The 121,513-nt window shown below is 22.5% G+C and overlaps 8 protein-coding genes and 1 long non-coding RNA gene across 15 annotated transcripts; 4 read left to right on the top strand and 5 right to left on the bottom strand.

Annotated features, from left to right (window-relative positions):
• Positions 1-18,259: 18,259 nt before the first annotated feature.
• Positions 18,260-25,215, top strand: LOC122512597 (transcription initiation factor IIB). The gene is made up of 5 exons (XM_043628518.1): positions 18,260-18,385; positions 18,819-18,929; positions 21,902-22,088; positions 22,638-23,108; positions 24,775-25,215. The coding sequence occupies exons 1-5, from the start codon at positions 18,369-18,371 to the stop codon at positions 24,934-24,936; spliced, it is 948 nt and encodes a 315-aa protein (XP_043484453.1). The 5' UTR covers positions 18,260-18,368; the 3' UTR covers positions 24,937-25,215.
• A 976-nt stretch (positions 25,216-26,191) lies between these two features.
• LOC122512596 (protein-cysteine N-palmitoyltransferase Rasp) lies at positions 26,192-35,139 on the bottom strand. The gene is made up of 7 exons (XM_043628517.1): positions 34,778-35,139; positions 32,185-32,372; positions 31,259-31,684; positions 30,836-30,976; positions 30,520-30,737; positions 26,753-27,096; positions 26,192-26,455 (listed from the first exon to the last, which is right to left on the bottom strand). The coding sequence occupies exons 1-7, from the start codon at positions 34,899-34,901 to the stop codon at positions 26,343-26,345; spliced, it is 1,554 nt and encodes a 517-aa protein (XP_043484452.1). The 5' UTR covers positions 34,902-35,139; the 3' UTR covers positions 26,192-26,342.
• Positions 35,140-35,269: 130 nt separating this feature from the next.
• On the bottom strand, positions 35,270-37,232 carry LOC122512505 (E3 ubiquitin-protein ligase RNF180-like). The gene is made up of 3 exons (XM_043628373.1): positions 37,079-37,232; positions 36,349-36,537; positions 35,270-35,550 (listed from the first exon to the last, which is right to left on the bottom strand). Exons 1-3 carry the CDS (start codon positions 37,088-37,090, stop codon positions 35,377-35,379), a joined length of 375 nt encoding a protein of 124 aa, XP_043484308.1. The 5' UTR covers positions 37,091-37,232; the 3' UTR covers positions 35,270-35,376.
• Positions 37,233-42,022: 4,790 nt separating this feature from the next.
• Positions 42,023-43,094, bottom strand: LOC122512564. The gene is made up of 3 exons (XM_043628464.1): positions 43,064-43,094; positions 42,793-42,972; positions 42,023-42,224 (listed from the first exon to the last, which is right to left on the bottom strand). Exons 1-3 carry the CDS (start codon positions 43,092-43,094, stop codon positions 42,103-42,105), a joined length of 333 nt encoding a protein of 110 aa, XP_043484399.1. The 3' UTR covers positions 42,023-42,102.
• Positions 43,095-45,211: 2,117 nt separating this feature from the next.
• On the top strand, positions 45,212-46,509 carry LOC122512638. 3 transcript variants are annotated; one of them, XR_006302653.1, is made up of 4 exons: positions 45,212-45,447; positions 45,636-45,754; positions 46,020-46,149; positions 46,234-46,509. It is a non-coding gene; the product is annotated as an uncharacterized LOC122512638 (long non-coding RNA). The 3 variants fall into 3 exon arrangements; XR_006302654.1 differs by having other exon boundaries at positions 45,213-45,447; positions 46,020-46,134; XR_006302652.1 differs by having other exon boundaries at positions 45,222-45,447; positions 46,020-46,509.
• Positions 46,510-46,752: 243 nt separating this feature from the next.
• LOC122512637 lies at positions 46,753-50,953 on the bottom strand. 3 transcript variants are annotated; one of them, XM_043628583.1, is made up of 6 exons: positions 50,907-50,953; positions 49,890-50,252; positions 49,149-49,435; positions 48,950-49,075; positions 46,956-47,155; positions 46,753-46,881 (listed from the first exon to the last, which is right to left on the bottom strand). In XM_043628583.1, the coding sequence occupies exons 3-5, from the start codon at positions 49,161-49,163 to the stop codon at positions 46,988-46,990; spliced, it is 309 nt and encodes a 102-aa protein (XP_043484518.1). In that variant the 5' UTR covers positions 49,164-49,435; positions 49,890-50,252; positions 50,907-50,953; the 3' UTR covers positions 46,753-46,881; positions 46,956-46,987. The 3 variants fall into 3 exon arrangements, with proteins under 3 accessions (XP_043484518.1, XP_043484519.1, XP_043484517.1); XM_043628584.1 differs by lacking the exon at positions 50,907-50,953 and adding an exon at positions 50,650-50,864 and having other exon boundaries at positions 46,753-46,896; XM_043628582.1 differs by lacking the exon at positions 50,907-50,953 and adding an exon at positions 50,650-50,859.
• Positions 50,954-51,918: 965 nt separating this feature from the next.
• LOC122512599 (calcium permeable stress-gated cation channel 1) lies at positions 51,919-63,437 on the top strand. Its single transcript, XM_043628521.1, has 12 exons — positions 51,919-52,092; positions 53,999-54,128; positions 54,229-54,443; positions 54,693-54,969; positions 55,061-55,164; positions 58,982-59,174; positions 59,298-59,415; positions 59,636-59,832; positions 60,297-60,620; positions 60,921-61,196; positions 61,489-61,722; positions 63,222-63,437. Exons 1-12 carry the CDS (start codon positions 52,067-52,069, stop codon positions 63,432-63,434), a joined length of 2,307 nt encoding a protein of 768 aa, XP_043484456.1. The 5' UTR covers positions 51,919-52,066; the 3' UTR covers positions 63,435-63,437.
• Positions 63,438-68,445: 5,008 nt separating this feature from the next.
• LOC122512525 (histone-lysine N-methyltransferase NSD3) lies at positions 68,446-98,391 on the bottom strand. The gene is made up of 14 exons (XM_043628415.1): positions 97,612-98,391; positions 97,117-97,212; positions 96,938-97,018; positions 96,283-96,700; positions 92,492-92,889; positions 90,801-92,304; positions 88,015-88,202; positions 87,518-87,836; positions 84,786-85,207; positions 77,593-78,022; positions 77,062-77,320; positions 76,357-76,574; positions 73,172-73,452; positions 68,446-68,758 (listed from the first exon to the last, which is right to left on the bottom strand). Exons 1-14 carry the CDS (start codon positions 97,837-97,839, stop codon positions 68,567-68,569), a joined length of 5,034 nt encoding a protein of 1,677 aa, XP_043484350.1. The 5' UTR covers positions 97,840-98,391; the 3' UTR covers positions 68,446-68,566.
• Positions 98,392-99,839: 1,448 nt separating this feature from the next.
• LOC122512576 (ubiquitin carboxyl-terminal hydrolase 16) lies at positions 99,840-115,779 on the top strand. Of its 3 annotated transcripts, none has more exons than XM_043628486.1 (14): positions 99,840-100,057; positions 100,416-100,557; positions 102,827-102,963; positions 103,935-104,125; positions 104,628-104,778; positions 104,895-105,062; positions 107,243-107,461; positions 107,847-108,103; positions 108,197-108,339; positions 110,538-111,111; positions 111,327-111,597; positions 114,696-114,962; positions 115,206-115,387; positions 115,542-115,779. In XM_043628486.1, exons 2-14 carry the CDS (start codon positions 100,494-100,496, stop codon positions 115,612-115,614), a joined length of 2,697 nt encoding a protein of 898 aa, XP_043484421.1. In that variant the 5' UTR covers positions 99,840-100,057; positions 100,416-100,493; the 3' UTR covers positions 115,615-115,779. The 3 variants fall into 3 exon arrangements, with proteins under 3 accessions (XP_043484421.1, XP_043484419.1, XP_043484420.1); XM_043628484.1 differs by having other exon boundaries at positions 100,342-100,557; XM_043628485.1 differs by having other exon boundaries at positions 100,221-100,557.
• The last annotated feature ends 5,734 nt before the right edge of the window (positions 115,780-121,513 follow it).

Here is a 121,513-nt window from a genome sequence, read left to right as displayed (position 1 = left end):
TGAGATCATGATGCAAATGTGATTCTTGGAATTTATCTAATTTCTTGGAATTATAAAACAATCCTAGAATTTTCCATAGGGGTTGATGACTCAGAATTTTGCAATTTTTTATTGGAATTTACCGTTTTTGTTTTTTTACAGGGTGCATTCTTTAACGATGACACATAATTTCTTTGTTTCTCGCAAAATGGGGTTGATGACTCATTATCATTGGTATTTCCTGTTTTTGTTTTTTACAGGGTGCATTCTTTAACGATGACACATAATTTCTTTGTTTCTCGCAAAATGGGGTTGATGACTCATTATCATTGGTATTTCCTGTTTTTGTTTTTTGCAGGGTGCATTCTTTAACGATGACACATAATTTCTTTGTTTCTCACAAAATGGGGTTGATGACTCATTATCATTGGAATTTCCTGTTTTTGTTTTTTACATGGTGCATTCTTTATCGATGACATAATTTCTTTGTTTCTCGCAAAATAGGGGTTGATGACTCAGAGTTTTGGAATTTTTTATTGATGACTCATTATCATTGGTATTTCCTGTTTTTGTTTTTTACCACAATTCTAAGAAAACCATAATTAACTTGAAATAAAATTAGTCATAATTTGTGTATATAAAGAAGGCAATTTTTCTTAACAAAATCATTCCTGCAGTTTAAGTTGTTCAATCAACATATCAGAAAAACATCGTGAAATTCAAGTGCGCTTAAAAAATCTCGTTTTAAAAAAATCGCTATAGTTAAAAGTTCAATTTTAGTCTGATCGGAGTTAATCATTGTAGTGAAAAAAATTGACAGTTTCAATACAAGTGATAAAAATGAATTTGGATAAATTAAATGCAGCAATTAAAGTTATGGAAACTGATAAAACCTCTAACTATTGTAAAGATTTTGTGAAAATTATGAACAATGCTTTTAAAACATTAAGTAAAAAAACTACAACAGAGGAATTAAATTTTTGGATAAATAATAGTGTAAAAAACATTAGATTACTGAATAAATTGTTAAGAAATGGATCTGTGTCATGTGGAGAGAAAAAAAAGATTTTGTCAACTATTGGACTATTGAAAGCAAATAGCAGAAAGTTTAAGAAACTAAGAAGAACAGGAACTGGTTTATTTAAAAAGGATGAGAGATGGATCAGGTGGGAAGAATTAGAGAATGCTTTCGAGAATAGAATTAGAACAGGTGTTGTTATTAATTTAAAACATAAAAATATGGACAGTTTTCTCAGTGATGCAAAGAAAATGATTATTTCTCGATTAAAAAATGCATTTAAAAAGGTGGGAAACATGAAAGTTAATGTTGTTCTTGCGGCAAATTATACTGTTTTAGAAGAAGGTGAGGAAATTGATGATATTAAATATTTCAATACTAGAAATTCAAAAATTTTAGAATCAACGAACTTTGATGAATGGTTTGATCATAAAATTCGTGAAAAACTTTTTGTTAAGATTGATGATTTTCAACAAAAAAAGTCAGGTTGGTCTTTAAATGAAATTATAAATTTAAGTGTTAATATAAATAAATATGTGCCTCTTGCGGCTGGATACTCAACTTTTATAAGAATGCCAAAATTTATAATTGATAAAAAAGCTGTTATTAATGTTATAAATAATGACAAATTCTGTTTTTTATGGTCAATAATTGCACAACGTTATCCAGCTAATAGTCACGTTGATCGTACAAGTTCATATCCCCACTTTAAAGATACTGATTTAAAGTTTGATGATTTTGAATTCCCCATTTCTCTCAGCGATATTCCAAAATTTGAAAAATTAAACAATTTAAATATTAATGTGTACGGAATTGATAAAAGCAGTAATAAAAAGAATGAAATTATTCCACTTTATTTAAGTAAAAACAAATCAAATGAACGTACTTATCACTTATTAATGATTGAAAATACAGAACTTGATTTAGACGATGATGATGATAATAATAATTTTCAAAATAACAAAGTTTATCATTTTGCATTAATCAATAATTTATCTCGTTTAGTAAAATCTCAAATAACAAAAGATCATAATCGAACCATACTTTGTGATAGATGTTTATGCCATTTTAAATATGAAAAATCATTTAATAATCATAAAATTGATTGTGATAAAATAAACATGTGTCGAGTAATTTTGCCTAATGAAGAGGATAAAATTTTAAAATTTAAAAATTACAGAAATAAAGAAAGTGTTCCCTTTGTCGTGTATGCTGACACTGAAAGTCTCTTAGAACCTATAGCAAGTACACACACAAACACATCAACATACCAAAAACATATCCCGACAAGTTTTGCTTTCTATGTACATTGCAATTTTAATGAATCTCTTTCAGAATTTAAATCATATCGAGGTCCAGATTGTGTTGATTGGTTCATGGCTGAATTAGAACAATTGGCTGAAAAAGCAAATACTTATTTTACAAATATTATTCCAATGGAAAATTTAACTATTTTACAACAAATTCAATTTGACACAGCAACAATTTGTCATATTTGTGAAAAACCTTTTGAAAATGATGACATTAAACACCGCGATCATTGTCATTTCACGGGAAAATATCGTGGTCCAGCACATCAAGGTTGCAATGTAAATTATAAAGATTCGCATGTTGTTCCCATAATTTTTCACAACTTGTCAGGATATGATGCACATTTCATTATTAAAGCTTTAGCAACGTCTTTTGAGGGTGAAATGAAACTGTTACCAATAAACAAAGAAAAGTACATTTCATTTTCAAAATATGTGAAGGGTACCAAAGTAGTATTAAGATTTCTTGATTCATTTAGATTTATGCCCAGCAGTTTAGACAAATTATCCTCCTATCTTGAAAATGATGAGAAAAAAATTACTAAAAAGTATTGTAAAAATATGAACGAGTTTAATTTATTGACAAGAAAAGGAATATTTCCTTACGAATATGTTAGTAGCTGGGAAAAATTAGAAGAAGGTCAATTGCCAGTAAAAGACTCTTTCTACTCTAAATTAAATGACGCTCATATTTCAGACGAAGACTATGAACATGCTTGTAACGTATGGAAAACGTTTAATTTAAAAACAATAGGAGAATACTCTGACTTGTATTTACAGACTGACGTTCTACTACTTGCCGACATTTTTGAAAATTTTAGAAAAACATGCTTTACAACTTATAACTTGGACGCGTTACATTACTATACTGCCCCAGGACTGGCATTTGACGCTATGCTCAAGTACACAGACGTAAAGCTTGATTTGTTGACAGATGTAGAAATGTTGCTTTTTATTGAAAAGGGAATAAGAGGTGGAGTTTCACAATGCTCAAACAGATACGCGAAAGCTAATAATAGATTTATGGAAAAAGATTTTAATCCCCTAATACCAGAATCTTACATTATGTATTTCGATATAAATAATCAGTATGGTGCTTCTATGAGCGAAAGCTTGCCTTATACAGATTTTGAATGGTTTGAAAATTATAGCAATGACTTTTTCTTGAATATTCCAGATGATTCAGAAGAAGGATACATTCTTGAAGTAGATTTAGATTATCCAACTCAACTTCATGATTCACATAAAGACTTGCCGTTATGCCCTGAACATTTCATACCTCCTCTCCCAAAATGTACAATTCCCAAATTAATTCCAAATTTATTACCAAAGAAGAACTATACAATTCACTATAGAAATTTAAAGCTATATTTATCTTTGGGAATGAAATTAACTAAAATACATAGAGTTTTAAAATTTAAGCAAAAGCAGTGGTTAAAACCCTACATTGATTTAAATACCGAGCTTAGAAAAAAATCGAGTAATGAATTTGAGAAGAATTTTTACAAGCTAATGAACAATTCCGTATTTGGCAAGACAATGGAAAATGTTAGAAAACACAAAGATGTTAGATTAATAACAAAATGGGAGGGAAGGTATTGCGCGAAAAATTTAATTGCTCAACCAAACTTTCATAGTTGCACCATATTCGATAAAGATATGGTCATTATTGAGATGAATAAAACAAAGGTATACTTTAACAAACCAATTTACATAGGATTCACTATTTTGGACATATCAAAGATAATAACATATGACTTTCATTACAATTACATTAAAGAGACTTTCAGTGATTCTGCAAAATTACTCTACACAGATACTGACAGTCTTGTTTATCATATTACAGTACCAAATTTTTATGATTATATTAAAAGAGATTTACATAAATTCGATACATCCGATTATCCTGAAAACAACATTTATAATATACCACTTGCAAATAAAAAAATCCTGGGTCTTATGAAAGACGAAAATAACGGTAAAATTGTAGACGAATTTATAGGTTTAAGATCAAAACTCTATGCATTCAAGTTATGGGGTGATGAGGAAGCTAAAAAGAAAGCAAAAGGGGTAAAATATTCAACTTTAAAAAAAATAGGTTTCGATGATTTTAAGCATACTCTCAATGAAAATGAAAACCTGATCCGATCTCAGCACTTTATACGCAGCAAAAAACATGAAGTATTTACTGTCAAACAAAATAAAATTGCTCTAAGTTGGCAGGATGATAAAAGAATTTTGATACCAGGGAAAACTGACACCTTTCCTTGGGGTTACCAACAGCATGAGCCAATGGAAATAGATGAAATTGATGTATAAAATGTAAATATTTATTTAAAATGTAGTTTGTATTAGTTCTCTACTATTCGCTTTATACAATTTTTACAATAAATTATACTTAAAAAATATTGTAATTTATTATAATAAATAAATGTATTTAAAATAAATGTCGTTTCTTATTCCTGAAAACAATAAGGTTAGGTTAGAAATAATAATTACAGTGCAATTGATATTTTATAATTTTATTGAGGAAAAAAATAGAATACATTTTCAACTAAAATACTCAAATATTACAGTTTTTGCAGAACCAAGTTTTTAAGTTTATAACATTCTGAAGAGCACAAGTAAAAGTTTTATTGTTGATTAAATGTTTTGAACAAGTTCCAGTACATGTTTCAATGTTTAACTTTTTTAAAGAAGGACAATTTAAATCATTCATGTCGATAATTTCAGTACAATATTTTTCATCGATTAAGCTTTTTAACCATTTTTTCTTCTCTAAACCTTTAACATAAATTGTCTTTGCTTTTTTAAACACATTTTCTAAAATTTCTTTTAAATAAACGTACGGTACATTACCAGCATTCCAACGAATACCATGGAAATTATTTTCTAACCAACGATTGATACATTTATATTTGTTTGTGACGCAATTCCATGGACAAGGAGGTTGGAAAACCATATTTATTGGTATTGAATCATTATTTACAGAAACTATAGCTAATTCTTTTAAAACAAATTCATTAATTGGCAATTTGAATCCTTGCACATCTATCAAGTACTGCATTTTTAAATCAACTAATCTCATTACGCGTAAAGAGTTAAATATATATAAGCTTAAAGTTAAACAATTTTTTTGACAATTCCACTGATTGGTTTATATTCAACGATGCGGTCATGCAAAACTAAGCAATAAGCTGAAGTATTGGCGGGAAAATTTTCTTTTGATTCAAATTCTAGGCGAATATCAACTGGTCCACTTTTTAAAGCCTCATTTTGTTTTGAACAATCCACTACAACTAAAGGAGCATATTGTAAAAATTCTTTTTTTGATAAAATTGGTTGAGACTCTTTACTATAATAAGATGCTTGAAAATTTGTAAACATTTCATATAAAGTAGAGTACTGATTTCTATTAATATTGAGATTCATATTACCATAAGGATAACATTGTGAATTTAAAAATAATTTTACATCAGATAAATCACAATGATCAAAACAACTAGAGTTTTGAACTGTATTATTTTTTCTGTTTCTCTGAAACCCTAATACAATAAATCTAGGTTTCTCTAATTGACTTGAAGTTTTTACACTCCAAATATGCTTAGGAGTAATTGGTAATAAAGGATATTCATACAATTCCCAAGTTCTAAAACTTATTGGAATAGATGGATCTTTTTCAATATATTTTAATAATTTAAATTTTCGAGCATCTGATAATTTTATGTATGGTAATAACCATTCAATTTTTTCAATAACAATTTTAAACTCTTCTAAAGGTGCTACTTGCAACACTGCGTTAGCATCAGTTCTTGATCTGATTAAAATAAGCTCATGTTTTGCGTTAATAATAACTTTTTGGTAATCTTCAGCAAAACCAAAAATCATACTTAAAGGAATACAAACATCAAAATAACCTTGTGCATTTGTTAAGGTTGGTTCATTCGTAAATTCTAACCAGCCAACATTTTCAAGAAATTTATTTTGACTAGAATCGAGAGAAATATAATTTTTCATTAAACTTGTAAGACCAACATTTTTATTTTTATCAATTTCTACACCATTAAGTTCATACTTTGCTTCTTCAAATAAATGACATATGCCATTAGAAATTAAATTTGTACGCTCTAGAGCTGTTCCATCAGGTTTCACAAGTTTTCCAGTGATGTGAATCGAGCTTTTGCTTGGAAATAAGCAATGATCCTGATTCTGTACCGTGATGCGGATTTCGTCACTATTGTTGTATGTTGATGAGGTGTATGGTTGTTGCGCATGAACTTCATAATGAGCAATAGATTCATCAAAAATTACTGGTGAATCAATATTTAAAATTTCCCCTTCCATAGCAAAAAATAATACGTTGAAATACAAAGGCACAAATACAAGTAAAAATAACCTTAAATCTCTTTTTTACTCTCTTCCTTTTTTTACAATCCTTAGACCGAGATTTTTCAGCAGTTGCAGGTTCTGAGGTGTTAATCTCTTCAAGATTCGCCGACGACTGATTTGCTTCTGGCATGGTGTCTTAATTTTATAACCAAAACCAATCCTTTTTCTATTATTAAAAACAATACCCATTATTTTAAGGATTTAATATGAAGCCTTATTGTTAAAGTTTCCCCTCGAAAATTAACTAAATTTCCGTCTTGGTCTACAATTCGCAATTGAATATAGTCTATTGTCTTGACAGCGACTGGCAAGTAAATGACGTGATTTGGTACTTCCACTATTTTATATCCTGGTGGAACAATAGGAAAAAATTCATGAATTGTATGCACTTTTTCACCATTAATGTATGCTCCCGTTGTTATATTACATTCTACTCTTAATGAATTTATTTTAATGATTGATACTGGTTGATCAGACTCATGGTATTCTTGAGCTTTTAATTTGCGAGGAGAAAATCCTAACAAACTACCTATAGAATCATTGGGTTTAAAATTAATTTCTTCATCACAATAAACTGTACATTTCAATGTATTATTGTTTGGTTTGATTCTAAAATTAATTCCTTTATTTTTTAAAATTAAATGCAAAACTTGATCAATATCACTAACTTCATAACTTCCTGTGGGTATAATAATTTCTTCATTTCCTACGTAAAATTTATTCTTTCCAACATCTATATTAGGAATAGAATTAAAAGTTAAAAATTCAACAAGACCAAGAGCATAATTTTTAAAATTAGACAACTCTATTGGTGGAAAAAATTGAGATTCTAAGATGGAAGAATTTCCAGACAACGTTAAAATAAGTGAATCGTCCATGATGAGGTCAAAGTAATAACTAACGTTTAAACTAAGAATATCATTTATTTATATGCAGAGTATACAAATCAGGAATATTCAATTGTTTACATAAAAATTTAAGACATAAATGTCCGCATACATATGTATTATAGTTTTGATATCGTTTATGATTATATTTTATGCTACCAACACCAAAATATTTAACAAGATCCGAAGGTGGTCGAAGATTACCGAAACTATCAAAATATACGATTTTATCTTTATTCTTTTTATATGCACACCAATGTGTACCGGGACCATTTTTATCATCTAGATTAATAATTGCAAATTCAGTTTCTTTAGGACCACGCATAGGTAGTTCATTTCGCATAAAAACTCCTCGAAAATATGGAATTTTTAAAAGCTTTGCAAATTTAAGTAAATCTAAGTCGGTTAGGGCTCGGTGAGGTAGCTTTACTTCAAGTTTTTTGACTTGCATCCTTGTCCTGCTTTATAAGGTTTAAGGTGTAACCCTAGACCTGTCCTATATGGTTTTAAATAGAGCCCTTTTCCTAAGGCAATAGACTCCATTGTTTGATTGTGTCGCTTGCTTTCCTCTAGTTGACGTTTTGCAGAATTTGCATCATTTACAGCTTTAGCTATGCCAGCTGCTCCCCCTGCTAGAGCCCCTGTTGCACTTAAACCCGCAAACAAAGGAATAAGAAAAGGTAAAATTCCTCCCACTTTAGAAGGTATCGGTAAAACTCGAGGTTTATTAATTTTTCGCCTGCCACCAGCAATTTTAACTGCCAAACGTGCACCTTCAAGTGCTGATTTAATAGTAGACTGGGCATTTGTATCCAATTTCATAGATTTTTTAGCTGCGGTTACAATCTTCCTCAACGTTGATTTTTTATTTTCCCTCTTTTTCTTCATATTTTCTTTTGACTTGATTCCCATACCCAATTTTGATTTGACCTTCATTGCATTTGTTATTGCGTAAGCTGCAGCTCTTTCACTATAATTTGCGTCAGGAGCAAACACACGATGCCAAGCTTTATCAGCAAGTACTCTATCAGCTGCGTTTCTCGCTTCTACACTTTCCCTATTTTTTGAATAAGAAATATCGTGCTGTTTACAAGCAGCGTCGAGAGGGTTGATTCCTGGATCACCTCGTGCTAATCTCTTTGCTAATTTTGTTCCTGGACCACAGTATTGATAGCCAGGTATATGAAGTTCGAAAGGTAATTTATTGATAATTTTATTCAAAATACCTCTACCTCGTCTTACTCTTTTCGAAGTTTTCTTTAAACTAATTTGTTTTTTATTTACACCCATATTTATATTCTTTACGGTTAGAAAACTTTTTCAAGACTAAAGGGGAAATCTATATAACCAATGTATTTATAGTTTTTTGCCATTTGACTACAAACAGTCGACCTTTAATGATCTAACAAAAAAATTATGACAGCAATAGTCAATTATCACAGTAATAGTCAATTATCCCAATTGCCTCCGACAGTAGGAAACGTGGACCTTGCCCAAAGCATGAAAGAGTTGACGATCGACACCAAATCGCAAACCTCTCCTAAAAAACTAGACCTAGCAATCAGATGCTGTAAAGTAGCATGGACCTTATTATTGGACTTGCATGCAAACGTTACAAGCGACTACAGTAAACTGACATTGAAACTATTAAAAACCTTGTATTTATAGTTTTAACCTCAGTTATCGTAAGAATGGAGTTCGAAGCACAATCGATTAAATTACCAGTTTACAATTTTGACACTCTTGTTCAAGATTGTAATAAAAAAACAGATAATCGTCATGGAAATTTATTGCCAAATAGTGTGCGAGCAATATTTTGTGGACCGTCAAATTGTGGAAAGACAAATGCTTTACTTGCTCTTTTAATACATCCCAATGGATTACGATTTGAAAATGTTTATGTGTACTCAAAATCGTTATATCAACCAAAATACAAATTTTTAGAAAACATTTTGCAACCAGTAGAGGGTGTTGGCTACTTTCCATTTAATGAACATGTGGATGTTGTAGAACCAAACAATGCGTTACCAAACTCAATATTTATATTTGATGACGTAGCATGTGAAAAACAAGATAATATTAAAGCTTTTTTTGCTATGGGAAGACACAAAGCGGTGGATTGCTTTTATTTATGTCAAACATATGCGCGCATTCCAAAACATTTAATACGTGACAATGTTAATTTACTAGTTTTATTCAAACAAGATGAAATGAATCTTAGACATATTTATGATGATCATGTAAATACTGATATGACATTTATGGAATTTAAAAAACTTTGCAACTCTTGTTGGAAAAATAAGCATGATTTTATAGTGATTGATAAAGATCGTGATATCAATGAAGGCAGATATAGAAAGTGTTTTGATTGTTTTATAAAATTAGAGAAATGATATTCTTTATAAACAGTTTCATTCAAGACATTGGTCAATCAACATGTCTTCTACACACTTGAAACATTTGCGAAAACAAAAAGATATTCTTGGTCAAATTGCAAAAGCCAGTGATGCTATTCGACGAAAGCATAGACTGATGAAATTGGGCAAGGAAGAAATTGAACAGACTTTAAATAATACCTTTAAACCTATAGTGACACCAATTCAGAAATTAGTTGACGACATTGAAATTGTCAAACAAATTCGACCAGTAAAAATTGAAAGAGAGGGAGTCCTTCCTTTAGAGTTTGAAGAAGATCAAGAAGTTAAGAGAGAGAATGATTCATTTTTAAGAGATGACTTATCATTTGCAACAGCTGCTGATGATGACGATAACGGTGATGATGATGGAGATGATAATGGAGATGGAGATAAATCAGAGAAAGATGGTGCTATTTTATATCTTCAAATGTTGGATGAAAAGGGAAAAGATTTAGATCCTTCATATGGAGTTCGTAAATTATCTAAAGGCCAATTAATGATTGGTAATTCAGGAATAAATTTTGAACAAAATAATATTAGTGTAGCTAATAAAACATATCCTGCAACGAAAGGTTTACTTGAGCTTTTATTCAAAAAAGTTCCAGAAGAAGCTGTTTTAAGTGTAGTTGATCGGGAAAATTATAAAAATATTGTAATATCAACTAATGCTCATAGAAAATATTACAAAGCAGATGGCGCTGTTAGAGATAAAAAGAGTTTAAAATATCTAAACTATATAGCAGTACATTATGGTGAAGGTTTAATTCCAGAATATATGACTCAACAAGAAGATGCAAAAATTGATTATGTTTATTGGGATGATCCTAATGAATTGGTTGATCGTTTAAGATTGCTCTTGGCATCTCAAGCAGCTGGAAATCCCAGTCATAATAATGAGATTATATCAATTATTGAAGAGTTGAGAGAAGCTGGAATTGTTTATTAATTAACAGTTGTAGAAATTTTTATCATTTTCATGATGAGTATCGACATATTCGGACGTCAGTTTAAAAGCACAGAAACTTCAAATCGAGGTCCACCAGGACTTGGTTTTAAGTTGACTGCTGAAGGAGATTTTACTATTGAAAATAAGAAACTTTGTAACGTAGCTGATGCCGAGAGCAACGGTGATGCAGTAAACTTGAATATTGTAAACAAAGTTATTGAATCTAAAGCGAACGCCATCTATGATGTAATCGGTTCCGTGAGAAATGATGTAAATGACAATGTAGTAAAGATTTTAGATTTAGAAGATTTGATAAAAAAATATTTTGAAAATCTAAGAATCAGTATTGAAAGAAATAATTCCAAGAATAAAATAAGTAAAAACAAAAACAGGAAATACCAATGATAATGAGTCATCAATAAAAAATTCCAAAACTCTGAGTCATCAACCCTATTTTGCGAAAAACAAAGAAATTATGTGTCATCGTTAAAGAATGCACCATGTAAAAAACAAAAACAGGAAATTCCAATGATAATGAGTCATCAACCCCATTTTGCGAAAAACAAAGAAATTATGTGTCATCGTTAAAGAATGCACCCTGCAAAAAACAAAAACAGGAAATACCAATGATAATGAGTCATCAACCCCATTTTGCGAGAAACAAAGAAATTATGTGTCATCGTTAAAGAATGCACCCTGTAAAAAACAAAAACAGGAAATACCAATGATAATGAGTCATCAACCCCATTTTGCGAGAAACAAAGAAATTATGTGTCATCGTTAAAGAATGCACCCTGTAAAAAAACAAAAACGGTAAATTCCAATAAAAAATTGCAAAATTCTGAGTCATCAACCCCTATGGAAAATTCTAGGATTGTTTTATAATTCCAAGAAATTAGATAAATTCCAAGAATCACATTTGCATCATGATCTCAATATCCCCCCACTCCAAAAATTCTAGGAAGTATGACGTCATATCCGGCTCAGCATAACAGTCAGAATATCCCCCCCCCCAATGGATTGAGTCTTGGCTAAGTGGTTTGAGTCTGGGCTAAAAATGTCGGTAACATGTCGGTGCAGGAATCTTGGTCCAGAACGCTCCCTGTCTATCTACTGACTTATGAAAATAATTGAATTCCCACAACGAATTTAATTAAAAAATTTTTGAAAATAATTGAATTTCTTGAAAGAATTTTATTTCGAAGATAATTAAATTGTTCAGAGGAAAATTAAATTTGTTTGTTGATTGTTAAATATACCGTATTAGTAAAACGTAATACTAATGCATTAATAATTTTTTTTACATACTTTGTGCGTAAAATCATTTGATAGTATTACAAAAGAATAAATAATAAAAGAAAAAAAAAAGAAAAATAGATTTGAGAAATCTTCTCACGTGCTTTTAAACTTGACAAGATACGTCAAATAGTTGGAAAGGGAAATTATGAATTGCTTTTTTTATCAGTACAACTGTGTTTACAATTCGTTTATTTTCAATTCAAATATTGACACGATTTTTTATTTCCAAATATATATAGAATTCTTGCATTTATATATATTTAATTATTTATTATCATTTATATTAATATGATAACAAAAAGAAAAAAAACTACAATCGATTTTTATTTGAAAACTAATTCTTTAAATATTTTTCTAATCAGCATATCAATAAATACCCTTTCCTTTATTTTTATCAACTTCCGAATTCGAAACCTACTTTAACATTTGCTTTTTTTTGGAAAAATAAAGAAATTATGAATGCGAAGAATTATATTAAAATTTTTGAAAATATAAACAATAATAATTAATTTTGTACTTAATAAGTGAATTTTTAAACTTTTGATTATGAAATTATTTTTAAATTTATATTTGAAAATAAAACTTTGTAATTTTCAGTCGTTGGATTCTCGTAAGATCGAAAATGTAAATAAATAAACAAATAATAAATAATAAATAATAAATAATAAATAATAAATAATAAATAATAAATAATAAATAATAAATAATAAATAATAAATAATAAATAATAAATAATAAATAATAAATAATAAATAATAAATAATAAATAATAAATAATAAACACAAAATTCTTCTAATTAGTAAAATTTCACTAACTGCTAGTAAAATTACAACAAAATCATTTAATGAACGACTTTTCATCATTTATATTAATTCAGATGTAGAAATCATATTTTTCTTGTTTGTTAATAAATTGTTTACGGAATAGACTAAAAATAGTACAAAATTCAAGAAAAAACAACAACAACAAAATAATAAAATACCTAATCTGCGATATGGCGAATTAACTTGTATATTTTCTAGAAGAATATAAAATTTATCATAAAACTTTATCGAATAGAGAAAATTCCTAGTAAAATTATTATATATTTGAAGAGCGACTTTTGAATATAATCAACAAAAAAAAAAGAAAAATTGTTTGATTAAAAAGTGAAAAAATGCAAATCGATATATTAATGACTTCTTAATTAATGACAAGCGAGATAATAGCTTTTGAAAACTAATTTGACCCCGTTTGGCACGCGAACCGTCAACCTCACACAACACGTTCAACGATTAACCTTTTAAATGTTCATAGTTCAATGAGTGTCATGTGTCTTCATTTTAATAAAAAAAAAAAGAAAGAAAAAAAGAAATGAAACGAAACGAAATTTCGGTAATTACAGTTTAACGAATAATTCTGCCTTTAATTAAATTCGTTGAATATTTTTCCCTTCAGAAATATTTAGTAAAATCTTTTTAATATTTTTCATTTTAATGATGTTTAATTTTTTGTTCAATTCAATTTTTTATTAATTAAAATATTTTAAATTTTTAATTAAACTCAACTTTTTGTTCTTTTACTTCAACATATTAATTAATTTAACAATTAATTATTATAAACATATTAATTAATTAATTTATTAATTAAAATAATTTTTAATTTTTTCATTCTCAAAATTTTCGTTTGAATAAATATTCAAGTTGCTATTTTCGACCATTAAGTATATATTTACTTTAAATATTATCTATATTAAACATTCAAAACTATTCAATATTAAAATATTTAATGTTAAAAAAATATTCAATATTAAAATATTTAATATTTAAAAAAATTTTAATTTTATTAAAATATTTAAACAGTAATAATTGAAAAGAATAAATGAAGCACTGAATTCAATTAAAATATTTTAATAAATAATTTTATAATTTATAATTTTTATAAAATAATTTATAAAATTTATAAATTTTTTCATTTTCTCTGTCAATTCCAATTTTTAAACATTTTCATGCCTTTTTTTAACTAAGAATATTTCAAAGAAATAGAAATTATGAAAGTTTTTTAAGTTTTCAAAAAAGAAAAAAAATACTTCAAATTTTGTTAAAAAATTATAATGAAGAAATAGAATATTAGCACCAAATTTTCTATTTTTAAAAAAAGATATTAAAAGTATTTCTCGTTAAAAATTTTAGGCAAATAAAATGACATACAATAAAACACCTTAATTATCATAATCATAATAATTAGAATAAAAGATTAATAATTAACTAAACAAAAAATAAAAATTTCTATACTCTCGAACATTTAATAAAATACTTTAAAATCCTCTCAACCGTTTTTCTTTCTCAATTAAAACGATAAAAATCGAAACTCAAGAAAATTGATTCGTCATCAACTTTTCTTATTTAAGAAAAAACAATAAGCGAAAAAAAAATATAAATAAAAAATAATTGGAGAAAAATAGATAGAAAATTCATTATATTATCTCTTCCAGTATTCAGTTGAAATCGAGAAAACAATCTGATATATATATACTTAGGAAATCGTCATTGCGTGAACGTGATAATGATATCATTTTATGATGATGCCATTAAGTCGTATAATTTTTCTTTTTTCTTTTTCTTAATCCACAATATACTCACATTCACTCATCAGAAAATTTTTACCGGTGTGTATTAATTTATATTTCTCGGAGACAAACGCAGAGAGGAAGAGAAAATGAGAGTGAGGAGAATATTTTCTCAAAAGGGAGAAAATTATCATTATTAATTTCTCATGGATTAAAATAGTAATTTTTTATGTGAATTTTTTAATTTTTAAACATATTTTTTCAGAGTAATTTAAAAATATTTTAACTGAAATAAAACATTTAAATATTAAAATATTTCAAATTAAAATATTTGAAATGGAGAAATATTTTGAATTTGAATATTTAAATATTAAAATGTTTCAAATTAAAATATTTAAAATGAAAAAATATTTCGAATTAAAAAATTTCAAATTAAAATATTTAAAATGGAAAAATATTTTGAATTTGAATATTGAAATATTAAAATATTTCTAATTAAAATCTAAAAATATTTTTAATTTAAGTATTTAACAAGTAAAAATGTTTCGAATTAAAAAATTTCAAATGTAAAAATATTTCCAATTAAAACATTTGAAATCTTAAAGTATTTCAAATTTTAATTATTTTTTTTAAACTTTAAAGAATTTCAACGTTGGAAATTAAAATAATTTTAAAATTATAAATTAAAAATATTATCAACGAAAATAATTATGTAAGAAGTATAAATATTAAATTACAAAACTTTTAAATACCTTTTTATATTCATGAGATAATATTTACCGAGAATTCCGAACTAAATTCCAAATCCATTTTAAATTACACCGACTTTTTTTGTACGTAAATTTATTTTCCAGAAACATTCATCCAAAGAATTTTTTTTGAGAGAGGGCTGAAAATAAAAAAAGAAATGTAATATCATAACAAAAAAATTGAAATTTAAATATAGAAAATTTTGTTTTTAATAATTGTTTTTAACAGGAATTTTTTTTAGAAATAGTTTTTAAAATTAAAAAACCGAATTTTGAAGGTAAAAACAAAATATTTATTTTGTTTTTTTTTAAACTTTTGACTGTAATTATTCATATTTTTTTTAAACATTCGAGAAACCGCGAGAACTTTATTCATAAGTTAATAAATTATTAAGTAAATAAATGAATAAGTAAATAAATAAAGAAATACGTAAATAAATGAATAAAGAAATAAATAAATAAGTAAATAAAGGAATAAGTAAATAACTAAAAAAAGAAATTAATAAAGAAAAATAAATAAATAAAGACAAAAATAAATAGAAATAATTGAAAAGCAGAAATTAAATTAAAATAAATTCCAAAAAAGACGAAAAATGAAGAAGAAAATATTTACGATTGTCTTGTTTTTCAACTTTTCTTTCAGGTTTTTGACTAAAATTCCCACTTTTTTTGAAGAAAGGGAAATTTTTTTTTTTTTTTTTGAATCACAAAAAAAAATCATTACAAAGAAAAACAAAATTTTTATCAAGTATTTTTTTCCCGACAATTAAAACAATGGAAATTTTACATTTTTTAAAAGTATTTTCATTAACAATTTCTAATAATTTTTTATTACTAATTTATTTTATCTGCATTACTATATTTTTCTATTTTGTACTTTATACTTTATTGTGAAAATTGTGTTCTAACCAATAAAAAAAAAAAAAAGAAAAAAAGAAAATATTGTCTTCTCTGATTTTTGTCGCAAATTCCAAACAATTAATTCGAGAATTTTTCTTTTTTTTCATACCTAATTAATAAATAATGCGATATTGCCAATTTTATCAAACATTCCGACGATTTTTTTTTTACTATTTAATCACGAATTTACTATTTTTGTATTGACTTTATTGAATTTTGACAAAAAAAATGTCAAATATTTAGACATAACCTCAAAAACGGTAACGATTTTATACGCAAAACTCGTGCAAAACGAAAATGCGTCAAAATCTAATTGTATTTTCTTTCTGTGAAAGAAAAGGTATAAATTTTCTAGATTTTCTATTATTTTCATTGAAATTCGACAAAAATGGCAGAAATTCAGACATAACCTCAAAAAGGCGAAGATTTTATATACGCAAAACTCGTGAAAAAACGAAAATGAGGATAAATTTTCTATTATTTTCATTGAATTACGAAAATTTCGACAAAAGAATAACAAAAATTTACACATAACCTCAAAAAAAAAAAAAAAATGCGACAATGCGAAACTCGTGGGAAAGAAAAATACCGAAAATAAGCATAAATTTTCTATTATTTTCATTGAATTTCGACGATTTCGTCAAAAAAATATAAATATGACAAAAATTCAGACATAAAACTCAAAAAAAATGCAACGACTTTACACTTTTCTATTATTTTCGAACTGAATGTCGCGAATTTAGACAAAAATTTATACAAAACCCCCAAAAAAATGAAACGATTTTGTCGATTTCATGCCCACGACTCGTGGGATGAAAATATTTTAACAGATTTTGTACCTTTTGTACAGTTCTTATTTATAATTTCGTCGGAAAAAATTTGGCTACAACCTAAAAAAAGACACTAAAGAAAATATTGACCATAAACATGTATAAATAAATACCTACAATTTACAACGTGAAAAAAACAATAAATATTTGACAATGACGCGATTGTTTAAATGCGTTCTCTCCGGAAAAAAAAGGACAAAATTTACTCTCGAGACGCGCAGCAACTTACCACATGCATAATTAATGCAAAGTTTAGCGAAATGCCGGACGAACGAAATACCTGAAAATCACGAAAATGGAAAGGAAACATCTAAATAAAACTATTATCACTGAAAACTTTTCTTATTTCTTTCTGAAAAATCGGTTACGAAGAATAAAAATACTTCTTATACCGCACCGGTCCAAGCATTTCGCAATAATGGCTAATGGCAAATGGCCGAATGGCGTTCCCCCGATTTTGTTCCCCATTCCGAATTCAATTCCACGTTCCGATTTTCAGAATTGCGGGAAATTCAAATTTTCCAAAGAGAATTTTTGTTCTACTTTTCGTCACTTTTTGTAAATTAGTAAATTAATTACTAATTTAAAACTACTTTTATAATTATAATAATTATAATAATTAAAAAATTATAAAATTGCCAAGTTGCAAATAGGAAATAATAAATATAGTCTCAAATAAATACTCGAAAATAATTAAATAATAATTCTGTTTATTCTACTTTTCGTAAATTATAGTAAAAAATAAATAAATTTAAAAAAATTAATTTAATTTTAAATTATAAAATTGTAAAATTGCAAAGCCAAAGTTGTAATTTGTAAATAGCAAATAATAAATATAGACTCGAATAAATACGAACCGTTTATTTCGAATCAATAAAATCACGAGTTTACAGAATTGACAATAAGTGACACCTGTCGACATTAAACGGAAACTACTAGACAATTCACTTCCTCTCTCTCTCTCTCTCTCTCTCTACTTTGCCAACAAAATAGATAAAAACAGGAGTTTAATCAAGTTTGACATTCTTTTCAGACGTTTCATTTTCTCTCCTCAAAAATAAAAATAATTTCTCATATTTTTCCACTCTACAAGTAATGGCTAGCTCCTCAAAGTAAGTTCATTAACAGATTATTTTTATCGTTCATTTAAAAATTTACCGTAATTTCGCCTTCGAATCGTGTGAAAATTACAATCATCTGGCAGATTCAATTTTGAGGTTATGTTTGACGAGGGAAGGAAAACTTTTGGGCCTTTTGGGGGAAAAAAATTGAAAATAAAATATTTTCCTTTGTAGAACATAATTTAAAGCTTTTATCATTATAATTAGGAATTACAATGAATTATTATTAATAAGAATAAGAATTATTTTCGAATTATAATTAGAGTAGATAATTATTTAATTGGCAGTGATTTGTAATGAAAATTTACTTTATTTCTTCTGGAAGGAAATTTGCATTCTTTTCACTGTTCTTTGTTTTTATTTTTTCGATTTGTGGTTCTTTTATTGAATTTTGTAATATTTTTTTATTTTTTTGTACTTTCAGTCCGTATGTTAATAAAATTGGCTGTCCTTACCATCCGAATGTACCGCTGATTGAAGATTATCGAGCAGGTGATCAAATTTGCTCGGAATGCGGATTAGTCGTCGGAGACAGGTAAATATTTTATCAGAAATAAGTACATTTTTTTTAAAATTACATTTTCATTTTGTTTACTACACTTTTTTCTTTATTTTCGTTTTATTATTTGCTCGATTTCTATCATTTTTTTTTGCTCCAATTTTTCTTTCTTCTATTTCACTTTTCTTTTTTTAACATCTTTGTACTTTTTTCTCTATTTTTTCTTTTTTCTACTGTTTTTTTATTTTTCTTCCATTTTTTCTACTTTTTTTTATTTCTTCTGCTTCTGTTTTTTTTATTTTGTTCTTGAATTTTATTTATTTTTTTTTCTTTTTCTATTTTTAACTTTTTTTCTACTTTTTTCAGTATTTTATTTTTTTTAACTTCTTTCTATTTTTTCTTCTGTTTTTCTGTATTTGTTTTTATTTATTTTCCTTATTTTTATTGTATTCAATTTTTCCCTTTTTTCAACATTTTAATTATCTTTATAAATAACAAAATTCTTCGCCGAAATTCAATTATATTCAGAAATTTTTATAAAATTCATTGTAAAATTAAATTATTTTCATAAATAATAATATTCATCTCAAGAATTCAATTATTTTCAAAATTAATTAAATTCTTTGCAGAAATTCAATTATTTACAAAAAATCTAAAAAAAAATGGTTAACATTTCAATTATCTTTATAAGTGAATAGCAAAATTCAATTATTTTCAGGAATTTTAATAAATTTAATTGTTTTCATAAATAATAAAACTTGTTGCAGAATTTCAATTATTTTCAAAAATTTTAATAAAATTCTTCGCAAAAATTCAATTTTTTTTGCAATAATTAATAAAATTATTCACAGGAAAACAAAATAAAAATAAAATAATAATAATAAAAAATAAAAAAATAAAATAAAAAAAAAATAAAATAATAATAATAAAATTCTTCGAAGGTATTCAATTACTTTTAAAAAATATTAAAAATTTTCACAGGAATTCAATTATTTTTAAAATTTATTAAAATTCTTCTCAGAAATTCAATTATTTTTAAAAATTAAGAAAGTCTTCACAGAAATTCAATTATTTAAAAACTTTTCATAAAATTCTTTACAGGAATTAAATTATTTACTAAAAAGTAATTGAATTTTTTTACAGGAATTGAATTATTTTCAAAAAAATAAATTCTTGCATAAAATTCTTCGCAATAATTCAATTATTTTCGATGAATAATAAAACTAATTGCAGACTTCCAATTATTTTCAATACACTTTTAATGGAATACCTCGAAAAATGGAATTATTCTTAAAAATTTTATTAAAATTCTTCAAAGAAATTCAATTATTTTAAAAATCTTTGCTACAATTTATTTATTAGAATCAAAGTATTATTTTCTATATAAGGTTTTAATTAAATTTATTCAAAAAATTAAATTATTTTCCAAAATTTTAATGAAATTCTTTGTAATAATTCAATTTTTTTTTCAAAATAATTTTAATAAAATTCTTCGTAGAAATTTTAATAATTTCAAAAATTTGTCAAAATTAAATTATTTTCAATGTCTATACTATTTCAATAAAATTTCATAAAAGAATTCAATTATTTAAAAAGACATTTTAATAAAATTCGTCTCAAGAATTCAATTATTTTCAAAAATTAATATAATTCTTTGCAGAATAATTTAATTGTGTTCAACAATTTACAAAAATTCTCGTCAAACTTTCAATAATCTTTATAAATTTTTCGCCAAAATTTAATTATTTTCATAAAATTTTAATGAAATTCTTGACAAAATTTCAAATTATTTTCAAAAGCTCTTATAAAATTCTTTGGAGAAATTAAAACTATTTTTAATTAAAATTTTAATCAAATTTTGCGAAAAATGAACTTATTCTTAAAATTTTTATTAAAATTTGTCAAGAGAATTCAGATATTTAGAAATTTGTTTATAAAATTCTTTATGAAAATTCAATTTCAAGAAACATTCAATTATTTAATAAAATATTTATTTGCATTTTATTTGTATTTAAATAATTGAATTCTCATGGATTTTTTTTAGTAAATATTGATTTAAAAATGAATTTCAGTTAAAATTTTACATTATCATTGAATATTGAAAGCAATATAGCGTAAATTTTTAGAAATAATTGAATTTTGAATAGGTTTTGAAATTAAAATCTTGTAAAATTTGAACTTTTCATACTTTTAACTAACAATTCTGTAGAATTAATTTTTTTTAAAAAGTTTAATTGAATTTTTCTTTAATTCTTCAAGTTTTTATTTTCTAATATATATTTAATTGAAGAATGTATCAGAATAATCGAAATTACGTAAAAATTAATATTGAAAATAATTGAATATATTTACGAAGAGTTTTATCATTTTTGCAAAATAATTGAATTCTTGCTGAGAATTTTAATCAATTTTGAAAATAATTGAATTCTTGCGAAGAATTTTGTCAATTTTAGAAAATAATTGAATTATTTCCGAAGAATGTTATTCAAATTTTTTGAGAATAATTGAATTCCTGCGAATAATTTTATTATCTATAAAGATAAATTAAATTCTTGACAAGATTGTTAAGGAAATTTAGTATTAATTTTTCTCAAAAAGTTTAATTTGGAATTTTTTTTTAATTATTTAAAGTTTTTAATTTCTAATTTTTTTCATTGAAGAATGTCTGAATAATCGAATAATTTTAGGTTAAATTGAATTGTAAACAAATGGATTTAAAAATTCCCAAAGAAGAACTTTTTTCAAAAATTATTAAAAATAATTGATTTAGAGAAGAATTTTAGTTAAAAATTCTAGAAATGAATAATTGAATTGAAATGAAAATAATTTTGAAGAAATTATAGTAATAATATTTTTGTAGTATAAAATAATGATAGTTGTTTTGTCTAGAAATCAGCGAGTTTGGTAAAATTAAAAATAAAATAAAAAATTAAGACTAATTAAGATTATTAGTTTTCAATAATTTTTAATTCTATTAATTAATTTTCTACTTTTTATCTTCTCAATAGAATTATCGATGTTGGATCTGAATGGCGAACGTTTAGCAATGAAAAAGCTGGCGTCGATCCTTCACGTGTTGGAGGTCCAGAGAATCCTCTCCTGAGCGGAGCAGATTTATCGACAATAATTGGTCCAGCAACTGGCGCAGCCTCCTTCGATGATTTCGGCGTCTCTAAATATCAAAATCGCCGAACAGTAAGGAATATTTTTTCTTTGTTCAGAAATTAATTTGTCGCTAAATTTAAATCTGAAAATTTTACTCGAATCTATATAAATTTATTTAAATCAAAAATTAAATTTAAATTCAAATTTTTAGTTTAAATCTAAATTTATTTCGCTCCCAATTTTATTTTATTTTTTTAACATTTATTTAAATCCAAATTTTATTTAAATTTAAATTTACAGAAATTTAAATTTATTTCACTCACAATTTTATTTGAATCTAAATTTATTTCACCCACAATTTTATTTGAATCTAAATTTATTTCGCTCCCAATTTTATTTAAATCCAAATTTTTAGTTTAAATCTTAATTTACAGAAATCTAAATTTAGTTAATAAATCAAAATTTTATTTGAATAAAAATTTAGTTAAATCCAAATTTTATTTAAATCCAAATTTATTTTATTTATTTAATGCATAAAATAATGAAAATAGAAAAATTGATTTTAAAGTCAAAAGAATTAATTAGAAAAAAAAGTTTATAAAATTGAAATTGAAAGTAATTGTAAAAATAAATTTTCAGATGAGCAGCTCGGATCGCACGTTGATCAACGCATTCCGTGAAATAAGTTCAATGTCAGACAGAATAAATCTCTCGCAAACAATAATTGATCGCGCGAATAATCTCTTTAAGCAGGTGCACGATCAGAAGGTATTGAAGGGACGTGCAAATAATGCAATATGCTCGGCTTGTTTGTATATTGCTTGTCGCCAGGAAGGCGTACCGCGCACATTTAAGGAAATATGCGCAGTGAGCAGTGTCAGTAAAAAGGAGATTGGCAAATGTTTTAAATTAATTTTAAAGGCACTGCAAACAAATGTCGAAGTCATAACAACTGGCGATTTTATGTCACGTTTCTGCGCCAATTTACAATTACCAAATAATGTGCAACGTTGCGCGACACATATCGCACGGAAAACATCAGAATTGAATATCATATCAGGAAGATCGCCAATTTCTGTTGCTGCCGCTGCAATTTACATGGCATCGCAGGTTTGTCTAATTTTTTTCTTGACAAACAATCTTAAATTATTTTTTTGATCGAAATTATTGTCTTGAAAATTTTACAATTTTATTTTAAATTTTTTGAATTTTCAATGAATTAACTTAATGTATTTAATATTTTTGATTTTTTTAAATTTTCAATTTAATTTAATATTTAAATATTAAATTGAATTGAAAATTCAAAAAAATGAAAGAAACTTTACTAAATTGAAACAATACTTTCATTTTTTCAATTCGAAGATAATTCAGTTAAATTCAAGCCATGATTTCGATTTTTTAATTCAAAATTATCTTGAAATATTAAAATTATTGTTCAATTATTTTGAAGAAATTTTATTAATTTAATTAAAATGGAAAACCCATTTTCTTTATTTTCAGTTTAAAAAAATAATTTCATTGATTTTAAACTATAATTTCAATATTGAGATTGAAAGAATAAATTTAAAAAACAGTTTCAAAATTTTTAATTTGAAAGAATTGAAAATATTGTTTGAAAAATTAAAAGAAAATTAATTTCATGAAAGTAAGTCAATAATTTCAATTTTTCATCTTAAAAAATATTTTGTTCGAATTAAATCAATAATTATAATTTTTAATTTAAAAGAATTGAAACTTTCGTTCAAGAAATAAAGAGAAATTCAATTTAAATCAAATGAAAACAATAATATTTTAATCTTTAAATTTGAAAGAATTGAAAGTTTCGTTCAAAAAAATTGAAAAAAATTCAATTTAAATTAAACTAAAGAAATTTTAATCTTTAAATTTAAGGAATTGAAATTTTCTTTCAAGAAATTGAATGAAAATTTGTTTAATTCAATTATAACAGTGATTTCAATTTTTCAATTCAAAGAATTGAAATTTTCGTTCAAAAAATTGAATGAAAATTTATTTAATTCAATTATAACAGTAATTTCAGTTTTTGAATTAAAAGAATTGAAATTTTCGTTCAAAAAATTGAATGAAAATTTATTTAATTCAATTATGGCAGTAATTTTAATTTTTAAATTTAAAGAATTGACATTATTGTTCAAAAAATTTGGAAGAAATTTAATTTAAATCAAGTGAAAACAATAATTTTAATTATTAAATTGAAAGAATTGAAATTTTCGTACAAAAATTGGAAAAAAATTAAATTAAATTAAATTAAATCATTAATTTTAGTTTTTAAATTTCAAACATTGAAATTTTTGTTTAAAAATTGAATGAAAATTCGTTTTATTCAATTATAACCGTAATTTGTCAATTATTTTTAAGAATTGAAATTTCGTTCAAAAAGTTGAAAAAAATTTAATTATAGGTATCAAATTAAATCACTAATTTGAAGTTTTAAACGGAAATTATTGAAATTATTGTTGGAAAATTGAAAGAAAATTTATTGAATCTTATATTTTAAGAATACTTTCAATTTTTAAAATTAAAAGAATAGAAACTATTGTTGATATTTGAAAAAAATTTGATTAAATCAAATTATAAGAAAAATTTCAGTTTTCAAATTGAAAGAAAATTAAAATTGCAAAAATTGTTTATTAATTTAATTAAATTATTCATTTATTTATTTATTGAAAATAATATTTATTTAAAATTAAATTAAATGAATTAATTTAATTTAATTTCAATTATCATCAATATTAATCGGAAAATTTCTTTTTTCTAGGCTTCGGATCACAAGCGATCGCAAAAAGAAATCGGAGAAATTGCCGGCGTCGCTGATGTGACAATAAGACAAGCCTATCGAATAATGTACTCGAAAGCGTCATTACTATTTCCTGACGACTTCAAATTTGCAACGCCAATTGATCAATTGCCGCAAATGTAAAAAGAGAGAAAGAGTTTCGCATGAAACTCACCCCACCCAAAAAAAAAGAAAGATTGTGCTATTTTTTTCTCTAAATAATAATAAGGGAGAGACGTTGCAGTTTACTTTTTATTCCATTAGAACTTTTTCTTCTTTGCCTTTTTTTCTTTTATTTATTATTATTTTTTTTTTAATTTATTTTTTGCTCTTTTTTTATTTCCATTTTAACAAGAAACAAAATAGACATTCCTTTTTGAAGGAGAATAAAAAAAAATAAAAGTAGAAGAACAAAAAAAACTATTTAAAGTGAAGTTAATTTCTTTTTTTCAAATTGTCAACGTTTTCTTTTTTCGCGTAAAATTCCATAGTTTCGAAAAAGAGAGAAATTCTTTTTTGTCTTTCGTCTGAATTTCGTTAAAAGTTAGTCTCGAAAAAGAGAAAAATCCTTTTTTTTTTGGCTTTCGTCTAAATTTTATTTTTTCAATGTAGAAAAAATTTTCTTTTCATAAAAATTAGTTTAAAAAAAATATTTTTAAAATAAAAATATAAAAATATTTTTCCATAAAAATCAATTTCAATCGGAATTTTATTTCCTTAAGAAATAAAATCTTTTTATTACTTTTTTTTAGCTAAGTATTTTCTTTAATAAAAATTTTTTCCGTTTTAATTAGAATTGCAATTTTTTTTCGTCTCGATTTTAAAACTTTTATTCGTGGAAATTAGTATTAAATTTTTTCTTCTAGAATTAGTATTAAATTTTTTTCTTTTAGAATAACTATTAAATTTCTTTTCTTTTAGAATTAGTATTAATTTTTTTTTCTATTAGAATTAATATTTTTTCTTTCTTTTAGAATTAGTATTAAATTTTACCTTTTTTAGAATTAGTGTTAAATTTTTCCTTTTAAAATTAGTATTAAACAATTTTTCTCTTGTAGAATTAATTGACAGAAAGAAAGCAAAAATTGTAAATTATTGCAATTTAACGTCTTGAAAAAGTATTAATTTTAATTGACGTTTTATTATTAATTATTCATTTCGCTTCGGCGGGAATAATTTGTAATTTATAAATTTTAATAAAATTACTGACTGTAGATTAAGGAAAAAAAATTGTCTATTCTTTTCTCCAATTCCAGTAAAATTGTAAAAAAAATACAAATTTATTTTGCTATTAATAATAAAATATTCGAAACAATTCAATATTAAAATATTTAATACATTTTAATACTAAAATATTCGAAACAATTCAATATTAAAAGATTCAATTCATTTTAATACTAAAATATTCAATACAATTCAATACTAAATATTTAAAAATATAGATTTTTCACTCTCTTCTGTTAAAAAAATATATTTGTTAAGATTTCTTATCTTTTAATTTGTTCTTTTCTTCGTTCGTCATTTTTTGTTTGTTTGTATTTTTGTATTTTTCACAATTTCTTCGTTCGTGTTTCCTTTTGTTTCTCAATTCGTTTCAAGTCCAACGAAACTTGACAACAACAATAAAGACTGAACAATAGCAATAAAATCGTCGTCCACGAATCTGCAAATTAAAATTTTTATTTAAAATAAAATTCTTCTTTCTTCAATTTTCAGTTTTTTTTTTATAAATTTAACTTTTTCTTTTTGTAAATTTAAATTTTTCTTTTCGTAACTTTAAGTTTTTCTTTTTCTAAATTTAATCGAATTTATTTAAAATTCTATTTTTAAATATAATTTCAAAATTTTTATTTCAGTTTGTAAATAAATTCAAAAAGGGAAATATTATAATTTAAATTTAAAAATTATATAGTAAAAAAAATAAAAAAAGAATTAAGAAAGTGAAAAAATTGGAATTTACCTGTAAAAAGTACTCGTCGAAAGTAAAGATGACCAATTTCGGCGCCAGCGAAAAAATAAAAATTCGACATTGCCGACATTGCAAGCAGTGGACTGGCGAAAATGCAATGCAAACGTCTTATATTTTTTGCACTCAAATTATTCATCGTTAATTCGCGATATTTCGCTGAATTGCCAATTGCAGTCGCGAAATATTCAATTGCAAGTCCAAAGAAATTCAAAAAGGACCAAATAAAAATGAAAAGTTCCATTCCGTGCCAAAGAAACACAAAAGAGAAACAGAGGAAGGAGGCGAATAATTTTCTCGCTCCCGATTCAATTCCCAATGATGGAATGTAAATGTACCTACAGAAAACAGAAAGAAAAATATATATACGAGAAAATTAAAATTATTTTCATTAATAATTGAAGAGAGAAAATTGAATATTTGAATCATAATAATTTAGAGAGAAAAATCATTGAATTCTTGTATTTTATCAAAACATTTGACAATAATTTTTAATTTTATGAAGAATTTAATTATTTTCAATAATTGTAATAAAATTCATTAGTCAATTTATAAATACCAAATAAAAATCTTCATAAAAAAAATTCAATTATTTTCATATAAATAATAAAATTTATATCAAAATTTCACTTACTTTCAATTCCATTTTTAATTGATTTCATCGAAAATTTCAATTATTTTTCAAAATCTTGTAAAAATTCCCCGAGAAAATACAATTATTCTAAAAAAATAATTGAATTTCTCACAGAAGTTCAATTATTTAAATAACTTTTAATAAAATCCAATTCAATTATTTTCATAAATAATTAAATTTTTGCTGGAGTTCAATTATTTTAAATACAAAATTAATTGAATTCCAGGAAAAATTCAATTATTTTTAAACATTTTTTTTTAAATCTTCAAAAGAATTCAATTATATCAATAAATAGTAGATATTTCACAGAAATCCAATTATTTTAAAGACAATTTTATAAAAAATTCTTTTCATAAATTCACTTATTTTTTCAAATTTGGCAAAAATTTAATTATTTGCAGAAATAATAAATTCTTTTTGCAGGGACTCAATTATTTAAAAAAAGTTTTAATAAACTTCTATTCAAGAATTCAATTATTTTCAGGAATAATTAAATTGTCGATATACTGAAAATAATTGAATTTTTGTAAAGTATTTTTAAAAAAATTTGAAAATAATTGAATTCTTGAATAGAATTTTATAAACATTCTTTTTAATAATTGAATTCTTTCCAGAATTAACTTATTTATAAAAATTCACGCTATGATGCTTTTAATATTCAATTATAATTTCAAATTTTAAGTGATATTTATTTTTAATCAATTTTTATTAAAAAATTTTTCGAGAATTCAATTATTTAAATGCAAAAGATAAATAATTTATTAAATAATTGAATATTTCTTGAAATTGAATTTTTTTTAAAGAAATTTATAAAAAATTCTAAAAATAATTGAATTCTTTCGGCGAATTTTAAAAAAATTATAAAGAATAAATGCAATTTTCTATCAGTTTATGTAAAATTGTACATAAAAAATAATTGAAACTCTGCTATAAATATTGTTATTTATAAAAGTAATTTAATTCTTGCAACGAATTTTATTAAAAAAATGTTTAAAGAATTCAATTCCTGTGAAGAATATTTTATTTCTGAAAATAATTGAATTCCGGAGAAAAATATTATTATTTATGATATTAAATTAATTTCTTGTGAAGAATTTTATTCAAATTTTTTAAATAATTGAATTTCTCAGAATTTTTTATAACATTTTGAAAATAATTAAATTCCATTGACAAAATTTCATTAAAAAATTGAAAATAATTGAAATCAGACGAAGAATTTTATTAAATTTTTTTTTAAATAATTGAATTCTTGTGAAAAGTTTTATTTTTGAAGGCATTTTTATTAAAAATTTTGAAAATAATGATTTTTTAAAAAGAATTTTATCAAAATTGTTGAAAATAATTGAATTGATATTAAAATTCTTGAAAATAATCGAATTTAATTAATATTTGCAAATTGCATTCTTTCGAGAAATTTTATGAAAATTGTATTGAAAATGATTGAATTCTTCTGAAGAATTTTATTATTTTTGAGAATAATGAAATTCTTGCTTAAAATTTTATTAACATTTTTTAATAATAATAAACAAGATTATTTAATACTAGCCAAACTATCCGCGCGCAAGCGCGCGGGAATGTTGTATGGGGCTGCTTATTTTAAACAATTTAAAAAATTTTAAAGAAATAGTTATTATAACCTAACAAAGAGATTTAACTAACTAAAATTCAAATAATTTCACTCAATGGTCTCAATTTAAATAGAATTTACATTACTAGACTTAAACTATAACTAGAACAATTACAATTAGTATCTGGGTCATCTTTTGCATTGCTTATTTTATAAAGCCATTTTAAATTAAATACTTTTTAAAGAAATAATAATTATTACACACTGAAAAAAGTTTTACTTAAAATAGCGATAAGTTTCTCTAGAATAACGAAAGTATTAATTGAAGCACTGAAAAATTTCGCTACTAAAGTGAAATCTGTAGTTCATCCAGCTAAATATTTTTTGCCGTGCATAACGAAAAAAGAATTAAATTAACATCAGATTTTCTACATTCAAAAAAACGAATTCAAATAGAAATTAATCATTTTACAACTTAACCAAATTCACCCCAGAAATCACTGAATTCGATAATTTAGAAGAAAGTCAGACAAAAGCAGGGTTCCTACAGAATCTGGAAATCATGGAAATCATGGAAATGGTATGGAATTTTTAAAAGGCTTCTGGAAATCAGGGAAATCATGGTAAAGGCCTGGAGTTTTTAAAAGTTTCTAAATTTTTTCAGTTTTCCATTTTTTCTCTTGAATAAAAATTCAATTAATAATAAAGCTAAATGGCATAAAAGAGAAGAAAAAATGTTGAATTTTAAGAAAATCAGATTTTTGAATTTTTTCGAATTTTTGATAATTTTAGATTTTTTACCAAAGAGTCGAGACAATTTAATAAGTAAAGTATTTTCCAAAAGCACAAAAATAATGAAGCTAAATCCCATAAAAGAGAAGAACAAATATTGAATTTTAAGAAAATCGGATTTTTGAATTTTTTCGAATTTTTGATAATTTTAGATTTTTTACCAAAGAGTCGAGACAATTTAATAAGTAGAGTATTTTTCAAAAGCACAAAAATAATGAAGCTAAATCCCATAAAAGAGAAGAAAAAATGTTAAATTTTAAGAAAATCGGATTTTTGAATTTTTTCGAATTTTTGATAATTTTAGATTTTTTACCAAAGAGTCGAGACAATTTAATAAGTAAAGTATTTTACACATTAAAAAGTTTGACATTAAAAAATATATAAAAAATGCCAATACTTAACCCCCAAAATTTAATTTTCAAAACAAACAAATGAATGCAGATAATTTGCTAACGGAAAGGAAACTTACGATTATTATAATGTATTATGTACTTAATAAGTAAATTCTTTTAATTTTAAATCTGTAATCATTCAAAAATTGATATAATTTGCTAGTTTTAATTAATAATTGTAGAGAAAATCGAATATTTTAATAATTTAGAGAGAAAAAGAGAAAATTATTTTAATTAATAACTGTAGAGAAAATCGATCATTTTAGTAAGAATTGAGAGAGAAAAATTATTATTTTTTTAATAGTAATCTAAGGCCTGTTTTTCTCAGGGAAGGAAAATTTAATAATATTTTTAAAAAAATCATATCAAAATTTACCGCAATAAAAATTTGTATAATCCACGATCGAAATGCTTCCACATATCCGAATAAAGATGAATTCTACCGATGCACTTTGGATTTGGAGGCGCCTCAATATCGTCCAATCGTGTCACTGAACTCCAAATTCCATAAATAACGACGTATTTATTTAGAAAATATTGTCCCATACAGTAACCCATTCCAAAAAATGCCCACGGTTCCAGTACTTTGACGACCTTTTAGTTTTTAAAAAAAGAAAGAAGAAAATTAAAAATACGTTAATTCTTTTTACTTTCTTTGTGATGAAAAGTTTTCCTTTTGAAAAATTACCAACCTCTGGAAAAAATTGCAACGCATTAAAATAGAGAAAATGCATAGAGAATTCAGTGAAGAAGAGCCAGAAAATAAATCTGAACAAATTCAAAAAGAAGATAGAAATTCTCTTCGGTGTCCACAGTTCCGGTGGTTTTTCAATCTGGAAAAGAAAGAAGATAATTTTATACTACTTATAGTAACGGGAAAGAATTTTATATTTAAAAAAGAACAAACATTTTAAATAGAATATTAAAAAAATATTAAATAGAATATTAAAAATATTAAATAGAGTATTTAAATATATTTATTTAGAATTTTAAAATAATTAGACGCAAAACAAAAATTTGTGTAATGTCTTAATGTTTCAATATAATAATTAAGAAAATAAAATAGAATACATTTCGGAAAATAGAATAGAATATATTTAAGAAAAATTACTCACTCCTTCCAAAAAGTCTTTGTATAAAATAACCGGACCCAGAAACAATGTCGGTAGATATAGACAGTAAGCAGTAGTTTTCAAAAAACTTCTCATAAATCCAGCTAAAGTTTTCGGCTCCTCATCGTGAGCTATACAGTCAAGACAAGAGCTGATGCTTCTCAATTGTATCCAGCAGAGTGCAATCGTAAGCATATAGTATTTTTCCTCCTCAATGCCGAGCCAATTTTCAAAGACAAAACCATAAGTTTTTTCATAATAAATTATCGATATTATTGCCAAATGTACAATCCATGCGAGAATTTTGCTGCCAAACGATATTAAAAGACGATCGACGCACGGTTGAATTAATGCCAGAAGAACGCCCATAAATCCCACGTAGTACCATAAAAATATTATCGACGAGGCAATGTACCACGAGGATAAAATCTGCAATTTATTTCATACTAGTGAATTATTATTTACTCAGAGAAACAAAAAACAAAGTTATTTTTATATTAATTAAAATCGAGCATTAAAAAAATAATCTAGTTAGAATTTTAGTAAATTTAAATAATTGAATTAAAATTTATGTATCTTTATAATTTTCATCAACAATTTTCATCAATTCAAATAATTAAAATTAATTTTAGTTTTATTTATTTATTTCAGCCTTATGGCTCAGAAACGGACTTGATTTACATTTTTGACTTTTAATTATTTAAATAAAATAATAATGGTAATAATAAAAATAAAAGAATAATAATAATAATAATAATAATAATAATAATAAAATAAAAGAATAATAATAACAATAATAATAATTAATAATGATAATATTTATAATAAAGAATAACTAAAATTCTATATTTTTCAATAGGCATTCGAATTATTAAATTTAAATTAAATTTCTTTTATTGAAAACAATAGAATAAAATAAACATACCAACCAATGAACATTTGAAAAAGAATCGTTTAATTAATTGACCGACAATAAGATGGAGAACAATCCATGGAATCAACTGGTACATAAATGGAATCCACGATCTCCACTCTCGGTCCGAAATATCCATTTTTCGACCAATCCACGACCAACCTGGTCGAAAATCCTCATAAGTATCATGATAATCAGTAAAATCTGTAAAGAAAAAAATTAATATTAAATAATAATGATTTAATTATTTTTCATTTTCTTATAATTATTTTTTTTTAGCAAAAACAGGGTTGCCACAAAAATTTTATTTTCATTATTCGGAAATTCTTCAATATTATTAAATATTAGGTATATTAGAAAATAAAAACTTCAAATTTATAATTTCAAGTAAAATTCAATTCAATTTGTTAAAAAAAAATGAATTCTACAGAATTATCAATTAAAAGTATGAAACATTCAAAATTTTCTTAAAGATTTTAATTTGAAACTTTATCAAAATTCAATTATTTCTAAAAATTCACGCTAATTGAAATTCAGTTTTAAATCAATAGAAAATAGAAAAAAATAATAAAATAAATAAATAATAAAAAATAGAAAATAGAAAAAAAATAGAAAATAATAAAAAAAAGAAGAAAAGAAAATAATAAATAGAAAATAGAAAATAGAAAAAAAAAATTGGAGAGTAAATAATAATAATAATAGAAAAATAAAAAAAAATAGAAAATAAAATAGAAAAAAAAAATAATAGAAAATAGAAAATAATAGAAAATAGAAAATCCTAGGAAAATTCAACTATTTAAATACAATAATAAATAATTAATTGAATAATTGAATTCTCATAAAGAATTTTATCAACAAATTTTTAAATAATTAAATTCTTTCGACGAATTTCAATAAAATTTTTATGAATAATTGCTTTTTTCCGAAAATTCAATTAAAATTGTATTAAAAAGAATTTTAATTCTTAGATAAATTTTTTTATTTATGAAAGTAATTGAATTTTTTGGCGAAGAATTTTATTATTTATGAAAATAATTGAATCTCTGTTAAAAAAATATTATTATTTATGAAAATAAATGAATCTCTTTAAAAAATTGTATTAATTATGAAAATAATTAAATTTTTTTTTAATTTTATTAAAATAGTATTTGAAAATAATTGAATTAAGGAAAATTTTTAAAAATAATTGAAATTTTGATAAGAAATTTATTAAAATTTTTGAAAATAATTGACTTTTGGAGAAGAATTTTAATATTTTTAATGATAATTGAAATTATATTCAGTTTCTGTAAAATTTAACTAATGACTTCAATAATTATTTTCAACACTTTAATAAAAATTCTTCGAAACAATTCAATTATTTTCAACAGAATTTTTCTAAATTTCTTGAAAGAATGTTATTATTCTTAAATAAATGATAATATTCGTCGCAGGAATTCAATTATTTTAAAAACAATTTCAGTAAAATTTTGCTAAAGATTTCAATTATAGTTAAAAATTTGAAATAAAATTTTTCTAAACATTCAATTATTTTTTTATACATAATAGCATTTTTTTACTTGAATTCAATTATTTTCAATGAAATTTTAATAGCATTCCTCAAAATAATTAAATTATTTTCACAAATAAAATTTGTTGCAAGACTTGAATAACGTTTCAAACAAATTCTGTCAAATTTTTCCAAAGATTTAAATTATTTTCAACAATTTTAATAAAATTCTTCGAAACAATTCAATTATGTTTAATAATTTTTGAAAATTTCTCGAAAGAATTCAATTATTTTTATAAATTTCAATAAATTTCTTTATTGAAATTAAATTATTTTCTAAGAAGAATGAAAATGTTTTCGTAATCAAATTTTTTCGAATTTCCTAAAACATTTTTTCAAAAATCAATTTTTTTCAATTTCAATTTCTTTTGACGCGAATTTTAATAAAGTTTTTAAGAATATTTACATTTTTTTGAGGAATTCGATGAAAATTGTATTAAAATATAAATACATTGAAATTTTGCGATGAATTTTATTATTTATGAAAATAATTGAATTCCTAAAAATAATTTTATTATTTATGAAAATAATTTGAATTTCTGGTAAAAATTTTATAATTTATGAAAATAATTAAATTATTGGGAAGAAATTTATAATTAAATTGGTAAATAATTGAATTCGTGTGGAATTTTTATTATTTATAAAAATAATTAAAAGCTTTTGCGAAGAATTTTATAAAAAATTTGTTTCAAATAAGTAATTGAATTATTTTGTAAAATTTTATTTAAATTGAATTTTGGCGAAGAATTTTATTACTTTTGAAAATAATTGAATTTTTTCCAATAATTTCTAACTTATTCAAAATTCAATTTTTTTTAAAAGTTTTTTTTTTAACTAAAATTATTCTATAAATCCATTATTTTTAATAATTAATTAAATATCTATTTATGAAAATTGTAAACGCAACAATTGAATTAATTTGGAAATATTTAAGTAAAATTATTCATTCAATTATTTTCGAAGTCATAATTTTATGAGACAAAACATTTGTAATTAAAATGATAAATAAAATATTAGTAATTGAAAGTATTTTTTTTTTTTTTTTAATGAATTTACTTACAATGATCCGTGAGATGTACCTGATAAATAGAATAAAAAATTGCCCCAATCCAAACAATAAAATAACTCGCACTCTCCAATTTATTTAATTTGACAATTTCTAAATTTTGAATATCAAACGACATCGCGCCATTTAATTTGTGCGAGCGTTCCTAACCTAAAAATAATAATCACTGAGCGATGTATTTCTTTGCAATTCTGAAAGCAAATAAGTTATATTTTTATACAAATAGGAATTTTCCTTTCCTCAGAATAAAAAGACATCAATTTCAAGAACATAATTCAACAATTAAGCGCACAGTTTATAATTATTGAATCCCAAATATTTACACCTGTTAAAATTGTTTACTATTTCCATTTCCATTGTTCCCTTTGTTTCGATTCAATTCCGTTTCGATGTTCCAAAATTATTGAAACGCGCGTGGAAAAGAAAATGACTGGCGGGAAAATTTAAATTGTCTAAATTAATAAATAAGTGGAGAGGGGAAAAAAATAACGTTAACGAAAATTTATTTACTGACATGAACAAAAGTACAATTTTTTATAATGATTCTTCTCTCTCTCTCTCTCTCTCTCTTTCACTCATGCACACATTCTTAATTAAACAAAGGAATTTCTCGGACTATCAACAGGTCTATCGACTTTAGATCTAATTATTCTTATTGGCGGCAATAAACATTCACCACAATCGCATTTAATTTCATTGACGAAATTGAAAGATCCCAATCGTGATTTACAATTGAGACAATTAATTTTCCCCTTTGTCCATAATTCCTGAAAACAAAAATAAATTCTCAATTAATTTCTTTATCTTGAATTTTTACTTTAAATATTCTTTCAAATTAATTTAACAATTTTTAAGTAAAAAAAATATTTTGTAAAAAAAAAAATTATTTAGAAAAATAATTGTAATGGAAAATAATTGAAATTGAAAATACTAAAAATAAAATTGTACTTAAAAGTTGAAAAAAAAAAAATTTAAGTGGAAATTAAAAATAATTGTAATTAAAAAATTAAAAATTGAAAATAAAATTGTAATAGCAAAGTAATTGTAATTGTAAAAATTGAGTGTAAAATTGTAATTGAAAAATGAAAATAATTATATAAATGGAAATTGAAAATAATTGTAATTGAAAAATTAGTTGTAAAATTGTAATTGAAAATTGAAAATAATTGAAAAAATTATAAATAAAATTGTAATTTAGAAATAATTTTAATTGAAAAAATTCAGTGTAAACATGTAATTGAAAAATGAAAATGATTTAAAAAATTGTAAATAGAATTGTAATTAAAAAATAATTGTATAAGTGAATTTTGAAAATAATTGTAATTCAAAAAAATGAATGCAAAATTGTAATTAAAAATTGAAAATAATTGAATTAAGTGTAAAATTGTAATTGAAAATTGAAAAAAATTAGAAATAGAATTGTAATTAAATAATAATTGTATAAAAGAAAATTGTAAATATTATTGTAATTGAACAGATTAAGTAGTGTAGAAAAAATTGAAAATAAAATTGTAATTGAAATTTAAAAATAATTATAATTGAAAAAATTGAAGACAAAATTGTACCTTATTTATGCAATCTCTAATCCAATCAGGTACAGTTTCTGTTGAAATGTAAAGACAATTTTCCGATTCATTAGCTGAGCATTGAAGATTTTCCGAATTATTTTCCGCGGCGCCGTGAGCAGAAAGAAGTGGAGTTGCTTCTTCAGTAAAAATAACTGTTCTGCAACGCTTGCATTTCACTTCTGTCACCTAAATTTCAATTATTATGAAAACAATACATGAAAAAAAATAAACATCACCTTGGAACAAAAGAATTAACAAACTTTAAAAATTAAAAACCACTCTTTTAAATAAAAATCTAAAAAACAAAATAACAACACTAATAAGAATATATAATTAAAAGAAAAAGAAATTAGAAAGCAAAGATTTAAGACGCAAAAGAGATTTTAGAAAGGATGCTAACCTCAAAATAAGTAGGTCACGAAAAATTGCACTCTCAAGATTAAAAATTATTATCGAAAATAGAAAAAACCAGTGAAAATACATTGAATAGAACACGAAAATTATAATTGTAGTTGAAAAGAAATAAAAAGAAATGGAGAAAAACACTTTGTTTTGGGGGGGTTTGTTATTGTTTTCCTTTTGTTAAATCGCGCGACAAACATAACCTCAAAATTATTGAAAAGCGTCATTTTTCGATTTCAACCTCCGAAAGAAATATTTTCCACGTTGTCTATTTATTCAACAAAGTTAAAAATACTTAAGAATAAAGAATGATACGTTTACTCACACGTGCTGGCATTCTAAATCTCAATTCACATCACAAAATGCGAACAACACAAAAAGATTTGACATGATTTGACGCACAACAGCAACTACCATGCAGAGCTGCCAGGTACCATCACCAAACGCAACTGCGCTTGCGCTACAAAAATGCTTCTATTTGTAGAAACTTGTCCATCTTTAATGGTTGTGAAGTTAGCATACATATAACATGAAGTACTTTATATGTTTAAATATAAAACGTTTTAAAAATGCGCGGTTCATTTCGCCAATAAGATCATTTTTGTAGTGCAAGCTAAAGGCGCTAGCACAGCTCCTACTGCCTGCCTGCCTGCCTGCAGGTTGACATGGTAACACATTAGAGTAAGAGAGTCAGAAAATTCAAATTAAATGTTTTTTCTCTCTCACTCTTATGGCGCCTGCCTGCGCAGGCAGGCAGGCAGTAGAGGTGAGAGTGTACCTTTAGTTGCATTTGGTAAGGGTACTTCTGATTAGAAGGTAATTTTGTAAAAGAAGAAATTGAAATTGTTAAACAAAAGGTTTAAAATTAAAGTGAAATGTTGAATAAAGTTAAAATGTTTTGAAAAAATTAAAATTTAAAAATTACACCGTTAAACTGAAACTAAATTATAAGTAAAAAAGAGAAAAATGATTTAAATTTAAAGAAATAAATGTCTTTTACAAAATTACCTCTCCTCCTATTATTGATTATTTTAATTTATAAAAAAAACACAAATGTGCTTTTGTTTTAATAAAAAATTTGAAAAATTCAAACAATAATCAATAAAAGAAGTAGCATGTTTTTTAATTTCTTAAAAAACCTGGTATGCCTTTTTACAGGCTGGTTCGGATCTCGTGAGAGATCCCCGGTATGTACAATGGCAAAAAGCCATCACCACCAGGACCGAATAATATTTTTGTTAAATTATTTCCGCAATTAAGCAGTATATTGTCCATCGTAGAAAATTGTATTTCCGGTTGTCGAGGTTCCTCCTTTTCAATGTCCTTGAAGAGATTTACTTAGTGCTGAAAAAGAGAAAATAATTACAAATTAATTAATTTTTTAATGTTTTCCATAAAAAAAACTATTTTTTAACTATAAATTTTAAAAACTTACATTTAAAAATGAATGTTGAAAGTGATGGGAAAAATTATTTCTGCAATTCTGCAGCCTCATGTTCAATGTCATCATTCTTCATCCGAAATAGATGGTGATTTTTTATGGAATCCTTTGGTATGATTTTCTCTTGAACAAGTGCAAGATTAAGAATATTACGCCCTGCATTTACATCTCTTTCCCACGTTGTTTTGCATTTCGCACAATAAGTGTATCGATGGGGACTCTTGGATATTTTAAGTGGTCTCACACAGCGACTACACATTTTTGTTGTATTAAACTAATTTACTTTCACGACTTGCAATTTATCTTTTCCTAATTCTTCTGATCTTTGGAAAAGAGTTTGTTGAATACGTTTCAAAGGAGCTTTAGTGTATCCCTTGATAAAATTAGGTATTTCAGCTCCACCAATAGCAACGAAACAGGGTTTCTTCTTTGTATCACCTACTATCCAATTCACAAGTTGATCAACTTGTCGCTTTTGTGCTGAATATCGATCAATTCGTAAACGCGTTACGGATCTTTTTTGATGAATTGCTTGGAAATTTTGTAAAAGATGTATTCTATATTTTGTTATGCGATGGCGATCTCGAGGATTAGTCATGCAAAAATTTTCCATCCATGGATCCTCAGCAAGTTGCTTGTAATATTTTTGCATGTCTATACCTTTTTTCTTCATTAATTCTCTTCTTCTGTAGTCGCCCATCTGCCATCTCATCATCCAACTACCAATGTAAATAGCTGAATCCTTTTTTACATTAGTGGTTGGATTAGGATCGTTTTCTCTACTGACACCAGCCAGAGTCGCCCTCGCACCAGGATCAAAACCACAAAATTTTTTGTAACTTCCAACTTTCTTCTTTGATTGCACAACATCATGTTTTGTGGGTAAATCAAAAATTACTGACACGTCCACACCATTTGTCGTTATTGTACCAGAGAATTGACCACCATTCTTTAATTTTTTTCGACCTCTTTGGATTGATTTAAAGTTGAACATTGAATTCCACCTTTCTTCATTGTTCATTTCTCTTAAGCGCTTCATTTCATCGTCCATTTTATCAACTGCTCTTTGAACATGATCCTTATTCGTTCCTGATTTTTTTTTCTTTTTTTGTAAAATTGCCTTTTTTTCTTTAATTTCTTGAATAACAGTTGCCGTTTGCAATTCTTTTAAAGCAGTATTTGTATAAACCACATGCTTCACGCCTAATGAAATTTGTGGAATTAACGTGAAATTCTTCTTCTTTTTATCATGAAATTCTTGTTGAATCATAATGAAAAATGGCAAAAATTTATGCCATTCTTCATCTTTTGTCAATTTTCTAAAGTCCAATTTTTTTTCATTGGTAGCATCAACATCATCCTTTTTCAGTAAATCAATAGGGAATCCTTTCACTTGACATTTATTTTTTTGCAGCAGGAGATTTAAAGCAGCAACAGATTCTTTATAAAATGAAGGCCTTCTTTTTCGAAATTTCTTTTTTTCCTTATTCTTCTCTTTTTCTTCTTCTTCTTCCTTCTTCTTCTCTTTTTCTTCTTCTTTTTCATTATTCTTCTCTTTTTCTTCTTCTTTTTCCTTATTCTTCTCTTTTTCTTCTTCTTTTTCCTTTTTCGTTTTTTTTCTTCGCCTTCTTGGCCTTTTTTTATAATAGACTTTATCGCAATGTTTGAGATATTTTTCCTGTCGAACATATCTTTCATCGCAATAGTCTGATGTTTTTTTTTCTCGCATTTCATCTGGAAATTGTTTTTGAGATTTTTGAAATTCTTTTCTTTGTTCATTTTTAATGCTATTTTTAAAACTCCTAATTTTTATTTTTTCATCATTATCATTTTCGATATGGTAAACTGAACAAATTTCTTGAATTTCATCTACTTCCATATGATTTTTTTCTTCGTCTTCAATTTCCATTAATAGCTGCAAATATCTTCTTAATCGTGATGCTGCATGCGTCGTGAAATTTGTTTTAAAGTTTCGATTCAACACTAAAGCTGCCTCCTGAATTATTGCCGTTCTATGTTCTCCGTCATAAAGTGGAATGTCATTCCTTAATTCTTTATATTCGTTGACCATTGTATTTATTTTCGCATCCTGTTCAGTTACTTTACGTTGAGCATTTACTTTCTGCTTTAATGATATTAAAAATGGCAGAAAGTCGGGACCATTGTTGGTCCATTTCTCCAACAATGATGGACAGTTTTCAACATTTTCAACATTCGTTTCTTCATACAGGCCGAATAATGCCATTGTTGTTGCCTCATACATCATTGATGAAACAACCTTTGCATCTTCTTCAATTCGATTTTTTATGTTTGCTGATTTACATAATTTTCCCAAACAAACTTTTACCGTATGCTTTTCTGTTCCCATTAATTCCAATCTTCTTCTCACTTTATGATGCAACGGTTTATCAATATTATCATTATCCAAAGTAATTGACTTTCTTTTTCTGTTTGAAGAAACACCAATTGTAGATTTCTCGACACTGTATTTCTTTCGTTTTGAAGAGGGGCCAGCACCACTTTCAATTGATGAGTCAACACCTATAATTGGAAGAAATGAAAATTTTATTAATTTTATATTGAGAGAGATTAAGAAAATATAAAAGAAGAAAAAAGAATACAAAATTTTACCATCTCTTTTTGAAGTTGATGTTGAATGGGAAAATTTAGCTTCTTGCTTTTTCGATTTCTCTACTTTTGAAGAAGTGATTTTTAAATCAGGTCCAGTTGATGACGATAATGATAATGATGTTTCTGTTGGTACACGGTAAACTGAACACGGTGACAGCTTTTCAGGAGAATCACTTGGTGCTGAAAAAGAAAAAAAGGAATTAAATAAATTAAAATTTTTAAATTGTTATTTTAATAAAATATTTTTAAAATGTACCCAGGTGAAAATGATTCATCGTACGAATCATTTTTTCCTTGGTTAATTATTAAAAACTTACATATCAAACTTAATCTTTGACTATGAAATGAAATTTTTCTTTCCGGTCCTTTACTCGAAGACAAAATTTGCTTTTCAGTCTTTTCAATTAAACTGGTAGACATTTCTTCGCGAGATCTAGTTGGTGCTGAAAATTAAAAAGAAACAAAAGAATTAAAATTAAAAAATTCCTCAATTTAAATCAAATACTTGAAGAAAATAATTTTAAAAAACTTACATTTTAATCTGAATATTCCACTCGAGCGAAAAGTTTTCTTCTCTGCTTTTCGAGGTTCAGCCTGCTCAGTCTTTGGAGTTGACGACGATGAAGAAAATGTCAAATTTTCGTCAGATTTTTGTGACTGTGAGTTACCGTAGAAGAATCTGGTAGAATGTCCTTCACGAGATTCATTTGTTGCTGAAAAAATAGAGAATAAACAAATAAATTACAATTGTTAACTTTACATATAAATAAAAATATTTTTAAAATACATCTGTTAAACACTAACATTTTAAACTCAATCTTTCACTGGAAGTAAAAGATTGTTTCTCCGGAATTCCAGCTTTCACATTTTCAGTCTTTCCAATTGAACTGGTAGACATTTCTTCGCGAGATCTAGTTGGTGCTGAAAATTAAAAAGAAACAAAAGAATTAAAATTAAAAAATTCCTCAATTTAAATCAAATACTTGAAGAAAATAATTTTAAAAAACTTACATTTTAATCTGAATATTCCACTCGAGCGAAAAGTTTTCTTCTCTGCTTTTCGAGGTTCAGCCTGCTCAGTCTTTGGAGTTGATGACGATGAAGAAAATTTCAAATTTTCGTCAGATTTTTGTGACTGTGAGTTACCGTAGAAGAATCTGGTAGAATGTCCTTCACGAGATTCATTTGTTGCTGAAAAAATAGAGAATAAACAAATAAATTACAATTGTTAACTTTACATATAAATAAAAATATTTTTAAAATACATCTGTTAAACACTAACATTTTAAACTCAATCTTTCACTGGAAGTAAAAGATTGTTTCTCCGGAATTCCAGCTTTCACATTTTCAGTCTTTCCAATTGAACTGGTAGACATTTCTTCGCGAGATCTAGTTGGTGCTGAAAATTAAAAAGAAACAAAAGAATTAAAATTTAAAAATTCCTCAATTTAAATCAAATACTTGAAGAAAATAATTTTAAAAAACTTACATTTTAATCTGAATATTCCACTCGAGCGAAAAGTTTTCTTCTCTGCTTTTCGAGGTTCAGCCTGCTCAGTCTTTGGAGTTGATGACGATGAAGAAAATTTCAAATTTTCGTCAGATTTTTGTGTCTGTGAGTTTCCGTAGAAGAATCTAGTAGAATGTCCTTCACGAGATTCATTTGTTGCTGAAAAAATAGAGAATAAACAAATAAATTACAATTGTTAACTTTACATGTAAATACAAATATTTTTAAAATACATCTGTTAAACACTAACATTTTAGACTCAATCTTTCACTAGAAGAGAAAAATTGTTTCTCCGGAATTCCAGATTTTAGATCTTCAGTCTTTCCAATCGAACTGGTAGACATTTCTTCGCGAGATCTAGTTGGTGCTGAAAATTAAAAAGAAACAAGAGAATTAAAATTAACATATTCCTCAATTTAAATCAAATACTTGAAGAAAATAATTTTAAAAAACTTACATTTTAATCTGAATATTCCACTCGAGCGAAAAGTTTTCTTCTCTGCTTTTCGAGGTTCAGCCTGCTCAGTCTTTGGAGTTGATGACGATGAAGAAAATGTTAAATTTTCGTCAGATTTTTGTGTCTGTAAGTTACCGTAGAAAAATCTGGTAGAATGTCCTTCACGAGATTCATTTGTTGCTGAAAAAATAGAGAATAAACAAATAAATTACAATTGTTAACTTTACATGTAAATAAAAATATTTTTAAAATACATCTGTTAAACACTAACATTTTAAACTCAATTGTTGTTTTCTCTTCATTATGTCAATACAGTAGATACTGGTACATGAATTTCTGTAAAAAAAAATTTGTTAAAAAGACAAAATAATAAGGGTGCAATCTAATGGCATCGTTTTGCGTTGGGTTTTGTAATTAGGCTATTTGGGTATTTTTTTAAAATTTTAGCAACTACAAGCAACTACTTGTGTTAATATATATATATATATATTTTTTAAATTTCCATTAAATTAAATTCACAAATTATTAGAGATCAAGCAACTATTTACAAAAATTATAATAAAATTCTTTAAAACGAAATTCAATTAGTAGTTTAAAAAAAATCTTTGAAATTCAATTATATTGTCTTGAAATTAGAAAATAATCAATTATTTCAGAAAATCATTTTCAAAAAGATGAATTATTTAACAAAATTTTCATTAAAATAATTATAGTTTTGATAGAAATTTGAAAAAAGTCTGCATAATATTATGTAGAGAATAAATAATTTATAAAGTTTCTAAAATAAATTCTTTTAATAGTCAAGTTACAAAAAGCAAAGCAAATAACGATGCCATGGGACTGCACTCGGGGACTTATTTTATCAACGATTATTTAATAAACTGTCGAATAACGTTAAAAATTAAATGTACACACGATAATTAAACGATTTATGTAACAATCGGGATTAATTGAAAAGAAAAAATTACTTATTAGCCGCTTTTTGAGTGTAACAATTTTTTAATGCCTCATCAGAACAAGAAGTATTTATTCATTACTTTAAAAACGAAATTAACCCGCGTGATATTGTTATTAATGAATAGAGAAAAGAAAACACGTATGTACATAAAATTTCAAAAAATTTAACGTTATCCGTATGCCCTAACGATGGGTCTATCGTTAAAAATTGTATTCGTTGCCGTAATACAGCTTTAGTCTTTTCAGTATGCCTTTAAAAGGCTTTGCCGTAATACAGCTTTAGTCTTTTCAGTATGCCTTAATAAGGCTTTGCCGTAATACAGCTTTAGTCTTTTCAGTATGCCTTAATAAGGCTTTGCCGTAATACAGCTTTACGTCCGTTTTGCCTTAATAAGGCTTTGCCGTAATACAGCTTTACGTCCGTTTGCCTTAAAAAGGCTTTGCCGTAATACAGCTTTACGTCGGTTTGCCTTAATAAGGGCTTTGCTGTAATACAGCTTTACATCCGTCTGCCTTAATAAGGCTTTGCTGTAATACAGCTTTACATCCGTCTGCCTTAATAAGGCTTTGCTGTAATACAGCTTTACATCCGTCTGCCTTAATAAGGCTTTGCTGTAATACAGCTTTACATCCGTCTGCCTTAATAAGGCTTTGCTGTAATACAGCTTTACATCCGTCTGCCTTAAAAAGGCTTTACTGTAATACAGCTTTACGTCCGTCTGCCTTAAAAAGGCTTTACCGTAATACAGCTTTACGTCCGTTTGCCTTAATAAGGCTTTGCTGTAATACAGCTTTACGTCCGTTTGCTAATAATAAGGCTTTGCTGTAATACAACTTTACGTCCGTCTGCCTTAATAAGGCTTTGCTGTAATACAGCTTTACATCCGTCTGCCTTAATAAGGCTTTGCTGTAATACAGCTTTACGTCCGTCTGCCTTAAAAAGGCTTTACTGTAATACAGCTTTACGTCCGTCTGCCTTAAAAAGGCTTTACCGTAATACAGCTTTACGTCCGTTTGCCTTAATAAGGCTTTGCTGTAATACAGCTTTACATCCGTCTGCCTTAATAAGGCTTTGCTGTAATACAGCTTTACGTCCGTCTGCCTTAATAAGGCTTTGCTGTAATACAGCTTTACGTCCGTTTGCCTTAATAAGGCTTTGCTGTAATACAGCTTTACGTCCGTTTGCCTTAATAAGGCTTTGCTGTAATACAGCTTAAGTTCGTCTGCCTTAACAAGGCTTTGGTACTATTGCTTACCTGTAACACAGCTGAGCATGAAGTGCCAGTCTCGTCTCGGGCGCCTGCTTATATACCCGTGTCCCCACCATTTCGAGCGTCCCCACCAGTGCGCGCTTGTACTACTAGCGCCGTGGTGATGTACAAACTATTTCAAGCATATTGTCGGTAACTCGTACCACGAGTCGATAATGCAGAAAGTGAAATTACCTATAGTGTGTCAAATTTCAAAATAAAGAATTTGTTGGTAAAGCAGTTTTGTTTTGTTTACGATAATCTGTGCAGAATGGAATATACAAACGTGTTGTATAATTAATTAAGATAAGTATTGTTTTTTAATGAATAAATAAATAAGTTAATAAATAGTTTAATTATTTTAATGCGAATTAATTTTTTTCAGGTTTAAATTATAGGTGCAATATATGACAGTAAGGAGAAGAAGAAAATTAAATTGTGCATTGAGGTTAGTTTTACTTTTAATATTATATAAATATATATAATAACATATAGTAAATAACAAATAATTAATTTATTAATTATAAATAACAATATTAAAGAAAAAATTAATTGAAATTTATTTTTATCAATATAAATCTTGATAATCACACAAATTAATATTAAAGGTATATTGAAATTGTTTTTATTTTTTAGGTTAAAAATTCCAACCATACGTCAAGTCATAATAAATTTGACACATACCATAAGGGAACGAGCGACACCAGTTCGGAAAATTAATTAGGATAAATATTGTCTTGGAATTTTATTTTGAGGTTAGTTTTAATATTTAATTATTATTTATATAGTAATAAATAGGTATATTTTTTTCTCTTATTTTTAACTCTATATGTAGGCTTCTCATGGAAACATTGTTTTATTGAAAATTTTTTGTTAAATTTAAAATTAACCTTAGAAGAATAGAAAATGTTGACAAAGAAATTACGAGTAAGAAAAAATTTTTTTTTACTCTAAGAAAACATACTTAATATAATTTTTAGTTTCTCTATTTTGATTAATTGTTATTTATTTTGTTTATAGGTTCAAGTATTTAACGATGGGAATTTGTAACTGACAAGAGTGCGCAATTAATCAATGTCGGAATATTGAGAAATAAAGATGTCTCCAAATTTACGTTCTCACATTAATTTACATAGTGAATGAAAAATTAGTACTCCAATTACAGATTTGTTGATAATTTTTATTTATTCTAATTTATTATTACATTTAATAAATTATTTTAATTGTTTTCTAGGAAAAGAATTGGATAATAATTTTTGTCTCATTGAATCGCGGGGGAAAAGAAATGAGAAGTTGGATTCTTCTTTTGTTTCTTTTATTCGTAGAAAAATATGATTAAAAGTCAATTTTTTCAAACCGTGTGATAAGGATGTGGTGGAGAAAAGGATTTCTTTTATATACTTTGAAGAGTAAAACGGCTTGCTGAAAGAGAAACGTGCGCAGTTAATATTAATTCTTCGTAATGGAAAACAAGCAATAAACATGCAATAAAATTAAAAATTCATTTTCATTTTGAATATTTTTTTATTTTTTTTCTTTATCTCTCTGGTGTTTTTAGTTCAAGTTACCTTCTTTTTTTTTTTTTTTTGTCTTTCGAATGCATTTCGAATTTTTCATATTAAGTTAATTTTATTTTTCAATTACTTAAAGAACATTTTGTGCGTGATTATTTTTTGAGAATAAAAATTGTTTATGTTTCGTGTTTAGAAGAATATAAACATTTTGTTTGTTATTCAATTATACAAATTGTATATAAAGCTTCTTTTATTAATTTTTTTCTCGATTTTCTCATATATCAACGTTAAAAATCGCTCAAATCGGCTTCATTACTAGAATCCAGTGGTGGAATTGGCGGTGGTACATTTTCAAATTCCGGAGCAATCTACAATATAGAAATCTGATAGAAATGTATTAGAATACAATGAAAATGAAAAAAATTATTTAACAAATAATTACCTGAATAAAATTATTCAAATTCGTCTCGGAATTTAATTTGAAATCTTTTTCGTGTCTTCGTTGTCTTCTTTTAAAGATGATGATGATGATGATGATAATCTCTCTGTTTCCTGTAATTGACTATTTTTCTCATGCATTTTCTTTTTATCACTCGATTCTTCCTCACATTCATCGCTATTCAGTACTTTTAAAGATATGTCCTGTTTTTAAAAAATTATAAATTTTATTAAAATTATTATTAATTAAATAATAATTAATAATAATATTAATAAATTAATTCTTTACTTTTTTCTTTCTAAACTTTTTTATAATTTTTCTTTTCAAATATTTTCAATTTTAAAATTAATGCATTGAAAATCATCGAATTGTTGCAAAGAATTTTATCAAAAAATTTGATAATTAAAAATTATTTCAAAGAATTTTATTATTCAGAAAAATAACTGAATTCTCGCAGTGAATTTTATTATTTAGAAAAATAACTAAATTTTCGCAGAGAATTTTATTAAAATTTAAAAAAAACTAATTGAATTCTTTTGAAGAATTTCTTTGAATTTTTTTTTAAACTAATGAAGCTTTTTTAATAATTTTAATTGAAAATTAAAAATTAATTTAATTAATTAAAATAGCAATTGGATTTTATGAAGAAGAATTTTATTAAAATTGTATTGAAAATAATTGGATTTCTGCAAAGAATTATACTATTTATAAAAATAATTGAAATGTTTCGAAGAATTTATTAAAATTTTAGAAAATAAATTAATTTTTTGTTAATATTTGAAAATTTAAATTTTTTCGAGGAATTCTATTAAAATTGTTTTGAAAAGAATTGAATTTCTGCAAAGAATTGTACTATTTATAAAAATATAATTGAAATGTTTCAAAGAATTTATTAAAATTTAAAGAAATGAATAAATTGTTATGAAGAATTTTATAGAAATATTTGAAAATAATGAAATTTTTTCGAGAAATTCAATTAAAGTTGTTTCAAAAATTATTAAATTTCTTTTAAGAATTTTATTATTTTTTTGAAAAGAATTGAATTCTTTCAATTTTTTTGACGAATATATTTAAAAATTGCCTTGAAAATAATTTAATTTCTATATCGAATTTTTTAAAAATATTTTGAGAATAATTGAATTATTTTTAGAGAATTTTAAATTCTTGTTGAAATTGAATTTTATGGAAATTTTATATTTTCTGAAATTGTAATATTTAATCGTTTTTAATACAATATTAATAAAATTAATTTTATAAATGTATTCAATTTTTAAAAAGAATTTTATTATTATTTTAAAGAAAAATTCAATTATTTTCTAAAATTTTAATAAATCCTTTGAAACAAATTAATTATTTTTATAAATTGTAAAATCTTTGCAAAAATAATGAAATTTTTTCGAGAAATTCAATTAAAGTTGTTTCGAAAATAATTGAATATTCATCACAAGAATTTTATTATTTTTTCAAAATAATTGAATTCCTTCAATTTTTTTGACGAATATATATTTATAAATTGCCTTGAAAGTGATTTAATTGTTATATAGAATTTTAATATTTATAAAATTAATTGAATTCTTGCCAAGAATTTTACTATTTATAAAAATAATTGAATTTTTTCTAAGGATTTATTAAAATTTTAGAAAAAAATTGAATTTTTTCGAAATGTGTTGAAATTTGTTTTAAAAATTGAATTCTTTCAAGGAATTCAATTAAAAATGTTTTGAAAATAATTGAATTTTTGTAAAGATTTTAATATTTAAAAAAATAATTGAATTGTTTAGAAAATGAAAATAATGGTAATTGAAAATTAATGGCAAATAAAAATAATGGTAATTGAAAATAATGTCAATTAAAAAGTCAAATGAAAAAAGTTAAATAAATATAATGTCAATTGAAAATAATGTCAATTAAAAATAGTGGCAAATGAAAATAATGTCAATTGAAAATAATGGCAATGAAAATATTAATTTTCTATACGTATTTTGAATATTTCTTACCCTCAACGTGTTAGCAATCGTTTCTTTTATAAAACTAGTTGAATAATTGTCTTCTATGAATTTTGACAGTAATGTGTGGTACGTATTATTCATGATCAATTTCACTTCTTTATTTTTATCACTTTTCTGAAAAGAAAAACGTAATTGTAAATTAATAGTGTTTATTTTTATTTTCTTAAAATAAAATGAGAAAACTTACAGAAGTGGATTTCATTTGATTTGTACTTGCAGCAATTTCTAAAGATTTGCAATTAGATTGAAGTTGTAAAATTTCCCTCTCTAGATTGGAATTTCTCTTTTGAGAATCATTCAAATTTTCCCTGGCAGCTTCATGAAGTGTATTTAAATTATCGAACTCTTGTTTCTTCGTTGCTAGATTCGTTTCTAAACTTAATATTTTCTCCTTTAGTTCCAGATTCACTTGATCTAAACTCCTTTTTTCTTCTTTCAGTTTCGTTATTTCCTGGTTGGCATTATTTGATATTTCTGAAAATAATTTTACAATATTATTATTAATTCCTAGGTATTAATAATTATTATTATTATTATTATTATTACTATTATTATTATTATTATTATTATTATTATTATTATTATTATTATTATTATTATTATTATTATTATTATTATTATTATTATTATTATTTATTACAACAATGTTATTATTTTTGAAATAATTTTTTTTAATTTTACTTAATTCGTTTTTTAATTTAATAAATTAATTTCTTGAATATATTTTATTAATTTCTTTGATTTAATTAGTTAATTTCCTCAGTTTATTTTCTTAATTTCAGTGATTTAATTAGTTAATTTCTTTAATTTACTTCATTAATTTCTTTTACTTAATTTTAATTCATTTCCACAATTTAATTTATTAATTTCCTCGATCTAATTTACTTATATTTAATAATAAACAATTAAAAATTAGAAGCAAACGAACCTCAACTGGAATGGGCTTGGGAATAATTTCGTCCTCAATTAAGTCCGTGAGGCCAGTGATTGAACTCATGCACAATGTTAAATTAACATTCGAAACTTTGATATTGACATGATCTTTAAATAGAGCCATGACACTTTGCTTATCGCAAATGTTAAATGCAGAATTTTCCGATTCAATATCGCCGGCAAATCTCCCTCGATCCTGGGACGATCTACTGCTGTAAGTACTTTGACTCGCTTGTGATAATCTCCTCGAATCCTCCTTGTCCTTGAGGCAGTGCTCCAATCTCAATTTAATTTTTGCTCTGCACTCCGAATCCGAGGGCAATTCAACCCATCCTCTTGTTCTCGAACTGAATTTTGTCTAGAAAAGAGAATTCATATTTGCAATTTTAATATTTTATGGAAAATGGAAATCAGTTTCAAAAGCAGCGCTAATTTTTATTTCGTTTGGTAAATTATTCTATTTCTAGTTCGAACATTTTGTTTTTCTTTGCTTTGCTTTTACTATTTATTTCTCTTTTTATTATTTCTTTCTTTATTTTTTATTCCTTTCTTTAATTTTTACTTCTTTTTTATTTCTTTCTTTATTTTTTACTCCTTTTTTTATTTTTAACCTCGTTTTTATTTATTTATTTCTTTATTTTCGACTTCTTTTTATTATTTCTTTCTTTCCTTATTCTTTTCATTATTTTTTACTAATTTTTTTATTTCTTTCGCTCTTTACTTTTTACTTCTTTTTTATTTCTTTCTTTCTTTACCTTTTACTTCTTTTTTTATTTCTTTCCTACTTTCTTTTTAATTTCATTTTTTATAAGGGAACGAGCGACACCAGTTCGGAAAATTAATTAGGATAAATATTGTCTTGAAATTTTATTTTGAGGTTAATTTTAATGTTTAATTATTGTTTATAGTAATAAATAGGTATATTTTTTTTCTCTTGTTTTTAACTCTATATGTAGGCTTCTCATGGAAACATTGTTTTATTGAAATTTTTTTTTTTTAATTTAAAATTAACCTTAGAAGAATAGAAACTGTTGACAAAGAAATTACAGTTCCTCTACGGGTGACTTGTCTAAAGGCGCTCGCACAGCTCTACTGCCTGCCTGCCTGCCTGCAGGTCGTCATGGTAACACATGAGAGTAAGAGAGTCAGAAAATTCAAATTAAATGTTTTTTCTCCCTTACTCTCATTGCGCCTGCCTGCGCAGGCAGTAGAGGTGAGAGAGTACCTTTAACAGATAATCTTTGATTCGCTGCTTTTTTGAGAAGATGGTTACTAAAATATTATTTTGAATAATTTAGCCCATTTGCTGAAAAACAATTTCTTGGATAAACTCATTTTATTTAGTAAACGTTTGTGTAAAGCCACATTATATCGAATGACATTTATATGGATTTAACGTTTGACATAATTTGTAATTTTGATCAAATTATATTTTGGACTTTTTAAAAACGGGGATATACAGGCGCCCAAATCAAATATGTTCGCTCTCGACTGGGTATTAAACGTTTTAAAAATGCGCGGTTCATTTCGCTAATAGATCATTTTTATAGCGCAAGCGCAGTTGCGTTTGGTGAGGGTACCTGGCAGCTTCTACGTAGTTGCCATGAATGCAGCTCTGGTAGAAGCACTGATTTTCATATTTCCCCCATTCGTTTATATTGACACGGGAAAAAAAACATTACAAATAAACTTTATTCTTCTAATTTTCACAATTTCCATTAATTATTAGGAATAATTGACGAATTTCGGGATAAAAGGAACGTTTTTTGTGTTATTTGACAGCAGACGACAATTTGTAGTTTTTGGCGGAAAATTCAAAACGAAATTTATTTCTCTTTAGAAATCAATTTTTGATAGAAAAAAAAGGAAAAATAGTTTCTTTGGAACGAAGAGAACCTTTAAAATAAAATTTTGAAACGTGTTTCTTGCTTTTTAATATTAAATTTCCATAATAATAATTATAAGGAAATCTTTCGTTTGGTATTTATTTCATTGGCTGAAAATTGGTAGTTCTGATTTCCTCCGCTTGACGACGCAGAGAATTTCACAAGTTGCGAAATATGGAGGTTACGTCGTTTCCGAAAATGTCAAATTAAAGTGTCAAATTGACACATGTTTAATAACATGTCTTTTCACATTTGTTTAACAAACGGGTGCTCCTAATTTTCAAGAATGGAATTTGATTTTAACAATACCACGTGAGTAGAAAAATTCAATTCTTTATCACTCTCCGAACACTTGTTATTTTTTTTGTCTATAAACTCGCAGTAGCAGCGATGACTAATTCTCCCATTGTTATTGCATTTTCCGTCTCCCAATGAGGTCATTTCTTATTTTCTTTTTTTAATTTCCTATTATAATTCATTGAATAATCATAATAATGTGTTTTATCGTATACAAAACGTTAAAAACTCGTGATAAAAATTAACACACTCGATTCGCTTATATTATATATATTTTTCCTGAATTCATTTTGTTTCTTGCGAATTTTTCCCAACTATAGTTTGTGCTTTTTTTAAATCAATTTTCTATGTCAATTAATTTCTATAAACATATTTTATACTTGGAATTTTTTTATTTACCGTATTTGTAAGCGAAAAATGTTTTTTCGATTTTTAGGTTATGTTTCTCGTGCGAAATCTTCGAAATTGTTTTGCCTTTTTTTCTATTATTTATATTATTATAATTGTTGTACTTTGAGTAATTTTTTGTTAAACGAAAAAGATTCATCATATAAATAATAAGACTCGTCGTAAAATTTCAATTATTTTTAATAGAATTCCTCAACAAATGAAATTATTTTTAAAAATTTTATTCAAATTCGTCAAAAGAATTTGAAATTGAAAAAAATTGATTTTTTTGAAGAATGTCATAGGAAATACGAAAATAAATTGATTTTCCTAGAAATAATTTTAATTTTCTTCGCAAGAATTCAATTATTTCCAAAACTTTTAATATAAAATTCTTCGCAGAAATTTAATTATTTTTAAAAATTAATAAAATTCTTCACTGAAATTCGATTATTTTTTCAAAATTTATTAAAATTCTTCGTGAGAAATAAATTATTTTTAAAACTTTTAATGAAATTCTTCTCAGGAATTCAATTATTTTTTGAAAACTTTTAATAAGATTTGAATTGAATATTTTTGTGTAGAATTTTGTTAAAATTGTTTTTAAATAATTGAATTTATTTTGGGAAATTTTATTAAAATTAAAGTTATACAAATTATTAAGTTAAGAAAATTTTTTGAAAATATTATTATTTTTGAAAAATAATTGAATTTCTGCGAAAAATTTTATTCTTTTCTGAAAATAATTGAATTTCTGCGAAGAATTTTATTCTTTTTTGAAAATAATTGAATTTCTGACAAGCATTTTAATAAATTTTGAAAATAATTGAGTTTCTACGAAGAATTTTATTCTTGTTTGAAAATAATTGAATTTCTGCCAAGAATTTTAATAAATTTTGAAAATAATTGAATTTCTGCGAAGAATTTTAATGAATTTTCAAAAATATTTGAATTTCTGCGAAGAATTTCATTCTTTTTTAAAAATAATTGAATTCAGCGAAAAATTTTGCTATTTATAAAGATAATTGAAATGTTGTCGAGAATTTTTTTTTATTTTTGAAAATTTCTAGTTAAATATTCTAGAAAGTTAAAAAAAAATTTTCTAAAAATCCGGAAAAAATTCGAATTTTATTAAAAATTCTGAAAATAATTGAATTTTAGCGAAGAATTTTGCTATTTATAAAGATAATTAAAATGTTGACGAGGATTTTTTTTTTATTTTTGAAAATTTTAGTTAAAAACTCTAGAAAATTAAATAATAATTTTTCTAAAAATTCGTAAAAAAATTCGAATTTTAATAAAATTTCGAAAATAATTGAATTTTTCGAAAGAATTTTAATATTAATTAAGATAATTGAATTCTTTTAAAGAATTGCGTTGAAATTTTTAAAATTAAAACTAATTTTCAACAGAATTGGAATTAAAATTTCTCTGTGTTCTTTTGTGGCAGTTTTTCAATAGAATTAAGTAATTTAAAGTAAATTATTGTCAGAAATTTGTAATTTTGTTAATAAAACTTTTTTGTTCTTTTCAGTGATAGTCCATATAAAAATACTCCAACGCTTCAAGAATGTATACCGAGTCCCCGACGAAATAATACAATTATAACCGACGTTTATAATGGAATTCCGGAAAATTTACTATTAAATTTCATCGGTTTTGTGGTGAGTTTTATTAATTATTTTTAATATTATTAATGTTTACTAAATTTAATTTCGGTTTTGAATTAATATAAATAAACTTTTTTTTTCTGTTTTGGTAAAGTTTCTAGTTTCATTATTTGGCCTTTTGCGAAAGAAGGCTTGGAATTATGGAAGACTGGCCCTTTTGCACAAAACAGAAAACAGATGGATGGAATTATTTTATGGTGATAATGACAGAGAAAATGACGTGACTTGCATTGAGACTTCCGTCAATACACAGTTATCGCACGTAGATCGTGGATTTTTATCATGGATCGTCACAGCCTTCAGAGTCACGTAAATATTCTAATCTTGATGAGATTTTTCGCTTGTTATTCTTTTTTTATCCTGCTATTGAAGAAAATTATTAAAATTATTCTTAATTTTTTAGATATTTCAGAAAAAAGGTATTTTTTTTAAATCTGAGCTATATAAAGATTTTTCAGGGAAAAATCAGGGATTTTAAAAAATACTGAAAAAATATTCAATTTTCAGAATTCTAAATTTTGTTGTTATTAAATATTTTTTTTTTTTATTTTTTCGCAGGGACGAGGAATTTTTAAAGAGAGCAGGACCAGATGGTTTGTTATATATCTCATTCGAGAGATATTTAATTCTCCTGACGGCTCTGATGATGTTGGTATCAATTTGCGTAGCTTTACCAATTAATTATCATGGGAATCCCGTCGGTGAGGCGGCGTCATTTGGTCGCACAACTTTATTAAATCTCGCTCCCGATTCATCGCTCATGTGGATTTACACCATTTTACTTCTCTCTTATCTTCCCGTTGGCGGTATTGTCATGCGGAAATTTATGAAACAGGTATAATTAAGAAAAAAAGCGCGAATCATTGCAATTTCAAAATTTTTCATTTTTAAATATTTTGTTCTCTTTGTTTTTTTATTTCTTTTAGGTGAGAGATGCAAAACCCGCCGGTGAATTGGCAGCGAGAACTTTACTTATCACGGAAATTCCAAAACATCAATGCGATAGTGAAAATCTTAAAAAATATTTTAGGTAAATAGTTTATATTATTTTTATTATTATTATTATTATTATTATTATTATTATTATTATGTTCTTTATTCTTCTTATTTTGTATGTATTTTAATTTTTACACTTCTTCTTCAATTTATTTTAAGTTAATTAATTATTTGCTTTGTTTAAAAAGTTTGTTTTAGCTTTTTTTGTTTTTCTTATCTTTTTTTAGTTCAGGGTTGCCACAGGTTAGGGAAATCAGGGAAAAGTCAGGGATTCTTATTAAAAGTACTGGAAAAAATTTAAGTTTTAGAATTTATAAGAAAATTCTGAATTTTTGTCTTTTTTGTTTGCCTTACAAACTATGAAATTGACAAGAATTTTAATACAAGACTTTCAATTTTTTCTCTTTCTGACAATAATTTCTTTTTAAATAACTTCATTCTTCATCAAATTATTACTCAAAAATTATTTAATGAATAATTTTACTTCAAAATTTTCAAAATTAATTACATTTCAAAAGAGTTGCGTTTTAAATCTGCATAAATCGATGAACTTCAAAGGCTTCAATATGAAATTTTTAAAAATTTCAATTTTTAATCAATTTAAATTTTAAGAAATTTTAAGAACTGATTACAGAAATTCATTCATTTTCAAAAATTTATAAACATTCTCGTCAAAATTTCAATTATTTTTACAAATAATACAATTCTTTTCCGAAATTCAATTATTTTCAAAAAATTTAATAAAATTCTTGTCAAAATTTCAATTATTCTGAAAAATTTTCCTCATTTCAATTATTTTTAATAATTTTAATAAAATTTTCCAAAAGAATTTAATTATTTGAACGAAATTTTAATAAAAATTTCACAGGAATTCAATTACTTTCCAATTTTTTATAAATTTCTTCTCACCAATTCAATTATTTTTAATTTTCTAATGAAGTTTATCGAAAGAATTCAAATATATTCAAAGAATAGAAAAAAATAGTTCAGAGAAATTCAATTATTTCGCAAAATTTAAATAAAATTCTTTTGAAAACTCTATTATTTAAAAAAATTTTGACAAAATTCTTTACAAGGTTTAGTTAATAAAATTGCAATTTTAATAAAATTTTCCTATTCAATTCAATTATTTTAAATAAAATTCTTCTTAAGAATTCAATTATTTTCACAAATAATACATTTTTTTTAATGGGAATTCAATTATTTAAAAAAAATTTGAATAAAATTAAATGAATTGAACTATTGATAAATAATACAATTTTTCTCGAGAATTCAATTATTTCAAAAATTTTGAGATAAATTGCTTTATAAATTTGAAAAATTATAATAAAATTGACTATAGAATACAATTATTTTCGTAAAATATAACATTCCTTATAGGAATAACAATTTTACTGTCAAGTTTGTAAAAATCTTCGAAACAATTTAATTATTTTCTTAAAAAATAAAAATAAAACTTTTCACAAGAGTTCCATTATTTAAAAAAAAATTTAATAAAATTCTTCGTCAATTTTTATTTTTATAAAAATAATTGTATCGTTTTAAAGAATTTTATTAAAATTTGAAAAAAATAATTGTATTAATTTGAAGTACTTTTTTCGTTTTGAAATTAATTGAATTCTTGAGAATAATTCTCATAAATTCAACTGTTTTGAATACAATTTTAATTAAATTATTCAATTCAATTAATATTAAAAATAATAAAATTCTTGGCAATAAATCAATTATTTTCAAAAACATAACATTTCTTCTTGAATAAATTCTATTATTTGAAAGAAAATTGAATAGAATTCTCCTAAAGAATTCAATTGCTTTCAAAAGTTTCAAATTTAATTTTGTAATAAAAATTCAATTATTTTGACAAATAATAAAATTCTTGACAAGAATTCAATTATTTAAAAAAAAATTGAATATAATTGTCAAGAATTTATTTATTTTTAAAAATTTTAATTAAATTTTTCACAAAAATTCAATTATTTTTAGACGTTTTAATAAAATTGTTTGCAAAATACAATTATTTTCAAAAATAACTAAGTTCTCCACAGAAATTCAATTCTATTAATTAGAATAGAATAGAATAATTTCAATCAAATTAATAAAATTGTATTATTTAAAAAAATTTTGACAAAATTCTTTACAAGATTTAGTTAATAAAATTGCAATTTTAATAAAATTTTCCTATTCAATTCAATTATTTTCAATACAATTCTTCTTAAGAATTCAATTATTTTCACAAATAATACATTTTTTATGGCAATTCAATTATTTGAAAAAAATTTCAATAAAATTCTTTGTAAGAAATCAATTATTTTCATAAATAATAAAATTTTTCGCGAGAATTCAATTATTTCAAAAATTTTGAGATAAAATGCTTTATAAATTTGAAAAATTATAATAAAATTGACTATAGAATACAATTGTATTTGTAAAATATAATATTCCTTATAGAAATTACAATTTTATTGTCAAGTTTGTAAAATTCTTCGAAACAATTCAATTATTTTCTTTAAAAGAAATTCTTCGAAGCAATTCAATTATTTAAGAAATTTTAATTAAATTCTTCCCAAGAATTCAAATTTTTTTCAAAAATAAAACTTTACACAAGAATTCAATTATTTAAAAAAAAATTTAATAAAATTCTTCGTCAAGATTTCAATTATTTTCAATTTTTTAATGAAATTTTGTCGATGGAATTTAATTATTTTCAAAATGTTATAAAAAATTCTCAGAAATTCAATGATTTAAAAAATTTGAATAAAATTCTTCACAAGAAATTAATTTAATATCATAAATAATAATATTTTTCTCCGGAATTCAATTATTTTCACAAATAAAATTCTTCACTGGAATTCAATTCTTTAAAAATTTTTTTAATAAAATTCGTTGCAAGAATTAAATTACTTTTATAAATAACAATATTTATAGCAGAGTTTGAATTATTTTTTATGTACAATTTTACATAAACTGATAGAAAATTGCATTTATTCTTTATAATTTTTTTTTGAAATTCGCCGAAAGAATTCAATTATTTTTAGAATTTTTTTTTATAAATTTCTTTAAAAAAATTCAATTTTAAGAAATATTTAATTATTTAATACATTATTTATCTTTGCATTTAAATAATTGAATTATTGAAAAATTTCCTATTAAAAAAGATTAAAAATGAATTTCATTTAAAATTTGAAATTATAATTGAATGTTAAAAGCATCGTAGCGTGAATTTTGATAAATAAGTGAATTTTGAAAAGGGTTAAAAAATGAAAATCTTTGAAAATTTAAATTTATATTTGCAATATTCTTGTAATATAAAATAATGATTTTATCACTCTGTAATTTTAAATTTATTATAAAGCGTGAAGAAAGTGATCGATTTCTTGATGTTTTATAAAATTTTTTGATAAGTTGTTTAATTTCAGAAGGTTTGGATTTGAAATCCTTAATTCCTATAGAAAAATATATATAATGATGAAGTACTTTTTTAAAAAAGAAGTTATTGATGTTGTCGAATAATTTTCCACTTAAAGAAATTCGTAAATATAAATGTAATAGAACATTTCTTTGAGTATCTAATAATTTTTGGAGTGAATCGGTATATTCTTCAGGTTCAGGGAGAAAGTAAAAATTTTGTCTGGAAATCAGGGAAAAGTCAGGGAAAAACAAAATTAAATTTTCGTGGCAACCCTGTAATTTTCTTTCAGTTTTTTAAGTTTTCTTTTAGTTTTTTTAGCTTTTTTAGCTTTTTTAAATTTTTTTAAAAGTTTTTTTCTAGCTTTTTTAAGTTTTTTTAGTTTTGTTTTCTAAATTTCATTTTTTGTATATATATATATTTAATGCTTGAAATTTGATTTTAGAGGAGCATTTCCGCAGTCATCGGTGGAAGATGTGACTTTAGCCTATGATATTAAGCGATTATCGATATTAGACGCCGAACGTGATTGTGTCGAACAGGCGCGATTGTATTGCGAAAGTTACTCGAAACGAAAGGAACCATTGCAAATGTATCCCCATCCTTGTGGACAAATTGTTGGCTGTTGCTGTAAAACGGTAATGTTTTTATAATTATTTTTTTTTAATACAAGAGAGGAAAATATTCCCAAAAACAAAAATAAGAAACGATATAATACAAATTTAAATTTGATTAAAAATGAAATGCGTTTTCTTTTTCAGAAATTAGTCGACGCGCAGGAATTTTATACAAAGGAAGAAATTCGTCTTACTGCATTGGTCGAAGAGGAGAAAAATGTCGCTCTCAGCAAACGATTGGGAATCGCTTTCGTCACTTTGGGTAGATAAATTCATTTTATTTTCTCGAAGTGTTTTTTTTTTATTATCTTCTCGAAGATTTTATTTTTTTAAGGTTTATTTCTATAATTTTTTAGAGTAATTTTTAAAGTATTTTTTTAGGGTTTATTACTGTAATTTTTTAGAAGAATTTTTAATTTTTAGAGTAATTTTTTTTACTTATTTATTTATTTATTTTTTTTATTTATTTATTTTTTTTGCAGGAACTCCCGGTGACGCAAAAGCAATGCGACGACAATTGCGTTCATCGCCGGCAATAAAGTGGACCGTTAATTACGCGCCAGCGCCTTCAGATATTTTCTGGGAGAATTTAAGTATCACTAGGCCCTGTTGGTACTTAAATGCATTTCTAATAAACATTGCCTTAGGATTATTGCTCTTCTTCATTACAACGCCCGTTGTGAGTTTCTCTCTGTCTATTTAAGGTCATGTTATTCAGTGGTCACGTGCTCCATATACTTTACTATGGGAACACGTGACCACTGAATAACATGACCTTAATGCACTTTTTTTTAATTAATTATTTTTTATACTCTTCATTTCTTTTTATTATTTATAAATTGTTAATTATAACAATAAAATATTGAGAAGATAGTTTTTTATTTGTTTACATTTTTAATATTATAAATAGAAAATTGAAAAGATAATTTTTAAAATATTTATTTAAATTTTTAATTATAAACAGAATATTGAAGAGATAATTTTTAAAATATTTCTCTTATTAATAAGTTTTAAAACTATAATTAAAATACAAAAAAGCTATTTTTTTCTTAAATTATTATTATTAATTATTAATTAATTAATTAATAATTAATTATTATTAATTCTTGGTTTTAGGTTATAAAAATAATTTAAATTTTGCAGGTTGTGCTGACGGCGATAAATAAACCTGAAATAATGGGCGAAATAAAAAATTTGAGCGTATTAATATCGACATTTTTGCCGACAGTTGTACTTGTGAGTGTGGCGGCATTAATGCCGGCATTAGTTGGACGATGTGAATCGTTTGTGAGACATTGGACAAGGAGTACATTAAATCGTTCAGTAATGAAGAAAACATTGCTGTTGATGCTTTTGGCGTTCCTCATTCTGCCGAGTCTCGGTCTTACAAGTCTCGAGACCGCTTTCGAATGGGTTCACAATGGAAACGATACAATGAGATGGCAGTGTATTTTTTTGCCCGATCAGGTAAAAATCGAGAAAATATTATCTAATTATAGTAATTTGAAGAATATTATTGAAATTTAATTTAACTGAAATATTAAAGATTTTAGAATTACAATAATTTAACTGAAATATTGAAAATTTTAGAATTCTAATAATTTAACTGAAACATTAAATATTTTAGAATTCTAATAATTTAAATGTAATATTAAATATCTTGAAATTATGATAACTAAGATATTTTTAAATTACAATAAAGAAGTTTGACTAATAATATTGTTTCGAATGAAATAATTAATTTGGATGAAATTATTTGTTATTTAGGGGGCATTTTTTGTAAATTACGTGATCACGTCGGCATTGGTGGGCTGTGCACTGGAACTGGTGAGATTTCCAGAACTTGCGCTCTATACATTTCGATTGTGCATGGCGAGGAGTCGAGCCGAGAGGATTTATGTGAGAAAAGCTGTTCTCTGGGAATTTCCATTGGGCGCACATTACGCTTGGCTGCTTCTTGTTTTCACTATGACGACATTTTACAGTCTCGCCTGTCCACTCATCACACCTTTTGGTCTACTCTATTTGCTCATCAAGCATTTGGTAACAACTTTTCCTCTTTTTTTCTTTAATTAACAAAAAAGAAAAAAAAAGTTTCTTTAAAACAAAAAAGAATTATTATATTCTCCTTAGAGTCTAAAATTACTTTTTCTTCATATACTTTTGCTAAAATTACTAATTTATACGTAAAAATATACCTGCTTATAATAATCTGATTGTATTGAAAATAATTGAATTTCAACGAAGAGTTTTATTATCTATGAATATAATTGAATTTTTTCGTAGAATTTTATTAGAATTTTTAAAAATAATTGAATTTTTTTGTTTTTCACAGGTTGACAGACACAATTTGTGTTTTGCGTATGGACCGAGCGTTGGCGGAGGACAATTAGCCGGTGCTGCGGCAAGCGCGGCCGGAGCAGCTCCAGTTTTGGCCCAAGCTGCCTTTTTGGCTTTGGGCATCGTTAGAAGAGGATTGTCGCCAATGGCCGCTGTTCAACTAAGCGGACTCGCTGCTAGTATTCTGGGTCTCGTCACTGGCGCCAGTTTGCCTTCTTCTAGGCCCAAGGTTTCTATTTTCTCTTATATTTTTATTTTCTTTTTCTATTTTATTTATTTTATTTCTATTTTGGTTTATTTCTACTTTATTTTTTTTATTTAATTTCCATTTTATTTTATTTCTATTTTATTTAATTTCCATTTTGTATTATTTCTATTTCTATTTTATTTTATTTCCATTTTGTTTTATTTCTATTTTGGTTTATTTAATTCCCATTTTATTTTATTTCTATTTTCATTTATTTTATTTCCATTTTATTTTTTTCATTTCTATTTTGGTTTATTTTATTTCCATTTCATTTTATTTCTATTTGAATTTATAGTCAAATTATATTTCAATTTTTTCAAGTAGAAAAAAATTACAAAACAATAACAGAGTTGCCACGAAAATTTAATTTTGTTTTTCCCTGACTTTTCCCTGATTTCCAGACAAAATTTTCACTTTCTCCCTGAACCTGAAGAATATACCGATTCACTCCAAAAATTATTAGATACTCAAAGAATTTTCGGAGAAGAATTGTATTATTTATGATATTAATTAATTTTTTGTGAAGAATTTTATTCAAATTTTTTAAATAATTGAATTTCTCAGAATTTTTTATAACATTTTGAAAATAATTAAATTCCATCGACAAAATTTCATTAAAAAATTGAAAATAATTGAAATCTGACGAAGAATTCTATTAAATTTTATTTTAAATAATTGAATTCTTGTGAAAAGTTTTATTTTTGAAAAAAATTTGAATTCTTGGGAAGAATTTAATTAAAATTTCTTAAATAATTGATTTGCTTCGAAGAATTTTATTTTTTAAGAAAATAATTGAATTCTTTCAACGAATTTCATTCAAAATTTATAAAAATAACTGAATTTTTGTGAAGAATTTTATTATTTATATAAATAATTGAATTCTTGCAACGAATTTTATTCAAGTTTATTAGAATAATTGAATTTCGGTTAAGAATTTTATTATTTATAAAAATAATTGAATTTTTTAGACGAATTTTATTTAATTTTTATCAAAATAATTGAATTTCCACAAAAAATTGTATTATTTATAAAAATAATTAAAGTCTTGAAAAGAACTTTTAAAAAATTTTTTTTAATAATTCAATTCTTGCGACGAATTTTATAAAAATCTTTTTAAATAATTAATATTTTTCGAAAAATTTTATGAAATTTTTGTATTTTAAATAATTGAATTCCTGTGAAAATTTTATTATATTTATGAAAATAATTGAATTATTTCGAAGAAATTTATTTATTTATTTATTTATTTATTCTGACTTTTCCCTGACTTGTGGCAATCCAGAATAAATTCTACATTTAATTCTTTTTTAAACTACAGAAAAATTACAAAAAAAATTAAATTCTACTTCAATTCTCTTCAAGTATCAAAAAAATTATATTTTTATTTCTTTTCAAGTAAAAGAAAAAGCGCAAAATAGTAATTTCTATTTTTATTTCTATCAAGTACAAAGAAATTCAAAAAAATAAATTTTACTTTACAGACATTTGCCCCGAAGAGAGATTTAGCAGCGGGTCAAAGATTTGTACCGCCAGTTTTAAGGAAAAGATTCAGTCCCCAAAGTCAGGACGAAATTATTTCCATTACTTCAAATCCGGCCGGAAGTCCAGTATCGAGTAACAATTCAACGGCGAGTTCATCGCTTCAGGATAGTCCGAAACTTTACCAAAATTACAACACCGAACGTAAAGTTTGAAAAGAAGAAAAGAAAAAGTAATTAATTATTACTTAAATTAATTTAAAAAAAAAATCCCGAGCGAACTTATTTATTAAAATCTAAATAATTTTTTTCAATCACTCGTGAGCGCTTTACCAAAAAAAGAAAAATGAAAGCATAATTTAATCTTAAGAATGAATTTATTGCATTTTTAAAACTAACTTCCGAAATACTCTCGGTTTTAATTTTTTAGCTCAATTTTATTTTCTTTTTATTCACAAAAAAAGGTACCTCGATTTTTTGTGATTTGTTTTTGTCAAATTTAATGAAAATTTATTTTCCCCTTTTTTTCAAAATCGTGAGAAAAAATAAATTTCGTAAGAATTTTCTTTCGAAAACAAAAATTTGCAATGAATTTTTGTATTTTTATTTTACTAAATGACGTTGAAATTTTGTTTTTTCAAAATTTAAGAAAATTTTATTATTTGTCAATTCCTTTTGAGAGAATTTTTTTAATGAATTATTAAGTTTTTCTCGTTTTTTAAATTAAATTAAAATATTTTTAATAAAATTCATGTTATTTTATTTTTTCTTTTTATAAAAAAAAAATTCTTCGGGGACATTGAAATTTTCTCGTCCTACAATTTGTATTTCTGTAAATAATTGAATCTCGATGTTTGTATTTTAAAAAAAAAAACCGTTTTTTTTACTATAGTTTTAAAACTTACAGTTTACAATTAATTTAAAACGAAGAAAAAAGAAAAAGAAACGGTCAGAATGTATCGGAAGATTTTATAACGAATCACTGAAAAAAAATGTATGTTTCATTTTTGAAACGAATCTATTTTAATTTCAATTAGAAATAAGTATCTAATTAATTGTAATATTAATTTATCTGCTTAGTCTCATAAAAAAGGAGAAAGAAAGGCGGAAAAAAACATTAATTGAAAGACAATCGAAAATATGGAAAATATTAAAAATATTTCAAAAATAATTAAATACTAAAAATATTTTTAAAAATATTTAAATATATATTGAAAATATCAAAAAAAATATTTTAATACAAAAAATGTTAAAAAGAAGAAGACAATTTTTTCCGCCTTAATTTACGAGTAAAAATTTCCAATAATTTTTAATTCCTTTTTCTATATGGGACTAAAATTTTAATTAGAAAAAATTGTTATTAGGAAAAAAATACTAATTTGGAAAAATTGTAATAAACGAATGTTTTTAGTTAACAAAAGTTCGAAATTGTTTTACTATTAATTTTACAGGGTTGCCACTTTTTTGGGAAATCAGGAAAAAGTCAGGGAATTTTATGAAAAATATTGAAAAAATATTAAATTTCTAGTAAATTAGAAAAAGATTCTAAATTTTCTTGTCCGGGAAACTTTAAAAATATTGAAAAGATTTCATTTAATTTGCAATTCTTTCTATTTCTATAACAATAATTATTGAATTTTACGGATTTGAAATTGAATTTGATTTAAATAATTTAATTCTTGAAAAACTCGAAAATTATTTTGCGCAATAATTTTCATTAAAATTTCAAAAAATTAAATACAATTTTAATTAAAATATTCAATTCAATTATTTATAATACAATTTTATTTAAATTATCCGAAATAATTAAATTTTTTTAAAAAATTTTATCGAATTCTTTGAATTGATTCAATTATTTTCAAACATTTGAAGAAAATTTGTGTTTAAGATTGAATTATTTTTATTTTTTTATTATACAAATATAAATTTTAATTAAATTTCTCGAAAAATTCAATAATTTTCAAAAATTTTAATATTAACTCTTTGAAACAATTCAATTATTTTGAAAAATTCTATTAAAACTCGTCCCAAGAATTTAAGTATTTTTTCATAAATAATAAAAAATACACCACAAGAATTTAATTATTTTCATAAATTAATAAAATTCCTTGAAAGAATTCAATTGTTTAAAAAATTTTTTTTTACTATTAATTCTTGGCAATTATTCAATTATTTTCTTACATATAAAAATTCTTCAGAGAAAGTCAATTATTTTTAATACAATTTTAATAAAATTTATTGTTAAAATTCAATTATTTAAAAAATTTGTATTAACATTTGTCGTAAAATTAATTATTTTGATAAATATGAAAGTTCTTCGAAGGATTTCAATTATTTTTAATACAATTTTAATTAAAATATTCAATTCAATTATTTTTAATACAATTTTAATAAAATTTATTGTTAAAATTCAATTATTTAAAAAAATTTTATTAACATTCGTCGTAAAATCAATTATTTTGATAAATAATTGAATTCTTTGCAAGAATTCAATTATTTTTAATATAATTTTAATAATTTTTTTTCAAACAATTCCATTCTTTCTAAAAATTTAAATTAAATTGTCTCCGATAGAATTGAATTATTTTTAGAAAATTTAAAAAAAAATTTATATAAGAATTCCATTATTTTTAATATAATTTAAATTAAATTTCTCGAAAAAATTCAATTATTTTTTTTTAAATTTTTTATAAACTTCTGTATAAAAATTCAATTATTCTCAATACGATTTTATTTAATTGAATTATGGAAAAGAATTGAATTATTTTATAAAATTAAAAAAAAATTTTTTTGCAGAAGTCAATTCTTATAACAAATAATGGAATTCTTCGCTGAAATTCAATTATTTTATATTTAAAAAAGGTTTTATGAAATTCTTTATAAGTTTTTAATTATTTTCATAAAAAATAATAAGAATCCACTAATTGTAAATTCAATTATTTTGAATATACAATTTTAATTCAATTATTCAATTCAATTATTTTCAATACAATTTTAACTGAATTCGTCGAAAGAATTTTTTCAATTTTCTTCTAAACAATTCAATTATTTTCACAAATAATATAAATTCTTTGGTGGAATTCAATTATTTTCGAAAATTATAATAAAATTCGTCGCAAGAATTCAATTATTTTGAAAACTTTTAATAAAATTCTTTCCAGAAATTCAATTATTTTTAAAAAATAATAAAATTCTTCAAAGGAATTCAAATATTTTGAAAAAATAATAAAATTCTTCACAGGAATTCAATTTTTTTCAAAAATTATAATAAAATTCGTCGCAAGAATTCAATTATTTTTGGAAGTTGTAAAATTCTTCGAAGGAATTCAATTATTTTCAATGCAATTTTAATGAAATTTGTCGAAAAAATTTGCAAAAATTCAATTATTTTTAATATAATTTTAATAATTTTTCTCCAAACAATTCAATTATTTCTAAAACTTTTAATAATTAAATAATTTTCCCCAAATTTGAATTATTTTCAAAAATTTTAATATAATTCTTATGTAAAAATTTAATTTATTTCAAATTTTAAAAATTATAAAAAATTACAAAAGTGATAAAAAAGAAATAATATGTAAAAATTTATCAAAAATTCTTTCTGTTAAAATAAAAAAATGTTAGTTCAACTTTTTTTTTAAATGAATAATTAAATTCCAAAGGAGAAATAATTTTTTAGAAATTATGAAAAATAATTGAATAATTGAATTAGAGAAGAATTTTTGGTAAAAAGTTGTAGAAAATATTTGAATTGAAATCTTGAGAATAATTTTTTATAAGTTTATTGATGTTTAGAATAATTTTACAATTAAAGATATTAAACAGTTATTAATAAATAAATTAATTATCTAATTATTTTTAGAGTGAATTAAAATATTCTTTAAACTCGGGGAAAAAGTCTGGAGTATTGTCTGGAAATCAGAGAAAAAGAAAATAAAATTTTCTTGGCAACCCTGTTGTGTAAATTAATAATTAAGTTAATAATATATCATTAAAATTAGAAAACTACAATTTAAAGTAAAATATAATAAATGAAAAATTTACTTTTGTAAAAAATGATAATTCTAGATTTAGAAAAAAAAACTTTTAGACACAATTTACATATTTTTTTTAGTTTTTTTTCCCATGTAAAAAATTAGAAATTCTCTTTTTTTTCTATTTCAATTTGTACTTGTAGAGAATTTTTTGAAATAAATCTTGTTACAATTGTTGAAAATTTCTTTTTTAATACAAAATTTCTTTTCTTAATACAAAAAATAAATAAATAACCAAATTCTAAATAATAAATAATTACAAATAAATAATTATTTATTCCATTCTTTTGCAACAACAATAGGAAAGAAAAGTAAAAAAAAATATTCGCATTTTTTCAAAAAGAAAAAAAATCCAAAAGTAATACAAAATATTAATTATTAAAATAAAATAATAAGTACAAAATAATTATAAGCAAAATACAAAATATATTTTTGTTTCTGAATTTTAATAATTTATTCAGGGATTTAATCATTACATGATATTCGTCGTCGATTAAACATCACAAATTTTCTTTTTTTTTATACAAAGACGACTTTTAAAAAAAAAATTTTTTTAATCCTTATATTTAACATTGGAACATTTTCACTTTTATCAAAAACCAAAAGAAAAAAACTTGGTCGTCAATTTTTAAAAAATTTTCCGACAAATTTAATTTTCACAAAATTTGTTTTCTGTTCCTTTTTTTTACACAGTTTACGTTTTTTTTTCATTATCTTTATCTTAAAATGTTAAATGAAGCAATTTACAAGAATTGACATTTTGCATTGTAAAATACTTTGGCAATTATAATATTATAGACGATCATTAATTATTTCTATTTTCATCGATTTTTGTCTGGTGAAAATAAATTCTTAAAGAAGAGAGAGAGAGAGAGAGAAAAAAATGAATTATAAACACAAAAAAAAATTTTCGTCTACAAAAAAATTCAAATGTAAAATAAAAAAAATTAGTTTTTGGAGAAAATTTGACAATTAAAAAAAAATTCTATCTAATGACTATATTTATATATATAATCGAAGAGACATTTCCGAATTTACAATTTTTTTCTCTATATTAGTACAAGTTTTCTTTTTAAAATAAAAAAAAAAAATTTTTTTTTTCGTGATATTTGTATTTCAAAAATTTTTTTTGCAAATAATTTTTGTAATAACTTTAAAAAAAAAATATCGGCGAAATTTCTTTGTTTCGTTAATGAAAAAATAAAAAAAATTTCTGAATTTTGTACAAATTTTTACATATTATTTAATAAAAAAATAGATTTTTTTCTTTTTTTTCCGGATATGTCTCTGAATTATTAAAAAGAAAGAAAATTTCTAAACTCCACCGCCAATTATTGCTAATAATTGTTCAGAATTAAGAGATTTAAGTGCGTCAAGTTTTTGACTAATTCTTCTTGATCTTCGTCGTATTGAATTTGATTTGTCATGATGATTATTATCCGTTTCATCGGCGTCGTCTGTGTCCTCGGTGAGTGTTTCCTCACAATCTTCACAGCTGAGATGAACCTACGGGTTTGTTTGTCTTTTTTTTTTTTGTTTTGTTTCGTTCATTCGCTAAATGAATTCTAATTCACAAATTGACTTTCACACATAAAAAAAAATGAAAATAATTCTCAACAAAAAAAAGAAGAAAATGGAAATATTTCACCATAAAAAAGAGAAGAAAATGAAAATATTTTTGACATTAAAAAAAGAGAAGAAAATGAAAATATTTTTGACATTAAAAAAAGAGAAGAAAATGAAAATATTTTTGACATTAAAAAAAGAGAAGAAAATGAAAATATTTTTGACATTAAAAAAAGAGAAGAAAATGAAAATATTTTTGACATTAAAAAAAGAGAAGAGAATTAAAAATATTTGATAAAGAAAAAAAAATAAAATGAAAATATTTGACAATAAAAATAGAAAAGAAAATAAAATATTTGATAATAAAAAAAGAGAAGAAAATAAAATATTTGATAACGAAAAAAATCCACAAAAAAAATAAGAAGAAAATAACAATATTTGACAATAAAAAAAAACAAGAGAATAAAAATATTTGACAATAAAAAAAGAGAAGAGAATTGAAATATTCGACAACAAAAAAATTTAAAAAATTAGAATATTTCACAATAAAGGAAAAGAAACTGAAAATATTTCCCAATGAAAAAAGGATCAGGCTTCGCACTCGATAATTAATTTTCCAAAAATAGGATAAATTGTTTTTAAGAATAAAAAAAGAAGTAATAAAAAAGTAGCTATTGAAAAATTAAATTTGACGATGAAAAAAAAACTCGTTTTAGTCGAATCATAAAATTGCCAAAAAAAATTGATTCTGTATTTCCCTGACTTTGTTTTAAAAAAATCTTTTTTTCTTAAAAAATTTTAATTAGTTTTTCAAAAAACTAATATTTTTGTCTAAATTAAATTTTTCAAAAATTAAATAAAGAATTTTTTAAAGATTGAAAATAAAGAATTCTTCTTCTTAAGAATTTTATCAAAAATTTGGAAAATAATTGATTTTTATAAAAAAATATCAATAAAGATTCTAAAAATAATTACATTCATCAAGAAATATTCACTTTAAACTAAATTGAAAATAATTGAAATCCTGCAAAGAATTCTATTATTTATGAAAATCATTGAATATATTATTTTTGAAAATAATTGAATTTTATAATTCAATTATAAAATAATTCTTTAAAAAATTGAATTCATATGGAAAATTTTTATATTTGTAAAAAAATTGAATTCTTTTGAAGAATTTTATTAAAAATTTGGAAAATAATTGAATTTCTATGAATAATTGAATTCATATGGAAAATTTTAATATTTGTAAAAAAAATTAAATTCTTGTGAAAAATTTTATTAAAAATTTGGAAAATAATTGAATTTCTATGAATAATTTAATTCATATGGAAAATTTTAATATTTGTAAAAAAAAATTGAATTCTTGTGAAAAATTTTATTAAAAATTTGGAAAATAATTGAATTTCTATGAATAATTTTATTATTTAATTAATTGAAAAATTAATTGAATTATAAAATAATTCTTTAAATAATTGAATTCATACGGAAAATTTTAATATTTGTAAAAAAAAAAATTGAATTCTTGTAAGAATTTTATTAAAAATTTGGAAAATAATTGAATTTCTATAAATAATTTTATTACTACTGAAAAAAAATTAAATTCTTACGACAGAAGAAGAATGTATTCTTTTTCTTACATTTTTTTAGAAAATTTTTCAAAATAATTCAATTACTGCTTAGAATTTTATTATTTATAAAATTAATTGAATTCTATCGAACGAATTTTTTTGAAATATTTTTGAAATAATTGATTTTCTACGAAAAATGTTATTATTTGTGAAAATAATAAACAATTGAATTGAATAATTTATTTGAAATTGTATTAAAAATAATTGAAATTCTTTAAAAAGTTTAATTATTTATGAAAGTAATTGAATTTCTGTGAAAAATTTTATTTACTTCTCAAAATAATTGAATTCTTAAGAAAAATAGAAAAAAATTTTTTTTGTAAATAATTGAATCGTTTTAAAGAATTTTATTAAAATTAAAAAGAAATAATTTAATTCTTTCGAATAATTTAATTTAAGTTATGGATTAAAAACAATTGAATTTCTGCGAAAAATTATATTATTCATAAAAGCAATTGAATTTTTTCAACGAATTTAAAAAAATTTTTTTAAATTATTAAATTTCTATGAATAATTTTATTACTTCTGAAAATAATTGCATTCTTATGAATAATTGAATCGTTTTAAAGAATTTTATTAAAATTTTTATAAAATAATTAAATTATTTCGAAGAATTCAATTTAAATTGAATTAAAAATTCATGTATTTCTGTGGGGAATTTTATTTATTTAAAAAACTAATTGCATTTTTTCAATGAATTATATAAAAACTTTTTTAAATAATTAATTTTTTACAAAAAATGTTATTATTTGTGAAAGTAATTAAGTTCGTACGAAAAAAGTTTTATCAAATTTTTTTTTAAATTGATTTTTTACGAAGAATTTAATTAAAATCATTTTAAAAATAATTGAATTTCACCAAAGAATTTCATTATTTCTGAAAGTAATTGAATTCTTGCCAAAAAAAAAAAAAAAAATTCTGAAAAATTTTTTTGGAGTGCAAAGCTTGAAAGAAAAAAGTGAAAATATTTCCCAACAAAAGAAACAAGAAAATATAAAAAATAAAGAAAATAGTCGAAAAAAAGATTTTTCAAAAAAGAAAAGAAGACAGAAAATAGAACAAAAAGGTTTTTCATTTCCGGGGAAACAAATTTACTTTTCAAAAATTATTTACGAATAATAATTATTAACATAAAATTAATTGAAATTAAATGAAATTAAATGAAATTAAATGAAATTAAATGAAATTAAATGAAATTAAATAAAAGTAAATAAAATTAAATTCTAAAGAAAATGTTCAGAAGAGATTTGAAAGTGTAACAATTTAGAAAACAAAACTTTTCGAAAATTAAAGAAATTGAAAAGAGAAACCAAATCGACAATAATTATTCTATTGGATATTTTTTTTAAGTCGCGAAAAAAAATTCCGTTCTTAATTAATTGTTTTATTTTTTTTTTCTTCTTTTTAAAAAAACAGGGATAAAGCAACATTTTACAATTTTTTTCATCCCAAATTTTAATTTCTCACAAAATCAAAGAGAATTTCGTTATTTGTAAAACTATAAAATTAAATAACGTGGTGATGTACAATATCAGTATCGATAATTTATTGTTTGTATAATTGTTTTATAATTTTTTTTTATAATTTTATATATCGATTTACAAAATCGAAGAATATTTTTTTCTCGATAAAATTCATTTTTGAGAAAAAAACAATGAATTTAAATTGTATTTATTTTATTAGTTCTTTCAATTTAATGTTTCTTTAATTTTCCAACGAAATTTTTCTGCATCGAAAATTAATGTTTTATTTAGTTTCAAAATTATTAATTAATTTATCGAGGATTATATTTGTTTATATTCGTAATTCATATTTTGAAAATTTTGAATATTTTATTCATATTTTATTTTATTAATATCTTATTTTATTACAATATTGAAAATTTTTCGATATATTATAATTTTATTTATATTATTCAAATTTGCAAATATTTTAATATTTTGTTAATAATAAAATTTTCTTATTTTACTTTATTATAATATTGACATTTTTTTTTATATTCTATTTTATTAATTTATATTGATATTCTTTTGATATTTTATTTTATTAAAATTGAATTAAAATCGTATTTTTTCAAAATGAATGAAAATCCTATTTTATTAAAATTAATTAAAAAATTGAAAAGAAAAAACTATTTATGCAAGTTTATAAAAAGTGATTTTCTCTAAACTGAAATTCTATCGATATTAACATTGAATAATGCACCACAAATTAAAAATATTCTATAATAATAAAATATTTACATTTTATTTTCTCTTTAAAAAAAAAAAAACATCGAAAAAAATGACTTCTCGTCATTTTTTTTCTTAAAACACAAAAACAAAAATTAGTATAAATTTACACTCACAATAAAAAAATCTCGTCTCTCACATTTATAAAAAGAAACGAAAAAAAAAGATTAAAATTATCTCTATATACATTTAAAAATAAAAGATCAATTTACATTTTTCTTTTTGGATATTTTTCACACTATCCAATTGTTGCAAAAAAAAAAAAAAATTCCCGAAAAGTTGCAAAAGAAAAAAATTCCAAGATAGTTGGAAGAAAAAAAATCTATAAATCTAGATTCGAGAAAAGTGAGAAGAAAAAAGTTGCAAGAAAAAAAAAATGGGAAATAAAAATGAAGAGAACGAGATTGTGAAACTTAATTTTTTTTTTAGGACATGGCCGAGTAGGGCCTTCTTCGCAATTTTTTACGAATGTAGGAATGCAGTCGGCTTACCTCTTCTATCGATACACGCGCCGACTGTTCCTGAATTTGATTTTGAATTTTCGAATGTGATTTACTCGTCGTGACAATTGGACTCGAACAACCAGAAGGCGCAAAAGAACATTTCTCCAACTCCAGGTTGTTCAATTTCTCCTTTCCGTCTTCCGCTATTGTTGACGACGACGACGAAGACGACAACAACGACGACGATGTTGTCACCAAACTGAGGCCGTTTTTATGATTTTTACAGACAAACGATCCTTTCGATTCGATCATATTTTCCTCTTGATGTGCTGAAATTAAAAAACGTTAACAATTTCTTTATTATTTCGATTAAATTCATTATTTATTACCAAATTTATTATTTCTATTTATACTTAAATCTATTTTTGTATTTTTAATTATTTCTATTTATTTGAAGTCTATTTTTGTATTTTCAATTATTTATTTGAAATCTATTTTTATACTATTAATTATTTCCATTTATTTTAAATCTATTTTCTTGCCTTTCTGTCTTTCTTCTTTTCTTTTTTCTTTATATTAAATTTATTTAAAATCTACTTTTGAATATTTAATTATTTCATTTCTATAAAATCTAATTTTAAATATTTATTAAACGTTAGTAAATTTAACGCTGCATTCAATTTATTATTATGCAAATTATAAGTTTTTTTATTTTCAAATATCAACTTGAATTTTAGAATAATTTCAGAATCAAAATTTCAAAAATATTCACTTATTCACTAATAAACTATAATTAAATATTATTTAATATTTTCGAAAATATTAAAATTCAATTAGGATCGAAAATATTCATTATATTCTTAGGCAAATTCAATTATTTTTATAAATAAAAAAAAATTCTTCAGGAGAAATTCAATCATTTTCTAAATAAGAACTGACTCGCACAAATTAAATTATTTTCAGTTCTTACAATTTTTTTTAAACTGTAGGCAAAGAATTCGAATGTTTTAAAAAAATTTTAATAAAATTCAATTATTTTTAAAAAATTTATTTAATTTTTTAAATGCTTTCAATTATTTTCATAAATAATGAAATAATAATTTGATAGAATTCAATTATTTTCAATGGAGTTTTCATAAACCATCTTCAAAAAAATTCAATTATTTCTAAAATTCTTCGAAAAAATTCAAATAATTTCAAAAATTTAAAACAATATTTAGATTTAGATTTTCAAAAATTAAAAAAATCTTAACAAGAATTCAATTTCTTTTAAAAAAAATTGAATAGAATTCTCCTCAAGAATTAAATTATTTTCAAAAATTTTAATAAAATTTTTCACAAAAATTCAATTATTTTTATAAAGAGTAAAATTCTCTAAAATTTAGGAATTTAATTATTTTTAAAAATAATAAAATTCTTTTTAGGAATTCAATTATTTTGAAAAAAATTAAAAAGAATTCTCCTCAAGAATTCAATTATTTACAAAAATTTAAATTAAATTCTTAACAAAATTTCAATTATATTTTCAGAAATTAAAAATTCTTGACAAGAATTCAATTATTTTCAAAAAAATTGAATAGAATTCTCATCAAAAAATCAATTGTTTTCAAAAATTTAAATTAAATTATTCACAAAAATTCAACTATTTTAAGAAATAATAAAATTCTTGACAAGAATTCAATTACTTTCAAAAAAATTGAATGGAAATTTCCTTATGAATTCAATTATTTTTCAAAATAATAAATTCTTGACAAGAATTTAATTACTTGGAAAAATAATAAATTTTCTTGATAAGAATTCAATTATTTTCAAAAATATTGAATAAAATTCTCCTCAAAAAGTCAATTATTTTCAAAAATTTAAATTAAAATATTCACAAAAATTTAATTAATTTAAAAAAAAAAATAAAATTCTTGACAAGAATTCAATTGCTTTCAAAAAAATTGAATAGAATTCTCAAAAAAGAAATTAATCTAGACTTCTTCTCAAAAAGTCAATTATTTTCAAAAATTTAAATTAAATTATTCACAAAAATTCAACTTTTTTAAAAAATAATAAAATTCTTGACAAGAATTCAATTAATTTCAAAAAAATTGAATAGAAATCCTCTTATGAATTCAATTATTTTTCAAAATAATAAATTCTGACAAGAATTCAATTATCTTGAAAAATAATAAATTTTTTTACAAGAATTCAATTATTTAAAAAAAAATTGAATTGAATTCTCCACAAGAATTCAATTATTTAAAAAAAATTGAATTATTCTCAAAAAAAAATAAAGTTTTTGACAAAAATTCTATTACTTTAAAAAAAATTGAATAGGAATTTCCTTATGAATTCAATTTCTTTTTCAAAATAATAAATTCTTGACAAGAATTTAATTATTTGGAAAAATAATAAATTTTGTCACAATAATTCAATTATGTTAAAAAAAGTTGAACAGAATTATCCTCAAGAATTCAATTATTTTCAAAAATTCAATTACATTGGAATGTTAATAATGTTCAAAATGTAATTTTACTTAACTTTCTGAAAAAATTCAATTATTCTCTCGAATTACAATAAAATTCTTTGCAAGAATTCAAATTTTTTTTTCAAAAAATTGTCCTTAAATTCTTCTCAAAAAATTCAATTATTTTCATAAATAATAAAATTCTTTGAAGGAATTCAATTATTTTTTAGAATTGTATTAAATCCTTTAAAAAATATAATTCAATTTTATTGTTTTCTTAAATTTTGATATTTAGTAAATTGAATATGTTTTACAAAATTTTATAATAAAATTTATATTAATTCTTTAAAATAATTTTACTTTCTACAAAATTTTAAGAATATTTTTTTTAAGAATTCTAGTACTTTCAACAATTTTAATAAAATTATTCTCATTTAATTATTTTAAATATTAAAGAAATTAATTTTTTTATTTCTTTTGAATTCATTACATTTATTTAAAGTCCATTTTTATTCATTTATTTAGAATTTACTATTTCTTTCTTTATTTATTTTATTCAAAATTGAAAATCCATTTTTTATTTATTTATTAAAAAAATTATTCTTTTTTTTCGTTAATTGAATTTATTTTTATCATTAATTAAATTTATATGTTAGTTTTAATTGAAAAGGAATTAGTTTGACTTATTTCTTCTTTATTTTAAAAAAAATTTTTTTTTTTAAAGTGACGAAAACTGTATTAATTGAAATAAACAAATAAATAAATAATTTTGAAAGTTTACCTTGACAAAAGGCGATTTTACAAACAGAACAGTGAGTCGTCGTTGTTGTGCCACATTGAAAACATAAATGCCCAGGACAAATGAATTTTGTGTCTAAAATTGTCCTCGAAACACATTTTTTATGATATTTCTTCGAGCAGCCTTTCTGTTTGCATTTTATCAATTCATTGCTCGTTACTATCTCCTTTTGACAATTATAACAAATTACCTTCTTTGGTCTGAAAAAACAAAAAAACAATTTCATTTCCACGTTTTATTTTCAAATCATATTCTTTTTTATTTACAAAAAATAATTTTTTATGAATTTAAACAAAGAATTAAAAAAATTATTTTTTTCTTTTTTTCATTCAAAAAAAGAAGAAATAAATTTTTTTTTCTTTTATTTAAAGAAGGAATAAAAAATTTATTTTATTTAAAAAAAGAATAAAAAAATTTCTTTTCTTCTTTTTCGATTTAAAAAAAAGAATAAAAAAATATTTTCTTCTTTTTTGATTTAAAAAAAGGATAAAAAAAATTTCTTTTCTTATTTGATTTAAAAAAAGAGTAAAAAAATTATATTTTCTTTTTTCTTAAAAAAAAAAACAGTAAAAGAATTTATTTTCTTCTTCTTTTATTTAAGAGAAGAATAAAAAATTGCTTTTCTTTTTTTATTTAAAAAATGAATAGAAGAAAAAATGAAAATGAAAAGAGAAAAATTTGCCTTACTTTCTTGGAATTTTTGGTTTCTCATTTTTTTTCTCATTAATTGCACTGATTCGTTTCTTCGTGACTTTTAAGCCAATGAAACCACTGCAGTTCGACGCACCGCATAAACATGGCTTCTTCTCTTCACCGTCGCAGGCCAAATTATAATTAAACGTTAATTCCTCCCCAGCCTCAATGTCCCGCACGGCGAAAAGTCCAATTCTCGTGTCGCCATTCACTGTCCACTTTTGCGTCTCGCAATTCGGCAAACACGAGTGATCTGCAAGTAAAAATGAGAATTTTTTAAAATAATTTTTCAATTTTTAATTTTATAAACAAGAAGCGAAAATTAAAAAAAAGGAACGGGGGGAAATAATTTTTAATTACTGTTACAGGAAACGAAAATGAAAAAGGAAAAAGAATTTTAAAAATTCGATTCTTGTTATTAGACTTTTTTTTCTTTTTTATTTGCTATTTTGTAATTTTGATTTCTTTAAGCAACAAGTGAATTTGTTTTCGTGTTCGCTATTTAAAAAGGAAAAAGAGACTCACTCATGAATCGACTGAGATTTCCCTTCGGTTCGGCGTCAATCATACGATTAGTGTCAATAGTGAGAAAGTAATAATTCTCATTTTTCAATTCCTTCTTGCGTTGAAGACGTCGCTTATATTCGGCTTCATCAATTATTTCACCGACATATTCAACGACAAATTGATTGGCTTTTATCAATTCCAATGCCCTCAGGCCCCAGCCACGACCAACAGTGTGAAATGGCTCCATTACCGGATAAATTCTTTGCACAAAACATTGATTTTGACATTTAATGCCAGCCGGACATATCTCCGGACTACACTCAACCAGTAGCATTCGATTTAAACAATCCGAATCCTGTGCACACGCATTGTCGGATGTCGGTGAACATGCACAAGCGACAATACTATCCACTTCGGCCGCCTTCACATTGCCCACCGCTTTATTCACCTGAAGAGGAGAAAATTAATTATTATTATAATTATCTACTTATTATAAATTACTAATTACTTATAAATTATTACTAAAAAAATTCTCTTTTTATTTTAGAAAATATTTTTATCTCTAAATAAAAATAATATTTCATTTAATACAGGGTTGCCACAAAAATTTAATTTTTTTCCCTGGACTTTTCCCTGATTTCCAGACAAAATTTTCACTTTCTCCCTGACCCTGAAGAATATACCGCTTCACTCCAAAAATTATTAGATACTCAAAGAAATGTTAATCATTATTATTTTTCTATAGGAATTAAGGATTTCAAATCCAAACATTCTCAAATTAAACAACTTATCAAAAATTGTTATAAAACATCAAGAAATCGATCACTTTCTTCACGTTTTGTAATAAATCTAAAATGACAGAGTGATGAAATCATTATTTTATATTTTAATAAGAATATTGCAACTATAAATTTCAGTTTTCAAAGATTTTAATTATTGAACACTTTTCAAAATTCACTTATTTATCAAAATTCACACTACGATGCTTTTAATATTCAATTATAATTTCAAATTTTAAGTGAAATTCATTTTTAATCAATTTTTATTAGAAAATTTTTCGAGAATTCAATTATTTAAATGCAAAGATAATTAATTTATTAAATAATTAAATATTTCTTAAAATTGAATTTTTTTAAAGAAATATATAAAAAAATTCTAAAAATAATTGAATTCTTTCGGCGAATTTTAAAAAAATTATAAAGAATAAATGCAATTTTCTATCAGTTTATGTAAAATTGCACATAAAAAATAATTCAAACTCTGCTATACCTAAATATTGTTATTTTTAAAAGTAATTAAATTCTTGCAACGAATTTTATTTAAAAAATTTTTAAAGAATTCAATTCCTGTGAAGAATATTTTATTTGTGAAAATAATTGAATTCTGGAGAAAAATATTATTATTTATGATATTAAATTAATTTCTTGTGAAGAATTTTATTCAAATTTTTTAAATAATTGAATTTCTCAGAATTTTTTATAAAATTTAGAAAATAACTAAATTCCATAGACAAAATTTCATTAAAAAATTGAAAATAATTGAAATCTGACGAAGAATTTTATCGAAACTTTTTTCAAATAAAAAAAAAAAAAAAAAAAAAAAAAAAAAAAAAAAAAAAAAATAAATAAAAAAAAAAAAAAATAATTATTATATTTTTTTATAAATAAAACTTTTCACAAGAATTGTAATTCTTGTGAAAAGTTTTATTTCTGGAAAAAATTGAATTCTTGGGAAGAATTTAATTAAAATTTCTTAAATAATTAAATTGCTTCGAAGAATTTTATTTTTTAAGAAAATAATTTAATTGTTTCGAAGATTTTTGCAAACTTGACAGTAAAATTGTAATTCTTATAAGGAATGTTATATTTCACGAAAATAATTGTATTCTATAGTCAACTTTATTATAATTTTTCAAATTTATAAAGCATTTTATCTCAAAATTTTTGAAATAATTGAATTCTCGAGAAAAATTTTATTATTTATGAAAATAATTGATTTCTAACGAAGAATTTTATTCAAATTTTTTTCAAATAATTGAATTCCCATAAAAAAAATGTATTATTTGTGAAAATAATTGAATTCTTAAGAAGAATTGTATTGAAAATAATTGAATTGAATAGGAAAATTTTATTAAAATTGCAATTTTATTAATTAAATCTTGTAAAGAATTTTGTCAAAATTTTTTTAAATAATAGATTTTTTAAAAGAATTTAATTTAAATTTTTCAAAATAATTGAATTTATCAGAACTATTTTTTCTATTCTTTGAATATATTTGATTTCTATCGATAAACTGCATTAAAAAATTAAAAATAATTAAATTGGTGCGAAGAAATTTATAAAAAATTGGAAAGTAATTGAATTCCTGTGAAATTTTTATTAAAATTTCGTTTAAATAATTGAATTTTTTTGGATAATTTTATTAAAATAGTAGATATTAAAAATAATTGAAATGAGGAAAATTTTTGAAAATGATTGTAATTTTGCAAAGAATTTTATTAAATTTTTTGAAAATAATTGAATTCCGGAGAAAAATATTATTATTTATGATATTTAATTAATTTCTTGTGAAGAATTTTATTCAAATTTTTTAAATAATTGAATTTCTCAGAATTTTTTATAACATTGTGAAAATAATTAAATTCCAGCGAACAAATTTCTTTAAAAAATTAAAAATAATTGAAATTTGACGAAGAATTTTATTATATTTTTTTTTAAATAATTAAATTCTTGTGAAAAGTTTTATTTTTGAAAAAAATTGAATTCTTGGGAAGAATTTAATTAAAATTTCTTAAATAATTGAATTGCTTCGAAGAATTTTATTTTTTAAGAAAATAATTGAATTGTTTCGAAGATTTTTACAAATATTTTTGACAGTAAAATTGTAATTCCTATAAGGAATGTTATATTTTACGAAAATAATTGTATTCTATAGTCAATTTTATTATAATTTTTCAAATTTATAAAGCATTTTATCTCAAAATTTTTGAAATAATTGAATTCTCGAGAAAAATTTTATTATTTATGAAAATAATTGATTTCTAACGAAGAATTTTATTCAAATTTTTTTCAAATAATTGAATTCCCATAAAAAAATGTATTATTTGTGAAAATAATTGAATTCTTAAGAAGAATAGTATTGAAAATAATTGAATTGAATAGGAAAATTTTATTAAAATTGCAATTTTATTAATTAAATCTTGTAAAGAATTTTGTCAAAATTTTTTTAAATAATAGATTTTTTAAAAGAATTTAATTTAAATTTTTCAAAATAATTGAATTTATCAGAACTATTTTTTCTATTCTTTGAATATATTTGATTTCTATCGATAAACTGCATTAAAAAATTAAAAATAATTAAATTGGTGCGAAGAAATTTATAAAAAATTGGAAAGTAATTGAATTCCTGTGAAATTTTTATTAAAATTTCGTTTAAATAATTGAATTTTTTTGGATAATTTTATTAAAATAGTAGATATTAAAAATAATTGAAATGAGGAAAATTTTTGAAAATGATTGTAATTTTGCAAAGAATTTTATTAAATTTTTTGAAAATAATTGAATTCCGGAGAAAAATATTATTATTTATGATATTTAATTAATTTCTTGTGAAGAATTTTATTCAAATTTTTTAAATAATTGAATTTCTCAGAATTTTTTATAACATTGTGAAAATAATTAAATTCCAGCGAACAAATTTCTTTAAAAAATTAAAAATAATTGAAATTTGACGAAGAATTTTATTATATTTTTTTTTAAATGATTAAATTCTTGTGAAAAGTTTTATTTTTGAAAAAAATTGAATTCTTGGGAAGAATTTAATTAAAATTTCTTAAATAATTGAATTGCTTCGAAGAATTTTATTTTTTAAGAAAATAATTGAATTGTTTCGAAGATTTTTACAAATATTTTTGACAGTAAAATTGTAATTCCTATAAGGAATGTTATATTTTACGAAAATAATTGTATTCTATAGTCAATTTTATTATAATTTTTCAAATTTATAAAGCATTTTATCTCAAAATTTTTGAAATAATTGAATTCTCGAGAAAAATTTTATTATTTATGAAAATAATTGATTTCTAACGAAGAATTTTATTCAAATTTTTTTCAAATAATTGAATTCCCATAAAAAAATGTATTATTTGTGAAAATAATTGAATTCTTAAGAAGAATAGTATTGAAAATAATTGAATTGAATAGGAAAATTTTATTAAAATTGCAATTTTATTAATTAAATCTTGTAAAGAATTTTGTCAAAATTTTTTTAAATAATAGATTTTTTAAAAGAATTTAATTTAAATTTTTCAAAATAATTGAATTTATCAGAACTATTTTTTCTATTCTTTGAATATATTTGATTTCTATCGATAAACTGCATTAAAAAATTAAAAATAATTAAATTGGTGCGAAGAAATTTATAAAAAATTGGAAAGTAATTGAATTCCTGTGAAATTTTTATTAAAATTTCGTTTAAATAATTGAATTTTTTTGGATAATTTTATTAAAATAGTAGATATTAAAAATAATTGAAATGAGGAAAATTTTTGAAAATGATTGTAATTTTGCAAAGAATTTTATTAAATTTTTTGAAAATAATTGAATTCCGGAGAAAAATATTATTATTTATGATATTTAATTAATTTCTTGTGAAGAATTTTATTCAAATTTTTTAAATAATTGAATTTCTCAGAATTTTTTATAACATTGTGAAAATAATTAAATTCCAGCGAACAAATTTCTTTAAAAAATTAAAAATAATTGAAATTTGACGAAGAATTTTATTATATTTTTTTTTAAATGATTAAATTCTTGTGAAAAGTTTTATTTTTGAAAAAAATTGAATTCTTGGGAAGAATTTAATTAAAATTTCTTAAATAATTGAATTGCTTCGAAGAATTTTATTTTTTAAGAAAATAATTGAATTGTTTCGAAGATTTTTACAAATATTTTTGACAGTAAAATTGTAATTCCTATAAGGAATGTTATATTTTACGAAAATAATTGTATTCTATAGTCAATTTTATTATAATTTTTCAAATTTATAAAGCATTTTATCTCAAAATTTTTGAAATAATTGAATTCTCGAGAAAAATTTTATTATTTATGAAAATAATTGATTTCTAACGAAGAATTTTATTCAAATTTTTTTCAAATAATTGAATTCCCATAAAAAAATGTATTATTTGTGAAAATAATTGAATTCTTAAGAAGAATAGTATTGAAAATAATTGAATTGAATAGGAAAATTTTATTAAAATTGCAATTTTATTAATTAAATCTTGTAAAGAATTTTGTCAAAATTTTTTTAAATAATAGATTTTTTAAAAGAATTTAATTTAAATTTTTCAAAATAATTGAATTTATCAGAACTATTTTTTCTATTCTTTGAATATATTTGATTTCTATCGATAAACTGCATTAAAAAATTAAAAATAATTAAATTGGTGCGAAGAAATTTATAAAAAATTGGAAAGTAATTGAATTCCTGTGAAATTTTTATTAAAATTTCGTTTAAATAATTGAATTTTTTTGGATAATTTTATTAAAATAGTAGATATTAAAAATAATTGAAATGAGGAAAATTTTTGAAAATGATTGTAATTTTGCAAAGAATTTTATTAAATTTTTTGAAAATAATTGAATTCCGGAGAAAAATATTATTATTTATGATATTTAATTAATTTCTTGTGAAGAATTTTATTCAAATTTTTTAAATAATTGAATTTCTCAGAATTTTTTATAACATTGTGAAAATAATTAAATTCCAGCGAACAAATTTCTTTAAAAAATTAAAAATAATTGAAATTTGACGAAGAATTTTATTATATTTTTTTTTAAATGATTAAATTCTTGTGAAAAGTTTTATTTTTGAAAAAAATTGAATTCTTGGGAAGAATTTAATTAAAATTTCTTAAATAATTGAATTGCTTCGAAGAATTTTATTTTTTAAGAAAATAATTGAATTGTTTCGAAGATTTTTACAAATATTTTTGACAGTAAAATTGTAATTCCTATAAGGAATGTTATATTTTACGAAAATAATTGTATTCTATAGTCAATTTTATTATAATTTTTCAAATTTATAAAGCATTTTACCTCAAAATTTTTGAAATAATTGAATTCTCGAGAAAAATTTTATTATTTATGAAAATAATTGATTTCTTACGAAGAATTTTATTCAAATTTTGTCAAAATTTTTTTAAATAATAGAATTTTTAAAAGAATTTTATTTAATTTTTTTGAAATAATTGAATATCTCAGAACTATTTTTTTCTGTTCTCTGAATATATTTGAATTCTTTCGATAAACTTCATTAAAAAATTAAAAATAATTGAATTGGTGCGAAGAAACTTGTAAAAAAAATTGGAAAGTAACTGAATTCCCTGACTTGTGGCAACCCTGTTTCTCATTATTGAAAATAATTGAAATTTTGCTGTGATTTTTCTCATTCTTGAAAATAATTGAATTCCTACGAAGAATATTTATTAAAATTTTGTAAAGTAATTGGATTTTTGGAAAGAATTTTACTCAATTTTAGATAAATAACTGAATTTTTTGCCAAGAATTTTATTATTCATGAAAATAATTGACTTCCTTTCAAGACTTTGAACTTAAATTTTTTTAAAATAATTGAAAACTGTGATAAATTATATTATTCTTGAAAATAATTAAATTTCAGCGAAGGATTTTATTATTTGGGAAAATAATTTAATTTGCTACAAAGAATTTTATTCTTTATACAAATAATTGAATTTTTGTGAAGAATTTCATTTAAAGTTTTGAAAATAGTTGAAATCTTGAGAAGAATTCTATTTAATTTTTTTTTCAAAAATAATTGAATTCTTTTTGAGTTATTTATTATATTTGAAATTAATTGAATTGAATAATACTTGCAAAGAATGTTATAAAATTTTTTCTAAATAATTAAATTCCTTCGAAGAATTTTATTATTTGTATGAAAATAATTGGTTTGTTGCAAATTTTATAGACCAATTTAATTAATATTTTATTGAACTGAATTGAAAATAATTTAATTCTTGTGTAGAATTTTATTAAAATTGATTAAAAATAATTGGATTCTTTTGAGAAATATTGTTAAAAGTATTTTGAAAATAATTGAATTGTTTTGTGTCAATCTTGCTTTAATTTAATTTTAGAAGAAGATTTGTAAATTTAGTTTTTAGAAGAAGATTTTTGAATTGTACGTACTTTTAATTTGACGTAAAACGGAGGTTTAAGAGCCTTCTCGAGTTCCTTGACGGACGTGGAGAGGGCCTTTTGCTCCTTTAAAATTTGATGATACTTGTGGGCCTCCTGGATTGCGCGTCTAAAAGCGCCGTCCATGGAATTCTTTTTGCCAGTATTCTTGGCGACAGCGTCGCCCTCCTGATACAAAAAGACACGACCCTTGTGGACCCAGTGGTAATTTCTTGTGCCAAGGAACATGACACAAAATTCGCCTGTCTCATGTTTCATCGCATCGACATTGCAGGGTACCTCGTCGGGGAAGCAAATTTTCGACGGCCACCATCTATAACTGCCGAGTTTCACCCAAACAATTTCGCCATACAATGGCAATCGTCCGGTTTCACAGTCCTCGCACATAAATGCATCGTCCGGCGCTTTTATACCTGTAAAATGAAAATTAAAAAATCTTTTATTTTCTCATTTATCGCAAAAATCTTTTTAAAAATCTATCTTTTAAATCAATTATTCAGGAAAATTAATAATTAAAAATCAATTATAATTTGATTTTGTTAATTAATTTTTATTTTAGACTTCGGATCGACTTTTAAGCGCAAAAAACGATTTCGTCTTTTTAATTTAATCAACGTAGGTTATTTATTAATTAAAAAGTGATTTTAATTCACATAAACTTCAAATTGACTTTAAGGCGCAAAAAGACGATTTCTTTCAATTTCATATAATATTGAAAGCAAATAAAAAAAATGTAAAATTAAAAATTAAATTAAATAAATAAAAATAATAAATATCAAGATTTATTCTTGACAAGAATTCAATTATTTTGAAAAAAATTGAATCTTTATTGAAAACTATTTTAATTAAACTATTCGATTCAATTATATTAAAAAAAATTGAATAGAATTCTCAAGAATTCAATTATATTAAAAAAAATTCAATAGAATTCTCAAAAATTCAATTATTTTCAAAAAAATTCAATAGAATTCTCAAGAATTCAATTATTTTCAAAAAAATTCAATACAATTCTCAAGAATTCAATTATTTTCAAAAAAATCAATAGAATTCTCAAGAATTCAATTATTTTCAAAAAAATTCAATAGAATTCTCAAGAATTCAATTCTTTTCAAAAATTTAAATCAAATTCTTCACAAAAATTCAATTACTTTTATAAATAATAAAATTCTTTGTTGAAATTCAATTATTTTCAAAAATTCTAATAAAATCTTTCTCAAGAATTCAATTATTTTGAAAAAACTGAATAGAATTCTCCTCAAGAATCCAATTATTTTCATTAATTTAAATTAAATTCTTCACAAAAATTCAATTATTTATATAAATAATTAAATTTTTTGTGAGAATTCAATTATTTTCAAAAGTAATTAAATTCCTTTTGGAATTTAATTATTTTCTAAAATAATAAAATTCTTGACAAGAATTCAATTATTTTCCTAAATAATAGAATTCTATACAAGAATTTAATTATTTTGAAGAAAATTGAATAGAAATCTCTTCAAAAATTCAATTATTTTCAAAAATTTTAATTAATTAAATTCTTCACAAAAATTCAATTATTTTAAAAATAATAATAAAATTCTTCGCAGGAATTTCAATTATTTTCAAGAATAATATAATTTTTAAACAGTATTTCAATTATTTTTAAAAATTTACGATAAAATTCTTGAAAGGAATTAAATTATTTTCAAATAAATATTCTTTTTGAGAATTTATTAAAATTTTTAAAAACAATTGAATTGTTTGAAGAAATTTTATTAAAATTGTATTAAAAATAATTGATTTTTTGCGAATTATTTTATTTTTTTTAAATAATTGAATTTTTGCAAACACTTTTTATTAGGTATTTAAACAAAATTAAATTTTAGTAAAAAGTTTAACTGAAACTTTTTAAAAAAGAATTGAATTTCTTCAAGGAATTTTATTATTTTTGAAAATAATTGAATTGTTTAGAAGAATTTTATTAAAATTTCTTTAAATAATTCAATTCTTTCAAAGAATTTTGTTAAAATTTTGTAATAATCAAGTTCTTTCGAGAAAATTTATTAATATTGTAAATATTGAAAAACACTAATTAATAATTAAAATATAATTTTAATTTATTCAACTTTCGGATCGACTTTAAGGCGCAAAATATACCTACGATTTTTCTTTTTTAAAAACTTTTTTTCATTTTTTATTTTATTTGACTTTTATTAAAATTAAAAATTTTTTAAATTAACTTTCAAATAATAATTTTTATTTTTGCATAAAGAACAAAATTGAAATTGTGAATTAAGTTAAAAGTATAATAAAAAAAAATTAAATAAATGGAAAATTGAATAAATAATAAACTGTACATAATAAACAATTGAGTTAGTAAAAAGTTGAATTAATAAACAATTAAATTAATAAAAAAATTGAATAAATTAAAAATTGAGTAAATAAAAAATCGAATTAATAAAAAATTGAATTAGTGAAAAATCGAGTAAATAAAAAAACGAATTAATAGAAAATTGAATTAATAAACAATTGAATTAGGGAAAAATTGAGTAAATAAAAAATTTGCGAATAAATAAGAAATTGAGTAAATAAAAAATCGAATTAATAAAAAATTGTCGAATAAATAAGAAATTGAGTAAATAGAAAATCGAATTAATAAAAAATGGAATTAATACACAATTGAATTAATGAAAAATTGATTAAATAAAAAAATGAATTAATAAAAAATTTAATTAATTTGTTACCCAAACATTCAGGATGAAATGATGTGGGACACGTCTCGCAACAAATGAGACTTCCGCCTTTCGTGCAGAGAAAACACCAGGTCGCATTTAGCGGCGCTTGCCGGCATTTATAGTGTTTTGGGCAAATAATTTGATTGCCAGTGATAATTTCGGAGCCGGCTGGCAGACACGAGGACGACGTGTGATATGAAGAGGGACAACGTACGCATCTCACTAATTTCTCGTTCGTTTTGCCCATGTGGCCATTTTGCGGATTGTCCGAATTGCACGTGTGACACATGTGATAAGGACACACCAATCTTTCACCTTGCCACTGAGACTAAAAAGAAATAACACAATAATTTAATTATAAGATTGATACTATTACTCGGTCGTATTAGTAATTAATTAATTAATTAATCATTACTTAATTTCTTTCTTTTTTTTAAATTTAGATTTAGATCAATTTTTGTAGTATTGAATAAGTATAAAAAAATGAAATTATATTAATTAAATACCTGCGGCCATGTTTTGAGACACGAGGAATGATAATATTTTCCGCAAGCACCCGCCGAACATCGAACACGATCAATTTCCCGATCCTTGCAAATGAAGCATGCGGGCGCAACACTTGAAAGACAATCGAAACACTTGAAAGTTTCTTCCTCAGTCAATGGCGGTGGCGGTGTTAGTTCTTCTGCTTTAACTGTTTTTAAAAAATTGTCAATTAATTTCAATTCTTTTTTTCTTTAATTCCAAGTTGCATTTTGTTTCTTTTTTCTCTCCTAATTTTCTAATAATTTCTTTTTTTGAATCTTTCGAATTTCTAAAATATAAGGAAAAATGAATTCAATACATGTTTCAAAAATTAGAAAATAATGAAAATTATTTTAAACATTTTGTTTAATTTAATTTAACATTCAAAAATATAAAAATAGTTACTTGAATTATTGTAGAATAATTCATTATTATTACTGCAAAATAAGACTAATTAATTATTTATTTTATATAGAAAAAGAAACTGGATTTTATTTATTTTCGTGCCTTGTTAAATGAAAAAAAAAATCAATTCCCAGAGAATTTCACATCATTTTTTGTTTCAAAGAAATTAAAATTTTTATTAATTCAGAATAAATTTTATGACAGTAATTTTTTTGAAGGAAAAATTTAGAAATAACATATTATTTTTCACAATTTTACGTTAATAATAATTGAATTTTTGTCAAGTTGAATAAGATTAAAATTTCATAAAATAATTAAGAAATTTTATTGAAAAGAATTGAATTTCTTCGAAAAATGTTATTATTATTGAAAATAATTGATTCCCTAAAATATACTTTTATAATTTATGGAAATAATGGAATTCTTTTAAAGCATTTAATTATTTTTGAAAATAATGGAATTCTTTTAACGAAGATTATTAAATTTTTGTAAATATTAATTGAATTTATGTAAAGAAAATAATTGAATTATTGAAAAGAGTTTTAATAAATTTTTTTAAAAGAATTCTAGTTTTTTGGAAAAATTTAATAACACATTTAAGATAATTGAATCCTTGGGAAGAATTTAATTTAAATATTTGACAATAATTGAATTCTTGAGAAGAATTTATTTTTATTCGAAAGCAATTGAATTTTGATGAAGATTTTTTAATTATTTATTCGAAGAATTGAAATTTTGCGAAGAATCTGATTTTCAATTTTGGAAAAAATTTATTTAAGTTCTTGTTAAGAATTTTATTATTTATGAAAATAATTGAATTTTTGTGAAGATTTTTTTAATTATTTATTAGATTTGAATTTTTGTCTAGAGTTTTAATTTTTTTTTTTTTTTTGATTGAATTTTTGTAAAGAATTTAATTTAAATGTTAGAAAATAATTGAACTCTTAAGGAGAATTCTATTGAATTTTTTTTTTGAAAATAATTGAATTTCTGCAAAGAATTATATTATTTTTGAAAATAATTAAATTCCTACAAAGAATTTTATTATTTTTCAAAATAATTGAATACCTACAAAGAATTTTATTATTTTAAAAAATAATTGAATTTATACAAAGAATTTTATTATTTATACAAATAATTGAATTTTTGTGAAGAATAAGATTAAAATTTCAAAAAATAATTGAAAAATTTTATTGAAAAGAATTGAATTTCTTCAAAAAATGTTATTATTATGGAAAATAATTGATTCCCTAAAATAATTTTATAATTTATGAAAATAATTGAATTCTTTCAAAGCATTTCATAATTTTTGAAAATAATGAAATTCTTTTAACGAAAATTTTTGAATTTTTGTAAATTAATTGAATTTATGTAAAGAAAATAATTGAATTATTGACAAGAATTTCAATAAATTTTTTTGAAAAGAATTCTAGTTTTTTGGAAAAATTTAATAACATATTTAAGATACTTAATTGAATCCTTGAGAAGAATTTAATTTAAATTTTTGACAATAATTGAATTCTTGAGAAGAATTTATTTTTATATTCGAAAGCAATTGAATTTTGGTGAAGATTTATTAATTATTTATTAGAAGAATATTTTTTTTGAAAATAATTGAATTATTGCAAAGAATTTATTTATGTTTGAAAATAATTGAATTCTTGTCAAGAATTTTATTATTTCTCAAAATAATTGAATTTTTGTGAAAAATTTCAAGTTTTGAAAATAAATGAATTCTTGAGGAGAATTCGATTAAGAATTTTATTATTTACTAAAATAATTGAATTTTTGTCAAGAATTTTAATTAAAATTTTTGAAAATAGTTGAATTCTTGAGGAGAATTCTATTTAATTTTTTTTTCAAATAATTGAATTTAATCAAGAAATAGTTTTTAAAAATAATTGTTCGTTTGCAAAGAATTTATGAAAATAATTGAATTTCTGCAAAGAATTTTATTATTCATGAAAATAATTGATTTTTTCAAGTTAATTATTATTTTTTTTTTTTAATAATTGAATTCCAAAGAAGAATTTTATTATTTTTAAAAATAATTGAATTTCAAAAAAGAATTTTATTATTTTTAAAAATAATTGAATTTCTACGAAAAATTTTGTTATTTATAAAAGTAATGGAATTCTTGATAAGAGAGTTTTTTTTTTAAATTTTTGAAAATAATTGAATTGTTATTCAAAAAAATTTAAACTATAAAGGTTAATAATAATTAATTAAAATTTTTGGATTCTTAGGGCCTTAAATTGTAAAATAAAGAATTGAAAATAAATTATTGTGGTCTTTGATCCAAAGAACTAAACTCGTCACAAACAATTCTCAATAAATAATTAATAAAAAACAAGATAGAAACCTTCGATTTTTTCCGTGAAACTCTCGCTCTCGGCAATTTTCTTTCGAATTTCCTTTAAATCCTGAAACACCTCGTCCTCAAAATTATCCTCAATTTCACTGTGCTCTGGACTCGAATCACCAGGTTTGACGCACTTCAAATGATAATACGAATAACATGGTCCTTTACATCTCACTAATTTGCCAGTTTGTTCACAAATTTGACAAACTCGCTCAGTTCTTATTCCTTTGAATAAATTTATTGGTTTTGTCCATTTTATCTCGTCTTTCTCAAAATCACTTAAATTCAACGAATCATTATTCTCCTTTTCTTTACTGTCCCTCGAATCTTTCTCCTTCTCTTGTACTTTCTCTTTATTTTCCTTTAGTTTCTCTTTCGATTCCTTCTCTTTTATTTTTTCCTTCGATTCCTTTTCCTTTATTTTCTCCTTCGATTCCCTTTCTTTTAATTTCTCCTTCGATTCCTTCTCCTTTATTTTTTCCCTCGAGTCCTTTTCCTTTATTTTCTCCTTCGAGTCCTTTTCCTTTATTTTCTCCTTCGAGTCCTTTTCCTTTATTTTCTCCTTCGATTCCTTTTCTTTTAATTTCTCCTTCGATTCTCTCTTCTCCTTAACGTCTTTTACTTCTTTACTTTTATCCTTACTCTCCTTATTTTCTTTATTCTCTTTATTCTCCTTCACTTTTTCCTTATTCTCCCTATTTTCCTTGACTTTTTCCCTCATCTTTTCCTTACTATCCTTCGATTTGTCCCTAATTTTCAATCTCTCCCTAATCTCCTTCTCCCTCGCGCTTCTCTCCTTTATTTTCAAACTATTATTACTAATATTCGAATCGTTAATATGTTTATTGTCACTCTCACGATTCCTTTTACTTCTGCTCTTGCGTTTTTTCGTCGATTTATTAACATCCTCAAGATCAGAATCAACATCGGCGTCAAATGGAATCGAACGATTATTCGTGGGCGAAAAATTGCCATTGAATTTCTCCTGCTGAAGCTCATTGCTCCAACGTTCGGATTTTATTTCATCGTCAAGCTCTGAATCGCAGAGAGCGAGTAATTTTGAATCGTAATCAATGTCGAAATTCTTCTTATCATCGTCCCAGGAACTATTCAAAAGACTCGATGGCGGTGTTGGTGGTGTTTGTGATAAACTATCGAAAATATCGACGTGTGATGATTTTAAACTCTTGGATAATTTACCATTTAATTTCATTTGTCGCTCGCCATTTTTCGTGGTATTTAATTTACCGTTTAATTTTGGTGTTAGAGTTTCGAAGAGTTTTAGGAGATTTCCAGTACTTTTGCTGAAGGCGCCATTTAATTTGGCGCCTGTTGTTTGGAGAGTGGGGGGAATTTTCGTTAGATCGCCAGTACTTTTGTTGAGTTTTGAAAGTTTTTTGAGATTTGTTTTTGGTTGGGCTATTGTACTGCGTCGACGGGATGATAATTTTACTGGAATTATTTCTGATGGTACTTTTGGTGTTTGCGAGCGTGTTACTCGAGGCTGTGAAGGAAAAAAATTCATTACTTATGAAAATAAATATTAAATAAAAAAAATTATACTTTTTTTTAAATTTTATTGAAAATAATTGAATTTTTGCAAAAAAAATTTATTATTTTAGAAAATTAATTAAATTCTTGTCAAATCATATTAATAAAAAAAAAAATCTAAAAAATCTAAAAATTCTTACAATTGGTTTGGCTTTCTTTGCCGGCACTGCTGATTGCGATTCGCTGATGGAGTGCTTGCGTTTCTTTTTTCCGGGCACTGGCGTTTTTTTAGCAGCTATCGGCGCCGGGGCAAAAATACACGCTCGATATTGGTCGGTGGTATTTAAAAGTTCCGTCGCCTCCGATGTGGCAATCTCCCATTTTGGCTTCCACGTTGAACTCACCGTGAATGGAATTCGTTGATCGCGTATTCTTTTCTTTGAAAAATTACTGTTCTCGGGTAAATTTTTCAAAAATTTCTCAAAATCATTGGCGCCCGTGAATGGCAACATATTTGTTTCATTCACCCAACTGTGACGTTCATTGTCGCCGAAATATTGGACATGAACTAAATTTCGAATCGTTCGTTTTCCAGCAGCTGAAAAAATACAATTTTTCTTTTTATTATTCAAAAAATACTTCAATTAATAGAAGTTATCGATTCTTTTCTTCTTTCATTATTATTTTTGCTTTACTCGTGAAGGAATTCAATTACAGGGTTGCCACGAAAATTTAATTTTGTTTTTCCCTGACTTTTCCCTGATTTCCAGACAAAATTTTCACTTTCTCCCTGATCCTGAAGAATATACCGATTCACTCCAAAAATTATTAGATACTCAAAGAAATGTTCTATTACATTTATATTTACGAATTTCTTTAAGTGGAAAATTATTCGACAACATCAATAACTTCTTTTTTAAATAAATACTTCATCATTATTATTTTTCTATAGGAATTAAGGATTTTAAATCAAAACCTTCTCAAATTAAACAACTTATCAAAAATTGTTATAAAACATCAAGAAATCGATCACTCCGAGTCTTCGACTCGGAGCAATCGATTTCTTCATGTTTTATAATAAAATTTAAAATGACAGAGTGATAAAATCATTATTTTATATTATAAGAATATTGAAACTATAAATTTTAATTTTCAAAGATTTTCATTTTTTAACACTTTTCAAAATTCACTTATTTATCAAAATTCACACTACGATGCTTTTAATATTCAATTATAATTTCAAATTTTAAGTGAAATTCATTTTTAATCAATTTTTATTAGAAAATTTTTCGAGAATTCAATTATTTAAATGCAAAGATAATTAATTTATTAAATAATTGAATATTTCTTAAAATTGAATTTTTTTAAAGAAATTTATAGAAAATTCTAAAAACAATTGAATTCTTTCGGAGAATTTTAAAAAAAATTATAAAGAATAAATGCAATTTTCTATCAGTTTATGTAAAATTGTACATAAAAAATAATTCAAACTCTGCTATAAATATTGTTATTTATAAAAGAAATTTAATTCTTGCAACGAATTTTATTAAAAAAATTTTTAAAGAATTGAATTCCTGTGAACAATATTTTATTTGTGAAAATAATTGAATTCCAGAGAAAAATATTATTATTTATGATATTAAATTAATTTCTTGTGAAGAATTTTATTCAAATTTTTTAAATAATTGAATTTCTCAGAATTTTTTATAACATTTTGAAAATAATTAAATTCCATCGACAAAATTTCATTAAAAAATTGAAAATAATTGAAATCTGACGAAGAATTTTATTAAATTTTTTTTTAAATAATTGAATTCTTGTAAAAAGTTTTAGTTTTGAAAATAATTTGAATTCTTGGGAAGAATTTAATTAAAATTTCTTAAATAATTGAATTGCTTCGAAGAATTTTATTTTTTAAGAAAATAATTGAATTGTTTCGAAGATTTTGACAAACATTTTTGACAGTAAAATTGTAATTCCTATAAGGAATGTTATACTTTACGAAAATAATTGTATTCTATAGTCAATTTTATTATAATTTTTCAAATTTATAAAGCAATTTATCTCAAAATTTTTGAAATAATTGAATTCTCGAGAAAAATTTTATTATTTATGAAAATAATTGATTTCTTACGAAGAATTTTATTCAAATTTTTTTCAAATAATTGAATTCCCATAAAAAAATGTATTATTTGTGAAAATAATTGAATTCTTAAGAAGAATTTTATTGAAAATAATTGAATTGAATAGGAAAATTTTATTAAAATTGCAATTTTATTATCTAAATCTTGTAAAGAATTTTGTCAAAATTTGTTTAAATAATAGAATTTTTAAAAAAAATTTATTTTAATTTTTCGAAATAATTGAATTTCTCAGAAGTATTTTTTTCTATTCTTTGAATATATTTGAATTCTTTCGATAAACTTCATTAAAAAATTAAAAATAATTGAATTGGTGCGAAGAAATTTATAAAAAAATTGGAAAGTAATTGAATTCCTTTGAAATTTTTATTAAAATTTCCTTTAAATAATTGAATTCATTTGGAAAATTTTATTAAAATAGTAGATATTAAAAATAATTGAAATGAGGAAAATTTTTGAAAATAATTGAAACTTTGCTAAGAATTTTATTAATTTTTTTGAAAATAATTGAATTTCGGAGAAGAATTGTATTATTTATAAAAATAATTGAAATTTTGACGATAATGTTTATAAATTATTGAAAATAATTGAATTTCTGTAATCAGTTGTTCTTAAAATTTCTATTTAAATTGATTAAAAATTTCATATTGAAGCCTTTGAAGTTGATCTATTTATGCAGATTTGAAACGCAACTCTTTTGAAATGTAATTAATTTTGAAAATTTTGAAGTAAAATTATTCATTAAATAATTTTTGAGTAATAATTTGATGATAGTTGTTGAAGAATGAAGTTATTTAAAAAGAAAATATTGTCAGAAAGAGAAAAAATTGAAAGTTTTGTATTAAAATTCTTGTCAATTTCATAGTTTGTGAGGCAAACAAAAATGACACCAAAATTCAGAATTTTCTTATAAATTCTAAAACTTAAATTTTTTCCAGTACTTTTAATAAAAATCCCTGACTTTTCCCTGAATTCCCTGACTTGTAGCAACCCTGTTATTACTTTTGTAAATGATTTGAAATTTTAATTAGTGTGGAAAAATTAATAATAAGTTTTAAATAATTTAATTTAGAAATGCAGAAAAAATTTGTTTAGTTGAAAAAAATTTAATTAAATTTTTTGAAAATAATGGAATTCCTACAAAAAATGTTATTTATAAAAAATAATTGAATTTTAGTGAAGAAATTCATTTAAAATTTTTATAATCATTGAATTCTGGAGAAGAATTATATTAAAATTTTTTAAAAATAAATTAATTTTTCTCAAGAATTTTATTATTTTTAAAAATAATTGAATTTCTTCAAAGAATTTGATTATTTTCAAAAATCATTGAATTCCTACAAAGAATTTTATTATTTAATAAAAATAATTGAACTTTTGAAAAATTTCATTAAAATTTTTGAAAATAATTGAATTTTTGAAAAGAATTTTATTATTCTTGAAAAGAATTGAATTTTTTGCGGAGAATTTTTGGAAAATCATTTAATATTTTCGAAAAATTTTATTCTTTTCGAAAATAATTGAATTCTTTTCATGAATTTCATTTAAAATTTTTTAAAATAATTGAAGTATTGTGAAAAGTTTTATTTTTCTTCATAATAATTTGAATTCATGTCAAGAATTTTATTATTTATGAAAATAATTGTATTTTTGTTAAGAATTTTATTTAAATTTTTGAAAATGATTTTGAAATTTGAATTAATTTCTTAATTTTGTTTGAAAAATTTTAAGAAAAACTGTTAGAAGTTAACAGTTAAAAAAAAATGATATATTTTAAAAAATGAAGAATTTCCATTAAATTTCTAATAGAAAATCTTTGAAAGTAAGAAAAGAAAAAGAAAACAAGTTACCCATTGGTCGGTGATAAGTCATTGAGTCTGGATCGAGAGTGACGACACATGGCCAAAATGGATAATTTGCAAAACGTGCCCAAGCAAGTTTTCCGGGTGTCCAATTTATTCCGTATTTCCAATCGATATTCATTATTTTTGTCTCTTCGATTTCCTTTGTATTTTCGGTTAATTTCATTTTCTTTGCCGGTACATTAATAACAGTGTCGTCATCATTAATGTCATTGATTTTAATTTCGTCAACTTTCTTTTCATTATTCGATTCTTTCTTCTTTTTCGTCGATTTTTGTGTATCGATAGTAATTTTTGGACTCTTCGCATTTTGTTTCGGAGTTTTTGGTGTCTTCGGTGTTTTCGGTGTTTTCGGTGTCTTGGGTGTTTTTGGCAACTTCAAACTTTTTTGACTTGTCTTCGACAACTGTAAAACAAGGGAAAAAATGTAATTTAAGAAAGTATGAATTTAATTTTATTTTCAATCCTAATTACAGAAATATAAGAAAATAAGCAAATTTTCTTCTTGGTTTAGAAAAAGAATTTTGAAAATAAAGTAATAGAAGTTTTCCTTTTCTTAAAAAAATACTTCTTAATTGTTAAAAATTAGATAATAATTAATAATCAATAATAAGAACAATATAAAATATAAATTGTTTTTTACATTCAAATCCGATTTTCTGATTGATTCCGAAATCTTTTTCAAAGGATAATCATCTACACTGTTATCATCCTCACTCGAACTCTGTAAATAGAAATAAAAAGCAGAATAATTAATTTAAAACCTAAAAAATAAATCAATTAATTTTTTTTGTAAATAAGTTTAAAAGTAAAAATTGTTACCCCAGAAGAATCGGGAACAAAATCAGGATCTACAGCTGTTTTTTTCGATATTGATTTTCTTCGAATTGGTGGTGTTTTTTCTACATTTGCTCCTTTCTACAAAAGAGAAGAAAAAAAAAAAATTCTTTTCTAATTTTTCATTTTCCCCAAAACAATTCATCGCTTTTTATTTATTAACTTTACATTTCTTTATCGACAACCTCGAGAGAACGAAAAAGAAATTCGTAAAAATAAAAATTGATTTTTACCTCGAGAGAAGAAAAAAATTGTCAACAATAACGAATTTTGTTTTTTTTGTCAATTTTACGTGGAAATAATTTAACAAGTGACAGAAAATAACTTCGCAATAAAAGAAAAAAGACAGAAAAACAGAGAAAATTTGTAAAATTTACCGAAAGAAAAAGGAGAAGACGAAAATTAAGAGAAAGAAAAAACTGAGTTTGACAAAAGGGGAAATTTTCGTTTTCAAAGAAAAAATAAAATAAGTTAACTAACCTTATTCGTAATTTTCGGAAACAATGGTAAAACAACTTTTGGAAAAAGTGTTTTCCTCTTTCCATTAACGCTCGTTCCAGGTGATAAAGATTTTGACAATTTTTTCCTCTCATTTTTCAAAGGAAGACTCTTCTTCCTCTCGTTCTTAGAATTCTTTGATGACTTGTTGCTGCTGACATCGGATTCAATTATCACCGGAGACGATTCTGGTGTTGGAAATGAGTTCATTGCTCAGAATTGTGTTTTTTTTCTCTCTCCCGCAAAAAAAACAATCAACTTTTCATTTCCCTCCCCCCTCCCGGGGGATGAATATACAATTAGAATAATATCCTCTTGATCAGATATTATTATTGCATTATTTCCCCACTTAATAATAGCTCGATTTTCTTTTCTCCTCGAATTAAAACGCACTTTTTTTCACACAAAAATATTCTCACCGAACAAAAGGAAATTAAAAGCAAAAAGGGTTATTTTTAATGTTAATTATTAAGAAATATTTTAGAAACACTATATCAGGCGGTGATTTTATAGGTTAATTTTTACCAACACTATATGAGGAATCAATGAATTTTGAAACACACATATGAAATTTTCGATTTTATTCCGAGTTTTATGTTAAATTGGACAATTTTAACTTGAAGAGAATTTTTTATTGATGAATTTTCAGTGAAAATTTGAGTGTAATTTTTTTCGGGAAAAAATTTTTTTTTTTTATTGATGGAAGAAGAATAGAAGCGTTTCCCGCGATTTTCTACTTGCTGAGAAGAGAGAGAGGAGAGGAGAGGGGTGAGGAGGAGCAGTTGACTTGGCGTTTTGTCTTCGATCGCGAATCCAAAAGAGACGCGGAGTCGTTAAATATTCAATAAACACCAGATGGCGCTGTCGTCGATTGGATAAAAAAAAGTATTCTTTTGGGGAAAAAACAATTTCCGCATAAAATCTTTTGTATTCTTTCTAAAAACACTAACGTTTTAAGACCAGTTTTACTAAAAAGTGAAACTCTTTTTGAGGTTAGGTTTCTTTTTTTTATTCGAAAAAGGCAACTTTTAACAATTACCCCCTCCATTTTTTGGTTTTTTTTTCATATTTTTCACTTTTTAATTGTTCAACGCCTAAATTTTTTTAAAGAAGAAAATATTGAACAAACGAAAGAATTGAAAGTATTTATTATATGGATACAGAAAAAAAAATTATAAGAAAAAGAAAAAAATTTAAATTTTCCCGCCTCCAGATGGCACTGCTGGGTAATTTCGATTATTCAACGAAAATTCAATTCGATAATTTATTGAGTAATTGAAAAAGGTTTCTAAAAATTGAATTCTCATTAAGAATTTTATTTACAAATATTTCGAGGAATTCCATTAAAATTCCATTAAAAATAATTGAATTCCTGTTAAGAATTTTAATAATTTTGAAAGTAATTGAATTCCTGTAAAGATTTTATTAATTTTTAAAAATAATTGAATTTCTGCGAAGAAATTTAATAATTTTTGAAAATAATTGAATTCATTTATTTTGAAAATAATTGAATTTTATTAATTGTGAAAATAATACAATTTTATTAATTTTGAAAATAATTGAATTTTATTAATTGTGAAAATAATTGAATTTTATTAATTTTGAAAATAATTGAATTTTATTAATTGTGAAAATAATTGAATTTGATTAATTTTGAAAATAATTGAATTTTATTAATTTTGAAAATAATTGAATTTTATTAATTGTGAAAATAATTGAATATTATTCATTTTGAAAATAATTGAATTTTATTAATTTTGAAAATAATTGAATTTTATCAATTTTTAAAATAATTGAATTTTTTGATGAATATTGTTATTTATGAGAATAATTGAATCTTACAATGAATTTTTAAAAAAATTCCTGAAAAATAATTGAATTTCGGCGAAGAATTTTACTTTTTAAATTAAAATGTTGACAAGAATTTTTTTTTTTTTTTTTAAATAAAATTGAATTTCTGGAAAGAATTATAATGTTTATTAAAATAGTTGAATTCTTTCAAAGAATTGCGGTAAAATTTTAAAAATTGAAATTAATTTCTTTTATTTATTTATTTATTTAGTTATTTATTTATCTACAAACATGCAAAGTTGTTTCTTTTTTTAACAGAATCAAGATTTGAATTTTCCCGCCTCGAGATGGCGCTGCCGGGTAATGACGTCGATAATTCAGAAAACAAAATTGTTTTTCTCCTCTATATGATTTTCTTTAATCCCTGGATTAAAAACAACACATGTCCACATTTTTCTTTTCTTCTTCTTCTCCTCATAAATATATTATAAATGTTTTAAGGAGAAAAAGAAATTCCTTTTATTTGCTTCAAACAAAAAAAAATTATTTTCCCAATTTATCCTACGGGGGAATATTTTGTGTTTGTGCAAAAAGGTGCTTTAGGAAAATTCAGTGCAAAAGTGTTTTTGTTATAAAGGTATTTTCATAACAAAAAAAAGACAACAATTTCTTTTGTCTTTTATTATATATGGAGAATTTTTAATCAAAAACCTGATCGCCATTGTCATTCTTGTTTTTTGTTTTATTTTTTTGATTTTAATTTTTGTGTGTTAAAAATTTATTTGTTGATATTTTTTCAGTATTGTGGTGTTCTTTTTTTGTTGTTGAATTATTATATTAATGTGTTATTTATTATAAAAGTAGAGCAGTAAATTTTTGAGGTTAGAGATGAATTCGGGAAATTTTTCTTCTTTTTTTTAGAGAAAAAAAAAGAGAGGGAGAGTTAGAGAGTGCTGTGAAAGATTTTTTTGTCCATATCGTATATTATAAAATAGGATATTACGGAAATTACGAATGTGATAAAGTGATTAATTCTTGGGTCAATTGTAACTTAATTTTTTCGGAGAAAAAAAATGATGTTGATTGACGCTGAATGTACTTGTGGAAGTTTCAAAGGAACTGGAGAACCTTATACAGGTAAGATGCTTTTATCTTTTAGAAATTATATTTAATATAATCAAAAAGAGAATTCATTTTAATTTATTCTTCAGTTTAATTTTTGTTTTGTTCCGTTAAATAATCGTATTGAGAGTATAACTGTTTATCGAAAAATTTTCTCCATATTTTTGATTTAATATGTTTTTCTTTTTCTTTCTTTTCGTTGAATTTCATTCAATTTTGTTATTTTATTTTTTTTCTCCTTTCATTCTGTTTTCTTCTTCTACTTTTGTTTAATTTTGAATTTTCTTCTATTTTTGTTTAATTTTATATTTTCTTCTTTTCTTGTTTTGTTTTTTTATTTTTCTTTCCTTTCGGTATCATTTTGTTATTTTATTTTTTTCCTCCATTCATTCCGTAATTTTTTTCCTCTTTTTTCGTTTCATTTTGTATTTTTCTTGTTACATTTTATTTTTTTTGTTATTTTCTCGTTACATTTTTTTTTATTTTCTTTCTTTTCGTTTCAATTTTCTTATTTTGTAATTAAATTTTTTTCTCGTTTCATTCTGTTTTTTTTCTTCTTCTATTTTCTATTTTTGTCAAGAATTTTTATTATTTATGCAAATATTAAATTTCTGACGAGTATTTTATTATTTAAAAAAAAGAATTGAATTCTTGTCCAGAATTTTTATTATTTATGAAAATAATTGAATATTTGCAGAAAATTTTAATACTTGAGAAAAATAATTGAATTCTTGTCAATAATTTTCACTATTTGTGAAAATAATTGAATTTTTATGAAGAGTTTTATTAATATTTTTGGAAAATTATTTAAATTTTCTTCTAAGAATTTAATTATTTTTTTAAAATATTTGAATTCCTGACGAAGAATTTTATTATTTAAAAAAAAATAATTGAATTCCTTTGAAGAATTTTTTATTATTTATGAAAATAATTGAATTTTTCCAGAAAATTGTATTATTTTAAAAAATAATTGAATTCTTGTCAAGAATTTTCATTATTTATGAAAATAATTCAATTCCTGACAAGAATTCTATTATTTAAAAAAATAATTGAATTTTTTTCAAAAATTTTTATTATTAAAAATAATTGAATTCCTGACAAGAATTTCATTATTTAAAAAAAATAATTGAATTTCGAATAAAGAATTTTATTATTTTAAAAAAATAATTGAATTCTTTTCAAGATTTTTTATTAATTATGAAAATAATTAAATTCCTGACGAAAATTTTATTATTTAAAAAAAAAAATTGAATTCATTTTAGGAATTTTTATTATTTATGAAAATAATTGAATTCTTGCAGAAAATTTTATTATTTTAAAAAATAATTGAATTCTTGTCAAGATTTTTCATTATTTATGAAAATAATTGAATTCATGACGAGAATTTTATTATTTGAAAAAATAATTGAATTCCTATCAAGAATTTCTATTATTATTTATGAAAATAATTGAATTTTATCAGAAAATTTTATAATTTAAAAAAAATTGAATTCTTGTCAAGAATTTTATTTAAATATTCAAAAGAAATTGAATTATTGAGAATAATTACATTTTTTGAAAAAGAATTCATAAAGTTCTTTCGAGAAATTTAAAATTAAAATTTGTATGAAAAAATTGCTTTATTTCTTATATCGAATTTTATTAAAATTTTTAAAAATAATTGAATTTTTGCGAAAGATTTTATCAATTTTTTTTAAAATTAATTGAATTTCTTTTTGAGAAATTTTATTGAAAATAATTGAATTCCTGTAACAAATTTTTTTTTAAATGAATTTTTTATAGAAAAATGTTTGTAAAATTTTTGGAAATAATTGAATTTTTGAGAAGCATTTTCATGTACTTAATTTTGGAAAAATAATTGAATTTTTTTCCATCTCTTTTTTTTGTTTCATTTTCTTAATTTTTAATTTTATTTGTTTCTCCTCTCCTTTTTTTCTTCTTTTCTCGTTTCATTTTGTGTTTTTCTTGTTACATTTTATTTTTTTTTCTTTCTTTTCGTTTCATTTTGTTATTTTGTTATTTTATTATTTTCTTGTTTCATTTTGTTTTTTTCATTATTTTCTCGTTACATTTTGTATTTTTCTTGTTTTTGTTTCATTTCGTTTGTTTGTATTTTTTTGTTACTTTCTCATTACATTTTGTTTTCTTTTTCATTTTAAAAAAAGCGCTTAAAGTTTAAAAAATGAAAAATTTGTTTTCTAAAGATTGTCAAAAATAATTTTGTAATAGTTTTTTTTAAAAAAGTTGAATAATAATAATAATTAAATTTTGCTTTCTGTTCAAGGTGAAAAATGTAAACACAGTGAAAAGGCCCTTAATTTAATTGAATCAAGGAAAACGATTTCTAAAATCGGAGTTCTTAGAGAATGCGAGAAATGCGAGAATGAGAATAAAATTACACCTCCAGTTGTTGAAGATGGGGTAATTATTAAAAAAAATTTTGCTCTTAATTTATAAATAAAATTGAAATATTTACAATTTTTTTTTTTGATTTTCTGAAAATAATTGATTTTCTGCGAAGAATTTTATTGTTTTTTGAAAATAATAATTGAATTTCTTCGAAGAATTTTTTTTATTTTTGAAAAATAATTGACTTTTTGTAAAGATTTTATTAGATTTTTAAAAATAATTGAATTTCTACGAAGAATTTTAATAAATTTTTAAAATAATTGAAATCCTGTAAAGAATTTGAGTATTTTAAAAAAAAAATAAATGAATTCCATCGAAAAATGTGTTATTTATAAAAATAATTGAATTACATTTAAATAATCTGAGGAATTATTAAAGTTTTGAGTATAATTTTAGTTAAAATTTCTAGATTACATTTTTCGAGGAATTCCATTGAAATTTTATTAAAAAGAATTGATATTTTGCAATGAGTTTTATTGTCCATGAAAATAATTGAATTCTTATCAAGAATTTTAATTATTTTTTTAAATAACAAAATTTTCTGCACAAAGTTCAATTATTTTACTAAATAATTCATTGCTTATCAAGAATTTGTATTATTTATGAAAATAATTGAATTCTTGTGATGAATATTGTTATTTATGTAAATAATTGAATTTCTTGAGAAGAATTTTATCAAATTTTTTTGAAAATTAGTTAATTTCTTTCAAAGAATATTTTTATTTACATAAATAATTGAATTCTTCCGAAAAATTTTATTATTTATTTAAAAATAATTGAATTGCAGCAAAGAATTTTGTTTACTATTTCTTTGAAAATAATTTAATTCTTTTGAATAATTTTTGTCAATTTTATTTTTTGAAACTACTAGAATTCTATCAACGAATTTATAGTAAAAAGTTGAAAAAGAATTTAAAATTTGTAGAAAATTGAATTAATAATTAAATAAATATATAAATTGTTAATAAATTGAAATTTTTCAGATTGAACCATGTCCGCCGGGAATGTGGATGTGTCTACAATGTGGAAATCAAGCTTGCGGAAATAGTGACAGAAATCATGCGAATCAACATTTTAATACTCCAAGAACAGGTTCACATTGTTTAGTTATTGACACTTATGAATGGAAACTCTGGTGTTATCAATGCAATGGTTATATTAATCCAAAATCATGGTAATTTTATCCTTTTTTCAAAAGCAATTATAAAAACGCAAAAAAAAACAAAAGTAGACGAATTTTTCTCTTTCATTTTTAAACAAAAATGTTCTGTTTTCATCGATTTTAATTTTTTGTTTTAAATTTATTCTTTTATTTTCACATTTTCCGCGGTATCTTCGGGACCAAAAAATATTTGAAAAATGCAGAAAAAAATTGTAATTTTCAATAAAAAGGGAAAAAGAAAAAAATACTTTATAAATAAATTATTAAGCAAAAAAAAATATAGAAAAATGAGAGAAAATTGCAAACAAAAATTGTAAATTTTAATAAAAAGGGAAAAAGAAAAAAATACTTTTTAAATAAATTATTAAGCAAAAAAATATAGAAAAATGAGAGAAAATTGCAAACGAAAATTGTAAATTTTAATAAAAAGGGAAAAAGAAAAAAATACGTTATAAATAAATTATTAAGAAAAAAAAAATATAGAAATGTAAAATTTTTTTATTTTTATTTTCAGTTTTCGTATGTCTCGACTTGTGACTGATATTATAAGAATGTCGACTGAAGCGACAAAGAGAAAGAAATCATCGCCGAAAGCCTCAAAGAAAGAAGTAGCGGAATTGAAAAAAGTGAAAGTAAAATTTGAAGTCGGATTTACAAAAGTAGTTGTAAGTAAACAAAAAAAAAGTCTTTTGTCTTTAAAGAAAAATTTTAATATTGTAAATTTCTTTTTTCTGAAAGAAATTTAAAGAATTTTTAATATATTTTTTTTTATTATTTTCAGGGACTATCGAATTTAGGTAACACTTGTTTTTTCAATGCAGTCCTTCAGTGCTTGGCGCAAACGCCATTTTTGTTGAAGGTCCTCGAAGACATGCAAATACCTGGACAAACATTTGTCCTTCCCGGTGGAATGTACAAAAAGCCGGGAGGTACCGAGAAAATTTTACTGGTAATTTTTTTTTTATTTTTAATAATTTAATACTAATTTTTTTATTTTCAATAATCAATTTCCATTTTTTTTTAATTCTTTTTAATATTATATAATATTTATTGAAATTGTATTGAAAATAATATAAAATAATAATAATTTGAAAACATTTTTATTTCAATTCTGATAAAATTAGTTTCAATTTTTAAAAAGTTTAACGCAATTCTTTGAAAGAATTCAACTATCTTTAAATATAAATTAAAAAACTTTCCAGAAATTAAATTATTATTAAAATTTTTTAAAAAATTCTCGTCAACATTTTCATTATCTTTATAAATAGCAAAATTCTTCGTCGAGATTCAATTATTTTCAGGAATTTTTATAAAAAACAATTATTTTCATAAATAATAATATTCTTGAAAGGAATTAAATAGTTTTCATAAAAATTTAACAAAATTCTTCGCAAAATTCAATTATATTCATAAATAATTGAAATTTTCGTAGAAACATAAATATTTTTCAAAAAAGATTAATAAAACTCTTCAACAAAAATGCAATTATTTTCATAAATAATTGAAATTCTTGACAAGAATTCAATTACATATTTTTATGAACAATAAAACTCATTTGCAAAATATCAATTCTTTTTAATAAAATTTCAATGGAATTCCTCGATAAATGTAATCTAAAAATTTTTAACTAAAATTGTACTCAAAACTTTAATAATTTCTCAGATTATTTAAATGTAATTTAATTATTTTTATAAATAACACATTTTTCGATGGAATTCATTTATTTTTTTTAAAAATACTCAAATTCTTCACAGGATTTCAATTATTTTCAAAATTTATTAAAATTTTTCGTAGAAATTCAATTATTTTTAAAAATCTAATAAAATCTTTACAGAAAGTCAATTATTTTTCAAAAATAAAAAAAATTCTTCGAAGAAATTCAATTATTATTTTCAAAAAACAATAAAATTCTTTGCAGAAAATCAATTGTTTTCAGAAAATCTAAAAAAAAATTGTAAATATTTCAATTTTATTTATAAATGAATAGCAAAATTCAATTATTTTCAAAAAGTTAATAAAATTAAATTATTTTTCAAATTTAATAAAATTCTTCGCAGGAATTCAATTATTTTGATAACTTTTAAAAAATTTATTCATAGAAATTCAATTACTTTAAAAAAAAACAGGAAAATTCTTCCCCAAAAATTCAATAATTATTATAGATAATTAAATTCTTCTCAAAAATTCAATTATTCTTATAAATAATTACAATTCTTCTGCAAGAATTGAATTATTTTTCAAACTTTATTAAAATCCTTTGCAGAAATTCAATTATTTTCAAAAAAAAGCAATAAAATTCTTCACAGAAATTCAAATATTTCCATAAATATTAAAAGTCTTCGCCGGAATTAAAAGTATTTTGAAAACTTTTTAATAAAATGCTTCTCGAGAATTCAATCATTTTCGAAAAGTATTATAATTCTTCACAGGAATTCAGTTATTTAAAAAAAACAATCATATTCTTCGCAGCGATTCAATTACTTTTAAAAATTAATAAAAGCTTCACAGGAATTCAATATTATTTAAAAACTTTTTATAAAATTCTTTACAGGAATTAAATTATTCACCAAAAGTAATTAAATTTTTTTTACAGGAATTGAATTATTTTCAAGAAATAAATTTTTTCATAAAATTTCTTCGCAATAATTCAATTATTAAATAAATTAACTTATTGCAAAATTTCAATTATTTTTAATACAATTTTAATCGAATTCCTCGAAAAATGTAATTTATTTTCAAAAATGTCAATAAAATATTGAAAATAATTGAATATTTACGAAGAATTTTATCATTTTTGAAAATAATTGAATTCTTGCTGAGAATTTTATCAATTTTGTTAAAATAATTGAATTTTTGCGAAGAATTTTGTCAATTTTACAAAATAATTGAATTATTTCGAAGAATTTTATTCAACATTTTTTGAGAATAATTGAATTCCTGCGAATAATTTTATTATCTATAAAAATAATTAAATTGTTGACAAAGATTTTTAAGGAAATTTAGTATATTAATTTTTCTCAAAAAGTTTAATTGAATTTTTTTTTTTAATTAATTTTAAGTTCTTAATTTCTAATTTTTTTTTTAATTTGCATAATTGTAAAATAAAATTTTTTTCTTTCTAAATTTCAGCCACCAATTGAGGGAACTTTGGACAAAGAATGCTCCTTGACTCAAGTTCTACAGAAAACTTTAACCGACATGCAAAATTCAAATGGCGAAACTTATAAACCAAGTGAACTTTTGAATAGTTTGCGGAAAAAGAATACGCAATGCATGGACGGTGGTCAACACGATTCACACGAACTTTTGAGGCATTTATTGGAACAAGTTCGCAGTGAAGATCTTCGCGTACGATTTTTTCTTTTAATTACCAAATTTTTACAATTTAAAGAAAAACGAAATTTTTAATTTTTCACAATTTAACTAATTTTAATATTTCCTTTTTTTTTAGTTAAAAAGAAAAATTTTTAGTTTAAACATTTGTTTTTCAATTAAAAAGAGGATTTTCAATTTAAACATTTCTTTTTCAATTAAAAAGAAGATTTTTTATTAAAACCTTTCTTTTCTTTTTTTTTTCTTTTTTTTCAAAAAGAAAATTTTCAATTCCAACATTTCCTTTTCGATTAAAACAGAAGATTTTTAATTAAAAACATTTCTTTTTCAATTAAAAAGAAAATTTTCAATTAAAAAACAAGTTTTTTTTTTTATTAAGAAAAAAAATGTATTTTTTCAGCGTTATCAGGAAATAATATTAAAAAATCTTGACTTGTATAAAAAAGCAAAGAATAATGATGACGATAAAGTGTGGAAACTGAAATTATATGGACATCAGGCGAGTGCACGTTTATTGGGCACTGAGCCGGTTTTCAAAGGTATTCTCGTTTCTACACTCGAATGTCTCGAGTGTCATCATTCGACAAGAAGAACCGAATCATTTTTAGATCTCAGTCTACCAGTTATGGTCGATAAACCACAACCGCCATCTCATAGGTGAATTTTTCTTTTTTTAAAAAGACATTATTTTTTTGATGTTTAAAAGCAAAAAAAAAAAAAAAACTAAAATTGTATTTTTTTTAAAAACAGGAGGAAAAGCAGTGGTTTCGAGGACGCATTCGATTTAATGAATAGCAATAATTCGTCGAAAAATGCGCACAAATCATCGAGAAAACGAATGAAGAGAGTTGCGAAATCCAAGAATTCAAAGCAGAAGAATTACTCGGCGTCGGGTATGAAAGTTTATTTCAATATTCGGTTACAAAATTTAAAAATTAAAAAAGCGCAATTTATTCAATATTCGATTACAAAATCAAAAATTAAAAAAGCAATTAAAAAAGCGCAATTTTCATTAGAATTCTTCAAAAATACGATTATATTATTTATTTAAACTCGTTTCGAACCCAAAGGTTTATACCAAATTGTTTTCAATGAAATAAAAATATTACTTTTATATCATTTCATTTAGAATTAAAAAAAAGAATTGAAATAATTGAATTTTTATAAAGAAATTTAATTCTTGACAAGAATTAAATTATTTTAATAAATAGTAAAATTCTTAAAAAACATTCAATTATTTTCAATAAAATTTTAATAAAATTTGATGGAAGAATTCAATTATTTTTTTAAATAGTAAAATCTTTGCAAAAATTCAATTATTTTCAATAAAATTTCATGAAAGAAATCAATTTTTTTTCCTAATTGGCTATAAATTTTTTGAAATGAATTCAATTTGTATTTTCTAAAATTTTAATTAACCTTTCGAAACAATTTAATTATTTTTATTTGTAGTCAAATTGTTTGCAAAAATTCAATTATTTTTAATACAACTTTAGTAAAATTTTACATGAAAGAATTCAATTTTTTTTTATTTTTAATAATATTTTTTGCAAAACTTCAATTATTTAAAAAAATTTTAATAAATCCTTCGAAATATAAGTCAAATATTTTTATAAATAGTAAAATTCTAAGCAGGAATTAAATTATTTTTCATAAATAATAAAACACTTCTGAGAAATTCAATTATTTTCAATATAATTTTAATAGACTTCAATAATAATCAAATATTTAATTATAATTATTAATAGACACGATTACTTTGAAAAAGTTGAAAATTTTTTTGTTTAATTCAATTATTTTCAAAATTTTCAATTAAAATTATTCAAAAAACTACATTATTTTCAAAAAAAAAACTTTTAGAAATTCTTCAAAATAATGAAGAATTTTATTATTTTAAAAAATAGTTGAATTCTTTTCAAGACTTTTTATTATTTATGAAAATAATTAAATTCCTGACGAAAATTTTATTATTTAAAAAAAAAATTGAATTCTTGTCAAGAATTTTTATTACTTTCTGAAAATAATTGAATTTTTGTGAAGTGTTTTATAAATATTTTTGGAAAATTTTTAAATTTCTACTAAGAATTTTATTATTTTTTGAAAATAATTGAATTTCTGACAAAGAATTTTATTATTTAAAAAAAATTTAATTCTTTTCAAAAATTTTTATTATTTTTGAAAATAATTGAATTTTTGCAGAAAATTTTATTATTTTCAAAAAATAATTGAATTCTTGTCAAGAATTTTTATTATTTATGAAAATAATTGAATTCCTGACGAGTATTTTATTATTTAAAAAAAATAATTGAATTCTTATCAAGAATTTTTTATTATTATTTATGAAAATAATTGAATTTTATCAGAAAATTTTATAATTTAAAAAAAATTGAATTCTTGTCAAGAATTTTATTTAAATATTCAAAAGAAATTGAATTATTGAGAATAATTACATTATTTGAAAAAAAAAATTCATAAATTCTTTCGAGAAATTTAAAATTAAAATTCGTATGAAAAAAATATTTCATTTCTTATTATAAAGAATTTTATTAAAATTTTTAAAAATAATTGAATTTTTGCGAAAAAATTTATCAATTTTGTTTTTGAGAAATTTTTATTGAAAATAATTGAATTCTTGTCAAGAATTTTCATTATTTATGAAAATAATTGAATTCCTGACGAGAATTTCATTATTTAAAAAAATAATTGAATTTTTTTCATAAATTTTTATTATTTTCTGAAAGTAATTGAATTTTCGTGAAGAGTTCTTTAATATTTTTTTTGAAAAAAATTCATAACTTTTTTCGAGAAATTTAAAATTAAAATTCGTATGAAAAAAATACTTTATTTCTTATAAAGAATTTTATTAAAATTTTAAAAAAATATTTGAATTTTTGCGAAAGATTTTATCAATTTTTTTTTAAATTGTATTGAATTTTTTTTTGAGAAATTTTTTTGAAAATAATTGAATTTCTGTAAAAAATTTTATTAGAAATGAATTTTTTTAGAAGAATGTTTGTAAAATTTTTGGAAATAATTGAATTTTTGAAAAGCATTTTCATGTACTTAATTTTGGAAAAATAATTTTCAACAGGAAGCGAATCAGATGCGGAGGATAATGCCGAGACGGACGCTGACACAGAATCAAATTCCAAATCACAAGAAATAAATGAATCTGGTTATAGTTCAGAGAAACCGTCTCAATTAACGAGTCCAGCCTCACCCGATAATGATTCTTCAAATGAAATAAGAAACGATTCAACTGTGAATTCAATGAATGAATGTGAATCGATTGAAAATAATTGCGAATTAGTGGAAAATGGAAATAGTCAAGAGAAAATGAATTCAATGGTTGTTGATAATAATGAAGACGATAATGATAATAATGATAATAATGATGATGATGATAGTAGTAAATTACAGAAATTTATTGAATTAAATCTAGAGATTTCAAATGTAAAAAATGATAAACAATTTCTCGATGAATCGCCATTGAATAATGATGAATTGCCAGAAAATAATTTAATTACAAATGTGAATAATTCCAGTGAAAGTTCATCGTCGAGTCCAGTGAATGAGAAGGAAGTGAATGACGAGAAATTAATTGTCAATGATAATGGGGAGGAGACGAAAGAAAATGGAGAGGACACTGAGGAAAAGTCTTTAAGGTACTCGAACTTTAACTTACTTTTTATGTAAAAATTAATCAGTGAATTAATTTTTTTCAACTTTTATTAAACTCGAAGTTTCTCACTTCTTTGTAATTTATTTTTAATTATATAATTTTGTTTGTAATTTTCTATTTTTTGTTTCTTTGTAATTTGTTTTTCTATTTTTTTGTATTTCTTTTGTTTTTTGAAATTTTTGAAATTTGTTTTGTTAGGTACGCGCGGGAAGAGAAGGAGGACAAAAAGGTGAATTCGAAAGTTAATAACGAATGTAATAATGATTATTCGAAAACAAATGGTGTGGAAAAAATAAGAAGTGAGATGTCGCAAATGAAAATTAGTCAAGTGAGTCAATCGCCCTCGCGATACACAACGTGCGAGGGAGAATTTTCCATTCAATCATGTTTAAATCAATTCACTGCGAAGGAATTAATGGCTAATAATAATGCCGTTGGATGTGAGGCTTGCACTGCCAGGGAAAATAAGGTACATTTTTTTTTCTTTTTCTGGGACGAAATTTATCGTTTTTTCATTTAATTTAATTTTTTAAACTTCAAAAGGTTGTAGTTTGAAATTTTGTAAAATTTCAATTTTGAATGAATTAATTAAACTATGAAATTAACAAGAATTTTAATACAAAACTTTTAATTTTTTCTGTTTCTGACAATAATTTCTTTTTAAAGAACTTCATTCTTCAACAACTATCATCAAATTATTACTCAAAAATTATTTAATGAATAATATTACTTCAAAATTTTCAAAATTAATTACATTTCAAAAGAGTTGCGTTTCAAATCTGCATAAATAGATCAACTTCAAAGGCTTCAATATGAAATTTGAAAAAATTTCAACTTTTAATCAATTTAAATAGAAATTTTAAGAACAACTGATTACAGAAATTCAATTATTTTCAAAAATTTATAAACATTCTCGTCAAAATTTCAATTATTTTTATAAATCATACAATTCTTCTCCAAAATTCAATTATTTTCAAAAAATTTAATAAAATTCTTGGCAAAATTTCAATTATTTTCAAAAATTTTCCTCATTTCAATTATTTTTAATATCTACTATTATAATAAAATTTTCTAAAAGAATTCAATTATTTAAACAAAATTTTAATAAAAATTTCACAGGAATTCAATTACTTTCCAATTTTTTATAAATTTCTTCGCACCAATTCAATTATTTTTAATTTTTAATAATAAAGTTTATCGAAAGAATTCAAATATATTCAAAGAATAGAAAAAAATAGTTCTGAGAAATTCAATTATTTCGAAAAATTTAAATAAAATTCTTTTAAAAATTCTATTATTTAAAAAAATTTTGACAAAATTCTTTACAAGAATTCAATTATTTAAAAAAAAAATGTAATAAAATTCTTCGTCAGATTTCAATTATTTTCAATTTTTTAATGAAATTCTGTCGATGGAATTTAATTATTTTCAAAATGTTATAAAAAATTCTGAGATATTCAATTATTTAAAAAATTTGAATAAAATTCTTCACAAGAAATTAATTAATATCATAAATAATACAATTCTTCTCCGAAATTCAATTATTTTCAAAAAATTGAATAAAATTCTTTGCAAAATTTAAATCATTTTCAAAAATTTTCCTCTTTTAAAAATTCTATTATTTAAAAAAATTTTGACAAAATTCTTTACAAGATTTAGTTAATAATATTGCAATTTTAATAAAATTTTCTTATTCAATTCAATTATTTTCGTAAAATATAACATTCCTTATAGGAATTACAATTTTACTGTCAAAAATATTTGTAAAAATCTTCGAAACAATTCAATTATTTTCTTAAAAAATAAAAAATCTTCGAAGCAATTCAATTATTGAAGAAATTTTAATTAAATTCTTCCTAAGAATTCAATTTTTTTTCAAAAATAAAACTTTTCACAATAATTGACTTATTTTAAAAAAGAATTTAATAAAATTCTTCGTCAAGATTTCAATTATTTTCAATTTTTCAATGAAATTTAATCGATGGAATTTAATTATTTTCAAAATGTTATAAAAAATTCTGAGAAATTCAATTATTTAAAAAATTTGAATAAAATTCTTCATAAGAAATTAATTTAATATCATAAATAATAATATTTTTCTCCGGAATTCAATTTATTATTTTCAGAAATAAAATCTTCTTCACAGGAATTTAATTCTTTAAGAAAATTTTTAATAAAATTCGTTGCAAGAATTAAATTACTTTTATAAATAACAATATTTATAGCAGAGTTTCAATAATTTTTTATGTACAATTTTACATAAACAGATAGAAAATTGCATTTATTCTTTATGATTTTTTTTGAAATTCGCCGAAAGAATTCAATTATTTTTAGAATTTTTTAAGAATTTCTTTAAAAAAATTCAATTTTAAGAAATAGTCAATTATTTAATAAATTATTTATCTTTGTATTTAAATAATTGAATTCTCGTAGAATGTTCTAATAAAAATTGATTAAAAATGAATTTCACTTAAAATTTGAAATTATAATTGAATATTAAAAGCATCGTAGCGTGAATTTTGATAAATAAGTGAATTTTGAAAAGGGTTAAAAAATGAAAATCTTTGAAAATTCAAATTTATAGTTGCAATATTCTTATAATATAAAATAATGATTTTATCACTCTGTAATTTTAAATTTATTATAAAGCGTGAAGAAAGTGATCGATTTCTGCATGTTTTATAACAATTTTTGATAAGTTTAATTTGAGAAGGTTTGGATTTGAAATCCTTAATTCCTATGGAAAAATAATAATGATGAATTATTTATTTAAAAAAGAAGTTATTGATGTTATCGAATAATTTTTCACTTAAAGAAATTCGTAAATATAAATGTAATAGAACATTTCTTTGAGTATCTAATAATTTTTGGAGTGAATCGGTATATTCTTCAGGGTCAGGGAGAAAGTGAAAATGTTGTCTGTAAATCAGGGAAAAGTTAGGGAAAAACAAAATTAAATTTTCGTGGCAATCCTGTTAAATTTTTTTAAAATAATTTAATTATTCTTTTAGATTGTATTAAAATTCTTCCCAAGAATTAAATTGTTTACATAAATAAGTCTTTGAAAGAATTCAGTTATTAAAGATAAATAACAAAATTATTCCCGAAAATTCAATTATTTTGAGGCATTTTAATAAAATTATTTGCAAAATTCAATTATTTTCATAAATAACAAATATTCATTATAAGAATTGAATTTTTTTTTAAGTAATAAATTTCTTTTTGAAAATTCAATTATTTTCAAAAATGTTAAATAAAATGTCACACAGACATTCAATTATTATTCCAGTATCTACTCGAAAGTTCAATTATTTAATAAAAAAATATACATTCAAGTTGTTAGAAATATCTTGGCAATTTTTACACGAGTTGTTCCAATAATTATCCAATAATATAAAAAGATAGATGATGACTATTAGGATTATTTATTATTATTAACGAATTGAGAACAAATAATTATTTATTCTTTCTTAATAGGAATTTAATTTTGTAATTAAAATTTTGTAGAAATGAATAAAATTATTGAATTTTAATTTTCTTAAAAAAAAAAAAAATTAAAAATTTCAGGGTAAAGAAAATGGTAAAATGGTTCGTACGCCAAGTACAAAGCAATATCTCATCTCAAATGTACCGGCTGTTTTGATTCTGCATTTAAAACGTTTTCAATCGCACAGAATGTCATTTAGTAAAGTAACGAAATATGTGAAATTTCCAACAGTACTGAATTTGGCGCCTATTTGTGAAAATCACGATGTGCCGAAAGTTTATTCGCTTTATGGTGTTGTTGAGCACAGTGGGACACTTTACGGTGGACATTATGTTGCTTACGTCAAGGTTTGTATTTTTTTTTCATTTTTTTATTTAAAATTTTTTGTAATTTAATTTCTTGATTTTAATTTAGTTTTTGAATTAGTTTCTCAATATTGAATTGAGTTTTGAAATTTTATTTAATTTAGTTTTGAAATTTAATTTCTTAAAATTCGTTTAGTAGTTTTGAAATTTAATTAACTTTCTTAAAATTCATTTCGTTTTTTGAAATTTAATTAATTGCTAGTTAATTTTCTGTTTCTAATTCAGACAAGACAACCGCTGAGTCCAGATGATCCTCGATGGTCGTTTCTTCCAAAACAAGAATCAACGGAATCAGAGACACTTGAAAATAATGAAACTACGAATTCGGAAGAAAAGAGCGAGAAAATTTCTAATTCTTCAAATGTCGAATCACTTCCGGGACAATGGTACTATATTTCCGACTCGAGGTAATTTTTTCATCCCCTCCCCCTAATATTTTTTTATTAAAAAAAAACTATAAATTTTCTTTATAATTTCTATTGGAAAATCGAAATTATGCAGAAAATTGAAAAAAAAATTGTAATAATAATAATAATAATAATAGAAAATTTCATTTTTTAGGGTAACCGAAACAGACGAAAATACAGTTCTCAAATCTCAAGCGTACCTTCTTTTTTACGAGCGAATTTTGTGAAGAACAATCACTTGAATTACGGCGCACAATTAATTTACCGCATTTTTTTTTCGAAAATAGATTATTTTGAGAAAAAGAAAAGAAATTTATCGTAAAGCAAAAAAAAAATAGTAATAATAATAATTTTAATAATAGGAATAATAATAATAATAATATTAATATTAATAGTAATAATAATAATAATAGTAATAATAATAATAATAATAGTAATAATAATAATTATAGTAATAATAATAATAATAATAATAGTAATAATAGTAATAATAATATTAATAATAAAAATAGTAATAATAGTCTGACATAAATTATCATAAAAAAGATGAATGGAGAATCCTCATTAATTTTTTTGAGATTTTAGGATTCTCGCATTAGAGATTTAAAAAAAAAAACAATTGTAGCGATAACACGTGCTGCCAAAAAAGAAGAGAACGTTTGTAAAATGGAATAATAATTATTTGACGAAAGAAAACTTGAAAAATTGGAAATGGAAAAAAGGAAGGTAATTTAATTAATTATTGTAATTTGAAGTTAAGAATGTAATAATGGGTATATACATATAAATATGAATGAATTCCGAGATGACAATCGTTGGGGAATAAAAATGTACATTTCTTTCGAAATAATTGCGATTAACTTCTCGGATTTTTCTTTTTTTTTTTTTTAAGTAATTTTCTTGTATTTAGGGGAAGCATTTATATAAAAAAAACATTTACGTGCCGATTTGAAAGAAAAGGAGGAATAATTGCAATAAAAAAAAGGAAATTACACGACAATCGTGTTTTTTATTTCAAATACTTAGAAAAAAAATGAAAATTTTCCAACTTTCGAACAGCAAAACAAAAATAAAGAAAAACGATTTTAAAAAAAGAGAATTTTCATTATTTTTATTATTTGCATATAAATAATAAAAAAAACTACCTGCAACAAGAACTCAATTACTTTCATAAATAATTGAAATTCATCGAAAGAATTCAATTACTTTCATAAATAATTGAAATTCATCGAAAGAATTCAATTATTTAAAAAAAATTCTTGGCAAGTATTCAATTATTTTCATAAATAATAAAATTCTTAGCAAGAATTCAATTATTTTCAAAAATAATAAAATTATTCATATAGAAATTTAAAGATTTAAAAAAAAAATTCTTAGAAGATATTCAATTATTTATATTTAAAAAAAATAAATCAAATTCTTCTAAAAAATTTAATTCTTCCAATAAATAATCAAATATTTTCACTAAAATTCAGTTATTTTCATAAACAATAAAATTCTTAGCAAAAATTCAATTATTTTTTATAAATAATGAAATTCTCGTCAGGAATTCAATTATTTTCATAAATAATAAAATTTCTTGACAAGAATTCAATTATCTTGAAAAAAATTGAATAGTATTCTCCTCAAGAATTCAATTATTTTCAAGAATTTAAATTAAATTCTTCACAAAAATTTAATTATTTTTGTAAATTATTAAATTTTTTTTTTGTAGGAATTTAATTATTTTTTTGAAAAACAATAAAATTTGTTAACAAGAATTCAATTATTTTGAAAAAAAAAAGTAAATAGAATTCTTCTCAAGAATTGGATTATTTAAAAAAATTTTTTAATGAAATTCTTCATTAGTTTCTTCTTTCAAAAATTCAATTATTTTTATAAATGATAAAATTCTTCTGAGAAATTCAATTATTTTAAAAAATAATAAAATTCTACTCAAAAATTCAATTATTTTGAAAAATACAAATGAAATTCTTGACAAAAATTCAATTATTTTAAAAAATAATAAAATTCTACTCAAAAATTCAATTATTTTCAAAAATAATAAAATTCTTGACAAAAATTCAATTATTTTAAAAAATAATAAAATTCTACTCAAAAATTCAATTATTTTCAAAAATAATAAAATTCTTGACAAAAATTCAATTATTTTAAAAAATAATAAAATTCTACTCAAAAATTCAATTATTTTCAAAAATAATAAAACTCTTGACAAAAATTCAATTATTTTTAAAAAATAATATAATTCTTCGCAAAAATTCAATTATTTTCATAAATAATAAAATTCTTAGCAAGAATTGAATAATTTTTTCCCCAAAATTGATGCAATTTTTTCGCAAAAACTCTATTCTTCGAATAAATAATAAAATTCTGCGGAAAAAGTTCAATTATTTTCATAAATTTTTTTTAGAATTCTCTTTATAATAATTCAATTATTTTCATAAATTTTAATAAAATTCTTTAAAATATAATTAAATTATTTTCATAAATAATGAAAGTTCTTAGCAGAAAATTCAATTATTTTCCTAAAATTGATGGAAATTTTTCCAAAAATTCAATTCTTCTAAATAAATATAATAAAATTTTACTCAAAAATTCAATTATTTTCCTAAAATTGAATAAAGATTTTTCTAAAAATTCAATTACTTTTACAAAAATTTAATAAAATTCTTCACTACATTTTCAATTATTTTTTATACAAAAAAATAATATTTTAATTACTTAAAAAATTCTCCAAAAAAATTTAATTATTTTCAAAATATTTAAATTAAATTTCTCAAAAGAATTTAATTATAAATAAATTTTTTATAAAATTGCCAGAATAAATACAATTATTTTCAAAAATTTCTGATAAAATTCTTTAGAAAGAAAGTTTTGTTCGCAATTCTTGTAAATTATTAAATTTCAAATGATTTGAAATTTGAAAATTTTAAAAATCTTATTTCCTGTGGAAAAATAATAATAATTATTAAATATTTATTTTCAAAAAGCTGTCAAAGTTTCGAATAATTTTATAATATTAAAGATTTTGAAAAGTAAATGTACCACAAACATTTTTTTTTTTTTTTTAATATTTAACTATTTTTAGAGTGAATTAAAATATTCTTTGTCTCTCTAAATTAGTGACAGAATTTTTGCTTTTGAATTTGTAAATTTTACTAAAAAATAATAATTTCTACTAATTTTTTTTACTAAAAAAATAAATATAGTAATTTCTATTCATTTTTTAGTAAAAAAAATTAGTAAAATTTACTAATTTACTAATTTTTAATTTAATTATTGCTAATTCAAGTTTAGAGAGTAGAGTCAGGGAAAAAGTCGAAGTTCTGTTTGGAAATCAGGAAAAAGTCGCAGGTGAAAAATAAAATAAAATTTTTGTGGCAAAGAAAAAGAAGAAAAAAGACAAATTTTAAATAGAAAAACATTTATTTCACAATCCACTGGCGATAACATTGATACAAATTTGTTATATATATATACATAATATAATATAATTATATAATATAATATTTTATATTATGTAATAAAATTCTATAATTATTATATAATTATAATATACAATTATATATAATATATTTCACAATAATATTTTAACATAATTAATAGAAGACTTTTTTTTTTCTTCAAACTGTCGACAATGAAATTCTTGATATCTAAGAATTCGAAAAAAAACGAAAAAAAAAATAAAATAAAATAAAATAAAAAACATCGACAATTAGATTAGAGAAATTTTTTTTCTCTTTTAGTCGTATTTTTTTATATTTATTTATTTATGTATATATTTATATATTTTTTTTGTAATTATTTCATTTCGGCGTCTATCGCTAGCAATTATTTAACATTTTTTTTTTTATCCACATTTCACCGTTAAATTATTAAATAACAATTGTCCGTTATGTGCGACACGTAAAAAGAATCTTTGAAAAGTTTTTTCCAAACTCTTGAGGATAACACGCAATACACGGTATTGCATTTTTTTTTTTTAGTTTAAATACACAACACTCGCTGTTTACAAAAAATCGAAATTTTCGAAAATGGTTTCATTTTTTTTTTATTTTGTATTTTTTTATTTCGTTATTTATTGATAATCGCAAATATTTTATTTGCAACTGTATTTTTTAATTTTAATTGCAAAATATTTTATTTGCATAGAAATTTTTATTTTAATTGAAAATATTTTATTCTCAATTATTTTATTTCAATTCTAATTGGAAATATTTTAACTGCAATTATTTTATTTTCAATTATTTTTATATAAATTATAATTGAAAATATTTCATTTCAACTCTAATTGCAAACAATTTAGTTTCAATTATTTTTATTTCAATTTGAATTGAAAATATTTTATTTCAATTCTTAATGCAAACAATTTAGTTTCAATTATTTTGATTTCAATTAGAATTGAAAATATTTCATTTCAATTCTAAATGCAAACAATTTATTTTCAATTATTTTTATTTGCAATTCTATTTTAATTTTAATTGAAAATTTTTATTTTCAATTATTTCCTTTCAATTATAATTGAAAATATTGTATTTCAATTCTAATTGCAAAAAATTTAATTTCAATTATTTTATTTTAATTTTAATTGGAAATAATTTATTTTCAATTATTATATTTCAATTCTAATTGTAAATATTTTATTTGCAATTCTATTTTAATTTTAATTGCAAATTTTTATTTTCAATGATATCCTTTCAATTATAATTAAAAATATTGTATTTCAATTCTGATTGCAAACATTTTAGTTTCAATTATTTTTAATTATTTTATTTCAATTTTAATTGAAAATATTTTCAATTATTTTATTTCAATTTTAATTGAAAATTTTTTCAATTATTTTATTTCAATTTTAATTGGAAATTTTTTCAATTATTTTATTTCAATTTTAATTGGAAAACAATTTGGTTTCGTTTATTTTATTTTAATTTCAATAGAAAATATTTTAATTGCAAACAATTTATTCGCAATTCCATTTCAATTGGAATTGAAAATATTCTATTTTTAATTATTTTATTTCAATTATAATTGAAAATATTTTAATTGCAAATATTTTATTTTGTAATTCTTATAAAAACCTTTTTTTTAACAAAAAGTTTTTCGTTTTTTGAATTTTTTTTCTTTTTTCCAAAAAAGAAAATTCTTTTTTCTAGAAAAGAAATTTCATGTCTTTGTGTATTTTTTTTTCATTGTGCGAAATTTGACAAAAAAAATGTCGATTTTTTGTTTACATGCGACACATATATATGTATATATATAAATATTAGATTCTGATTAACATTTTTTTTTTATTATTATTAATATATTAAATAATAAAAGTACGAAGGAAAGAAAAGAGCGCTCTTATAGAAAAGAAGAAAAAAAAAATACATCAGTCGGATTACTGGTTATTAAAATTAACATAAATTGTGTACATATAATACAAGGTGAACAGAACGAGAAAACAATATTTATTTTTTGTTACACAATATTATAATATATGTGAGTGAAAAAAAAAATATTAAAAACAGGATGTGAAATCATTAATTATAATAATGCAATTAACAAATTTTTTTTCTAATAGAAACATTTGAAGAAAAAAAATAATAATAAAATAATTTTTTCAATTTTTTTTTCAATTATCAATTTTTTTGAAATACATAATTAGAAAAGAATAAAAGAATTTTTTTCATACGATTTTTTTTAATTACTGTATTTTTAAAAAAGTATATAATAATTAAAATAAAAGATAAAAATATTCATATTATAAAAATGATGTTTTCAATTTTTTACTAATTAGCATGATTATTTTTAAAAAATATAATTAAAAAAGAATCGAAATTGTTTTTCAATTTTTCAATTTTTTTTCTTAATTACCATATTTTTAAAATATGGAAACTAAATAAATAAATGAAAAATAAAAATATGTAATTAAAAAAAAGATTGGAAATTAAAGAAGAATTGAAAATTGAATAAAAATTGAAAATTCAATGAAAATATCCAATTAAAAAATTGAAAACTAAAAAAAAAAAATAAATAAATAAAATTGAAAATTAAAAAAAGATTGAAAATTGAATAAAAATTGAATATTCAATGAAAATATTCATTAAAAAAATTAAAAACTAAATAGCTATTGATAATTGAATA

The sequence above is a fragment of the Leptopilina heterotoma genome, unplaced genomic scaffold (assembly GCF_015476425.1).
Source record: "Leptopilina heterotoma isolate Lh14 unplaced genomic scaffold, ASM1547642v1 Lhet_123, whole genome shotgun sequence".
In the NCBI taxonomy this organism is placed as follows: domain Eukaryota; kingdom Metazoa; phylum Arthropoda; class Insecta; order Hymenoptera; family Figitidae; genus Leptopilina; species Leptopilina heterotoma.
The sequence above is the reverse complement of the archived record's forward strand: the minus strand, read 5'-3'. Positions and strand labels throughout refer to the sequence as shown.

Excerpts from the sequence above, each read along its gene's own strand:
- LOC122512597 (XM_043628518.1), top strand. Across the intron at positions 18,930-21,901 it reads GGATTAGTCGTCGGAGACAG|AATTATCGATGTTGGATCTG; the intron begins GTAAATATTTTA and ends TCTTCTCAATAG. Across the intron at positions 23,109-24,774 it reads CAATTTACATGGCATCGCAG|GCTTCGGATCACAAGCGATC; the intron begins GTTTGTCTAATT and ends TCTTTTTTCTAG.
- LOC122512596 (XM_043628517.1), bottom strand. The coding sequence starts at position 34,901 with ATGTCGTTTGATATTCAAAATTTAGAAATTGTCAAATTAAATAAATTG. Across the intron at positions 31,685-32,184 it reads TCTTTTTCAAATGTTCATTG|ATTTTATCCTCGTGGTACAT; the intron begins GTTGGTATGTTT and ends AATAAATTGCAG. Across the intron at positions 26,456-26,752 it reads TCGACGAGTACTTTTTACAG|ATTCGTGGACGACGATTTTA; the intron begins GTAAATTCCAAT and ends TTTAATTTGCAG.
- LOC122512505 (XM_043628373.1), bottom strand. Across the intron at positions 35,551-36,348 it reads TTAGAGATTGCATAAATAAG|GAATTATGGACAAAGGGGAA; the intron begins GTACAATTTTGT and ends TTTTGTTTTCAG.
- LOC122512564 (XM_043628464.1), bottom strand. The coding sequence starts at position 43,094 with ATGAAGAGAAAACAACAATTGAGTTTAAAAT. Across the intron at positions 42,973-43,063 it reads ACAACAATTGAGTTTAAAAT|CAACAAATGAATCTCGTGAA; the intron begins GTTAGTGTTTAA and ends CTATTTTTTCAG. Across the intron at positions 42,225-42,792 it reads TGGAATATTCAGATTAAAAT|CACCAACTAGATCTCGCGAA; the intron begins GTAAGTTTTTTA and ends TTTAATTTTCAG.
- LOC122512637 (XM_043628583.1), bottom strand. Across the intron at positions 47,156-48,949 it reads CGATTGCTAACACGTTGAGG|GACATATCTTTAAAAGTACT; the intron begins GTAAGAAATATT and ends TTTTAAAAACAG.
- LOC122512599 (XM_043628521.1), top strand. The coding sequence starts at position 52,067 with ATGGAATTTGATTTTAACAATACCAC. Across the intron at positions 54,129-54,228 it reads TAAATTTCATCGGTTTTGTG|TTTCTAGTTTCATTATTTGG; the intron begins GTGAGTTTTATT and ends GTTTTGGTAAAG. Across the intron at positions 54,444-54,692 it reads GTCACAGCCTTCAGAGTCAC|GGACGAGGAATTTTTAAAGA; the intron begins GTAAATATTCTA and ends ATTTTTTCGCAG.
- LOC122512525 (XM_043628415.1), bottom strand. The coding sequence starts at position 97,839 with ATGAACTCATTTCCAACACCAGAATCGTCTCCGGTGATAATTGAATCC. Across the intron at positions 85,208-87,517 it reads ATTTCATCCTGAATGTTTGG|GTATAAAAGCGCCGGACGAT; the intron begins GTAACAAATTAA and ends TTCATTTTACAG. Across the intron at positions 73,453-76,356 it reads TAAAATCGCCTTTTGTCAAG|CACATCAAGAGGAAAATATG; the intron begins GTAAACTTTCAA and ends TTTTAATTTCAG.
- LOC122512576 (XM_043628486.1), top strand. The coding sequence starts at position 100,494 with ATGATGTTGATTGACGCTGAATGTACTTGTGGAAGTTTCAAAGGAACT. Across the intron at positions 104,779-104,894 it reads TCGGATTTACAAAAGTAGTT|GGACTATCGAATTTAGGTAA; the intron begins GTAAGTAAACAA and ends TATTATTTTCAG. Across the intron at positions 108,104-108,196 it reads CCACAACCGCCATCTCATAG|GAGGAAAAGCAGTGGTTTCG; the intron begins GTGAATTTTTCT and ends TTTTAAAAACAG.